The sequence below is a fragment of the Cydia fagiglandana genome, chromosome 6 (assembly GCF_963556715.1).
Source record: "Cydia fagiglandana chromosome 6, ilCydFagi1.1, whole genome shotgun sequence".
NCBI lineage: Eukaryota > Metazoa > Arthropoda > Insecta > Lepidoptera > Tortricidae > Cydia > Cydia fagiglandana.
This window is the reverse complement of record NC_085937.1, coordinates 11,865,670-12,009,848: the sequence shown is the minus strand read 5'-3', so window position 1 is coordinate 12,009,848 and position 144,179 is coordinate 11,865,670. Positions and strand designations below refer to the sequence as shown.

At 36.7% G+C, this 144,179-nt stretch overlaps 1 protein-coding gene across 1 annotated transcript; it reads right to left on the bottom strand.

Moving 5' to 3' along the window:
- Positions 1 to 66,770: 66,770 nt before the first annotated feature.
- On the bottom strand, positions 66,771 to 118,070 carry LOC134665243 (G-protein coupled receptor dmsr-1-like). Its single transcript, XM_063522129.1, has 4 exons — positions 117,607 to 118,070; positions 76,629 to 77,500; positions 75,642 to 75,822; positions 66,771 to 66,988 (listed from the first exon to the last, which is right to left on the bottom strand). The coding sequence occupies exons 2-4, from the start codon at positions 77,421 to 77,423 to the stop codon at positions 66,819 to 66,821; spliced, it is 1,146 nt and encodes a 381-aa protein (XP_063378199.1). The 5' UTR covers positions 77,424 to 77,500; positions 117,607 to 118,070; the 3' UTR covers positions 66,771 to 66,818.
- Between the last annotated feature and the right edge of the window lie 26,109 nt (positions 118,071 to 144,179).

Below are 144,179 nucleotides of genomic sequence, written 5' to 3'. Positions count from 1 at the left end.
GACCCTACCCGTGAATAATTAGTTCTTGGATTTTTTTTTCGTAGGTCCCTCGGGGGGGTCACTGGGAGTGTAAATTCAAAAAGTAGGCTTAATCAGGCTCCTGCGTATATTCGAAAAATGGATTTTTTCCAAAAAAAACGGTTTTACTTCAATAACTCGGCCATTTTTGATTTTACAGTAAAACCGTAAGGACAATAACTGTAGGAAATTTGATTCTCTACAAGTTAGTCCAGTCATTATATCCAAAAAACCGACCCTTCCCGTGAATAATCAGTTCTTGGATTTTTTTTCGTACGTCCCTCGGGGGAATCACTGGGAGTGTAAATTCAAAAAGTAGACTGAATCAGGGTCCTGTGTATATTCGAAAAACGGTTTTTCTTGAATAACTCGGTCATTTTTGATTTTACAGTAAAACCGTGAGGACAAAAATTGTTCAGAATTTGATTCTCTACAACTTTGTTTCCCTTCATTTATGCCGTAAAGCGTGGAACATAGGAGATAATGATAATATTTTGAATTTGTCGCGTTTTTCAGGTTTAATTTCTAAAATATCGATTTTGGGGGAAAGAAGGTGGGAACCAAAATTGTTCAGGATTTGATTCTCTACAAGTTTAGTCCTCTTCATTTATGTCGTAAAGTTGAAAATAAACGAGATGTTGAAAATATTTTGAATTTGTCGCTTTTTTCAAATTTTATTTCCAAACTATCGATCCTAGAAGAAAAATTGTGAGAACCAAACTTGTAGAGAATCAAATTTTCTAAAATTTTTGTCCTCACGGTTTTACTGTAAAATAAAAATGACCGAGTTATTCAAGAAAAACCGTTTTTGGAATATACACAGGACCCTGATTCAGTCTACTTTTTGAATTTACACTCCCAGTGATTCCCCCGAGGGATGTGCGAAAAAAAAATCCAAGAACTGATTATTCACGGGAAGGGTCGGTTTTTTTGGATATAATGACTGGACTAACTTGTAGAGAATCAAATTTCCTACAATTTTTGTCCTTACGGTTTTACTGTAAAATCAAAAATGGCCGAGTTATTGAAGAAAAACCGTTATTTTGGAAAAAAACCATTTTTTGAATATACGCAGGAGCCTGATTAAGCCTACTTTTTGAATTTACACTCCCAGTGACCCCCCCGAGGGACCTACGAAAAAAAAATCCAAGAACTAATTATTCACGGATCAAAATCTATAATGACTGTACTATGGTTACCTAAGCTCACTCGTTCGGTAAAGAAATCTAATGAATAACCGTAATCAATTAAAACATTCGACAGTTTTCAAATAAACGAGCTAAAGTTGGTTTAGCACGAATTACTCGGGTTATGGGTAGCTATTGAAGTCATTGTGATGGATGAGCGCCATTTTCGGGGATCCTTGGGTGTTTGGTGTAAGCGGTGGAGCGCGTGTGCTCCTAAATCACATAATACGACTCAATTTTGTGACGATTGCGTTCATCAACGGGCGACGAGTTCGAATAATTTTCTTTCATTTCACCAAACCAAAGTGGTCGAATATATTTAAACCCATTTTTTACCATCAAAATAAGGATGTGTTCCGATTTCTGACTACCAAATTTTATCAAAATCTGAAAAAACTCCGACACCTAAATAAAATAAAAATCCCATCGCCCTTATTATTACGAAATGATAATTAACATAATTATATTTTTACACATAAGAAATTTGTTGTAATAAAATATTTTTCATGTGCTAGCCAATTCATTTAATAATATCATCTATTTATTTATTTATGCTAGATGGAATTTGTGATGTGTGTAGATAAAGAAAAATACAATTTGAATTTATAATACAAGGTAGTATTTGGATGGATTGTATTTTCGCTTCACGTATAAAGTAGGTAACAAATGTAATTAAAGTGCGAGTTGGACTCGCCCACCGAGGGTTCCGTACTTTTAAGTATTTGTTGTTATAGCGGCAACAGAAATACCTGTACATCATCTATGAAAATTTCAAGTGTTTAGTGGTGACAGACAGACGGACAGTAGTCTTAGTAATAGGGTCCCGTTTTTACCCTTTGGTTACAGAACCCTAAAAACGGAGCCAGAGGTTAATATGGAGACGAGAGAAATTACACTGATTTTGGCGAGCCACTGAATTGTGACGGATTGCCGCTATATTTCAGTAGGAGAGGCGCGACAGCGATCTACTGTACCATTACCACTAAACGAACGGCGGGATGTAGCTTAATTACATGACCATTGGTTTTAAGAAAATGTATCATCATCATCATCATCATCATATCAGCCAGAGGACGTCCACTGCTGGACATAGGCCTCCCCCAAAGAGTGTCACAATGACCGGTCTTGCGCCACCCGCATCCAACGGACTCCTGCGACCTTCACCAGGTCATCAGTCCACCTTGTGAGGGGTCTACCCACGCTGCGCCTTCCGGTACGTGGTCGCCACTCGAGAACCTTTCCGCCCCATCGGCCATCGGTTCTACGGGCAATGTGTATAGAAAATGTATAGTTTGTTTTTATTACCTTTATAAGGAAATCAAGGTTTTCCTAAGAGGGTCATATGTTCATATTCCTCCCGTGAAGAAAACATTGCAAAGGGGTTTATAACATAATAACTAAATAAATATTTTCATTAAACGCTTACTCGCATAAAGCGGGAAACCTTCTCTATCAGCCTCTATGCACTCAAGCTGTTAACTATTGTCCACACGCGTGCTTTTTTTTTGTTTAAATCTGTATACGACCCAAGATTACTCACACAACTATCAATGGTAGGTAAGTACCTAGATTTGTAAAAAATTTTGTTTGAATAAAATATTTAGGGACATACCTAATAAGACGCCGATAAAGATTATAATAAAGATTATTGGCGGCGCAACAACCCAAAGCAACAGTTTTAAACTTCACATTTTTCTGAATAATTTATTTATGTTATTTTAGTTATTTATATATTTATTTATAACAGCAGATTTATGATATTATAAACAGCTCTTATATAGAATTTCAAACCACCACTTCCATTTGTTTCATTTCCTCCAAGTAAATTCATTTTGTACACCTGTCAATAAAATTCATAATATATTAAGGATAATTAATAATGCAGTAAACAGTAAATAAGGATATCAGAATATAATAAACAAAGGCATAAATAATGTTTTTATTTTAACCTGTAAGGAAATCTATATATGCATATAATATGCATCTCGACGTATACTGGAGTCAGTTATGTAACGCTGCCATACATGACCCAAAATTTTTTTATTAAGCTATGAGCTTCATCACATCTGATATTTGAGTAATTCTAAGCATTTCTAGCCTGGGAGGCAAAAAGAAGCGTGCGTCTAGTCGGGGAGGGTGGGAGATCTTTAAAAAAAATCTATTATGATCCTGGTGGCTACAAGGGCAAGTTTGGTATCATTTTCGTATAAACCAAAGACGTATAATTCATTGCTGATATTTGTTTTTTTCAGTTTCATAGTAATTTTACAAGAATAACGTAAAAAGGTGAAAAATTTGGTTGGAGATTTTTGCTACGCAGAGCCGAAACTACAAAAGATAGAAAGTTGAAATTTGCACACTAGATTACATTTATAAAGTGTACAAGAGATAAGAAGCGATTTTGTGAAATTCAACCCCTAAGGGGGTTAAAAAGGGGATGAAAGTTTGTATGGGGTTCAAGTTTTATTTTAAGCTAGGAATTTTAAACTTCGTAAAACGATATATTATTAAAATACAAGTAAACTAATTTCAGCGTTTTTAAAAATTCATCCCCTAAGGTGGTGAAAAAGGGGTTGAAAGTTTGTATGGATATCAAAAAAAATTTCGAACGCGGGACTTGAATCTTTGTATTTGGGGATATTATTAAAAGACAGGAAAAGTAATTTCAGCGTTTTGTAAAATTCATCCCCTAACAGGGTTAAAAAGGGGTTGAAAGTTTGAATCCATTACAAATCCGAGTAGACGCACATTTCTTATTGCCTCCCAGGCTTGAAATGCTTAGAATTACTCAAGGAACATATGTGATGAAGCTCATAGCTTAATAAAAAAATTTTGGGTCAACTTTATAACTGCCTCCGCTAGTAGATTATTCATCAGTCCGAAAAGTTCAGAAAATATGTCATATAAGTAGTCACCTGAAAACTTTTTTATTTAGCAAAAAAATGTTTAAAGCCCTACTAAATGAGTGCACTCGTGAAAGCATCCCCTGGTAAAATACTCTTTATTTTAAATAAAATTTTTTGCTCATCTGGGTTTTGTACATGATGTATTATGCCACCGTAAACAAGAGGTGAAAATTTTGAATAAATACCTAAGACTTCATTATTCTAATACAATAGATCCAAAGCCCACGCAACGATCGAGAGCTTTTTGTGAACAGTACAAACAAAGGGTAATTGTTTTCAAATTTTCCTATTTTTTTTGCTTTAAATGTGTAACAGATGTAACATAAAAGAAACGAGGCGTTAACCCCATTCAGTTTCTATTTTCAAATACATTCTACGTCTAAAATATTGAGATAAAGTCCGATGTAGGTTAAAATAACAGCAACATCTTCTTATTGATAAACGTTTTTCATTTGCCTTCCACTATAAGTGCCCTTGTTTTATTTTTATTCTATAGCTTGCTAAATTAATTAATTTTGTTTCATCCCAAACAACAAGTAAACATAATCAGCTAAATCTGATATGAACGATTTGAATAATTCAGAACGTAAAATACACGTTCATATTTTACGTCATTTCTATCTCATGTTTCCCATAAATAAACATTTAAAAAGAATTTACATAATGTGTAGGCAAAGCAACATAAATATCAACATGCAAATGAGAGAATAAAATTCATGTACGCCTAATCCTACCTGTGAAGTCGGCCGTAATTAACCTGAGTTGTCCTAGGTACAAATCTTATTTTAATACTAGCTTTTACTACTATATACTTACTACTAGTGACAGCAGCTAAAGTAGGTATAGCGCTATCATTTAAGGTGGTTCGCTTTTCATACAAAATTCAATCAAAGCTCATTAAGTAACTACACACTATTAGTACACAAATATTTCCGCATTTATCTTCTTTCGAATATTCGTTTGCGCGAAATTAACAGGAAAACAATGTTTCATACAGAAATCATGCAAAAATCATAGTTAACTTTTCATCAATTTTACGTATGTGTGTGTCACAAATGTCGTGTACAGATACATTTGCGACGTTGCCATACCATTTCCGACGTTGCCGGGCTGACCACGGCTCGAATTTGGAGTGCCGTCATGTTTAGTGCAATTTTATTGACACTGATATTTGACAGGTAGTTAATTGACCTAAGCGAGAAGTTCGTCAGCTTAGCTAAGAACTATCATGGCGTGTTATGCAAACAGTCGCTTTTTTGCTTGCAAACGGAAGATTCCCGGTTCGATCCCCAGTAATTGTATGCTGGAACATAACTTTTTGTATTTTTGTTACACCTAAATTTCGTAATGTTTTTTTATTTTTATTTAATTTTTCTTATTATCATAAATCGATTATTAAGTATGGGCTACACGTATTCTTTTATTTTTACAAAGATAATTAGAAATTATACTCTACCTAATCTCTCTGATTTTTACAATCAGGACATCCTCACTGCAATAAAAACCGGGCAAGTGCGAGTCGGACTCGCGCACGAAGGGTTCCGTTCCGTGCCATAATGCAAAAAAAAAACAAAAAAAAGCAAAAAAAAAAACGGGCAAGTGCGAGTCGGACTCGCGCACGAAGGGTTCCGTACCATAAAGCAAAAAAAAAAACGGAAAAAATGCAAAAAGAAAACGGTCACCCATCCAAGTACTGACCCCGCCCGACGTTGCTTAACTTTGGTCAAAAATCACGTTTGTTGTATGGGAGCCCCACTTAAATCTTTATTTTATTCTGTTTTTAGTATTTGTTGTTATAGCGGCAACAGAAATACGTTATCTGTGAACGCTACGCTATCACGGTTCGTGAGATACAGCCTGGTGACAGACGGACGGACGGACGGACAGCGAAGTCTTAGTAATAGCAGAGATATATATAACTCCGTATAAGATAAATAAAGTCTAAGAAAAAAACGTGCCTCGGACGGCCAAGGAAAAGTCGTTCTCGAATAGATGGCGCCATTACCTTTTTACTATTCTCGGTTTTAACTAAAATGGAATTGGGCAGGACATGTTGCTAGGCAGAGTGATGGCAGGTGGACTAAAATGTTAACAGAATGGTGGCCGCTTTCAAATGAAAGAAGCGCCTGGCGTCCGTTGGCTCGTTGGGTGGACGACATCCGGAAAATTGCGGGTCACTGCTGGATGAGATTAGCTCAGGACCGGGACAAGTGGCGTACTAGAAGAGAGGCCTATGCTCAGCAGTGGGCGATAAAGGGCTGATATGATGATGATGATGATGATTCTCGGCTAGATGGCGGTAACGACACCGTTTGGTATTTAACAATTTTAACACATATCAGTGAAAGAACATGGGTCAGTAGGGAACAATAAAAATTAAGAATCATTTATCCGTAAACATATTTTGATTATTTTATACATTTTCAATTTTATTTTAAGTTTTAATCGTGTGTCGATAGATGGCAGTAAATGTACCGTGACTACAAAATTGACAATGACAGGACCCCTCTATACTATCTATTCTTTTTGGTAATAGGGTCCCGTTTTACCCTTTGGGTACGGAACCCTAAAAAGAAGTGTATAAAATTTCCTGTGGTTAAAAATAATGGAATCTTGACGTGTCTTTTAATTGAAAAACACATTTTAAAAATAAGTTACGGCAAATATGTAACAATTATAAATCTAATACGATCATTTATATTCTTCTGCTTTCATAAGTAATCGTTTTTGATTTTTAAAAAACCTGATAACACTGAGTATGTGGGGGAAGCGCTGCTGGCCTAGCGGAAAGCAATTCGGAGGTCGCGGGTTCTAACCCCGGCTCGTACCAATGATTTTTCGAACTTTTGTACGAAATAGCATTTGATACCTACCTATTTATACACCGATACCTATTTTTCAGTGAAAGAAAACAATGTGAGGAAACCGGACTAATCCAAATAAGTTTACTCTCTGGGTTGGTAGGTCAGGGCAGTCGATTTCGTAAAAACTAGTGCGCATGCCAATTCTGGGATTAGTTGCCAAGCGGAGATTGAATATCTGGGAGACCGACCAAAGCTTACAAAACATAAAAACTCAAAAATGCGCGTTTTCTCATAGACCTAGCTAAGAGATCAAACCCCTTATAGCAAATTTCATCGAAATCGTTAGAGCCGTTTCTGATACCATCCAAATATATAAATAAATAATTATATATCTAATAATTGCTCGTTTAAAGGTAAGATAACACAAAGGAGAAACAAAAAGAAATTACCTACTCGCACCAGTCTTGAACCCCAATCCTCTTGCACGTATTTCCACGAACATACCGTTACGCTATTGCAACATACTTATGTTGTGTGAAATTGTCTACTACAAGGATGACGGAAACACCCAAGGATTGCGTGCGACTTGCAATCTGGAGGTCGCGGGTTCAAATCCCGGCTCGTACCGATGAGTTTTTCGGAACTTATGTACGAAATATCATTTGATATTTACCAGTCGCTTTTCGGTGAAGGAAAACATCGTGAGGAAACCGGACTAGTCCCAATAAGGCCTAGTTTACCCTCTGGGTTGGAAGGTCAGATGGCAGTCGCTTTCGTAAAAACTAGTTGCCTACGTCAAATCATGGGATTAGTTGACAAGCGGACCCCAGGCTCTCATGAGCCGTGGCGAAATGCCGGGATAACGCGAGGAAGAAGAAGACAAGGATGACGGAAACACTGTTTGCATGTGTGAGTAATAGTAGGAAAAAGCGTGACAGCAACACTCCGTCGAATTAAAAAGGTGGTTTTTGCGCAATGAAGTATTCAATGTTTATTTTAATAGTTCAATATTTACTTAAAGAGTGCGCGAAACATACTTTTAAGTATACAAATACCAAGACCATTTCACAAAAAAATAAAATCTGAAATTTTGCAAAAGTGGTGCCATCTAGCGAGAGTTAAGTTTTGAGTAACCTAGGCGAACCACCTTAATTCGCGTATAGCTTACTTCAATTATTAGGCAATTCATTAACTCTTTCAATTCCACCCCCCTTTGCACTCTCTTCAAGATTGATTTACGACATAAAAACTGTCCTATCCCCGGGACTTAAACTATCTCTAAACCAAATTTCAACTAAATCGGTTCAGCGGCTTAAGCGTGAAGATGTAACAGACAGACAGACATACACACTTTCGCCCTTATAATAAAACCTACATAATATGTGTATATGCTGACATACTTATGGCTATCAACAATAAAGTATTAATTAATTAAAGTCAGATAAAGTAGAACCTCAGCGAATGGAACCTTCACAGCTTCTTTAAATATTTGGTCTGGATAAAAAAGGTATATTTTAGGAGAGGAATAATAAAATACAGTGTAGGTTTTAGCGTTAACTGTTGTTAGGTACGCGTCATAAGATAAGAACGTCATTGCCCAAACAATAAAACAAAATTTAATGACTTAGAATTCACGAATGACTCGCCTTAAATCTGAAGGACGATTAATATGCCTGGGTGGAAACAGAAAGGGTGACACAACGTAATCAATTAATGCAGTTTGGATAGGTACTGTAGACGGAATTTATATTTTTGTATACCTAGGGTACGACACATACAATTCTGCTAGTTACAACCCACCTTCATCATCATCATGTCAGTCAAAATGTCCATTGCTAGATTTTAACCAGTTGTACGCTGCTCTCATACAACAGGGTGCGAAGCCAACGTTCCGTAGCGAACGAAACGCATCTGTCACTGTCGCACAAGTGGGGAAAAGTGATAGGGAGAGATGACTACGATACGCTACGTAGCATTAACGATTGGCACGTTGGCTTCGCGCCCTGTTCCCTGCGATCTTAACATGATTGATACAGCTTGTTAAGAGTCCTCTCCTGCCGGCGTATTCTGGATAGCTTTATCCATCTTTATCCACGTGATAATATCTCTCTCACTTTTTAATACCGTGAGATAGAAAGTGACGGACACCGTTTTATCACGCTGTCATGTGGACAAGAACGACCATCATATCCGTACTGGTGCTTTCTCCGGATTGCGTTGTTAAAAATGATATAACTCCCTATCCTGCGTAACTTAGTACCTACACAAAAGAGGGATGTAGACGTAAATAGGTGGTATATTAATTTATTATTAATAAGCTTTTCATCGTAGAATAAAGGATCATACTTGTCCGTTAAACCGGACGATGGTTGAGCTTATTCCAATTTATTTATTAAGCAAACAAAAGGTTTCTTGTTCAAGCTATCTCGATATAAATCTACTGGCATTTTCTATTCAAATGAAAAGACTTTTGTGTTAAAGAATGGAAATCGTGCATATCAGAAAGGTGCGGAAACGCAGTCGAGTGTTGAGTTACATATATGGGTTTTTTTTCTTTATACTTACCTATTAACATTCAGTGAAGCGTAATGAAAGCACACATATAAGGTAAGTACCCCTATTAACGAGGGGGTTAAGCAACTTTTACAAAGACAGCCAAAAATGAAATATAAGCTGGGTCTGTATGAACAAAGACATATTTTTTTATGATAGTTTGTATATCGAAATTTATATTTCATTGGTTTTTGGACTTGTTTTGGCCAATTATATAGAAAAAAATAATTATTAAAACCAAAACGTCGAAATCGCCTATTACCGTGGTAATTGATCAATGTTACCCAAATACCGCGGATAAGGGTTCCTTTTTACGAGGGTAGATAAACCCATCGCATTTTAAGTTCCTTATTTATATATCTACTTATATTTATTTGACAATAGTAGTTAAATAAATAATAGGGATTATATTTAAACTGATTTCCAATCATTAGATTAAATTTTTTTTTATTTGGATTTTCTTTAAAGAAACAAGAGGATTTTTATTAAATCATAATTATGAAAATTAATTCCTTTGAGCCTACACCTACTAACTACACTTAGATAATAGATATGTGGTCGTATCAAAAATACATGCTGTATACGAGTATCTACATAATATTAATAAATTATAGACGGACAAGTAATTGTAGAAATTAAAAAGGCGGTCTATATAAGGGGACATCTTACACAGACCGACATAGCCCCAAACTATGCAAAGCTTGTACTATGGATACAAGGCGACGATTATATATACCTACTTATACAGATAAATACGTACTTATATACATAAAATCCAACCATCACTTAGGAAAAAATATCTGTGTTCAACACACAAATAAATGCCCATCAACATCCAATGATACAAGATATGGGAAATCGAATATTAAAATAAATAAATAAAAAGAATTTATTTATACAAAAGGTTAATGGTATATAAAATCATACAAAAATGACATAAATATATCTAAATATTACAATATTTTAATCTAAAAGACCTCCGCGAGTTGTACCGGGTGCAAAGGTGCCCATCACACTTGCCGCGTTACCACGTTAAAATAAATTAATATTGTATGTTTGTGTATTATAAGTTCTAATTAAAATAATACAATAGGTTTTATGATAATTATATTATGAACCTATTTATTTCCTACCAAAGTTGTAGGTGGGTCGGTATTACGTTCCCATACATCTTATTACCGAGTGATGTTTTTTGTGACCATCGCTAAACGGTTTAATTCACATTATTGCAAAACTCATTTACGAGTAAAAAAAATAAATAATGATCGTGTATATTTTGAATAAAATCAAAATAGAAGATTCTAAATAATACAAAACATTGTATAAAACAGACTTGACAACCATGCTTTTGTTCTTATATCAATATTTAAACAAGATTCTCATATAATGGTTTCTAAGAAAACCTCCAGTTAAGTACTTAAAACTGTAGTCAAAATTAAGAGTTCTTGTATAGATTTCATACCACGTTAATAGCTCTTTAGCTTTATAGATGGTTAAAAATTTCTATAACATCAAGAGTTATGGAAATGAGTATCTACATATGAATATACAACCCTTTTAACTTAAAACACCGTTTCCGCTATTACCGAGGTATACCTCGAAATTAGGAACCACACGAAAAAATGGAACCCAACACCGAGGTTTTGAAATTCCTATTTTTTACTATTTGCAAGCAAATATTTACAAATTGAGTATTTGGGAACCATAAATATCATAATTCAGAATAGATATAAAGTCTTAGTCTTTCTATAATATTCACCATTACTATGAAAATCACTAAATAAAATACGCGTTTGCTTACTTGAGGTGTTGCGCGTTAGTATGGAGCATTCAAATAATGCGCCCCCGATGAGTTAAGGATGACTCACGCTAGACCGGGCCGTGCCCGGACCGGGGCGGGCCGGAGCGAGCCGACGCAGGAGCTGTCAGGAGCGCCACCGTGACCGGGCCGTTCCGGGGCCGGGGCGTCAGGGCCACCCGTTTATTACATTAACACTAATGCTGTCCGAGCAATGTCCGAGCCTCTAGTGTTTACATGTAGGAACTCGAGTCCTTCGAGTCTGAATTTGATGTAGGCACAGCTCGTTTTTACAAGACTCTGCGCTTAAAAAACTTCTCCCGACTTCTGTTCTTTGTAGTCCTTTTTAAGAGCAACTCAAAAGGACTCGAGCCTCCAAATAAAGACTCCGTGAAAAATTTTATAGGTTTTTCCTATAAAACAGTAACGAAATTAAGCGTTATTTTATGATTTATGTACGTATCTAATCTACAAATCTAGTTTACGGTTTTCAAATTATTTACTTTGTGTTTCTTTACTAGTACTATATTTATTCGACAGTGAAAAGAGAAGGCTTTATATGTGTATACTTAAATTAAAAAAAAGTTAATTGGCTTTCTTATAAAACACCTCTTTGGACATACCGCGGTAATCACTGCCGATTTTAATGGGCTCGTTAATAGGGGTACTTACCTTATACCGTAAAATGGGGTGAGTTGGGTGAAATTTGACTTTCAAACCTCGATAAAATTTTATTTTTACATGTGAAAACTGAATGGTGTATATAATAAGTGGTTCGAACGTTTGTATTTTAGTTTGTATTTTATTTTGGGTAGTTCCATTTCATAACTTTGACGATAAAGAGAAAACCCATCTCACCCCGTAGTGCCTCGTATTTGGGGTGAGAGGGTTTTTCATACAAAGGTGATTTTGGAAGATTGTTGGATCGTTTTTTTTATTATGCGTATTACTATAGCCCCACTTTAAATTGGAATACATTATTTTTGTAGCAGTAGCCTTAAAATCCCTTCTCACCCCCCTCTCAAACCTTCTCTCCCCATTCATAACCCAACTCTCCCCGCGAAACCTACTCACCCCGTTTTACGGTACATAACTATATGTAAGCATCTTACAACAAAAATATATTTACCCTCCCTACATTATCCTCGCATGATATCACGTAGGTGGCTTTTCAAAAATTCTTCCACGATCTTACGTTCTGAAGCACTCTCGATTTGTCATGTTCTTGACTAGTTAAATCCTTGCAATATACTGAAACAGAAAACAATAACATAAATGTAGCATTACTGCTGCACTCAGGACCTCGGAAACTTTTGTTCTTGTTTCTAGCTCTCGATGCATTCGTTCAGTTATTATTTCATAACATGAAATGTTGACAACAATATTTCCATATATCCTTGTAAATTCTTGTAAATTTGGGTTTCAAGAAATGCTAATTTTATCTTACATTACTATTTTATATACCTACTTGGTTTTACGAATATTCTTTCTAAAACTAATAGTTTCCAATGTCATTTTATGGTCTTCATCACCACTTCACTAAATGGTGTTTTTGAAAGCGCACATGAATAACCATAAAACAGAGCAAGCGATATCTCTATGAAATTAATAAGCAGTCTCCGAAAAATCAAGGCGCGGTTAAGTCAAAAAATTAACAACATATAGACTTACAGAGCTGTTGCTCTAAATATATAGACCATTGATTGCTGTAAATATATAGACCATTTGTAAGAGATCAGTCAATGTCCGTGATACATTAGCGTATAGTAAATTGTCTGACAGCAGCTTCATCAGCGCTATTCAGTGAGCACCCAATCCAGCGTTACCGGCGGGAAATCAAAACACGTTAAAATTTATGCCCATATTACATCCATTTGGCTAAAAATCGCCAATAAAAATACCTTACCATTAATCTTGTCAAAAGCATGTCATTAGATAAAAAGTTGTAGAGTCCATCTAAATTCTAAAGTAACTCTCCATATGAAAGTGAAAAATCCACAGTAAACGTTATAATTTCATTGGGAATTTCCTACATCGATAGTCTAGTCGGTTCAGAGTTACCTTGGTCTGGCATCATTTTTTTTTAATTTCATAATCTTTCTTATCAACAGCGATGAAAAAATGTTATATTACATTTTTTGGTTTGTCGTGGGGGCCGATTTTTGAATTTCGATCGCTCGATTTCGTCACTTGAAAATCAGTGGAAAACGGCGAAATGCAAATTTTTGAAATCGAAATTTGCATTTGGAATTTAGTGGTATTGACCACATGATTTCAATTCTATTAGTAGAATTTAAATGCCTAGTAGTGGAGATATTATTGAACGAAATACACGAAATCGACCGCTCGAAATTCAATAATCGGCCCCCTGTCTGTATCTCCTTGGCTTTGTTTTGATATACTATGATTCACCTTTTGGAAAAAAATTGGACTGAGCCTCCCAGTGACATGTTGACGTTGCTCGAAGCAATATTGAGCACCTACGTATGAAAACGTAAACTTAGGCTACACCTGGTGAGGCTCGTATATCAGGATAATAAGATTTGGAATAAGAAAGGAAAATAAAAGTAGAGAACTACGAGTACAGCACAGTTATTTTCTGAGAAAAAACAATTCAAATCGAAACAATGTACAAAAAATATTTACATTACCTACAAGTTTAGTTAAACAAACGGCGCGGCGTAGGTGGGTCAAACAGATCACTGTGTTACGTTCTTTCCTGTAGACATACACAAGAGTTAAGGGCTATAAAGCTTAATTTTCTTATTTAACCTTTAGCCACGTAAAAAGGTCCTCCTTTTATTTACAGAACTATGATAAAATCATTACTTACATGCCCACAAGCTGTTAACTATTGCCCACAGGAGAAGAAAACTAGCGTGTTCGCGCGAACTGTACATTTTTCTCTCCTGTGGGCAATAGTTAACAGCTTGTGGGCATGTAAGTAATGATTTTATCATAGTTCTGTAAATAAAAGGAGGACCTTTTTACGTGGGTAAGGGTTAAATAAGAAAATTAAGCTTTATAGCCCTTAACTCTTGTGTATGTCTACAGGAAAGAACGTAACACAGTGATCTGTTTGACCCAGGTATGTAGCCACTTGTTAAGGATTATACACCAATCGGCCATCACACAGTAAAATAAACAACATCAGACGAATTTCCTTAAGACGGTAGGGGATGAATGGTCTCAAAAATTCATTATTTCTCTAAAATAATAAAGAACGATACTAAATCATAAGATTTCTAATTCTTAATTGACATTGTGGTAAATAATAATATTTACTAGTACCACATTTTCAATTAAGAATTAGCTACAGAACCTACGTTTCGAGATTCTGCTATAAACTAAGTTTAAAAATTAAGTAATATACATGTTATTTAAGTCAATTTTTCGTCGGTACACTTCAGAAATAAAGGGGGCAATTGTATATGTATCACATGTTCCTACATAGATCTTTTATTTTCATGAAAATAATGTTTTGAAATGTACAATATGTGCTCTTTTAAATGATACCTACCAGAATTGACCTAGTAACTAGAATTAGAAATTTTACCCCGTCTTCATATTGGGCATTTTCCTTGCCCGTTTTCTGCCCGTTGCCATTTTCCGTTAGCGTTTTTCAAAACTATTACAAATCGATAGAATTAAGTAGTTCTCGAGACATCCGAGGGACATACAGGGTCACACCATAAGGGTTCCTTTTGTATCCTTTTGGTAATTAAGGAACCCTAAAAATGAAAGGCGTTATTATAATTTCAATAGGAGTGGCATTCAATTGGTTTCTTTGAAAATAACATGACTTATAGCTACATCTATAAATTTCAATTTGTAAATAGGAAACCTAGTCGTGAAACTGCTTTATCGGTCCAGTGTTTTTTTCATTACAAAACTATATTTACTGTATAATATTAGCAGGTTGGTGGTAACTGCTTACATATTTATTAAACTTGTATAAATAAATACTGAAAGCGAGTGCTTTGTGGCGATGTGAGGTAGTTCAATACCATGTAAACAGACAGTCGTATTTGCTCACCTCCGAAATCAAATAAACGGCTTGAAATAATATCAAAGCTTTCCACTATAGTAACGTCTACGTAAACCAACTTGTCAGTGTGTGGTACGCAACACGTTTTCCTTGAAATATGGTCCAAGTTTACTGCTACACAAACCTATATTTTGATAACAAACACTCTGTTTTATACAAATAAAATACGAAGTTTATATATGACGGAGTAATGTAAAGTAAAACAGTTTTATCGAGGTCGATTACCAAACTGGCATTCGACATAATCTCTACATATGTATATGTGTATTTGATATTAAACAGTCAGTAAATTTCCCGACACAAATTATTTAACGATTTCAGCATGCCACTCTCGAAGTTAATTACCGAAAAAAAAACATGTTTCATACGTTACAAGCTTTCATTAAAAGTCTCGTTATATTACTTAAAGCGATTTAGTCGAGTGTATATTTAACAGAGGCAATTAATATTGAACTATAGCATATAAGCGTTACCACAGGTATTTGAGGCATACAGTTGATATACATACAAGTATGGGAAATACTTATATATGGTAAATACTTACCTACATATTACGATATTGATCTAATAACTACTATCTTACCGTGATCTCATTTATATGTATAGATACTTCGATAATGAGTATTATTTTATCTTAACGGGATAAACCAAGTACCGATTGTGAGAAAATCGAAATTTCGATACCATCTGTTCATTATAACTAACGAAATTTCAATTTTCTAAGTTCGCGGTAAGTTCTCTGACTTTACGCGATTCAACCTTGTAAGGTTAATTATTAGAACCAGTACAGTCACTCGCAAAAATAAATTACAGTACCTAAGGCCGCAAAAATATATGACACAATTTTATTTGTAGAGTGTGTCACATATTTAATTTTGCGATCTTCGAAGAATATCATATTATTGCAGGTGACTTTACAAAACTAGGAGCGTTATTTTGTAATATTGTAGTCAAAAAAGGTACCGCTAGGATTTTGTTTTTTTTACGAATATCCATTTTATTTTTATTTCTCACAACATCGCATTCTAAGAAGCATTGTACTTGTTTTTTTTCTACTCCTGTACTTTTATTGGCCGTTTATACATCCATTACACTTATGTGGGACCATAGGCACCTACATACTGAAGATAAATTTATACCTAGTACCATATCCACTGCAGACTATTCTTGGTCTGACTCTACACAATTTCCAAAAACCTTTTTGAATTAAATATTATTGCTGTCAACTTAAAGAATGATGGTGATGTGTAATTTCCAATACAGTTTTTTAAGCATCAGAATATATGATAATATGTCTATGCTGGAAAAAAACCATAATAATTAATATCTTTGTTTATTTTATCTAGTCTAACTGATGTCAAAGCTAATTGGACGCAAAAAGTGGGTCAACTCAATATTGGCTGATAAAACTGTTGGTAAACACGTTACGTGCAGTCGATGTCAATAATTAGGTATTTCCACGGAACGTTCTATTAATTTGTTCTATTAGTTAATTTGCGCACAAATGTGATAATTGTCCTACTCTCAACGGGTGAATTAAAAATATTGAAGCACAATAATTACTACTTGAAAATTTTTATAATTAACCTTAGTCGTTTAGGCATAGACGGTGATATTTACATGGACTGAATGAGTATTTATAATTATTACCTGTTTAATAACATAAATTATTTTTTGTAATAACAATAAATCATAATTTGTTTATCCCTAATAGGTATCAACTTCAACGCAAAGTTGGGCAAGAGAAGCGGTGATGAGTTGAGAGTGGGGCAATTTGGGTATGGGCAACGGATCCCTAGGGGTCAGAGGCTGGCCGACTTTCTGGAGAGAGAGGAACTCTTCGTGATGAACTCTTTCTTCCAGAAGCCGCCTCACAGGAAATGGACCTGGATGAGTCCTGACGGTTCCACGAGAAACGAGATAGACTTCATCATGACCGACAAGAAACGGATATTCAGCGATGTCTCTGTGATCAACAGGGTAAAGACCGGTAGTGATCACCGAATCGTAAGAGGCTCACTGAATATCAATATTAAACTTGAAAGGTCCAGCCTGATGAAGTCTACGCTCCGACCTACTCGAGCCCATGTTCAAAACCCCGAAAGCTTTCAACTCGAGCTCTCTAACCGCTTTGCTTGCCTAGAGAACTTGGCTTCAGTGGACGAAATCAACGACGGGCTAGTGGAAACTGTCCACACAGTAGGGTTTAAGTTTTTTTAGACCCCGCCGTAAAGATAGACCTCAGAAATTGACCGAGCAAACCTTAAACCTCATGGCTGAACGACGCTCGCTAAAGTTGCAGTCTCCCGATGACGCGAAGTCATATAGGCAACTCAATAGACGTATATCTAAGTCCTTGCGACATGATCTGCGTCTCTTTAATACTAACCGTATTAAAGAGACTATTGAGCGAAACCAAGGCTCCAAAGTGTTCGCAAAGGACAAGTCTATTGGGCAAAGCCAGCTGACGAAGCTGAAACGGGAAGATGGCAGCATAGCGTCGAGCAAAGCGGAGGTTTTAGGCGAGATCGAGAGGTTCTATGGACAGTTATACACTTCGATCGCAAAGCCCGTCGACAGCTTGGTAGGAGATCCAAGAGCCAAGCTGTCCCGACATTATACCGAAGATATCCCGGACATCAGTCTGTACGAGATTAGGATGGCCCTGAAGCAGCTTAAGAACAACAAGGCGCCGGGCAAAGACGGAATCACTTCAGAGCTTCTGAGAGCGGGTGGAACACCGGTACTTAAAGTCCTCCAGAAGCTCTTTAATTCCGTCTTGTGCGAGGGCAAAACGCCTGAAACATGGAATAGAGGCGAGGTGGTGCTGTTTTTCAAAAAAGGTGATAACAGCCTATTGAAGAACTACAGACCCATCACGCTTCTGAGCCATGTCTATAAGCTGTTTTCAAGGGTCATCACGAACCGTCTCGAACACAGACTTGATGACTTCCAGCCTCCCGAACAAGCCGGGTTTCGAAAAGGCTATAGTACCATAGACCACATCCATACGCTGCGGCAAGTTATACAGAAGACCGAAGAGTATAACTTACCATTATGCTTAGCGTTTGTGGACTATGAGAAAGCCTTCGATTCGGTGGAAACATGGGCGGTGCTTGAGTCTCTTCAGCGATGTCATATTGACTATCGGTACATCGAAGTGTTGAAGTATTTGTATAGTAACGCCACCATGTCGGTCCGAGTACAGGAGCAGAGCACGAAGGCGATTCCATTGCAAAGAGGCGTAAGGCAGGGAGACGCTATCTCTCCGAAACTGTTTACTGCCGTAATGGAAGACACCTTCAAGCTCCTGGAATGGCAAGGACTTGGCATCAACATCAACGGCGAATACATCACTCACCTTCGGTTTGCCGACGATATCGTAGTCATGGCAAAGTCGATGGAGGAACTCAGCATGATGCTCGATGACCTCAACCGAGTTTCACAACGGGTGGGCTTGAAAATGAACATGGACAAGACGAAACTTATGTCAAATGCCAATGTTGTGCCCATCCCAGTCTCTGTTGGGAACTCGGTACTCGAAGTTGTTGACTCGTACATCTACCTAGGACAAGTAGTCCAATTAGGTAGGTCCAACTTCGAGAAGGAGGTCAACCGCCGAATCCAACTCGGTTGGGCAGCGTTCGGGAAACTACGTAATGTCTTTTCGTCCGACATACCTCAGTGCCTCAAGACGAAAGTCTTTAATCAATGTGTGTTACCAGCGATGACTTACGGCTCCGAAACGTGGTCTTTCACTATCGGCCTCATCTCAAAATTCAAAGTCGCTCAACGAGCTATGGAGAGGGCTATGCTCGGAGTTTCTCTGCGTGATCGAATCAGAAATGAGGAGATCCGTAGACGAACTAAAGTCACCGACATAGCTCACCGGATTAGCAAGCTGAAGTGGCAATGGGCAGGCCACATTGCGCGCAGAGAAGATGGCCGATGGGGTCGAAAAGTGCTCGAGTGGAGACCACGGACTAGCAAACGCAGCGTAGGACGTCCACCCACAAGATGGACGGACGACCTTGTTAAAGCCGCCGGAAGACGCTGGATGCGGGTGGCTTCCAACCGGTACGAATGGAGGTCCAAGGGGGAGGCCTATGTTCAGCAGTGGACGTCTTATGGCTGAGATGATGATGATGATGATGATGAATAGGTATCATAAATGCGAATGTAAGTAATTCTCTCAGACTGTCTGTTACCTCTTCTCGCTTAAACTACTGAACCAAAACGAATTTTCTAGATGAAATTTGGATTGGACCTCTTATCACCGTCATCAACTCATCATATTTAAAAAGAAATGATTCTATTCATCCTTGTTTTTGTAATTTCGGATTGTCTACATTGAATTATTTTGTAAAGTAAAAGGCGGAGTAAGTAAGCTACCCACATTTAACATTTTAGCTCACAAAGCTGCAGAACGTAATACATATATAAAGTGGCAATAGTTTACAAAGTAGTATATCCAATAAGGCTCCGTTTACACCGTCAATGTTATCGCAGAAAAATGAAAGTGGACTATGAATAGGATTAACGAAGTCTAGACACCGGGAGAGGCTAAAGGATGAACATAAACTAAAGCAAAGTAAACACGTCAGTATTCCTATTGGCAACCTACTGCCGTATTCGAACTTCAAGATATTCACAAGAGACGACACGTACTAGATCCATTCTAGATACGTTATAGTTTAGATATCAACTACATAGTTCTCTTTTGCAGCGCAATTCGGGCAACCAATGTCACTTTTACGTTAGATAGAGTAAGATATCTATTAGATGTGAATTGGATCTCTAAGTCATATCCTGTGGAAATCGTTCAAGAGTATCTCCAGAATCGCGCAAATGTCAAATTTGACAGGTTAGATCTTAAAAATATCGTTATGGTATCTTGTTGATGTCTAAAAGATATCTAACAGATGTCTATTTCAAAATCCGAATCGGGCCCCTGTATAAACATTTCATTGGTTTTTAGACACTTTTATTTAACTTGCCCTGTTAGTAGTGTTAGTATGTATAAGTAGGTATGTACCTATGTATGTATGTTATTTTGTTAGTGTGGGTCAAATCATGGAAGGTAAACTTTGCTCCACTTCCTGATTTCCGATTGAGCTGAAATTTTGCATAAGTACATATGTAAATCGACATTGCAATATTATGATGATATGGAGCTGATCTGATGATGGAGACAGGAGGTGGCCAATGGCCATGGGAACTCTGTGATAAAATAACGCAAACTAATTGTGTTGGGTATTGTTAGAATTGTCATTGGGTATTTGAAAATATTATTTATAGTTATACAGTGTAGACCAAGTCAGTCATACTTAGCTTTCTTTGTATAATATCAAACCGATAGTGGAAGGATTTTTTTTTCTCAGCAGCTCTAACAAGAGTACTTTAATGCTGAAAAGCAAGGGAGAAGCCTGATGGGAGCAAATATGTGTAACGTGCTAATATGTAAATAGGTATGGTTACGGTATGAATATGGGTACGGTATGTATTTAATTGGTATTTTTATTGGATTATGAAAAAGAGCATTGCTTTTTGTAAAAAGTCAACAAATTAAAAACTTTTTTATACTAAAAACTATGACACCTATAGGAAAACTTCGAAATACCTAAGTACTGTTCATATTTAATTAACAGAGGAATTTTTCATCTCCACGATCCAGGGGTAAAATAAATAAAAGTTTAGCGAATTGAATGAGTTACAGCATATTACGCGTAGAACCATAAAACTAGATACAAAGAGGACGACTGCAGTGATGCAAGCAACCCCAGTAAAATATTTTTGTCAAATTAGCTTTATTTAGTACAATAGTTGAATTGAAATCTTATTTTACTGTACAAACACTGGCATTGTACGTTTCGTTTACATAAAGTTGTTTACAGATGCTAACGAACACACCGCGTTTCATGAACGAGGTGGTTATTACGTACAATCATAACATTGAGGCCCTCGTCCTACGCATACCTACGCATCATAGTTAAACTGCTCAGGTGGTACGTAAGCCTAATGGTAACATTCCATTTCTAACCGCAGCTGCACTAGTTACTGTTCATTTTACTATGGAAATTGACAATGACAGCGACGCGTTCAGCACCGGTAACTAGTGCAGCTGCGGTTAGAAATGGAATGTTACCATAACGCTTTTAATTCGTGAGTTAGTTGTCATTGAGTATGGTTCTGTTTCATTGGCTTTGGGCAATTGAGTTAGTTTTCAACTTTCAGCCACATATGTCATACGATCAGCCACGTAGTAAAATTGCAAAACTAATTATATCTTTGTTCTATTATTTATAAGATTCAAGAGACGAAGAAGAGTTCTGTGTTATGTGGGCAATAGTCCTGTCTGTAACTAAATATAGAAAAGTACGCTAGGTAACAATATCATTATAAAAAAAGCATTTTATCCAGTTCTTCGCAAATCATAATAAGGATTTAAACACTGTTTTCCAAATTTTCGATGAGTCAAGATCTAGGTACCTACCTAGTTTGTTAAGTATCGCAAAGTGTAATGCAAAGCCCATATTATGTCACTTTAATAGTAAGTTGCCTACCTTATTATAATTCTATTATATCTTAGTTGTTTCTGCGTTAGTCTCATCATTACAAACTTCGAAAATATAAATTGATCAATTCTTACTTATCAATAAAAACACATTGTCTTCACCCTCAATAATATTTTTCTAACGTAGCTAATAACGATTGTACAATAGCAGCGATAATGGATGGAACAACGTGCGAAAGTCTATATGTCACCCTGGAATATTTTTCCTAGTGAAATATTATCTCTATTTGTTGAGGCAGGTATGAGAGAATACTTGGAACGCATAGTTTTTCACGCGTGGATTATTAATGTATCATATTTAACATATGTCAGCGTGAAAATGCGAATAGAAATGGCCTCATTTATCGGGATTAACACCGGTTTACATTCACGGTTATGTAAATAATCAAATTCATTAAAGTGTTCCAAGTTCAAATCAGTTTCGTTAATTTGTTGATACAACGCAACACAAGTGTGAAAAGGTTGAGTTTGTAATTCGACGTTTCAATTTGAGATGTGAATACTGTAAATATAATTAGAGAATCCAAAATTTAACGCGACTTTGAATTAATATCAACCGGCCGCGTAAAATCAGTTTCAGCTTTAAAACAAAGTTTCTGTAAGGCAGACCGATGATTCCGCCCGAATTATTAAAATGTTTGCAAATTGTTATTATTTACGCGATACCTTTGCATAGATTAATAAATTATTAAAATTAAGGCAAAACGTGAAATTCAGAAACCAATTAAAATTCACCCGAACACTTGTTTCCGATTCTGTTGAACTAAGCAAACATTAGCTCAACAACCTAGTTCTATATAAAACAAGCAAAGTACACACATATTACAAATTCGACAAAAGGCAATTTAGAAACATGTACCTAATTCTTCAAGTAAAGTAGGAGAGTTGAGTTTTATTAGTTTACTTATAGAAATTACACACCCAATAAATTCACATTATGTACTATCTAGTATTTACATTATTTCCAAATTAGCGGGGGGAGGGGGGGAAGCTTTTAACTTAATGGTGCTAAGTAATCCTAAGTAAGTATATCTGAAATACAATTATGAACACTCTACTTATTAAGTTATTATTAGACAAAAATATAGGTAAGTATACTTATTGTCACAGAAAAAAAAATATAGTACATGTGTATATCTCCAACTCTCCACGTGAAATCTATTAATAGTCTACCTTTATTATCATAAGATTATTATTTAAGTACTAGTCTTTCTATTAATTCTTCTATCTAATACTATTCATTCTTCTATGTCACCGTTTATCGAGTTATGCGATAATAGATAACGTAGAAAATATTTAGGTATCCTCCCTCGTGCCATCTTTTCTAATAACAGGTTTGAATAGCAGCATTGACATCCGCATCGCGGCACCCCACGAATCCTCTCCTATTTTATATTTCCACTGAGAGAGAACCATCACTGAACAATCAAAAGAATTTAGATTGGTTTTAGCTGCTTTACTTCATCAATGGTGCTGTGAATAATCAACATCGTATACTCTTGTGTCATACTTAAGAGCCCTTCAACGTGCACACTAGCGCCACTGCTAAATAATCGTGATTATTTAAATTTCACGAATGGTATTTAAGGAAATGGTAAAAAGGAAGCCGCTACGGACAGTACGGAAGACGCTGGATGCGGGTGGCTTCCAACCGGTACGAATGGAGGTCCAAGGGGGAGGCCTATGTTCAGCAGTGGACGTCTTATGGCTGAGATGATGATGATGACGGACAGTACGGACTGTATTGTGTATTTAAGTACCTTTTGAATACATCAAACTAGTTTTTATGTTGCTGGATTTGTCAATCTATGCGTCCAAAGTAAAAACGGCCGTTTTTGTTTTGAGTTCCTAGATCGACGAATCCAGCAACATAAAAACTAGTTTGATGTACCTATTCAAAAGGTACTTAAATACACAATACAGTCAGTAGCGGCCCCCATTTTTAAATACCTGTCGTTAAATTTAAATAATCACGATTATTTAGCAGTGGCGCTAGTGTGCAGGTTGAAGGGCTCTTAATGACAATCTCTGAATGAGTTGGGATCGTTTTTCAAAAAAGATATTAAAATATATATAAATGTTCGTCGTTCCAGCTTGCTGGTAATTAATTCCTCAAAATGCTTTTTTGGGTCTAATTTGATTGGCCTAAACTAAACTGCCAATTCCAACGCCACACAGATCTGCCAACACGGGCTCCCGATGATGCTACTCGGCAGGACTAAAACAAACATGATTTTTGGCTTAAAATACGTGAGTGACCCTTTAATAAATTTAATATACATAACTTGAGAAACATTCAGTAGAATTTTGTTTTATTGGGAACCTGAACTTGATATTAGCATGTTTATGTACTTTACATTTTACTCATAAAAATTGAAAAATAAAAATATAACTTTTTTATAAAATTGTATAAAGGTCCTACTGAACCCTAAGAGCGCGCGCACTTAGCTGGTTTTTATTGTGCGCTGGCACAAGCTGCAGAGTTGCTGATTTTCGACAAACACGACTGCGACATGAAAATAGAAAAGTACTAATTCAGTGCATTGTACACTACTCAGAAGGTAAACATGTTTGTACATACACAAGAGAAAAGGGGGATAAATTACACAATACAGATTAAACAGTAGGGCATATGTAGGTATTGAAATATATAGGTAGGGTTTACTCGGGTAATTCCGAATGTCGAAAACTGTCGGATAATTCCGAAATGAGACTTTTATTATGATGGAATTAAGGGTGATTTTCATCTGAATTTCGGAATTATCCGACATTCGGTATTACCCGAATACACCTTAACGGTTTTCGTTTACTAGAAACACGAAAAGGATATCTATGACGTTTAAGTATATGACCTTAATTTAAATGTTTTGCATTTGCATTATTTAATACTTATTGCATAATTTTTTGTAAAAACCGTAGTTACATAAATAAACAGGGTGAAAAAAATTAAGGACCATTAATTTTTTCCATATTGTATATTCTAAATGATTAACACCGAAATATTACTTAGGGCATACTGAAAATTCCTGGAACTGGCCACTTAGAAAAAATAAGTCATCTCATGAAACTTTCAGTATAGCCCACATATAAATTATAAAATATAAATCACGTGTAAAAACCTCACAAAAATGTGATTGTTGTGGCAAGTAAACTTTTGTTGCCATTTTATTTCGCCTTTAGTTCCATTTTATTTAATTTCTATTTTTTCTTGTAGCACTGTACGTGTAACAAAAGCACCAATCAATGCGCGTTATTTGTATTGCCATTACAGTCTGACGTCTCTAACAATGACGCCATGTCATGTCTACCCCCTACTATACAAGGAGGCTAGGAGGACTATAATATTTTTATTTACATAATACTTAAAGGAAAAATCCTTTAAACTTTTAACGGTCTCGTTTTAAAAATAGACGATTCAAGCCTCATCGTCATCGCTTTATTAATATTTTTTTCATAAGAAATAAATATAAAAAGTTGATGATATAGGTTCATAATTTTTGTCGTTAATATAAGTGTAACTAACAGGAAAACAATAAACTCTGTGAGCGGTAGACCTCGCGTTAACCTTAGAAAATAAAAACCTTATTTGAGTTCGTTACACAGAGAACTCACAATGGTTTTAAGCGTCACAGACGCTATTGGCACTTAAGTCCTAAAATCCAAAAAAAATTCTTTAATCATTAAATTTAGTCCCTAATTTTTACGAGAATCGCTTAAGGATCGACCTGTAGATTAAAACTTAATTAATACGGAGACCAGTCGCTAACTCTACGGTCAATTAGACATTTTGGGTTTGTATCGTTCTATTATCATTTTGGGTTCAGTCCTATTCAATGGGTATGCGCGAGCTAATGTTAGAAGGTAACTTAATTACTAAGCAGAAGCCGTAACTATAGCCTCGTCGTAAACGTAGATAAATCATCTTATTACATAAACAGCAACAAATCAACAGCGTAAGATAGCCGTGTATTATCTAAGAATTATTTTCTTACATTATATTTGCACAAAGAATTGTTTGCCCAAAAAATATCATCCTGTATTGTAGACATCCGGTTGTTTCCATATAAATAAATGTTGACTACTCTTTGTATACCTACATCTTGTTCATTCAGGGCTAAAACTGAAGCCAAGTAGCAGAAAACAACAAATATTTGATATTGAAATAATTTCCCAACTGGTTTGTGCTTCTGAATATTCAATATGTTCCGGAAATTTAAGAAAATATAAACAACCCCTTAACTTTATTTCCGTTTGGGTTCATTGCGTTTATATTACGTGGATTTTGCCGAAGTTGCCCACTCTACACTACTCTACATGAAAATTTAAATAGGTTATATAAATATGGTTTTTTTTCAAACCAAATCAATTTACCTACGTATTTAGTACGGTTCTGATCATCATCATATCAGCCAGAGGACGTCCTCTGCTGGACATAGGCCTCCCCCAAAAAGTGCCACAATGACTAGTCTTGCGCCACTCGCATCCAGAGGACTCCCGCGAACTTTACCAGGTCATCAGTCCTCCTTGTGGGGGGTCACCTTTCCACCCCAATGGCCATCTGTTCTACTTGCAATGTAAATCTAAATGCAAGGGCTACATCGGTTATTTCGGTTCTGCTGCCTCGTTTCTAGAGAGACTCCCACCCAGCATAGCCCGCTCCATTGCCCTTTGGGTGACTTTGAGCCTTCTTATGAGGCACACAGTTCTGATACAAATATGTAATCTCATTTATGTCGACTACGAACGTGCTCTAACATAACTATTTATTAGCCACTAGAGAGAAGGAGCGTGACCATCATTAGGTACAGATAAAATTTATATTCTATTTTAATTTGCTTTGGGTGAAAAGTAGGTGAATGGAGTCAGACCTAATAAATAAAATTTATGAAAAACAATTTAGTGTAACGATGATTAAAATTAAAACAAAAAACCATTTTTAATGGACTCCCCCTGTGCAGTGCAGTATTACAGTTTAACATAATAAAATCGTACTATTTATTTTCCAGTTTATTCTAATTGTGAACGAAAATTAATCATTAAAAGTACATAAACAAAAATACGAAACAAGTGAATTGCTAAAGAGATAGATATAATTATGTATAAGTTAGATGCTATCTAGCTTTTTAGCAATTCACTAGTTACGTGTGCACTAGCCAATTTAATTGCTCGTATGTGAGGGGTTTCGATTTTTTTTATTTTACAGCCGAACCGTAATCACTTATGTTAGATTGTTAATGCCACTTTCAACATTTCGCATGAAGTTGAATCACGAATGGAATAGATATTTCTAATCAATTATATACAATGAAAACATCATCCCAGAATCATTCTTCCATGTCGGCGACTGTCCCTAATTAGAGATAGCTCGCTTTATTCCCTGCGGTCTAATTATCTTTGTGATGAGGATAACGAGTCCTTCACGACCTATTAAGGAAAAACAATATCAACCGAATATGTCACACGTTACAGGCCATTTAATAAAGTATCCTATGAATTGGCTAAATGCCTGAGGCACAACGTCACCGCAGGGTCCACGTAAAATATGTATTTAGTTAGATATGTCATATGTTGGGAGCAAAGTCCGAGGGTCTTCTGACCTTTGACTAAGTGGTCTTTGTAAAAAATCCGAAATAATAACGTGTTTCCGGTTTATTTGGTCAGTTGGAGTAAAAGTCGACAGATTCTTTTTTCACTCTGATCTGACACCATTAAGGATGACTCACGTTAGACCGGGCCGTGTCCGGGCCGGAGCTTCCAGCGCATCGTTTTCTATGAAATTCGTCATCACGTGATCGCCTGTCATGTCATAAAAAAGTAAGTGCCGGAAGCTCTGGCCCGGACACGGCCCGATCTAGCTTGAGTCATCCTTTAATCTTAATGAAATTGGCTAACTAGCTAAAGAATTATTCATCAAAAAATAAGATAGAGTCAGACCAAGAAAAATCTGCAGCGGATTTGACAGCCCACGCAGTGCAAGTGTTATTTTGAACGTCAAATTTTTCTTGGTCCGACTTTAATACAAAATGTAGCATATGACAGGAAAAGCCTAAACGTTTACATTTATGAAAAAAACCTGACATTTTTTATATATCTATCAACTGTCTTTGAGACAGTCTGTGTCAGATGTCAGATGGCTATAGCGTTGAGTTAATTTTCGTATTTGTAATCAAAACATACTAGGAAGCAGGAATCGCTTATATTCTTAAAATATGTTTCGGAAACTCGCAAGTAAATTACAGTAGCGACGATATATGTTTGGGTTATGAAGCAATTCCTTGATGACTCGTTATCATACTTAATAGGAGCATTTAAAACACCCGTGCAACTTGCGATTGGTGATGGATTCAATGAGAAAGGTTCATTCTCAGCCAGTCCTGACGATTTCCAATCGAAATGCGTTCAGGCGGGTAGTGGAAATATATCTCAACTTCTCGAAGTATCAACTCAGTGTTCCTCATCGTTCTACGAGAAAACGGACAGAACTACCAGCACACTTAAGATAAAATACTTTGATCGCAATGTGGGTATACGCCAAGTTCCTAATACCGTCGACGCTTCCACAAACCCACAAAAACAGAAACTGTGTGTCAGACACTGCGAAGTATTCGCCTCTCTCAAGCAATGGCCATCCTTTGAGGTAACAAGTGACCATGAACTTGATATCTTAACAAAATTAAAATTAAGGCTCATGCGCGCTTTCAATTTGTTCAATCCAACAAAAATTCAAAACCTGCCATACAAATCTGTCGACGAGGGCAGAACATTCAGGTTATACCGGTGTGCAAGCACGGAGGAAATTGAATTTGATCAATATCCTTCATCCAAGAATACTAAGAATAGTATTAAAAAGAAGAAAAAAATACTCTGTAAGAATATAAATGAGCATTAATATCAAATCTTAAGTATCAATGAATATTTTGGACTACATACTAGCTTATTCTGTTGATGGTCAAAACTTTTGCTGTTATAAATTTTTTGTTTGGTTAATAAACACAAAGCAATCAACTTTATCTTTTTATCACCATTACATTGGAAAATAAGAAATAACTATATACAGGTACTAGGTATTAGTAGGTATACAGGGCGAAAGAATGTATCGGGCCCTCCAGGGGAAATCGTCGAGATAGCTCAATTTACTTAAAGGAAATATTATTTTATTTTGTGTAAGCATAATAACACCGTTTAGGTTTTTTTTTTTTGTAAAAAAAGATAGCTTATTTCCATTTTAATTGTATTGGAATCTTTTTTATACTCGTGGCTTTTCTGTTGCTTCAAACTTCGTGGGTCTGTAAGAGATTTTGAATCCTTGTAAGAAATATGATTGAGTAAAAATAACAGTAAAATGCATTTTTTTAAATACAACACTGAAGTAGACGATTTAAAAGTTTATAAATTAAATAGTACATACAAGCACTAATAAATTAACTATTAAAAAAAAATTAAGTTCCTTTAGGGGGCCCGATAAATTATTTCACTCTGTACCTATATTTTAACCCTTGCCCCTTTGAATAATATCATAAAAGGAATTCAAAAGGTTTCATTGTTGAATATTGTTGGCTCGCTGGTAAAAGGTAATTAATTCCAAAAATGCTTTTCTATTATAATAATCTATGGATTTGTTTCAATATTTTGAGCCTTTTAATATGCTCCTTCGAAGTGCTTTGATATTTTATGAAGGACTTTACTTGTATGGCTGCAGTAGGTATAGCTATTTGACTCACTTGGACATCTTGTAAAATAAAACTTATTTCATGAAATGTAATAATCTCCACCAGTAGGTAACACGTTGCAAATGTAACATGTTGATATCGTGGCTAAAGAATGACCGACATTATCAAATTACACCATCATCAAGGTATGCTCATTTGGCAGCATTGTATGGGCTTAGCAAACGCAAAAACGAGCTTATAATACTGATATAATATTTATTTAATTGTTAGTTATAGATAGAATAATAAATACTTAAGAGCCCTTCAATGTGCACACTAGCGCCACAGCTAAATAATCGTGATTATTTAAATTTAACGAAAGATACTGAAAAAAGGGGGCCGCTACGACTGTATTGTGTATTTAAGTACCTTTTGAATACATGTATCAGACTAGTTTTTATGTTGCTGGATTCATCAATCTATGCGTCCAAAGTTAAAACGGCCGTTTTTGTTTTGAGTTCCTAGACCGACGAAACCAGCAACACAAAAACTAGTTTGATGTATAGCTAGTTTGTTACTGCACGACACCTTGCACTTTGAGACTATGCGCTGAAACTTGGCACAGTTGATTGTTAGCTGGTCTTGAGCAGATACAGACCGGGAGCCGTCGAGAGCCACGTCTCATTTAGTGGGGGGGAGGGGGGGAAGTTCGACGCCACCGCGCTTCACTTGGAGCAACATTTCTCTAAAACTATCCCTATTAGGGCATGTGATATATCATTGTCGGATAAATTAAGGATGAGAAATCTAGTTTTGAAACTAAAACAATGCACTTTCTAACAAAAAAAAAGCGTAAAGCAAAAAAAAAACGTATTTGTGATTTTTTCATAATTACCAATTTTTTTTTAAGTGTAGCAGGAATCTGAAAACAATAAATACAGTTGTAAAGCTACACTTATTACGTTTAAGAAAATATATAGTTTATTATACAAAACTGTCGATCAATGGGAGATAAAAAATAATAATAAGCGTGGGTCAGAGCTCAGAGTGATCTCAATACAAAATACTATGAATGTGGGAAAGTTACTTATAATTTGTTCTACAATCGTTTATTTTTTTAAGTTTTTCGTAAATAACTCGTAAACGGTAGCTCACAGAAAAAAATAACCTTTTACGTAAATAATCTGTTTCAGATTTCTTATAAAATGAGTGCTACTGTTTTTCGCCACAATCAATATTAAAAAAAATATTGAAGGGAGAAAATAAATACATAGGTCCCCTTTTTTAGTCATTCGTAAATAACTCGTAAACGATGGCTTATAGCAAAAAATTTTTTAGTTGATGAATAATTAGCATAAAATTTCCTATATAAAAGGTTATTAAAACTTTTTGGCTAGGATCAATATTAAAAACGATATTAAAGAGAGAAGATAAATTCTAAGGTCCCCTTTTTAAATATTGATCCTAGCCAAAAAGTTTGAATAACCTTTTTTGTAGGAAATTTTATGCTAATTATTCATGTATAAATATATTTTTTGCTATTGGCCATCCTTTACGAGTTATTTACGAATGACTAAAAAAGGGGACCTTAGTATTTATTTTCTCCCTTCAATATTTTTTTAAATATTGATCTTAGCGAAAAATAGTAGCACTTACTTTATAAGAAATCTGAAACAGATTATTTACGTAACAGATTATTTTTTGCTGTGGGCTACCGTTTACGAGTTATTTACGAAAAACTAAAAAAATAAACGATTGTAGAACAAATTATAAGTAACTTTCCGACATTCATAATATTTTGTATTGAGATCACTCTGACCCACGCTTATTATTATTTTTTAACTCCCATTTATAAAAGTTTTGTCTAATAAACTATATATTTTCTTAAACGTAATAAGTGTAGCTTTACAACTGTATTTATTGTTTTCAGATTCCTGCTACACTTTAAAAAAAAATTGGTAATTATGAAAAAATCACAAATACGTTTTTTAGTCTTTTCTACTTTACGCTTTTTTTTTGTTAGAAAGTGCATTGTTCTAGTTCCAAAACTAGATTTCTCATCCTTAATTTATTCGAAAATGATACATCACATGTCCTAATGTATGTCCTATAATACGTATAGTTTTAGAGAAATGTTGGTCCAAGTGAAGCGCGGCGGCGTCGAACTTCTCCAACTAAATGAGACGTGGTTCTCGATGTCTACCGGTCTGTATCTGCTCAAGACCAGCTAACAGTCAACTGTGCCAAGTTTCAGCGCATAGTCTCAAAGTGCAAGGTCCCCATACCACGGTGTACAATAACAAACAAGCTAGTATTCAAAATGTACTTATTTAAATACACAATACAGTACGTAGCGGCCCCCTTTTTTCAATATCTTTCGGAAAATATAACCACGATTATTTAGCTGTGGCGCTAGTGTGCACGTTGAAGGGCTCTTAATATTTAGTGACAGCCACACAGCTTTACAAGGATAAGTAACCCACCCCCACCCGAGCTTATTCCACCGTCCCCATTCTACCATCGGACTTTTAGACGCACGGCCGGTTTCCATCCTTACATGGTAGATATTCCACCAATTCGCACGAAGCGCTTTGCTTCTACTTTCCTTATGCGCACTGCCAAGGAATGGAATTCCCTGCCGGCGTCTATATTTCCGTGTTCTTATAACCCGGCAACCTTCAAATCAAGAGTGAACAGGCACCTTCTGGGCGAGCTCGCTCCATCGTAGGCCACGTCTACGCCTCGGCTAGTCTGTGGCCATGAGTAAGCCCATTCATAATTAAAAAAAAAAAAAATAAAAAAAAAGTAGCCTATTATAATAACTAATAATATATCGACGCTTAAGAATCAATACTGTCTAACTAACATTTTTGACGTTTTTTTACCTTTTAATGCAGTTAGGTGCAGAAAAAAAATAACGAATAGCATGCCATACTTGTCTAAATTTTAAATTATTTGTTACTTAGACAGTATTGATTCTTAAGCGTCGATATAATAATGATGACCCATGATGATGATAAATAACTATTTAATTATGATACTCAAATAAATAGAAACATGAGCGAACAGGTATTATTACTACGTCAATATTTGTGAACCGAGCTAACATAAACCAACCAAACAAACCCCGTCCGTCGTTGTAATTACAAATGATGATCGTCCAGTATCATATCAAACAGAATAAGTAAATGAAAAAACCGGGCAAGTGCGAGTCGGACTCGCGCAAGATGGGTTCCGTACCATAAAGCAAAAAAAAACGGAAAAAAATGTAAAAAGAAAACGGTCACCCATCCAAGTACTGACCACGCCCGACGTTGCTTAACTTTGGTGAAAAATCACGTTTGCTGTATGGGAGCCCCACTTAAATCTTTATTTTATTCTGTTTTTAGTATTTGTTGTTATAGCGGCAACAGAAATACATCATCTGTGAAAATTTCAACTGTCTAGCTATCACGGTTCGTGAGATACAGCCTGGTGACAGACAGACGGACAGACGGACAGACGGACGGACGGACAGCGAAGTCTTAATAATAGGGTCCCGTTTTACCCTTTGGGTACGGAACCCTAAAAAATACAAGAGCGAGGTAGGAAAATATTTAGGCAGGGGCCAACATAATAACAAAGTATGTCACGTTCAATCAACTATAATCACATCTTGTCGGTTTATGTCACAGAGAACAATCATTGTTTTTGCCGTATCGTCGTGTCGATAAGAAAATGCGTCCCTTAAATGGACGGTGTTTTTTAGGAAACAGATCCTCCTAATGCCTCTTAGGAGGGATCTGTAACTTTTCTACGCCAAATTACATTAAGATCTCGCGCTCCACCAAACCTTTTCAGATCAGTATTTCATTATCACGCCATTTCGTAGTGTCTGTACTCTTTTGAATAAAATACTGACTGAATTAGATCTTTGCTTTGTTTTTTCTTCTTAAAAAAGTGTACTGTGAACTTTGCTTAAATGGAGTAAACCTTTTGAATATCCTCATTTCTTTTCATGAACTGTATATCCTCGTGCCGCCCAATGTGCAATACATTGTACAAAGTGACACTCAGCATAACTGCCCAGACTTTAGAAATTAAATTCAGAGCTAAACGCCCAGTGTGCAATACGCTGTACATAAAACTTTATCACAATGTCAGTTTTAAATTTTCGCGCAAAATTGGAATTTACCTAGACGTCGTGAATGGTCGGTTCAGTGGCGACCATTTTGACAGCTGAAGTTTGACAGATATTCATAGATAGTGTTGTACTTCCGTAATTATTCAAACACTCGCGACACATGGGTATATAATCTTGATTTATTAAACGAATCATTACTTTTTTCGCTTAGAGAGTGACATAAAAATTATCCTAAATGTTTGTTTTATTGAAATATACTGTAATTTTTTTAGGCAAAGCAAAAGCACAAATAAATATATTTTTTTCTTAATTGTAAGATTATATTCATCATATTGCACACTGGGCGCTACTGTTATAAAAATACATAATATAACCTACAACTGAAGGTTCTTTTTTAATAGTTTATTTTTAGGTCTGCATAATGATTTACTTGTTGAATACGAGCTGGAAGACTTTTTGCCGTCAGATAATAAAATTCGTAATCCTGAATACCAACTTTCTGGTGATGAACCAAATATTTACAGTCTTAGTGAAAAATTAAGTTTCGAAGAAAGTGATACTGAAATACAGCAAACATACAATAAGTTATATATAAATAAGAAGGATATTAAATTGTATGTTAAGGAAGTTCATTAACTATTTTTCAGACCGCGTTTTAAAGCATTTCAGTGTCAAATATGAATGTTAACATACATAAAAGTGGCCCTAACCTAAAAAAAAATTTACTAATTATTTTTGACTTACGTTGCTTATTATATAACTATTTAAGACGAATAATAATAGTCGAAGGCTACGTTATCGCGATTACACGCCTTAAAGTTGATTTAAAAAAAAATATTATATTACTTATAACATCAATCAAAAACCCAATGTGCATTTAAATGAACAAAAGATACGAAGGTGGAATTCAGTTTACTGTATTCATTTTTATTCACATATACCCAGAAAAAAATAAAAAAAATCCTGCTCGAGTTTTTTGTAAAAAAAAAAAATATTTGAAGTGCGTGGGCAGTTACGACTTCACAATATTATGGCTCATATATTGCACACTGGGCGTTTAGCTGATCTTGCGGTTTTTTTTCTTGGGCGGCACGAGGATATATAAAACTGTGTTCTGTTTATCGAAAATAATTCAGTACTTACCTAAGTATTTATTTTGTTACCCTACTTGACAAGTCATATCAATGCAGTTGTTGAAAAAGTGTTTACGTAGCAGTTTAGTATCCACAAAATTAGTTTTTGCTGTCTAGGTAGTGATTTTTAGTTCGCTCCAAATATTTTCTATTGTTAAGGGGCCCACTGATTACCAGTTCGCCGGACGATATCAGCCTGTCAGTTAGACACAAAAGGTAAGGTGACAATTCAGAACAACTGACAGGCTGATATCGTCCGGCGTACTGATAATCTGTGAGCCCCTTTAGATTATTTGGATACTACAAAATAAAGGTAACACACTAGTGGCCACACACATTATAGGTAAATAAATGGAGGCCGAATATAGTACGTCAAGCACTCTTAAAAAATAGTTTAACTGTGCTGAAGTAACGGGAACGAATGAAAATAAATATGCATGGTAAATTCCATGCTTATAATATATAATATACCAATTTATTCCACTAAAATATGGATTTGAAATAGGTACATGTCCTTGCCTCTGAAATGCCCTAATCACATTCCTAAGGCAGAAACAGTTAATTGCATTGTCTCGAGCAGTCAACTATATCGTTTATTTATAATCAGGAGCCGCATTCAACGCTTTCACAGCCTCGGATCACGAGTGACCCGCGTCAAACACTACGGTCCCTTACCAGCAAAATTAACGTAGCATTATATCGTCCCTTCTTGCAAAGCCCCAAGAAGCACAGTTGGATTTCATTAATCATTGTTTGAGATGCCTAGCAGACGTTCAACCTCCCATCGGAGGCTTCATGGTACGGCTCCACCGTTAAGTAACTAGAACCCACTGTTATTCAAATGAGGATTTTATTTAAGTACTTTTTTCAGTTCCCAAGTGGCAGCTCCAATTCCTTCTTGTAATTGGGGGGTTGCCGATGTTTTATTTCTCTTTTTTTTTCGCACTCGTTTTTTAATCGTCGTTTCTTTATAAGGGTCACTAACCTGACCGAATGGCTACTACGCGATGTCCCACAAGTAAAAAAATGGGTTTTACAAATTATGGCAAGCTATAAGAGAAAAGTATGTCGGAAGTCGGACCATCAATATTTAGGTTTTTTATACATGGTTACTAAGGTTTGTTTGACTATGGATCTGAATCTGTAAAACAAAACAAACAATCCGACTTTTCTCTGAAAATAATTATAAAAAAAATATAATGCCGCCGTTATCATTATTTTTAGAATAGCCGTTATCATTATCGTTAGAATTATTTTTATGCTTGAGAGAGTCGTGGTAAATTAAGTAAACACCGAAACACATTTTAGGATAATACACAATCCTAAAAAAATTACATCCAGGAATATTCTCAATTAATGTATATTAATTACTTCCAACAATTCTATGAAACTCTTTAATGGAACACGAACTAGTAGTACCTACACTACGTTTATTAATTACATATTATTATAGTCCTAAACAATTAAAAACACAGTTTGAACGCACCATCGGTTTATTGTATAGTAAGGGTTTATTTTCATTGCAACTATTTCATATATCCGATTTAGTTTATCTGTTGACGAACAGAACGACCTATATAAAAATGGTTCTGGATTCCGCGTTTATTTGCAATAAAATTGTTTATATCACATATTTATGCCTAAACATCGTAATTCAACAGACCATTTCAGTTTCCAAAATACGACCACACGGAAATATTTTTTGATGATTTTCGTTACCTATGGACCCACGGGCATAATCTTGTTTTATACAAGTTCGCCTGGTTTCATTTCCCTGAGCCTCATCTTTCAGGTAAAAAAGCCGTAAACGAAATAAACCTATTTTATTTCAAATGAGGAAATTCATTGATAGAACACGGGCTATGTAAAACGACTAATTAACTGTAAGTATAAAATTCACTGATGATTCGTCGTAAGTACTCGTACCATTGAGCTATATAATAGTTATTTACGATACAAGTGCGGAAAAGAGGAAATTCGAAACGAGTGGCGATAAATTAAAACACTACCGAAGGGATTGTTTTAAATCGACACGAGTTGCGAATTACTTATTCGCACATGTATCGTACAACGTTTTACAGTATATATGGCCCTTTAAACTTTTGACGTATACACGAAAAGTGCGGTTTCTCGCACTAGTGCGGAAGAGTAGGACCATAATGTACTGTAATAGTACATTTCGATGCTAGTGCGGAAGGTATGTCATTACTTCACGAGTACCGAGATATCTTGCCACGAGCCGCAGGCGAGTGGCAAGACTCGGGACGAGTGAAGAATGACATTTCCGCACGTGTATCGAACGACGTTTTTTAATACAGTTGCGAAAAAATAAGAAAAACATTGTTAATCGTACACTAAACAAAAGTGGTAACAGTGACAGCTCGGTTAGACGTCGTCTTTAAGTATATTATATCTATGGGCGTTTGGCAGCTATTCCGTTCCATTCAGTCAACTTATTAAGAACGGAATTTTCAATATTGAATATTAAAAAATAAACGTGTTATAATGATGAAGAGGTAAGTAATTAAATATGAAATATGTAATATTTTTCGTATTCTTACATTAACGGTAGGTTTTTATGCTGATTACGACGTTTAAAGGAAACTAATATTAACACTCATCAATAAGTAGTCGTGAATTGGAACAAGTATAAATTTAAAAAAATTGGAAAAGGAAAAAGCACTAGTTCGAGATAACCAACTTTCCGCACGCTAAACAGCTACGTAAAGTAGCACTTTTTGAGCAACTGTATTAAAAAATATTTTATCTTCATTACGAGTAGCTTTGTCTTGTCTTTCTTCCAAGCAGAGGTATCAATATAACACTACGATACAAGTGCGAATTACCACATGTAACGTTTTACAGTACAGTCGCCATCAAATATATCGGAGCGGCCAAGGTGCTCACAAATATCTGGACACGCCTCTATTGTCAATGCGTTAGAGTGCGTGTTCAGATATTGTGAACATCTTGGCCGCTCCGATATATCTGATGGCGACTGTACATATAGCCCTTTAAATTTTCTACATAGGCACGTATTGTACTAATACCGCTCTTGGGAGGTAAAGTATCACCATATGTACTGTAAAATATTTTTAGTCGCTTATTTTATAATATCTTGCATTTTTTTATCATCGTTATCATTAATTAAATTACAATATCACAAAAAGGCACTTACGTCAGTTTATTTTGTTAGCGGAAACAACCTAACGGCCATTTTCCTGTAAGATTTTATGAATATTGTATTAGGTAGGTACACTTAGCCACATAGTAAATAACTGAAATAAAATCACGAAATTCACAATAGGTACAGTCAACGGTAAAAATATGGGTGTACAAATCATTTCAAAAATATGTCCCATAACTCTTATGTCAGTAAATTAAGAACTATGGGACATATTTTTGAGTAAGTTGTCTACACCCATATTTTTACCGTTGACTGTACTACCATTTTAACTCCTGACTATAGATACATACTTTCATGTTAAATAAAGGTGAAATTTGATTTGTACTTAAATAAGTACATTGCAGTTTTTCTGCAATTTCAAATTCAGGTTTATTTTTATTTTTGGTAAAAAATCGTATCAAACAATAATATGAAGTGCAAGTAATGCATCTGACTGTACGTAGTTACAAGGCATTTAGTAAAGTCAACAGCGTGCACAAACCTCGAACAATGTCATTATCCTAAACTCCTTGTTCATGTTTTATTCAGATTCAATAGCGCCAATTCAATTTATACCGAGGAAACCATTACATTACGACTTCCTAATTTCAATCCACCTTGTATCTTTTGAATGACATTTCTGTCTATGAAAATATTGACTACTGCCCGATTCGAACTTTAAGATACGTCATTTAATAGATCTAGAAACGATATGGATTAGATATGTCAGTTTCAAATGTGACGTCTCTTCAAACAAAAACGTTCTGGATCTATTAATTGACGTATCCTAAAGTTCGAATCGGGCCATCAGGGAAGATTTCGCCATCTAGATACGGTTTGTATCTTTTTTCTTATTTTTAGACAGCAATAGTAATTTTTATACAACAATTAGTATTTGGTATTCAGTGAAAATCATTGGTATCAATATATTTAGTCATATATTGTGAAAATCATAATCCCCTTTTAGGCTCCAATCTCCAACTTCCAAAATACTGAGGTATCGTTTGTTAGGTATACTCGTATAAATTACTAAAGGACATAAACAGGAATATAAAACTAAAACTAACTACAACTAAAATAACTGAAATATTAAAAATACCTATCAAAATTTGGCGCCCGCTAACAATATAAAATGGTGCAAAAGGATATATAAAATGTATTTAAGCGTAAATCACATCATTGTCCGTTTTCAAGCTAGATGTTACAGATTCCATTAATCATGCCACTCATCTAATCTTAAACACCAATGACAATAAAATCTCTGCAAAAGTTAAGTCAGTCTTAAATAAATGAGGACGGCACGAAAATAATCTCAGTTTCACCGCAATTTCAGCTTATTCCGGCTCATTTTATACATACTAACGTAATTGATGGGAATCTGCGTGTATGCAGGAGATGGAAATCAAAACATACATATCTTAGTAGGTACAGACAGGTAAGCCTGGAGCTGTCTGATGAGTGATTTTGCGGTTAGCATTGGTAGAAACACTGTTTTGGATTAATACTGGAAACTGTTTAATTATTATTAGGCACCCGTCTCTCAAAGTTAATAAGTATACGTAGTTCAACTAAATACATTTAGTTCAGGCATATTTATTATTTTCAGCTCGTATGAGTCGTAATACCCAACACCCAAGACGCCAGCTGTCGTGCTCTATAATTAGGTTTTGTTCGACCACGGTTCGATTAATCATTTTTCCACTAGGTAGATATTATGCCTTTATGCTATGCTAAAGAACGTGCTACGTCCCGACATAATGATGTTGCGCACTAAATGAGCGGGTCTTGTGCTTTCTTTTTCCATGGCACTTAGATTTTTACTGATTCACGACTTGAAGAATAAAATAATCACGGAATATGTTTATACGCATAGGTATTATGGTAGCCTTGACATATCTACGTCGTAATACCCAAGCCAATTTTTGCGCTTTTGAATTATGAACTTTCTTTTATAGTTCATAGCTTAAATTTATTTTGAACTTATGTATGTATAAGTATGCGATGACTTAGGTACGAGGTTTAATACATTTTGAAGGTTTTGGTGTTGAAACTGTATCAGGGAATCCTTACTCTCTAACAGACCAACAATCTGCTTAGTTTATACTACACATAGTTATGCCGCGGGTAGAGAAAACAAGCATATTAATGATTCACAATCTTACGTATACGGAATCAAATTATCACTTCATCGCCAGTAATTTATGCGATTCTAGAAAATAAACGGATTGGAGCGCAACACAGCTACTCAAATGGGAAGGCAGATTCTGTTTTAATATTTGGATATGTTACAACTAGTTTGATACGATACGACCTTGAGTCGAAGGGCCTTAGCCAAGATGATAGATGATCTTACCTAAAGAGTCATTCTATGGAACTTGCTAATTATGTAAACAAAAGTCACTAGTAAATTCATCATTTTTGACAATTTCAATATGCGGTTTGTTTACATAATTAGCAAGTTCCATAGAATTACACTTTACATCGAAAAGAGAAGAAAGAGACAACCTTAAAAATTAAAGTGCCTACCTAATTTTAATTAATTATTAAATACATATTTAATATTAGATTCATGTCCTAATGCGGCATGAATAAATTACATACCCACTTCACCCTAACTCGTTTTAACTGTACTTTTAAGTTTAATTATTGCCAAGATCAAAAAAAGAAAAATATCTTTCACGTCAAGGCCTTAAAAACATAATATAAAGTCAGTTGACGATACGGAATAAGTTATAAAAAGATGTATCAAAGCTAATATCACAGCTGACACTTGACAGCTGAGCTGAGACGCGGCAAATTGTAAACAGTTGCTCAACTTTTCCATTAGCGGGATTCTTGTACATTTTGTTGGAGGATTGTTGCTTATCTTATCACAAGTATCGACGGCGGTTCGTTATCTTGCTCTACGAAAGTTTTACAGCAAAGTACCTGAACTAAGTAGCTACTTGGAAAACTAATTTCCGGTAGGTAATTAAGTTTTCCAGTTTGTAACACCTACGTGAGCAATATTATTTATTGGTTTGTTTTGTATTATTTTGTTACCGTGTATAATGTAAGTATATAGGCACATTCAGCATCGGCAATATCTAGGTATCAAAAGTAGGTAGGTACATACTATTCTGTAATATCTTAACAATCTTCACAATAAAATATATGTACCAGTATGTAGATTCGAATGATTAGACTGTGAGAGATACTTTAGAATGTATTTATATTGATACTGACTGTTCAGGTAATATTCTTAAGTAGTTTTACCTACTCATACTAGATAGTACTTAGTATCTACGTGGGCTTTCTGGAGTAGGTACCTCCGTTAGTCGTTACGTAGGTACTTACTCCAGACAACCTGCCCTAACGAGGACCACTTCGTTCATCTATTTGTCTCTCTATGGCTTGGCTATGCAAGAGCGATAGAGAAGCATATAACAAAATTTCACGTTATACGTAGACAGTAGTTATTTGTCCGTCCTCAGCAACAAATTTAGGATACCTACGGATACGACATTTAGAATCTTAGATTTTTTTAATGGTAGGTTACACAAATTGAAACGTCGCTTGAGAACCAAAATGTCAGTGCAAAATTTCATACCGAATTCGTGCTTCGTAAAATAGTTTGAGGCTAGAAAAACGCGGCAAATTTAAAAAGAAAGCGCATTGCAACAGCGTGTATCTATAATATAAGGCGCTAGAATACCTACTTGAAAATTTTTAATGCGAATATGATTATTATTTGCTTGCAATATTTTCATGGTTAAGTCTATAAGCCGATTTTGTTGAAAGAATATCTCCGAACAAAATTGTATGCAAGCATCGAATTCGGGATTTGCATCCTATTAAGAATATCATGTAAAATAATTGCACGTATAATCTGCAAACTCCAAATTAGTTGTTAAATAAAGTAAAATCAGTCATATTTTCGGAAATACCTATTTATGTTTATTTTGACAATTCTTTATTGCATTTGTCTTGGCAAGATTTAACATGTGGCAGCTAGAGGTTAATAAAACTAATATTTTGTTTTGTGTCATGCGTTCCGCCTACATACACTTAGGTATCTACTGGTAGATACGCAATATGTCTGTAAATATTACCCAATTTGCGAACAGCCTTTAATAGTAAAAAATGTCATAAACGGTTTCGTTTTATTGTCCTGATTATTGTAACAATAAAACGGATATTTTACTTCCCCCTTTTTCCTTTCCTTTGGTTACACTACAATAAAGATGGATTCATTTTGATTTTCAATTCAATTCAATTTATTTATTTAAAGACAACAATAGTTCATAATGGTTAGTAACAATTAAGATTGAAAACGAAGAAGCTTTTCGCTTTCTGATTGTTTTTCACAAACACAGATTTTATTTCATGAACATGGCTTAAGTTTTCAGATTTATTACATTCGTGATAAAAATAAGAATACTCCTAGTATCAGCCTAGCTCTGTAACTATTCAAATATCATGACAGTTTACTTAACAAGTAGGTACCTAATACAATATTCATTAAATTTTTTTGCTTTAATAATAGGCTCAATTCTGCTGTCAATTGTTAGATTTACAGATTTATTTGCACATTTGTCGTGCTTGATATCGTAAAATGTGTTGCGATGATTTATTATACATAGGGGAGAAGTGGCATAAAGAAGCCAGGCTATGGGAGAATCACTTGTATTATTTTGTTAGTTTAGGACGACAATATTTCCGTTTATCATCAAAAATTCGCAATAAAACATGCAAGTGGCTAGTTCAAAAGGCTCCAATTTGCTTCTTCTCTACCAACACTCTCCATTAAAATACTAGTATTGTTACTGAAGTCATTACATTAGACTAGCTATATACAGCACCAGTCATGGGACATTTAAGAGGGAATTTGGAGTATTTGTGATATTTCCCTAATACAAGTGAATGGTCCACCGCTTAGCGTATTGAAAGATGAAAGTCCTATCCGTCTTTCATGTTTCAGGCGTGTTGTATCAAAGATACTGCAATGAGTTTCCACATACTTAACAAATTAAAACTATGCTTTTTTTCTCCAGTCATGGACACCAAAGCTCCAGTAATGGGCCCCCCAGTAATGGACACTGCTCTATCAGTATAAAATATTGAAATAGGTCATCAGATCTGGTCCATGTTATCATGATATTGCATTATCATCCGATTTGCATATTTAATTACGATAACAAAATTTCAACTCAGTCGGAAATCGGAAAGTGGCTCAAACTCGGCTACCAAGATTTGACCCACACTAACTAACAGGGCAAGTTAAATGAAAGTTTGGAAAAACGATATTAATTTATCCGAAGTCCGAGCATACCTCCTGGTTGACATATTTCATGACTACATTTTACTTCTGTATTGTTTAAACATGAAATGATGGCATGGCAAGCATCATTATGTAAATTGTCCCATTATAGGAGGTATGCAGTTTTACAGCTCTTATAATGGGATTGGGCCAAATACCACTATTTTTAGGGTTCCGTACCCAAAGGGTAAAACGGGACCCTATTACTAAGACTTCGCTGTCCGTCCGTCCGTCCGTCCGTCTGTCACCAGGCTGTATCTCACGAACCGTGATAGCTAGACAGTTGAAATTTTCACAGATTATGTATTTCTGTTGCCGCTATAACAACAAATACTAAAAACAGAATAAAATAAAGATTTAAATGGGACTCCCATACAACAAACGTGATTTTTGACCAAAGTTAAGCAACGTCGGGCGGGGTCAGTACTTGGATGGGTGACCGTTTTCTTTTTGCTTTTTTTTTGTTTTTCTTTTTTTTGCATTGTGGTGCGGAACCCTTCGTGCGCGAGTCCGACTCGCACTTGCCCGGTTTTTTTTTACATCTGTGGAGTCACAACATAGTATGTTGTATACCTTATCTCATGGTAAATGCAATTAACAAAACACATTCTAGTTTTCATCAAGTATTAATTAATTAAAATTTAATAAATTAACTCACCTCTCTTAGCGAAGTTGTTAAGAATTCGTAGTGGTATTTTTTTTTCAGTGATACGACAACTTTTGGGTTGACGCCAATTTCTTAAAAAACAACCAAATTTAATAAAAATTCAAACTGAAACAGTTCTAGGACTCTTATTTATGATAATATACAGGCAGTGTTTATAAACTACTTTTAGACACTTATTTTACAGGATTTGTGGTTTTTTGTCCCATTACTGGTTCCACGCCCATCATAGGGTACACTACTATAATGGTGGAACCGTTTATGCCCATCCGAAGGTAGAATATCAAAAAGAAGCAGTAACTTAATTAAAACTAATACTTTAATTGTATAGTCATTGCATATAACACATAACTTACATTTGATACCTATCCTAAACAACAACTCGCTGTCTGAGAAACGTTATCTTGGAAACACTACTTATCTATTAATTCACTTCTTTCCGTTACCAAATTTCGTGTTTTCAAATTTCGAGAACATCCCACACTCGTTACAATTCGGATCGCAAAAAATTAGTTATGCATAAACAAACAACTCATGTTTGCATTTACATATTCTCTACAACTGTTTACATAATAATTTTTAAGAAAAAAAAACCGACTTCTATGGGGGCCGGTGAAAGATTATTGTAGATGGTATACCTACTATGTAGAAAAGGAGGTAAAACCACCCACTTTTCTACTACCATTTCGCTTCTGTAAGGGTCGTAGTTCTAGCCTAACCTAACCCACTTCTCTGATAGCAGTTCGGTTCTGTGAGGATCGCAGTTCAAACCTAACCTAACCCACTTAACGGCGCATGCGGTGCGGTGTACGGGGGTTTAAGCGGGAGGGGCTAGTAAGATTGGCATCATCATACTTATATACTTACACATTTTATGGTAGGTAATCATAGTGGTTTATTTAGTTAAGGTATCATAGTGGTTTTCCGGGTCAAGGTCCGGGTCCGAGTCCGGGTCTGAGTCCGGGTCCGAGTCCGGGTCCGAGCCCGGATCCGAGTCCAGGTCCGGGTCCGGGTCCGAACCGGATCCGGGTATTCCGGTTCTGGGTCCGAGTCCGGGACCCAGTCCAAGTCAAAATCGAAATTCGTAATCACCAAATGTGTACTATGCGTTGTTGAAGAGTTCTATTCTGGTCATCATCAGCAGTTCCATTTCATCAAATGTGACAGTTTTTAATGTAAATGCTTGATTTTATGATGAAAATACAAAAAAATCTATGCATATGCCTTTAATATTTGAGGAGTTCCCTCGATTCCTTATGGTTCCCATCATCAGAACTCGAGCTTGACAAAAATGTGGCTTAACTTGCTTAACAAACATAACGAAGACGAAAAATCGCCAAACGTGAACTATTCGTCGTTGAAGAGTTCTGTTCTGATCATCATCAGCAGTTCCACTTCATCAAATGCGACAGTTTTTAATGAAAATGCTTAATTTTCTGATGTAAACACAAAAATCTCTATACGCATGCCTTTAATATTTGAGGAGTTCCCTCGATGTCTTATGGATCCCATCATCAGAACTCGAGCTTGACAAAAATGTGCATTAAAAACTTAACTTGCTTAACAAACATAACGAAGAGGAAAAATCGCGAAACGTGAACTATGCGTCGTTGAAGAGTTCTGTTCTGATCATCATCAGCAGTTCCACTTCATCAAATGCAACAGTTTTTAATGAAAATGCTTGATTTTTTGATGTAATTACAAAAATCTCTATACGCATGCCTTTAAGATTTGAGGAGTTCTCTCGATTCCTCATGGATCCCATCATCAGAACTCGAGCTTGACAAAAATGTAGCTTAAAAACTGAACTTGCTTAACAAACATAACGAAGAGGACAAATCGCCAACCGTGAACTATGCGTCGTTGAGGAGTTCCGTTCTGATCATCATCAGCAGTTCCACTTCATCAAATGTCACTTTTTTGGATGTATATGCTTGATTTGATGATAAAATCCCAAAAATCACTATATGTATGCCTTTAAGATTTGAGGAGTTCCCTCGATTCCTCATGGAACCCATCATCAGAACTGGGTTTTGATAGAAACGGGACCAATCTGTATGCATATACATTCAATCAAAAAAAGAATTTTCAAAATCGGTCCAGTAATGACGGAGATATGGAGTAACAAACATAAAAAATAAAAAAAATAAAAAACATACAACCGAATTGATAACCTCCTCCTTTGGGATTTGGAAGTCGGTTAAAAACAAACTTTGAATAAATTATAAATCATAACATATCAACGTAATAAATGTGGTCGATGAAAGTCTAGAAACAATATTTGAATAATGAATAATATTGTTAAGTAAGACAATACTATGGAATCCATCTAACTTTGTTTCATACAAATGTGTGAAATAAAAAGTGTTATCGACTTTTGTGTTTGTCACCCTGTTGCATCCATCATCTGAGCTTAAATACGGGCCAAAACACAATTACATGAGACGACGTCGTATCGTGGCACGATGCGACATCGCGTCTCGAGGAAACATCGTGTCGTAGCAATGATGCGACGTCGTTACACAGGATACACACTGACACATTACGAAGACGGCTCGTGAAAATATACGTTGCGCATTGATTGATTCATTCACGACACGATATCTTACCTTACCTGGTACGATTTATGGCACGAAGTTGTGTTAGATGACGGTAATACCATGACGTTGAAATGTAAAAAAATAACAATTTTAAGTTACTCCTGCTATTAAAAGTCGCAGAAAAAAGAAAGAAACGCAGAAATTCATATTTGCGATTTACGTCGTAGTTTTCCACGACACGACGACGTCGCAATGTGACAAGATGTCGCATCATATATGTAGCTGTGTTTTGGCTCTAATAGACCTCTCACACCAGCGCCTCGCATCCGAGTTTGGCACTGACATAAACGCTATCGAAAACATAACTTACTTTCTATGCATCTCGCTCGTACTCGCATTTTAGGGCGACCGAGATGTATAGAAAGTAAATTACGTACCTATGTAGACGTTAGCGTATCGCAGTTTTGACTCTGTCAGAGACACTCATGACGACTCATGGTACGGGTACTAGTCCATGCTTTACTGGCTGGCATAGCGTCAACGTTGCGTCGACGGAGAGGTTAGTGTGGAGACCGGTCTCTAAGCAACACATAGGGTTTGCAATACGGATCCAAAATGTATGAAATTATCCGGATCTGGATCCGGATCCGCGAATCTTCCCATAGGTACATTTTAGATCCGTAGCCCCCTCCACACTCGTGCGCGAATCGCGGCGCGAAGCCGCGAACGCAAGTGTGGCGTCGATTTTCGCAGACAGCGAAATCGACTCCACACTCGCGTTCGCGGCTTCGCCCGCGATTCACGCACATAGTCTGGAGGGGGCTCGTCGTGCAAACCCTAGTAACACACAATACACAAATACAGTTCAGTAGCAATGTTTAGTCGGCGAAATAATAAATACTGTTGTTTATATTGAGTGATTATTTACGCGTTAGTATTCCGTCTGTAATAGTATACACGAGCTCATATTTTATGCACCACGTGGATGTTATCCCTAAGGATAAGCGAGAGTTTTGCCTCAAGTGAAACAGCCGGCCTAGCCAAGATTACAATCGCTTTCGCTTCGACAGCGAAAAGCTTTATGTCTCTCTATCATTCTTCTATATTAGTGCGACAGTGACAGTCGCGTTTCGATCGCTACGGAGCGTAAGCGATTGGCATCTTGGCTACGCGGCCAGTATTGGTAATATCTTGTTACTAAAGTCGTCAGCAGATCGTAATGATTCAACATTTAGGATATGGAATAAGTTTAGTTTGTTTACAATTTTTATAATAAAAAAAATATTAGGTACCCGAAGTTGAGGATGGGTTACGATGTTAAGGTATTTATATACATTTTTAACTGTTTCTAGTTCTTAGTAAAAATGTTTTAAAAAGAAATAACTATAAAAAATTATAATAGTAGCCTCCTGTATGCTTGCATTGAGTAATTGTAAAGATATTATGATTCAAATTATTGAAACAAAATAATAACGGCGCCTCGTAACATCGTCGATCAGAAATAAATTGGTTGCGAAATATTAATGATTACTCCGCTTTGAAGATGAACATACATTAAATAAATGTTAGCGATTGAACTTGTATGAATTCGCTGAAATATTAAATTAGGTACCTTCAGCTATTAAATTATTAGTAAGTATATTTTGTAAAGAAGTTAAATATTGACATGACTAAATGATTTTCAAGTTGAAAATAAACTTCAGATCATTAATTACTAAAACATCCTACACTTCATTCTATTGTTCAGAGAAGAAGCTTGTCTTTCCGATTTCGCTAAACGGTTCATGTTAAACGAACAGGAAATACCAATAGCTTATATTATTATGTAGTAATACGTAGCGCAGTGAAAATGATTTATGGCTAAATGTGTTGGTGCTCCCACACTGCACATACATCGTAATATAACTTCATGTGGCAAGAATAGCATAATGTTACCCTATGATATTAATAAAATACATATCGTATTATATTACATTTCATAACATAAGAGGATGGAATCATCAGTAATATTGGTTTACTCCTCCAATTTATATTAAACAAGATTACACAGACTATGGGAGTATTCGACCTGCATATGTTACCTAATCCATTTCGGCTATTACGCGAAATCAATTATTCAGTGCAATGTTGCAGGCATCTGCCTCATATTCCAATAGCTTCATAAGTCCATCACATATATGTTTAGAAATAAGTATTCGTATTTGTAGAAAATGATATATGATTTTGTATATATACAAAACTCCAATGCTTACTAAATAAGTCTTGAAAAACGGAACCATGTAGCGACAACAATGACATCGTCAGCAATGTTCAGTCGACGACAGGTCACATATTCCGATTAATAAAAGAGCCAGGGCGAAAGATTTATTCAGCTCCAGTTTAACTGTGTCGGTGTTAGGTAGGTACCTATACATATATGGTTCTTACTGAACTAGCAAATATGACATTTAGCCCTGTCGTGACTTTCCATCAGTTTAGGTCATTTGTGAGAATAAAAAGGACCTGGAAATCGGTCTTTAGTGTCTTTTCTGATGATCGTTATCGAATCACAAAATTAATACTGGTTCTTTAGGCGAAAACTCGTCCGAGCTTTGCAATTTATAAGAACATCAGCCGTGGCAAAATGCCGCTTTCAGATGATAATAGCCTTTTCTCGTATCAATATTCCAGCTCGGAAAAAATCCATCGGCAACAGTGTGTTATCTCAGTGTGAGTTCATGCCGCAGACAGCTGCAGCATAATGTGGTCTGTGCGATATTACTTAGATATTCGAGTGGAAATTTCAGAAGTAGGTTGAATCGATAGTGGTATGCGAATGCGAACACTATCCGTTTAACCTACTTCTGAAATTTTCACTTTTTATAAGGTTTCATATTTATATTTCTTGAATATGCTGCCGATAGTTATGTACCTATAGTTATGTACCTAGTGATTTCCTGAGACACCCACAAATTTAATATAACACTAATAGTGGAGTCAGTATTAATCTTTAATCATGATGATAATATCAAGCAAAGAAAGAAAGTGCCCTAGTGGACCAATGATATCATCATTGTTGCGGGATAAGTTATCGTCGTTAATATCTCATAAAGTAAACGCTTTTAGGACTTATTCTCTATTTTTAACCGACTTCCATTTCATAGAAGGAGGAGGTTCTGTATTCGGTTGTGGCTATTTTTTTTTCTATGTACGTTCACCGATTACTCCGACATCCGTAGTCCGATTTGAGTAATTCTTTTTTTGTTTGAAAGGAGCTACCTCCGAGTTGGTCCCATTTTAATTTGGTTCTGTTCTGATGATGGGATCCATGAGGAATTGAGGGAACTCCTCAATTTTTAAAGGCACATGCATGGTGATTTGGGTGTTTTCTTAAGCAACTCGAGCATTTTCTCCCGAAAACCACCAATTTGATGAAGTAGACCTGATGATGATGATTGTTTTGATGATAATGATGATGATTTTTTAAATGTAGTAAGTTCAGCGATTACTCCGGCACCTGTGATCCGATTTGAGTAATTCTTTTTTTGTTTGGAAGGAGTTGCCTCTAAGGTGTTCCCGTATTATTTTTGGTTCTGGTCTGATGATGGAATCCATGAGGAATTGAGGGAACTCCTCAGTTTTTAAAGGCACGTGTAAAGTGATTTCGGTGTTTTCTAAAGTAACTCGAGCATTTGCTTCCGAATACCGCCAATTTGATGTAGTGCAAGTGTAGCCTTACCACGAGTTTGACATTGACATATTGGCTAAATTAGCGACGCTAACGTCTTCGTAACTTACTTTTTATGCATCTCGCTCGCACTAATATGCCAGTACAAGCGAGATGCAAAGAAAGTAAGTTACACACACGCTAGCGAATAAATCAATGTCAAACTCTTGGTAAGCTGGTAAGGCTACTGATTGGGGGTTAGGGTTAGGAGTTAAGGGGTCGGGTAATGGTGGTTGAAGGGGTGCTGGTTCAGGGCCGAGGGGTACATGGATCAGGGGTTGATACGCTGTGAGGTTGAGTGATTGGGGGGGTTGAGGGATTGGGTCAGTGGCGGGGCGAAGGATGGATTTAGTGTAGTGACAGGAATTATAATTTCCCAGACGGACTCGAGAAAATTCCTGATTACATATTTATTAAAGTAGGTACACGAATTTAGTGTTAATCATAATGTTGTTTTTCATTCATGCGTCGCGCTCTTAACAATGCGTTAAAACTAAAAATGGAAAAATAAAAACTTTTTACAAAAAAAAGAAAACCGACTTCAAAAAGAATGAAATAAAATATTATCCTTTTTAAGTCTATGCGTTACCAACTGATATGTTTGAAGTCGGTGCCAAGCCAAGTAGTAACAATACCCGTCAAAAATAATCAGCTTTATGACTATAAATCCCATTAGAACTGTACTAATAACTATTATAAATGTGTGAGTAATTCTGTCTGCCTCTTTGTCGCCTTTTCATGGCTAAACAACTGAACCGCTTTAGGAGAAATTTGGCAAGAACGTAAATTCCTTGAATTGTTTTATATTTTGAAATGTAGTCCTCTGAATAAAGGACGGGAAATAACTTCAGTCCCAATCCCACGCTTGCGTGCCGACAAACATGGTACGGACTGTGCCAAGAAGGTTTGATCGTGTGTTCTGAGGTGTGTTTTTAGGTAAAGTCGACGTCAAAGATATGTTTACACTTTTGCACCTTACTCCTTTGCAATAAGACGAAAACTGTAAACATATTTTTAACGTCGACTGTACCTACTCCAACGTACATCATTATCGAATCGCACCAAAATCATGGTATGTTTCAAAAGTTGGCTTGGCACCGACTTCAAACATATCAGTTGGTAACGCATAGACTTAAAAAGGATAATATTTTATTTCATTCTTTTTGAAGTCGGTTTTCTTTTTTTTTTGTAAAAAGTTTTTATTATTTTATGAGTAGACGTGCTAACTATCACCTGACATATATTGCGATGGAAAGCCATAATTTTATCGCTTTATTTACCATGAAATTGTTGTTATGCAATTGTTACAAAATATTTATTTTAGTATTCTTGAGATTGTGAGTGCGAGCTACTAATAAATACATAACATTGCTTTATTAAATTAATATTTATTATTAATTTTTGTAGCCATATATTATAATGATGACTACAAAAATAGGTTAACTATTTGTAAGGTTTTGTTGGATTGTATATTTTATTTTATTCTTACTTTACAATATGTATCATAAATATATGTAATTGCAACCCAGCACAATGCAATACTAAAGAGCATAGGTACGAAGTATTTTTTTATATTTCTTACCTGAATTAAAATAAATTTACGTACACTATTTATTTAAGAATAATTATAAATTGCGAACGTGAAGTCATAAATTATTATTAACGATTTAATTAGCTGATTATTTGAAAACTTGCAGTTTGCGAAGTATGACGTTATATTTATATGACTTGCAGGTCTTTTAGGTAGTAAATAGATTTTAGAAACATTTAGGCCAGAGGCACGTCATAGTCATAAAGATGTATAATATACTCGTATTCCGCCATATTCCTATTCGCATTCGCGCTTTTCGTATTCGTATTCGTAGACCGCCTGTTGTTTAACCTCTTCTTCCTGTATTATTTGTATTGTTTTCTGTAATGAGGTGTGCAATAAAGAGTATTTGTATTGTATTGTATTCTAGTAACTTATCTGTAGATAGAGTTACACACAGTTTAATTGTTTCAATTCCTACAGTAACTGAACTAGAAAAAGTATTTTGGCTCATACTCAGAGTGTAACAACCTTGTCTGAGTAATGGCGTGGAATGGAATCCAGTATTTTCTCGATACTTTTATCATGTGATTTTAGAATGATCGTCGTTGCAAAAATATTTTCATCCCACGCATGCTCATTACGATCTCCCAATGTTTTTTGCATATGCAAAGTAGACGAGCAGCTTAAAAAACTTCACGAGCAAAAGACAGACACAAGCGTTTTGATTTACAGAGAAAAGTAGATGACGCAAACAAAACAGTTTAGAAATAGGTAGGTAGTCAAAATAGTTCAAGATAACTTATATACGGGTGTATCATGGAACTTCCGGATCTTTTACTATTTCGAGACTTCTGAAGTTTAGAACTAAAATTTGACGACGAAAGTTTACGTTGAAATGCGAACGAAAAGTTTTACTTCTACATGACAGGATCGGGTGCGCAAGAAGTTTAGTACTTCATGCATGTGGAAAGTAGAATTCAGTCGTTCCTTCAATATATAAGTAGTTGGAGTAAATTTTGAAACCGCACCGCTATATTAGCTGACAGAAAGTGACGCCAGTATTCTATATAACTATAAAACTTTCCATACAATAGAATTTAGCGAACATTTTAACGGTGACAGGCGGTTTGGTGCAACTGACCCTAAGTCAATCTCAAATAGGATGTAAGAATCTAAGAAGAAGTCCTAAAATGAAATATCAAAATAGAATAAATTTAAATATTAATTTCAAGGACTTAATGAAATTACGGGGAGAGGCCTTTGCCCAGCAGTGGGACACTCAAATAGGCTAGGAAAAAATTGAAATTAAAATAATTAATTGTTTGACATCTGTAAAAAAATAGAATAAATTAAATTCTGAAATTTCCGTGCGTTTGCGGCCAGCCTTAAACTATCGATTAAACTCAAATTTACTATCTCCATCCTATTCGTATAGGATTAAAACATTTCAACAACGGGTTCCTAGATACACTACAATATTATAAACCCACTAAAGCTAACTTAACTTTCCTGCTACCCAAAGGTTGTCAGCAAGAGATCCCTTTGTAGCGATAAGAACGCCTGTTATCACCTAGTCTTAAGCTTGTATTTCACTTTTTGTATTTTTGTAACTTTATGGTTCAATAAAGGATATTTACTTACTCATTTACTTAAAGCTAAATTTTAAATAGTACAAATACCTACTCTGAAAATATAGATGTTTGATGTTATTTGAAATCGCACATTAATTTGAACACGCGAGACTCGCTGCCGTATTTGAACCTCAAGGTATTCACAAGAGACGACACGTACTAAATCCATTCTAGATACGTTATAGTTTAGATATCAACTAGTTCTCTTTTGAAGCGCAATTCGGGCAACCAATGTCACTTTTACGTTAGATAGAGTAAGATATTTATTAGATGTGGATTGGATCTCTAAGTCATATCCTGTGGAAATCGTACAAGAGTATCTCCAGAATCGCGCAAATGTCAAATTTGACAGGTTAGATCTTAAACATATCTTGGTGATGTCTAAAAGATATCTAATATATGTCTATTTCAAAATCCGAATCGGGCCATGGAAGTTACCAAGAAAGGGGACATGCGAGGGAGCGTTTAATAATGACAAGAGACGCGTAAGGGCTCTGCGGGACAAGGAAATAAACCGAGGAATAATAGCCGTAATAAATTATAAGGAAAAACAGGGAACTCAACATGACGCTTGCAGCCACACATTATAGGTACTTGTCGTGTGGGTATCATTACATAGTTGTCCATACATTCATTTTTTTCCGATATAAATCAATAAAATGTAACAACAATGTAAATAAAATATAAAAAATCTGTATTTTGTAATTTAACATTTGCAGTCACTTTTGGAAATATCCCCAACTTTTTGCCAAACTAGACGAACTTATAAAAAATACCGTTTTTTCAATCATGAACATTCATTTAGACAACCGTCAATGGACCCAAGCCACCTTGCCCATCAGACATGGTGGTATTGGGATCCATCAAATTTCTAGTATCGCTTTACCTGCCTTCCTTTCTTCGGTTCATAGCATTCAAAATGTATTTATCAAAATTCTAAAAATCAACACAGTTAACAGTTCGGACTTACCTTTTTTGTCAGAAGCCGTGGACAGCTGGAAGGCTGCCTGCCCGAACAAGCACCTGCCCGAGATGCGCCATTCGGAACATCAATGGGACGAGCCGCTCTGCGTGCTGGTACGTGATAATCTATATGAAACGGCCACCAGCCCTGCAGAGCGAGCTCGTCTTCTTGCTAGAACGAAATGGGAATCCGGCGCGTGGCTGCAGGCACTCCCTTCCAGTAACCTCGGCACTCTGCTAACCAGCAGTACTTTTAGACTCGCGGTATCCCTGCGCTTAGGGGCGGCATGCGTGGCCCCACACCGTTGCCACTGCGGCACTGCCGTGTCGAAGTTTGGAACCCACGGCCTCTCTTGCACCAAGAGCGCCGGCCGCACGGCACGCCACGCCAGTCTCAATGACATACTGCGCCGGGCCCTCGTCACCGCCGGAGCGCCGTCGGTTCTAGAACCGACGGGTCTAGCGCGTGACGATGGGAAGAGGCCAGATGGCATGACACTGGTTCCCTCGTCTGGGACGCCACATGCGTGGACACGCTCGCATCGTCCCATCTTCCAGGGACCTCTTCCAGGGCTGGCGCCGCTGCCGATGCGGCCGAGAATCTCAAACGGTGCAAATATGCAGCCCTAGACACCGGCTGCATGTTTGAACCGTTCGGGGTGGAGACGCTTGGGCCGTGGGGTCAAGGCGCGCACAGCGTATATAAGGAGCTGGCCAAGCGCCTTATAGACGCAACGGGTGACCGGAAGGCTGGAGCTTACCTCGCCCAACGCATCGGCGTTGCCGTACAGCGTGGTAACGCCGCCAGCCTTCTGGGCACCCTACCGGTGGGCACGGACCTGGGGCCAATATTTTATTTGTAGGTTTTTTTACTTTTTAGGTACTTTTAGTTAATTAGTTTAATTCTTTTTTCTTTGTCTATATTATTTTGCTTATATTTAAGTTTAGTTTTTAATTAGTTTTATGTTTAGATTATGTAGTGTATTTTTAATTGTATTATTGTTTATGAATAAAAATACTTCATTTAACATCATTTATAGCTCGATTGTAAATAAATATTACAGTGATAATAGTAAAAATAATGCATTACTCTCTAGGGTTTTTTATACATATTACTCCCGCTAAACCTGTCTGAAATACCACTTCATCAGCAAGTGTGTTACGTTAAATATTATTACGGGGCAGTCTTACACATATCGACCTACAGTCCAATTCGAATGAACACTGACATCAGAATTACATCTAGCAGATGTTTTTCAGTTATATTATCGTGCATTTCGCTCGTGCTTATCCGTAAATGTATTGGCGCGGTTGATATGCACAATAATTAAATAACATCATCATAATATCAAATAAAAAATATTTTTCATCACACTCGCTCAGTAAATGTGGAATTGCACGCAGGCGTAGCGGGAGTTATAGAAAAATCATTCTCCCTAGAGTTATGAAGTTTCTAGTGCCATAATTAACAGTTTTTTGTCTTTATACTTAATTTTTATATCGCAAGTGTGATGAAAAACATTGTGTGTAATTCGGGGCGTAATAATATTGCAAACTCAAGTCTATAAATCGAAACTTACTCTCGTTTGCAATATTCAACTTACGCCCCAAGTTGCACAATGTACTATTGTACGTTCGAATTGGCATGCTACGAGTAGTCCCACTGTAAGCTCAATAAAGCTTGCGCTATGGATACTAGCTTAGATATCAATGTTCGATATGTAAATGTTGCAAATCAATCTTGTTGTAATAATTAATAACGACTCGAGGTTCAACAGTGCCAACATTGGACCAAGACGAAGTAGAGTTTCCGGTTAGTTAAATAGAAGTAAGTCAAAATACTGAGTCGACTTCACTCAGATATAAAATGTACATACCTAGTTCCACACAGCAATTATAAAACGTTTAATATTGAATGTAGGTTAAACAATGATTGCTCATGTTTTTATAACTGTTGTATGGCTTTACAAATGGAGACCTTCAGACTTAACTTTTTACTAACTTTAATGGTAGGTAATATAATATTTTCGTAGGTTACGATAGAGCGCACAGCAAATAATCGACACTAATAGGCTAATTGGGCTATTATATAATCTGTGAATTGGACTTTAAGTCGCTTTATACTTTGCCAATAAGCTTTACAATTTCATCTACTTATCTTATTTTGTTCGCAGATTGAACTGAATAACGTTTACGCAAATGCTGTTCTTGCTATTCTGAAAGGCACGTTTTATTGAATTGTTAGCATTTCTAGGCACTTACTTAAATATTTGAATGTAATTTAAAGTTATTTCAACACGTCCTGGCGTCGGTACGGAGTGTCGTCGTTTCATGAATACTTGAGAGTATGTGCCGGTGGTAACATTAACATAAGTACATACTTCATTCGTAATTTCGTAAATGCATATTTCATGCACATGACTTGATGTTAGTAACAACATAATGGTCCATGGTGCATCTAGCACTAATGTTGTTACTTGAGAATAAGTGCGAACAATATCATTACCTTTATTATAAAGAACATTGACACACAGATGTTCATAAATATGAAGCGAATGGAGAACTAGGTACTACTACTGCCAAGATCGTTATAAAGTAAATAATTTTTAAACGGGTTTATGGGAGAGACAGATATGAGGTAACCAACTTAATATCCTATATCAACAAAGCAGTTGCAAATTCGATGCTTCCCCATAACCTTATTTCTCGTATTTCCTCATTTCTAATCTTGATGATGGAACACTGTTCGGTAAACTGAAAACGTGCCTAGCTACTGCTGCCTGATGGAAGGGTAATAATTGTAAAGACAATGGTAGTAATCAACTACCTAATCAATAAACACTTTGTTTGGACTATAAGTTATCCCTTCTGATATTGGCCTAGGGATCTATAATAACTAAACGCAATGAGAGATCACGCATGTATTGGTTCCCGTGGGGTAATGCTCGATAAGAACTGCGAATTAACGAAACTGGGCAGAGCGCAATTAACAAAACTGCTGGCAATCAGGGCAAAACTCTGGCCTCCGATTACGAATAGGTAGTTGTTAGATTATAACCTCTAGCCGCCCAGAGACCTATAAAAAGCTCTCCTGTTTCATTCTAATTTGAACTTTGTGTTGACAAAATAAAATTTAATTTTGCTTGGCAAGGTTTGACATATGGGCGGCTAGAGGATATATGCTAACAGGTGAATGTCGCACGTTATTTCGGCTGGTGGTAGCAATGCTGCTACTTAGTTGTCACTTCTAAATACTACCAGGCGGTCTAGCATCTTGCGTTCTCGCGCGCGATTTCATACTTGAAGTCACGCTTGATGTATATGGAGTCGCGCACGAGAACGCAACTCATGCTAGACCGTCAGAGTTGTATGATTTTCTATGACCTACATTCAAACCGCGGCACAGTTTAAATAAATGAATGAGTTTACTGGCATTGAATAATAATGAACGAAGAAACGCTGAAATTAATTATACCTACCTATTAGGTAGTACCTGTACCCGTGCCTACATCAAACTATTTACGATGATAGACATGTAACATGATGCTCCCGTCTGGCTTCTGTATTCATTCCACTGCGATCTGCGATACAGCCAGCTAACATGACGCGACGCCAAAAAGGGGACACGATGGCTAAAAAAATGTTTTTACATGTTTGTGACCAGCGATAGTCGGTCCATCGCGATACAGCCGGCTGACGATTTTTTCATTCACATCAGCATCTAAACTATCAACTGACTAAGTTCCAACGACGCGATGACTTGTTTACGTACTTGGGTGGTTTCCGTTCCTCAACCTATCAACGAAGCGGCAGCTGACGTTCACAAAGCTTTTAATGCATCTCCCTTTACCACTCTACGAGTTAACGCCCAGGATGCAATAGCCGACGAAATTTGTACCTGACCCGTGGACTATATGTGACGAGTTAGGAGGATAGACGGAAATTATCAAAAACAAACATTCTAGTTTAAATTTTAAAGCATTTTTGCGAACATTTCATTCGTCTTTTGGTAGTTCGTGAAACGTACATTCCAGTCGCCGAACTCTTAGTGTAATAGCCTCGTTACTTTAATTGTATCTGACATAGCAGGATAACGTTTGGGTAACGTATGCTTAATTTAAGCGTCTTCGTCGTATACGTTTGCATAATTTGTATATTTGGTCGGAACGTTAATAGATTCGTAATAACAGAAATTAGCCTATCTCCATGTGCCGCACAACTAACGTCTTCAAGTTTTACATACCTATAGAGTGTTATAACTACTATGCAAAACGTATATTTGCTTTAAAGACTTCGCAATATTTCGGCACAGTTGCAAAATGCACATGCCATCGGCCTCTATTTCACCAACGTGACAGGTGCGACAATTCGACAAGTCTCATTGTTGCTGACGTCACAGGCATCCATGGGCTACGGTTATCGCTTACCATCGGGCGGGCCGTATTCCTGTTTGTCACCATCATTGTATTATTTAAAAAAAACTTTATTATGTCGGCATAAAACAGGTATTTCTCTTGCGATGTTTATGATGATAATGATGACAATTGTCACAAGATTTCAAAGAACTTTCGGTAATTCTTGACAGCAAATGAGTTGTGTGTCGGAATTTCGTGACAATTGTTGTATTTCTTGTGACAATTGTCATTAGATTCGCAAAATAAGTACTAATAAACTGGCGACATAGTGAGTAAGTTTTTTTTAATTAACATTTTGGTGGCAAACAACCACACCGGCCGTCTGATGGTAAGCGGTTACCGTAGCCTATGGAGGCCTGTGACGTCAGTAACAGTGATGTCGACAATTGTCGGACCTGTCACGTTGGTGAAATAGGGGCCGGCATCTTCTCGAATTAGGTACTTAACTCAAAGTCGGCGTCGGCATAGGATCGGCGTTGTTACGTTGTGATTGATAAGACTACCGTCACTTTTTAACATCGCGCCTTTGAAAGAGATGAACAGTGTCATTATCACACTGTCACGTAGACAGCGACCATAGCCCAATATTTATTACCTACACTACTAGATATTTACTGTGGAATTTTTCTAGACTTTCCAAAATTAGATGTCGAGTGACCGCCGAGTGTTTGACCTTGGCTTCTTTTACTATTTATATTAAGTGTAGGATGTATATATAGTTCGTCTGGCAATCTAGCTAGATAAATAAAACTATTAATATTGAATTTATAGAAAAGTACTTGTGTTGTCTGTTTTACATTTTAAATGTATTTAATTCGATATATAGTAACGATTCACGGTCACGGTACGGTGCTATGATAAAAACAAAGTTTTCCGCGAAGCACTACATATGCATCAACATAAACATAATACTTTAACCGTTGCAGATAAATTTTAACATTTATATTTTGCCCACGTTTTCGCCTCACTTGGCATCTGTTTTAGCACGTGCAATTTCTTAATGTGGGTATATCCTGTCCGATTTCTAAGATCAAGTTCGTCATACATTTACTATGGCGTACTTGATCTTAGAAAAACGGACAGACTATACATTTTATTACTGAACTTAAAACTATCCTAAAGTAATCACTATAATGTTACAGTCCATCGAGTTAGTACTTTTTTTTAAATAAAATACTTGAGAATGGCATAGAAAAAGATACGATACGTAACTAGGGAGACAAAGTATACGTACTTATACGATGCATGGTTCAGCAAAAAGGTACCTACTGCTTTGTCACGATATGACGAAGTTAGTGTAATCAATGTTCCTTGTCTTTTATAAAACTTACCCGAGGCTTTTATTGATTTACTTTATGAGCGCATTTGCTACCCCAATATGATGATAATAAAACTTAGTTTATTACATTTAATAACACTTAATAACATTATTACATTTACGTTAATAACACTTACATATACCATAAGTAACATTAACGTTATTCGTAAAGTTTGAATTGTTTCTAGATGTATAAAAATAATTATTTTAAAAAGTACAGAAGTAAATGTATGTTTATAGCTATCTCTACTTGTCCCAGTCAAAGCAGTGAAAAGCAAATTGGAATCCGACTGCAAACCGATTACCATGAAAGCCAAATGAATCTTGTCAAATCCGTTTTATTTAAAAAATGTTTGTAACTCGGAGTAATTAACAATGGAGCCGCCATTAACAGGCGTTCCCCTCTGTCGAAAATAGGCGGCCTATGGTCAACCACATGTCAACCATATGTATGGACTGACGTTTATCTGACATGACGTACCTATACATTTGATGTGCTCCTCCCCCGCAAAAAACGGCAGACTATTTTGTACCGAAAATTTTAGACATTAGGCCAAGCAATAAGAAGTTATAGAGGGAAAAGCTAGGAACACAATTTTTGACTTCGTAACTTTGTTTGGACTAGTTAGGACGTAAACATATCAAAAGTCCCCGGCCGTAGCTCCGGTGCTGGGGGGTAGAGGGGGGAAAGAAGGTCTCATTTTTCGGTTTTTCACTTATATCTTGGAAACTTTGCATCTTAGCGACATGACTACTAAGACACACCAAAAGCTGATAAAATTTGTTACAAGTTTTATTCAGTCAAGTTTTTCGATATCTTGAATAGTTTTTGAGATATCCGCTCTTGAAAGTTTAATTTAGGGCTTTCAATTTTATCTTGATATCTACATTAGTGAAGCTGCTAGGCCGAGTTTGGTATCATTTTCGTATAAAACGGGGGTGCTGAGTTCATTTTTGGTATCACATTGACACCGGGGCCTTTTGATATTTTCACCTCCTAACTAGTCCAAACAAAGTTACGGAGTCAAAAATTGTGTTCCTGGCATTTCCCTCTACAACGTTTTTTGAGCATTCATTTCCTGACCTAATGGCGTCTCCCTTGGTTATATCCTCTAAGGTTTGTAACGTTTATTTTGTACCTACGATATTTTTTCTTTAGAAAAATCAATTTCAAATAAAGTAGCTTTAATAGATCTTAGATAGGTACTTAGTTTTAAATATTCTTAAAATTATTTTTGTTTATGCCTTGTATTGGTTTCCTTTTGACGTGCGCGATAATTGTAATGACTTGTAATGTTCATACTTATGTATGTCTTCGTACATATATATAATAACAACAGATAAAATAATATTAAATTCTAATGATGGTCCCATTCTAAGGGTGATCGTTCTTTCGACGTGTTATGTTTGTAAAACAAAATGTTGCTTCACAAAAAAAAAACCACGCACCTAGCCGGTCTTTCGATCATACAATAGACACGATTCTTAGTGTGTGTGAAGTCAGTAATATACCTAATATGTAATATAAAAAAGTAATATTGTGTTATTAGCAATATACATACAAACAAATGTTTATTTGTGCTAATGTCGTCGATTCTGGAATCTGGATGGATAACTTTTCTTGGAAAATGTTCGAAACATCTACAGATCTTCGGTTTCAATTCAGTAAATAAAGAGCGAAGAAATTTGCTTTCGATCGTAGATAAAGGGTGCCATGGCAACATCTAGCTATTCTTTGCAACCCACACTATCAATATCCGTAATAAAGAGACTTCCGATTGCTTACGTACATACTTGACCGGGTTTTATTTTCAGCGGTATCGATAGTTTTTACCTGTATCGATACTTTTTATTAAGAAGTTATTGAACACAATAACTTGCCTCTTATGTCTGTTATATTCCTCATGTCGATGCATACGATTAAGATGATGATTACATTTTAGGTTGTTCATGACACATGAGCTGCGCGAAGAGGAAAACCGCTTGCCTACTTACTTGCTCGATGCACGGCGCAGCGCACACCCACCCGCTTCCTCTCATGCTTGGATTGTGCAAATATTTTGTGACTGAAAGAATAAAGTTGAATCTTATAGAGTTAGACCGTAAAAAGTCTGCAGCGATTTTGATAGCCAACGCAGTGCAAGTGTCATTTTAAACGTTAAACTTCTATGAAATTATGACGTATACATATATACACTGCGTGGGCTATCAAATCCGCTGCAGACTTTTATTGGTGCGACTATAACACCGCCGTGAAATTTGCCGTGACTTATTATTAAAACGTGTTTATCAATTAAAAGACATGTGTCATTTTTTATTTTTACATAAATAAAAGAATTAACAAAAAGACATGTCAAGATTGTTTACCTTTTTTCTAATGCAAAAAAAAGAACTATAGTCGGTCCAGAGAATATGGTGTACTACATAGTGTACTTACCGAACTACTTACATATAACATAGCATCGAACCGTCGATCACCGCCCGAGAACAATTTTAAAACAACGATGCATCACTTTTCGCTTAAGATGTCGACGTTCCATTAGAATAATCAATGCCCTTGTCTTCGAAGTATCCAGTAAGCTTTTTGAGAATTGAAACTTTGTTTATAGTTCAATAACGCAAATCGCAATTCATTAGCAATAGGTAGCATAGTACATAGTACCTAAGTACTTTTATGAAATGGAAGGTCTTAGATTGAAATAAAACAACTACAAATTACATATTTTCTTTACTATCATGTGCCATGTTTTATATGATAACGACATACAATAATAAATTTCGGTAAATAAACATACAGACGAGACGATACTAATACAAAGGAGTCTATTCAATAAGTTTACAGTTTTCAGCCGAGTTTTTAGCAAATGCGGACTATCTAAATGTATATTTTACAATCTAATACATTTCACTATTACGTCTTATTTCCAGATTTATACAAATTACTACATAATTTAAGATACATTCATTTATGTATTTTATATACAGAGTACAGTGCCGCAGCGCGCCGACCACACTGACAAGCCATTGGATCACTTTAGTCGCCCACAGGATAGCCCAGGTAGGTGCTTTATAAACATTAAACTATACAAAAAAAATTATCCCGTAATCAAAAATATGCCTACTCCGAAATACTCGTCAATTACTTTAACACTGGGAGCGAAACCCCTTATTTTCATTCTAATTCGTATTCACAGGCAGGTGACTGAATCCATTTATGAATATTAATATTTCAGGAGCTTGTACAGTGAATATTAATCTCGATTTTAACTTTTTAACTTACAATATTCCAACTTAAACACACTTGGCAGAGCAGAAATTATGAAGAATATGAAGTAATAAAGGACATTGAATATCGTAGTCGAACTCAAGTGAAATATCCTGATTGGTGAATTTTTTGGGGTGACTTTTATTTTAATTTCGGATAGCGATAGGCTTTATCCGAGATGAAGCATTTGTCAAGCAAACTTTTGGGTCGGGATACATAAATGCGACGTGAGTCGTGACCAGAAACACTAACATTCAGCCAAATTGAATCCAAAATATAGGTATATTTTATGAACTCGTTTCTTCCATGTATTCCTTATAGTAATTGACAATTTATATAAATAATAACATAGTTTAGATAACTTTTACCGAAATATTAAACATTGTCTTAGTTCTAGTATTATACATATGTAAATAAATACAAAAACACACATAGGTATGTATTTACAACTCAAAATTAGTATCTACACTATGATTAAACCACTTTTGAACATACTTCTATGTTTTACTGAAATACATTTTTGGTAGTATTTTTAAAGAAACCAGCATGATGCCATTTCCACGTACATATATTATGTTTCTTTTTTACTTTTGTTTCTTAATTGTAAAAGCTCAGACTTTATTTGTTTACTTAAATATTCAATGAAGTAACAATAACAGATAACAAACAAAACTATTCGAATAAAGAAAACATCGTTACATATTCATTCCCATGTAATGTTACACAGTTCACAGTCAACAATGTTTTCGTTGCGAGTACAACAAGTCATAATTAAACTATTAACCTGGGAAAAGCGGCCACGTACTTCCTTAATTTAATAAAGTGGCAGAACTACGTTTTACGGACTGTTATTCATAGTTCAAGGGTACAATGTCAATGTCAATTTTGCCGGTACCTAAGTAACACACCCGAATCTTAGGGCCAGTCCTTTTTCTGTTTTTCTATATTAACCTACTCTTATAAGAGGAATAACGGACATTGTTTGACTAGTTAACATTAAAAAATTAAATCTACTCGAACATAAGTAATTTTGAGGTCTACGGGTGGGTGATACGGGGTACGGGTCGATAAGTAAGTTCTTGTCATATGTCAATATTGCATACATGCAATGTATGTATTTGTTTTTTTTTTATTAGAGCTTGCGCAAAGCTTGTACTGCCCTAGATTTTGTGAATCAATGTTTATTATTCAAATGATATGTATAGGTACCTCATCGGCACACATATATATAGGTACATATGTATAATAATATAAATACACTGGGGCCTTATTCGACAAGCGACGTTTGACGTCTCGTGTTAAACTTCCGTTGAATCTGAACAATCCTGTGTCAAAATTTAACATTAGCAATCCACAGTTACGTGACAACCAGACCAAACCATTATAAACCTTAAAGTAGTAATAAAACAAAGTTGATGTTTGTTGAATTATTGGTTGTACCAAAGGATATTATCCGCACTTGATGGACATGCGATTCATTCAACTGTTGAATTGAAGTTGCCGCGAAATCTGACAGTTGTACATGTCGAATAGGGGCCCTGGTTCATACCTATCATCAACGTCTGATATAAATCCTAGTATTTAAGCACCTTCATCACTTGTGATACTTGCGATACTATTGAATAAGCAAGAAAATTAGCACTCTGATGTAGTGTTAAGGAATAAAGATACTGCTATCCATTTATCGCAGTCCTCTCACTGTCCAGCGCTCTGTCGTGAAATACTCAGATGACATTTTTTTTTCGCCGCGACATTTGTCATCTTACATCCTATATATTGCATTAAGCTGTCTACGAGTTTTCGCGATGAAAACAAACAATATAGCGTGTATTTTAATACAACCGCAAATTGAAACGAGGAGTAGGTTTCAATGTTTTGCAACGATATCAAAAGAAGTTAACTAACGAAATGCTATTAATTTGATATTTTGTAGCCGCAATATATAGGTATCGTAAATAATTACATTAGTAGAACCCTAAAAAGTAATATACATTTCGTACAGATTTTATAAAGAAAAATAAAATGATGTTTTTTAGTAAAACATACCTAACCTTATGGCTCCTCTATACACGATGGGCCAACGCCGGCCACTCCAAGGGACGCATTTATGCGTTAGAGGGAGCAAGTGATATTGCTATCTCATTCTACCGCATGGCTGCGTCCCTTGGAGTGGCCGGCGTTGGCCCATCGTGTAGAGAAGCCATTAGAATAAGTAGGCGAATCAAAAATACACGCTGTGTAAGCATAGTACCCAAATAATTGAAAGATAATATTTAAAGGCGTGTCGTACTTGATTGTTTTCTCGTCAATTAAGTTGCCAATACTAACAAAATAATTAATTGAGAATGATAGTTTAAATTGTTTTGAGTAAGGGTGTGAGTTTAAATAATGTTAGCAATTTACATGCGAACGTGAATCGTGGGAGTTATGCGTCTTGTACTTCAAGTCCTTTACTCGTACATATGTTACATATGTATGTATATACGTAGGTATATTTAATTTTAAACCAGAGACAGTTCATTTCAACGAGGTAAAAAAACTGGAGCAACTCGATTGACTGGTTGTATTTAGAAAACTGTCACTTATTTACATTTTTGCAAAATGATTACTATTTCAACAAACATGAACCTATAATGTGAATTTCTATAGAACAATTCGGACTTATGAAGAGATTTCGTTGATACGTTAAGTTAACAATACTTACTTAAGTACCTATAGATAAATTACACAAAGATTGTGTTGATAACTTGGTTCTACATTTGACTGGTCCTCTGAATACGACATACACATTCTAACCTCATATTTACACAACAGTTATCTGCCAATCGCACTTTCTGTTTCCATTCTTCGCACAAAATAATGTGCAAAAAGAACCACTAACTGGTATTTATTCCCAAAGGTCCATCGATCCAATCCAATCACAAGAGCACACTAGTTGTATGTAATAGTTTCGTACCGCGTGACACCTTATCCCGGGATATGTGTATTCCTGTACGGTTACCATCAGTTTGTCACTGACATAAACGCCGTCGAGAACGTAATTTACTTTCTATACATCCCGTTTGCACTAATATGCGAGTGCGAGCGAGATGTATAGAAAGTAAATTACGTTCTCGACGGCGTTTATATCAGTGAGAAACTGATGGTAACCATACTGGCCGCGTAGCCAAGATGCCAATCGCTTACGCTCCGTAGCGATCGAAACGCAACTGTCACTGTCGCACTAATATGGAAGAGTGATAGAGAGACATTTTTTTTTTTTTTTTTTCATTTATTTATTAACACAGAATAATACATTTAAAAAAATCATGACAGCGAACAAAGCCCCCTGAGGCTTAACTGCCGCTGTAAATCGCTCTTATTTACTATTAATATTAAGTATATTAAACTATGGAGTATTTCATTTCACATAAAGCTTTTCGTTGTCGAAACGATAGCGATTGTACCCTTGGCTAGGCCGGCTGAAGGCGTTTGGATTTTTTGGATCATAGATGCGCGACCGAGGTGGTCGCGGTGCGCGAATGCTACGCCTTGCGGGCCGTGAGCGGCGCGGCGTCGGGCTGCGGCGGCCCGGGCAGAGGCAGCAGCTTGCGCGCCAGCCGCCCGAAGGTGCTGCGGAACTGCCGGCTCATGCTGCAGTAAAGCACGAAGTTTATAGCCGACCCCACCAGCGCCATAAGGTCCATCACCTCACCTGACAACACATGTATATTTTAGAAAAAGGTAAATATGTATTTAGACATTTTTATACCCCGTCATTTTTTCATGCCGACATTAGTCGCCTAAATCATTTCAAGAGCGTACTTCTCTGGCGTACTCCCTTAAAAGCCGGCCACGCACTTACAACCCCTTTGGTGTTGAGGGTGTCTATGTGCGACGGTGATCGTTTACCATTGGGCGACTTGTCTTCGTTTGCCTCATATGCAATTAAAAAGGCCTCATAAAGGTATGGATCATTGGATATCGAGCACTATCTAAAATTGCCAATGTTGGTAGATGATTGTGAGATCATTGCAATCATTCCTTACAATACAAAGATGTAACAAAAACTGCCGGTAGCAGAACTTTTTACCCTGCATTTCCTTAATCACTTTAATCAGAAATCGATATCAAAAATCATGCCCTTAAACGTGTCTTCAGTAATCTAGTTACACCTTGTTTAAACAGAGTCCCAGCCAAAGATAATGAGCCACCAAAAATAACAGTTTTGATCTCGTAAAATGTTATAGTTTAGGATTAATTCTGACGGAGTTCGGTCCGGTGTCCGAGACGACAACAAAACAGTGTGAAGCCGCCCTATGCATCTTTGTGGCTTAGCGTTTGATCAATGAAACTCTCGAACAATAGATCTGTGTAAGCCTGATCTGTTGGACTGGACTGCCTAGCCATCCTTCTGAACCCAAATAAAGCTTATGTGCCGCCCTATAAGCCCTCCCTTTATCGCTGGGTTAAATAATATACTATACAACAGAAACATAAGAGGGCTTTAAAATATAACTTAACCATCATCATCATCATCATCATTTCATTGTGTCGTACCAAGAATCGAGACAATTTATTATATACATTTTATACATTTTTGTAGTTCTAGTTGTCTCCTTTTTTTTGTTTCAATAAGTAATTTAAAAGTTAATATTACGAGTACAATCATCGTGATTGGACGGCGTTTTTACATATCGAATTTATTTTGTCTGTATTAAGGTAGCCATAGCCATAATTACCCGTATCGAACTGAGATTAACATTATGGCATGGGGAATCAGTAATTTAAAATCCTAGCGGACATATTATGCTTCCTAGCGAATAATTTATTTGCAAGTCAAATGATATAATTTTATAACAATTTTACCTTCACAAACGGTCCAGACCCTTCATAATTTATCACGTTAAACCATTTATTTAATTTATCACGTTACGCTATTCGCTTTCCTTTACGACTTTAAGCACTTTTAGCTTTTGTTTGATTCTAAATTACCAGGGCAAGTAGAATTCTGCCCGTTGATATTAAATTCACCATGCCTTTATTAATGATAAATAGATAAAATCAGAAATGTGTAATATTTCACAAAATTCACCTCACTCGTGGCCTTAAATATCAATTTTCCAACTACGTGAGGTCAAAAGTTCAGTAAAGTTACTTTGATTAATTACGCCTGTAAGCTCGGAAGAAAGCTCGCTTAATTGCCTGAGTTTATGACTAGATACCCATCAAAAGTTCAGTTAAGGCGAATATCTATAACTGAAAGGACAAGTTATGCCAAGAATCTTTTGTAACAATTCATTTTGTAACTTCTCGTGACTTCCTTTATTCTCGGTTAACAGTTAAAAATTGCAGCGTCGAAGACCTGCGTGGAAAATGGATACCGTCCCGATTCGAACTTTAAGATAGGTCAATTAATAGATCTAGAAACGATATGGATTAGATATATCAGTATCAAATATGACGTTTCTTCAAACAAAAAACGTATACTTTTCTTACATGAAACTGTTCTCACTCTATATTCCCAATGGATCCGTCAAGTGTAAATAAGTAAGTCAGTCAACGCAACGGAAAAAGTATTTTGGAGTCAAAAAATAAAACTATTTGTTGATGATAAGAAACTTAAATATCGAGGTAGATGCGTCACTTATTCATACGTAGTTCTACTTAATTTCGAAAGGGTCAAACTGCCCAGCCCTTCATCTTCATCATCATCATCATACAATCCTCTTTAAACTTTGGGCATACTCATATACTGCAACTGCGGCACTGGTTAGAGTAGTGTGAATTTTTTTAATACTTTTGTTTTTCTGATTTCCTATTCGTCCACAAACCACGATAGTAAATCAATAAACATAATCAGTGTTTGGCAATAGTTTTTCGCAACAACAATGTATTTATTTCATCTCTTTCTACTCAACATGCCTTTTACTAGTACCTACCTAAGTCCAGTCTGGTATGTTCGTGACAGACAGACGGTTACGGGGCCGGGAAAGAGCTCCCGCCGTTTGCGACGACAAAAGATAATGTGAAATAGCTGTGGGTGAAGGGAGTGGTGCTGTCCCTTGGCGGCACGATAAATAATACAACTAAGTACTTAATAATTTTTAAGAAAAAAAAACCGACTTCTATGGGGCCCGGTGAAAGATTATGGTAGATGGTGCACTATGTAGAAAAGGAGGTAAAACCAGTACCTACTTTCTAGTAGCATTTCGTTTCCGTAAGGGTCGTAGTTATCTAGCCTAACCTAACCCACTTCTCTGATAGCAGTTCGGTTCTGTGAGGATCGCAGTTCGAACCTAATCAAACCCACTTTTCTAGTAGCATTTCGTTTCTGTAAGACTCGCAGTTCTAACCAAACCTATAGTTCGTTTTTTTTAGCATTAGAAATTAGGTAAACAATCTTGATGTGTCTTTTAATTGAAAAACACATTTTAAAAATAAGTTACGGCAAATATGTAACAATTATGAATCTAATACGATCATTTATATTCTTCTGCTTTCATCAGTAATAGTTTTTGAATTTTAAAAAGCGTTTTTCAATTAAAAGACATGTCAAAATCGCTTACCTTCTTGCAAGTTCTTTCTAATGCTAAAAAAAACGAACTATAACCCACTTTTGTTCGGTTCTGTGAGGATCGCAGTTCAAACCTAACCTAACCCACTTAATGGCGCATGCAGTGCGGTGTACGGGAGTTTGAGCGGGAGGGGTTTGGCATCATCATACCCACATTTTATGGTAGGTAATCATAGTGGTTTATTTAGTTTAGGTATCATAGTGGTTTTCCGGGTCAAGATCCGGGTCTCTGAGTCAGAGTCCGGGTCCGAGTCCCGGTCCAAGTCCGGGTCCGGGTCCGAGTCCGGGTCCGAGTCCGGGTCCGAGTCCGGGTCCGAGTCCGGGTCCGAGTCCGGGTCCGAGTCCGAGTCCGAGTCCGGGTCCGAACTGGATCCGGGTATGAGTCCGGGTCCCAGTCCAAGTCAAAATCGAAATTCGAAATCACCAAACATGTACTATGCGTCGTTGAAGAGTTCTGTTCTGATCATCATCAGCAGTTCCACTTCATCAAATGCGACAGTTTTTAATTTTAATTTTATGATAAAAATACAAAAAATTCTATACGTATGTCTTTAAGATTTGAGGAGTTCCCTCGATTCCTTATGGATCCCATCATCAGAACTCGAGCTTGACAGAAATGTGGCTTAAAAACTAAACTTGCTTAACAAACATAACGAAGAGGACAAATCGCCAAACGTGAACTATGCGTCGTTGAAGAGTTCCGTTCTGATCATCATCAGCAGTTCCACTTCATCAAATGTCACGTTTTTGAATGTATATGCTTGATTTGTTGATAAAAACACAAAAATCACCATATGTATGCCTTTAAGATTTGAGGAGTTCCGTCGATTCCTCATGGATCCCATCATCAGAACTGGATTTTGACAAAAACGGGACCAATCTGTATGCATATACATACAAACAAAAAAATATTTTTCAAAATCGGTCCAGTAATGACGGAGATATGGAGTAACAAACATAAAAAATAAAAATAAAAAAAATAAAAAAAATAAAAAAAATAAAAATAAAAAACATACAACCGAATTGATAACCTCCTCCTTTGGGATTTGGAAGTCGGTTAAAAATATAATTCGCCGCAAGAACAGGCGGCTTACACAATCGAGTATGATATACATATACATATATATGTCATAAGGTACTCTAAAACATGTAATGTTTTCCATGATTCAAAAATGTTACTAACGCCACATAATTAAGTTATGATATACATACCGGGTGTGGCCTGTAATATGAGCAAAAAATTTAACTGTAGGCTGTACTCCTCATACTGACCAACATTTGTTTAGCGACTTTTAAAAATAACTTGTGGTTTGATTTTTAATACACTTTAAAGTTTATTCTAAGACGTAATGTATTGCGAATTCTGTTATGTTTAAGGCGTGACAAGCAACGTCAATCACAATGATATGGCGTGGCGATGGCGTCCATTGAAGATAATATTTATTTTGTATGAAAAATAGGGAGTGTAAATAATTCATAATTTTTAAAAGTTGTTGAACAAAAGTGTCACCGTTTGAGGAGTACAATCTATGTTTTAATTATTTGCTCATGTCACAGGCCACACCCGGTATATATATTGTTGTGATTACTATTTTTTTGTTTCACTTTTTAGGTATAGTTAGAAAGTTATACTAATCAATAAACTTTAGATATGATATAATAATGGAAATTAATTTTCCAAAGTTAAAAAACCATCTGTCAGCATGTTCAAATATAATTAAGAAACTTTAATTACAAAAAAGGCAGTTAATTCACATTAATTATGAAAGAGCAACAACACGGTTCAGAAGTTGTGCTGATATGTTATCTATCAGCCGCCATGTACCCGTTCGTATGACCGACTAAGGTAATTTGCATTGCTGAACAGATGCTGGTAGCACTTTTACCGACTGCGCAATAATGTTTAATAAGTATAAAACTATCATGGCTGCTGCTGCATAAACTATCGGTATTAAACTAGTTTCGATTCCTTTAGCGCTTTTTAATAAACTTTGGACTATTTTAAATATGCTCTTTATAACTAAAGATAAAAATTATTCTTTAAATAGCTCTTGTTCGTTGATCTACCTTCAACGCCAAATGATTCATTAACTTGCCTTGATTGTGAAAACTTTGATTTAATTTGTTGATATAAACGAAGTTTTAGCTGCCCGTTTATTTTGTTCGGGAAAGAAAATTTTAATTAAATCTTTAAGGTATCAGTTGAAAATTATACCTAATTAATTTGTCTCAAAAAGTTAAATGTATTTAAAACAGAGATTACACTATTATATGTAGTGTAGAAGCATATTGTCTAAATTGTGACCACTAGTTGATATTGTAGGAATTTCTATTAAAAAATAAAACCACGTGAAAACGAATCTAAAAATAATATACAATGAAAGTAATCTAATGCTTCGATGAGCCAAATATTATTAAATATTGACAACGGTCTTGATATGTGATCTAGTTTTGCCCACGTGTCACATTACATTATCAGTGATATTATATTTATATTATAAGGGTGATATCAGGTAGTCCACAAATAAGTCGGACACCTACTTTAGTATGCATTGGATGAGAGTATAAATGCATACGCAATATGATTTCCAAACACTTTCGTCAAAGAATAAATAATAGTACTAAGTACGGAAGACTCACTCTCTAACAAAACGCGTCTGTTACGATTGGGGCCGAACGGATGCACTTTTAGCTACCTGTAGCAAAGCGACGAAATCGCGGAGTGAGACACGCCTGCTTTCGTGTACAAAATTCAATTTATTACACGATGTGTCATTATAATTATTATGAGATGAGCGACGCCTGCGGGCCAAAAAGTCACTAAAGCAGGCCACTGACGAGCCTTCCAAATGGATGCCGTTAAAATGGATTCATCCAAATGGACGGCATCCTAATATTAAACATTGTACCTACGTTTTTGACATTCACGGACCGATTTTGGATTGCAGCCACGCTATTTGGACTGTTGGAAGACTCGTCAGTGGCTACCTTAATAGGTACTGCGCGCTACGCCACGATTTTTGTAGTTTATATTTTATATTTATTACACAAGAAGTTGCAACTTTTTTAGTTTAGGGTGGCCAGTTATTAACAGGTGGCCAATTACTGACGAATTATTCAATGAAACTACGATTAATATCCATTTTTATTTATGTATCGGTCAGTTATTAGAGTGTTTTCAATAAATAAATAAAATCTTCTGACATAATTGTGCATTCAATGCTGGCCTGATAATAAGTATGTAGTTGTAATAAAATGAAACTCACAAGCGTTTCTTCGTAAATCTGATACAAATAGATTGCACAACACATTATGCTGATCACAACGGAATACTCGTATAAGGTTAACCTTATTAATATGTTCTGTGCTGATCATCATCCTCTTAAATGCTTAAGTGGTGCATAGTCGGCACTAAGTGGGGAGAAGTGGAAATTCAAACGCTGTTAGTTAGGATAGGTACGTAAGCTGTATATAGGTCTACTATTTATCTCAGGCGGTTGGTAAAGAATAAAGCATTTGCGTGGTAATTTTCTAGTAGAAAGTAGCTGAGATTTGGAAGTATAAAACTAGTAGGTCGTACATAAATACATGAATACTATTTTTACATACTTTATGTTACACAAACTAATTTTATGCAACAGCGAACCATAATAACTTTTATATATCAACCGCCTCGGTTACACTACGGCATCTACATAATATCAACCGATGATTCAGCATGTCATATTTCGCAGCTTTTCATAATTAAGCCATTAAGCTTTGAGCAGTCACCTGAAAACTGAATTTCGCATACCTTTGACTGCAATTTAAAGTCACCCTACTGATTTTACACCTCAGTGCCGTTTATTTACTTCGTCTTAAGTAAATATTTAATCGGGTATATATAATAATACCTCTAAACTGAGACTGATTTTAAATAGAGAGTTTACAAAGGTGAGGGTATGCGATTAGTATGTAGGTATAATGTTTTGTGAGTATAAATGAAGGTACCTATATAAACCTATATAAACTAGATTTAGTCAAGCTAAGCTAAGTTGCTATCTACATACTGCAGTGTCAACGCGTAAGTACCTGACCGTTTGGCTTAGTGGTAGGAATAAACTAATTTCCATTAATTCAATGAATAGGATCTTATCACGGATTTACGTATATTCGGATAGACAGATAAAGCCGCAAATTAAGAGTTTAAATCCCACTTGAACCACACATACATTTTATCAGTTTAATTAAATTCAAGCAAAACGTTACCCTTTTCTGGTTATTTCATCAAACGTATTAGAAATAACGTTAATTTTATTGGTGGGTGTCGTTATATTTGTGATAAGATTTAATATTCAATATCAACTGGGAATAAAAAGGTGGCTTCGGTTTTAAAGTGCGTACCTATTTATGTTTCAAGCACACACAATTTATATGAATGTAATCATTTAGTACCTATACACCGTTATCGTCAGATTGCAGCAATATATAACTCAACACATTTTGGGTAATTATTCACAATGTCGCACTCATAGCAAATTCACAAAGACCATTGTGATTAGTATTCGCCTTAAGCACGGCATAAGTGCCATTTGCGCGTGAAATGGAGCGGTTGATTAGAATGGGAGCTGCGGATCAGTCGGATTTAATACGTACCATAGCATCGTTGTCTGCTACTAGGCCGACTTTATAAGTACATACTTAGTAAGGGACAGTGTAGTAGTGTCGAAGTCAAGATATAATATATAAATATAATATATAATTCAGCTTTATACGTCCAACTTCTGGGCACAGGCCTCCTCTCATGCGTGAGATGGCTTGGGCTATAGTCCCCACGCTAGCGCAATGTGGATTGGGGACTTCACATACACCTTTGAATTTCTTCGCTGATGTACATATGCATGTTTCCTTACGATGTTTTCCTTCACCGAAAAGCTAGTGGTAAATATCAAATGATGAAATGATATTTCGTACATATTAAGTTCATAAAAACTCATTTGTACGAGCCAGGATTTGAACCCGCGACCTCCGGATTGAAAGTCGAACGTCATATCCACTCGGCCACCACCGCTTCAAGTCAAGATATGTTTACTTGTGATACTTATTTTATTATAGGTAGTCAACATTATTATATTTACACGAATAACACGACCGATACGTTACATTTTATTTCTACCATTTAAAACTTTACTGTTTTCAGCGAATACTCATAAAATAATGATGTGTTCAGGCACAGTGTAAGATGTTACCCTTAATGGGGTACATATATTCCTAATGACCCGTAACAACGCTTTTGTTAGCTGGTTTTATATTCTATGAAAAATATCTTACAATATAATCTTTAGTGTGTTTACCTTACCTATAAACTTGCCCATAAGGTACATTACCTATGATCGACAGGGCTAAATCGTAGCAAATTAATTGTTCAAACTACATAATTAGCTACTCACCGTAAAATTAAAGAAACTATTTGGTGGAGTAATTAAGCGCCCAAATCAAGGATTTTTATAGTCAATAAGACCCAATGACCAAACGAAAAAGGTTACCATATACACGTTGGCCAAAAAATAAGTGCATTCCCGTTGCCACGGAGGTTTTGGGATTATACTGAGCACTTTTACTATGTGAACAACCCCGAAATCGCGAAAAAAAATTAACCTCCCATAGAAAATAGACCAGCCAAAATGTATGAAACAGCCAAATGTTTTTCCGCGATTTTGGGTTTGGTCCCATAGTAAAAGTTGCTCGATATAGTTCCAAAACCTCCCGGGCAACGGGAATGCATTTATTTTGGCCACCCTGTATTACTCACCGAACGTATAGTAGCAGACTTGAAACAAGCGTGGCGCCGTCGCCGTCAGGAGGCCGAAGAGAGCTTGCGGCAGCTCGGTGGCCAAGAAGAGGCCGAGCAGAGCCAGCAGCATGCGGGTGGTGCGGTCGGTGCGCCCGCCGCCGCGCTTGGCCCCGTCCTCATTCAGGCGCGCCTTCTCACCCTGCACATAATAGGGTATTTTCCTACTAGTCAAATCAGTTACTTTTTTAGAACTGTCAAAATGATTTGCTAATATGGAATTATATGAAATATTACATCGTGACGTCACGGTCAGATCACCTACTTTTTATATTTCTATCCGATTTATTAAATTGAACTTGTGTTTAAAAATAACTCCTATCTGTGGTTTTCTAATAATTATCTGGTGCTTTATTTCTGCATGCTGTAAAATAATTTATTTTAAATACAGTATAATAAATACCCTATACACGTTTTTCATGATCCGTCACGGTTCTAGAAATAAATCCGACATACAACCGAACAATAAGTATTTTTTTATACATCTTAAAACATAATATCGAGTCGGTTTATTCAATATCGACCGATATTATTATTACGTTATTATGTAAAAGTGTTCTAATGCTTTTCGACGCACTCCGAGGCTGTCGATACACCTCTCCCACTTAATTGGGTGCGATTTGGGCGCGCACCCCAGAGAGCATAAATTTTAGCCTTCCTTGTTCGATTCAAAATAATATATCATTTCAATGAACAACATAAATCACCACATATAGGTACCTAAACACTAAATTTATAATAAGTGTAGGTAGATTTACTTTGTACAATAGAAGTCTCACAAAATAATTAGTTTTATTAAAAATTTCTCTCACAAAAAAACAAGCACAACATGTTTGCTCGCCCATTAAGATCCAAAATATAATTTAACTTGAATAATTCAAATTTAAAAGTTTATTAGTTTGTTCGTGTGTAATTTAAAATGTTAAACAGAAAAATTTTTTCATTTACCTCATTCGTTGTAATGGCTGACTTTTTCAAAAGTTTTTGTCTTCTTCTATCACTTGACTTCATTTTCACAATTAAACAAACACTTATAATTGAGAGTACTATACAAGGTATAAGTTTTATAAATACACTGTATATCCAAAATATCGCAGTCAGTAGGTCGCCGTTAGTGGTCATTGTGATGGCGAACTTGGAAGCGGGCTCGACCCGACTGGAGGTCACGTTCATGTCACTCGTGTTATTCATCGTGGCATTTGTACTACTTTTGCCCGGAACTGGATCGATATTCATAGCAAAGTATATAGGAAGACACAATACTGGACTCACAACATACGCTAGTGTGATAGCTATATTCGTATTTCTTTTATTACAAAACGTCCTATTCATTTGTGGAAATTTGATCGCTATATATCTCCATATCGCGAGCGTGATAGTCAGCCAGATTGAGACGGTGTGAAATGTCTGACTGAAGATCGAGTGGAAGTACACGAACACTGCGGCGGCGTAGGAGTTTCTACTTTGTTCAGTTCCGACCTTCACGTAAATAAGAAATGCGAAGGGAATGTAGTCTATCATGACGAGAAGGTCCGCGACGGCGAGGCCGGTGAGGATGGTGTTGGTGGACGAGGCCATCTCTTTGCGGCTCAACACGGCGATATTCACGGAGTTGGCGACCGAGCCCAGCAGGCAGATGACCAGCGCGATGTAGCCGTGGAATTGTGTAAAAGTTTTCTGGAAACTGCTTCCCCAGGGGTCGCAGTAACCGAGCTGAAACTCGCCGCTGCCTTCGTCCGACATTTTAGTCAAGCTTCTGCTGTGCTTAGAGCAGCATAGCAGCGCATTAACTTTTCTTACCCATGTGTTGTATTTATTATCTGAAATGAAAAACGTTTTATTATAATCTGGATAAAGTGATCTAACCTAACCTAATAGGAAAATTATTAAGTATAGATAGGCAGACTTCACCAGTTAAAAGAGTTAAATCAGGATTGTATATTCAAATGTCGACATAACTAATGATAAATAGTAATCGTAAAGCAAAGGGGACATTTCCTCTTATAAAGTTCGTGTAGGTACTTTGGTGAAATAATTACACATTCAGATAGTACAGCACAAAAGGGACCAACATTATTCCTAAGAAACAACTTTATATGCGAATGGAGTCGCGTTGGGTCCTGACAAGTTGTGCGAACGTCCTATATTATCATTCCCGTCGGCAATTATTCAAGCCTGTGTCCCTCTATATTGAAGCGGAACAATACATTACCACTTTGTCACTATCTAGTCTATCTACTACCAATTTATTTTGTCTTCGACTTGAATATGTAGTAAAAATATTTTTATTCAGCTGTAATATTCTATTATCCCAAGATTCAAACGCAGTAGTTACTATTATGAACTCCTACAGTCTTCTTACGTGACACGGGTTAGGTCTGTAAAAAAATATTTTGCGTGTATTTGTTCACAGAGTCTAGTCTGCATACTAACCAATACGCTTAGTCGAAGGAACGAAAATTGCTTTTCGCTGAGAATTGTTTTTCGTTTAGCACAAAGTTAGCGTGACAGAATGATTAATTGGAGAAAACTCAGTGGATCCTTTTGACTCGAAAGATCACAACATGCGGCGGACGCCCGTGCCCACACTGGAGTATGTTTTATCAAAATGTTGGTTAAAAGTCATAATGTAGGTAATGCCTATTTTTCTGTTTTCTGCAAAGCTCAATTCATTCATCCTACGCATTTATATAAAGCGTTCTGAATAGTACCAAGAAAATTCCAGAACTTTTATTATTTCTTGGAAAAGCTTTTTCAAATACAGTACTTAATAATTAAATCAGTTCCGGAAACCTTAAAATGAGTTCCGGCTTAAAGTAATGCAAAATTTTTCATTATAAAATTAATCGCGAGGGCGGCTATGAAAGGTAAATATAATTATATATTTTCCTTTTGATTATAGATACTTAAATTTTTCTGTTATTATATTCTGTGTCAAGAGAAAGCAGCTACTATTCACTTTGGATACCTTTACGCACGTGTTGGGACGAACTTGCTTATCAAGCGAAAATTCGCGACTCGAAATTTTTTGCTCAAGCAGTTTTCTAATGAATAAAGTAAAGGAAAATTCAATGAAAGCCTGCTACCACAAACAACGTGCTAGCTCTGTAAAGCTAATTGTATTCCCTACGAGTGCGCAACCGATGTTTAATGTTTAAGCTAAGCCTGAAAAATAACATCAAGTCCCGTCTTTCTCATTGTGGCGCTTTCTAGCCTCTGCTGACATTAAGAAACCTAGATCTGATTTTACAGACGTCAGATAAAACCGTTTTTTATATACCTAAAGATTATATCTTTATAATGCCAAAATTATCTGTTAGATAATATTTCTCACCGATATAAGAATCAGGAACCTGATTCTGATGTAACAACTTGTGACGTTTGAGCTTATTTTGATACAACCTTGAAGATTTTTGATACAACCTTGAAGATCGCTCACGCTGATTGGTGCATGAGAAATGAAGTAAAAGTTATCGGCAACCAAGACGATCGTCAAGGTCGTATCAAAACCGGATCAAAATCATAAGAAATGTAAATTAGAATTGTCCAGGTCTTAAATAAATCATGTTATTGTCTAATTCTGAGATGTTACATTTCTATGGATCAATTTTTTAATGTATTTTCCCTTTATCATGTCTAAATAACATCATTTGAAATCAGTCTTCTTTTTTAAAACATAATCTTAATTCCGATCATCATATAAGAACCACAACCGCACATACTTGAAAACATACTCGTATAAGTCCTATATGCAATATTGTTTGTTTATTTTATTTTCTTTGTTAGGAAAACTTACAGCTAGAATAACAAGTTAGGTAATAACATAGAAACAGTACAAGTTCCAATCACAAGTTTCCACGGGTAGGTAGTAAATTGTTCTATTTCATGATTTTCATGAATAAATCTCTGTAACCGAAGACAACATTAAGTTAAGTCAAATTAAAACAGAGATAATTTCATGGAAAATCTGAAACTGAACTTGAAATTAATTAGAAATTTAATTAAGTAAGTAAGTCAATTTCCGAGAAACAAGTAACACGAGAAATAAGTTTTACTGATCTTACACAATTTCCTGCGTTTGTTGAGAAAGTACTTAATTAATAATTGCCTACTTTACGATGACCCCAACCCCCCCCCCCCCCCCGGGCAGACTAAAAAAATAATAAGTAGAGTGGTCAGATCTAGTTTGTGGCCGATCCTTATAGTTTCGGCATGTCCGTTTGTCCGTCCGCGACTTAGCTCAAAGATGATTAATTAGTACTAGAAAATTAAAATTTTACACGAGTATAATTTTCTGTACATACATATAAATGCGAGCCGAAACTACATGAGAGAAAATAGAATTATGGATATCAGGTTACATTTACATATAATGTTTACTAAAAATAAGAACCGATTTTTAAAATGTATCCCGTAAGGGGTTCAAAAAGGTGATGAATTTTTTTTATGCGGTACAAGTTTTATTTCAAGCTAGAAACTTGAAACTTCGTCAAAGGTATTTTATTAAAATACAAAAAATCCAGGGTTTTTGAAAATTCATCCCCATGAAAAGGGGTTAAGAAAGGGGGTTAAAATTTTGTACCAGGGGCAAATAATTTAGAAAGACATTATATTAATATTTGTTTTTGAAAGATCATCCCCAAATGAGGTTAAAAACGACTTGAGTGTGGCCGGTGGCCGGACATGCTCTTGGTCGGTTAGTATGACATTTGTGCATTTAACGTTGCATTATAAAATAAACTGAGTCCAAATATTTATTGAATCTAAACTGGGTGGAATACATGCATGCAAGCGCGGATCCTATTTTAAATAACGATCCTCATTTGATATTTGTTCGACATGAGCTCGCACCAATATATCATGATTTTATTAACACTAATATGTGCAAGCGAAATTGACTGACATTAATTTAACACCTACGCAGTCAAGTGGCAATTCATCGTAGTGAATCTTGTAATTTTAATTAAGCATAACTATTCGTACAAGGTCAAAGTCAAAATCAAAGTTAAAAGCATTTATTGCGAACATATTAATTAAAATATGTATGAATGAACCCTGCGAAGGACGCAGCAATCTTATAGGTAATAGGTATATATAATTAAACACTACTAGGGTAAATGTGGGATAGTTGCCATACTTTTTAAAAAAGGTGAATAAAATACAGAAGATAAGCATTTAAAAATCTTATAACACAGTGTTAGCTTGTATACTCATTAATAAACAATATTTTCAAGGCAGTTTGATATTATTTGTTTGGTACACACCATGAACTGTACCTACGAGGGTCATTACCTATTGTATTTAGAGAAAAAAATTTAATAAAAAAGTTTTGTCAGTTTCAATTACAATCTGATATAATTTCTCTATAATGGCTTAACGGCTCAGGTACTTTTTAATAATTTAGTAAGATCACGTCGACAGACTCTGGCCATTAAGTACCTAATTAATAAAATTTCTATCCGACATAAAGTGGCTGCGGCTGGTGCTAAAAGGGGCCAATTAAGTTTAAATAAACCCTAAAACGGCTTGCATTCGTGCAAATAGTCTCTTATTTGAGTAGATAACAGCTGGATGGTGTTAAGCAAAAATGTGTCAACCCATATTAATTTTTCAATAAAATTTCAACTTTAAGCGTCAGTTTTTTGAGTCGACATCTTATTACAAAATTAATGTGGGTTGACACATTTTTGCTTAACACCATCCAGCTTTAAATTAATATTGAAGATTTATTATGAGCTAACTACGAGTATAAAACTAATCCTCCAGGAAAACGTAGGTACAAGCGTGTTGGTGTAAATATAAAGGCACAAACCGTGCCAATCTTTACAAACTTTAAACGACAAGTTTGTAAAGATTGGTGTCAAGTTCTCAAGCGAATTTAAAACGTTATTTAATACGGATAACATTTTAAGATGGGCCTCAAAGCGAATCAACCAAAGGAGAGTTATCCCAAACGACTTGCTGACTAAATTAATTATACTAAGTTGGCCGACTGCGTAATCTCGAGTTAGCGAAGTTGCGGGTCTCCTTTTAAGCGAAGCTGAGTGAAGGTACAACTGTCCTTTTGTAAGTCGAGACATTAAGGCATCTTGACTTCTTGAGTCCTGATACGGGACCTTGCTAGTTTAAGTCTATAATATTAAGTTGACTAGTTCACTAGTTGATTAGAAGTGGTACAAGCAAGTTCAAGCAAGCAAAGACTGAAATCATTATGTGCAGACGGAAAACTTCGTAGCTGAAATTATTACGTACGCTCCTGTGAATGTATATATCTTCATAGTTCAAACTGATGCATTGCAGATGAGATTGCTAACCCTCAACCATGAAATTCTGTTTCTAGTAGCTAAAGAACTGCCAATTTAAGCATTGGTTCAAATTAAATCGTTAGATATCAATACCATGTTGATCTAATGTGGGTATGAATTAAAAAAATATCGATTTATTTACATTCCACGGAAAACCGCCAATTGCAGTGGGTAGATGTTTTTTTTTTCGAATAATATTATATAGTTAACGCACGGAGTAATCAATTATTAAAATAACATCGGTAATTTTATGATATTCAAATTCCCGGGCGGGGACAAATCAGAATATTTTTTCCTAACTTTGCCCTCCTCACGCTTACGGGCGGAGACAAATGGGTATACGCCCCAATAATAGGTTTAATATTTCACATTGCAAATTTAATATTCCTTTACTTTTGAACCATTGACGTCATGACTGATTTTGATAATTTTATTAGTTTATAGCTTTTGCTCAAAACCGAGAGGAATGGAAAAAGCGGAGGGAGGCCTTTGCCCAGCAGTGGAACACAACAGGCTCTCAATAATTAATAATAATAATTGCTTGTAAGAAAGTGCATATATAGAGAGCATATACAGATGAGCGTTCCATAGTATTTTATAGTTCATAGTTTAAAAAACAAACTATAGTAATTAAATCTACAGTACGTAAAATAATTTACTTGACCACCCTCATTAGAGCTAGTACTCGACTGTGAATATGAAGCCGTGAAGTAACTTGCCCCGTGGTTATAGTGACTTAAATTAAAACAGACTACGTTTTTAAAAAAAATATACATTTTTATAATCATTATTTGCTAGTGAAGAATAAATAAATGAATGAAATGACAGAATTGTGCAGGAGAATTATTAAATGACACCTTTAAAATTATATTAACATTTCATACCCCCTTCTGTCTCTAAATCCTTTTGCTCGACATTTTTTAAAGTTCACGGAAAAACTTTTTTGAATTTAATTTTATCCTTTAATCAACTTCCCATTGTACCAAAGTCATTATCCTCAAAAGCTGTTACAATTTGTTGCCATTTCGTTTTTCAATTGTCACAATTTTCGTAGCTACGTTTAGGTTAGCTACTTTATTTTAACTGAAACGTGACAGAAAATTTAATTTAGCGCTAAGAAACGTCTCTAGTTTTTGATTAAATTGTTAGTGCACTAAAGTGCAAAGTGCAGTCTGCATTTGAAGTGAGAACATTGTACAACTACACAAAGAGATTCGAGTAGTTATTATGTTGCATCCGAAGTCACTCGAAACAGTAAATGCCGGTCAGTCTATAGCCAGTCGGTTTGTTATGGCTCCTCTACACGATGGGCCAACGCCGGCCACTCCAAGGGATGCAGCCTTGCGGTAGAATGAGACAGCAATATCACTTGCTCCCTCTAACGCATAAATCACCAAGGAGGAGTTTTGGCCGAAGGGTGTCAAGTTCCGGCGGTTCCGCGGCCGGCTCCCTGACACTGCGGGGTTGCGAACTGCATCGCAGCCATAATTGTGTTTTTAGTTTTAAGATATATTTTGTATTAATATGTATGCTAGTTTTAAGGTATTTATCTATGGGCCAATAGTTGCCTGAAAATAAATGTTTTCAATGTTCAATAAATGCGTCCCTTGGAGTGGCCATCGTGTAGAGGAGCCATTAGGAGCGTTTTGCAAGTGAAGTACGATTGTCGGACTTTGACTATTATTTCTCACTTTTGTATTGTAATGGCTCCCATATAGACATTTGATCCTAAAAAAAACCTGATGGATTGATACCATAAATGAAAATTTGTCATCGAGCCTATTATTGATATCCTAAAAAGCTGCTGACAAGCCCACTGAATTTACCAGCACGGTAAATTCAGTGGGCTTGTCAATAACTGAAATTTACTTTGAACAAACTATAGATATTATTTAGACAGATACTTATTGTACCTACTATAAAAAAGAACGAAACGTTCCTCACCATATAATAATGTAATAAATAACTTTGCAGCGTATTATTTACACTTTTTGTTGTGTATCTTATCGCATCTCATTGATTTCATAAACTAATTAAGCTCTTAGTTGATAACAAATTCATATTTCGATAACAAATTATATGATGAGTGTTTTAAAATATTTACCAGCACTAAGCTTTCAAATTGATATTGATTATAAATTAAAAAATTTAATTGAATACAATGCTTCAAATGTATAATTTAATATAATGTAATACAGCAAGTTTCAATTACACAGTAAATAAGAAGATCTTCTCCGTAAGCCGATTCTGCAAGTCTGTATACAAATAAACTAAGTTATCCGAAGGTTCACCCACCCCCAGGTCTATGTATGTGTTTTTTTTATTTTTATTTTTCACTAATTGATTCTATGCGGTATTCAAACAATTTACTTAGCTCTTGTAACTTGGCACCTAACGAAATTATGTAAGTAACCAATTATATCCGACATAAACAAAACGACCTAAATTGCCGACCTAAACCCACACTTAAAGCTCACACCAGGCACTCTGTTCAAACAGATACATAGAGCTGGGGGCGTGTGAATCTTCGGATAACTTAGTTTATTGTATACAAACTTGCTGAATCGGCTTACGGCGAAGATCATCTCCGTTGTATAAATAGAACGCGGGGCGCCAATAGATCAATAAACATTAAATAGTAAGTTTGTGGCCTTAAAAAAACAAAATGTTTCTCGCAAAAACAGCAGCTACAGTAATATGTAGGTACCTATCTATCTACACGAACTCAAAGATGTCCTTCTGTTCTGCAGGAAAACAAGAAGATTTGAGGAGAATAGTGTGGGAATGCCGCCGGGACAGTAACCTGCAGCTCCAACTCCAGGGAACCGGGCTAAATGAACGCGACAAGCGATCGATAGCCCGCCTGCTTCCGGCCGGGCGTCCCTACACTACATCTACATCTACATCTATCTACACGGTATTAGTTTCTTGCGAAGACGCTTTATTGCTACCAAAGAGTGGCTACTAAAGAACACCTTTTATGGCTCCTCTACACGATGGGCCAACACCGGCCACTCCAAGGGACGCATTTATGCTTTAGAGGGAGGATGTGATATTGCTATCTCATTCTACCGCATGGCTGCGTCCCCTGGAGGGCCCGGCGTCGGCCCATCGTGAAGAGGAGCCAGTATACTGGCCATTCTCACCGATACCGTATCAACCCGTACCATGCAATAAAGTCGTACCTATACATAATTTGTTAAGATTGATTAACAAGAGTTCATATAGGTAAAAAAAACTTAGCTAAAGCCCCTCTTGCATATACAGTCAGCAATATTATTCGTATATACCCTTGCATACAAACTTCTATGCTCGAGAGGTCACTTGTATCTGCAGCTGACACAGTTGCTGACAAGTTTACTAAAATGTGAAAATTATTGTCAATTGACATTGACAAATATTGCTGTTGAATCTTCATGATAATGATTGCATTAATTATCATGAACATTGAAGTGTAAATGGACAAGATTAATCAAGATTCTAGCAAAGCACACAATATAATAAGTAACTGCCCGATTCGAACTTTAAGATACGTCAATTAATAGATCTAGAAACGATGTGGATTAGATGTGGCAGTGTCAAAAGTGACGTTTTTTGATGAAATGACACATTTGACACAGACATAATTAGGGGTCATCCATTAATTACATCACACATTTAGGGGGAGGGAGGGGGTCAAGAAAATGTGACATATTGTGACATGGGGGAGGGGGGAGACACAAAGTTTGTGACGTCACTTTAAATTCATCAGTAACCGAAAATTTATTTCAATTATTTTATTCGCTGTACATTTAAATAACAAGTTTTTAAAACGATAATCGTTTTTATTCATTTATTTTTCTTTTCTAAGCAGTTTTGGGTTATAAAATTACTTATATTTATATCGTCAAAAATATTTTGATAAAATATTAATAATACTTAGGTACTTACTTAATTCGATTTTGCGATTTCGTAGAAAAAATGCGACGTCACACTAGGGGGGAGGGGTTTGCCAAATGTGACCAAGTGTGACAAGGAGGGGGGGGGGTCAAAAAACCTATAAATTCGTGTGACGTAATTAATGGATGACCCCTTATCTCATCCATATTGTTTCTAGATATTGACGTATCTTAAAGTTCGAATCTGGCCGTACACATGACGTCATATTACATAATTTCAAACAATGGAACATCTATCTGAATAGGTACGTCATTAGTACCAACCATCCAAAGATGCTTTAGCTAAGTTTATTTACTTATACCACTTACATATACTGTTTTATTTATTATTAATACCGTTCGCATTGTATTTTGTTGTTTTGTTAATGATCAACAATGGCATCCCGAAGTCGAATATCAAATAGAAGATTACAATATATTGACACGGTACAAATCCGCGACATCGCGTAAGAAACTCGTATAAAAGCAAAAACTAATATGGTTTCCTTTTCTTTGTGGACTGTCGCATAGTTTGCTTAATGGTCCTCAAATTAGGCTAGTCGAGAGCTATTAGGTTTATTCTGTGAACTCCTCAACAGAGTGCCTAGCCAAGATGACAATCAATGATAGACAGCGCCAATCGAAACTTAAATAAAGTATGTACACACATACATACATTTTTACTTAGTCGTTTATCAAATTATCGATAAGAATAAATGATTTGACAATAATTAATATGGTAGGGGAATCAAATATAAAGTTTAGCCTAACCTACGTAACACGATTAATTAAATTTCTGTGAAGTGGTCTCAACGGTCTCAAGCTAAAAGTAGGGTAAAAGTAAGTCAATGGATACCACTCCACCATTCTTAATTAGAAATGGATTACTAAGTTTTGAGAGCACTTCATAGCATTATCGATTTACAAAGAGAGAGGAACTCATCTTGAGCCGCTCGCCCGTCATGCCAGATCAAAAAGTAGCCGTCGGACGAGGCTCTAATATATTCTGATCACGTGTGCTTGTCTCATACACACAGAGAACTAGGCCTTGTATTGCCAGCGCTAGCGAGCGTTCGACGCCTATAAACCTGTATAGCAGTGACCTCAGTATCTCTGTCATCTGTTCGTAACCTGAGACTTAACTTTTACTGGTCCGTCCCAGGTAAATACTCGCATGCGGTCGGTTTGCGAAGAGTACAATGCCCCAGAAGTCCGGCGTCACATCTTACAGCGACTGACTATAAGCTAACCTAATTGTTATCCGATTACAAACAATTCCTCAAATTTGCATAGCCGCCTCATGCCTCTGTTCACCTTTTCAGATAACAAAGACTAATACTGCGTGACCGTCGTCTCGAAAATTTTCAGCAGTAAGGACATCTGTTATCGGCAGTCCAATCCAATATTCTATTGAATACCTCATTGTTTTATAGAATGTCTGTAACATTCAGGCAAGCTACGATTTATAATTTAATTTTAACACAGTTGCGGCGTTAGTTTGCATGAAGTGTCCTCGTGTCATATATTCAATACAATAACCTATAGGCATTGCCAAATTTGACTAAGGAATAGGTGTATAACCAAATAATCAACAATAAATAGATGAAATATTTTTACTTTGCCTATCGACTCAGCACATATTTATTTATTTAATCTTTATTGCACATAAGGAAATACACTGTACAAAAGGCGAACTTAATGCCATAAGGCATTCTCTACCAGTCAACCTTTAGGCAAAGCAGATAAGTTGTAGGTGGTGCAAAAACATGTAGTATAGATGATACAATTTGGTACCTGTACGAACACATACACCTACAGAATGGGACAATTAATATAAAACTAAGTATACAACCACAGCATTATGTTTTTTGATGGCAATTCGACGTTTGGTATTATATGTTACGCCTAATGCTATTAGGTTAAGTAAACTTAAGTTTAGCTGAGTATACCTAGCCTGTGTTGGGTAAACCTTAGATGTCAGGACCTACACAAAAGCTACCTACAACTTTCGTTTCGAACTGATGAAGTATTTAAGTAATATCACCAAGACGTAAACCAGTAAGACCAATTCGCCTAACTACAATATTTAAATACGATTTCAACTTGTTTTAAATTCTATTGCATAATGTATCAAGACAGAACTTGGCTGAAATATTCAGCATTCTTTGAGTAGGATCAGAATCACTTTTATAAGTTCAGAAACGCTGAGAGCCATTTTGCTTAAATCCTAACGTAAACACGATTCCCTACCCGAAGTTGGCAGCACCAAAGATGCTTTTATGGAATATTTAAAGCGGCTCTGTTTTACCCATTATTATGTGCAAGATTATGGAGGGAAAAGGACTTTTAATACCACTTCATAACCCTTTAATTCCTGTTCCACTAAGCTTCTCTACACAGGTTAGGTTAACTTAATTATAAATCAGGTAATTATAACCAAAAGCCAGACGTCGGTATTCAAAGCGTCAAAAGGTAGGGTAGAGTTAAAACAAGAAAAGTCTGCAGCGATTTTGATCACCCACACAGAGCAAGCCTTATTTGTACGTCATAATTTCATAGAAGTTTGGCGTTTAAAATAACACTTGCACTACGTGGGCTATCTAAATCGCTGCAGACACTTTTTAGACTAACTCTACGAATAATTCGATTTTGAAAAATGACTGATTAGATACATTATCCAACGAATTAAACGAAGCACACTTATTCTCTTCTCAGTGTCCCTTCTCCAAGGCAAACTAAATCTGCGAAGAATGCAGCGGTGCTAAGTGCTTCTTTTGATACTACAGTAAATACATTATATGACTAATATGACTCACTCTTTTCCCCTTGTACGTATACCTATAAATAGGACAAATATAGTCATAAGTATATCGACTGACACGGTCAACAAAATACAGGGCTTTGTTTTCTTACTGTCATATTTTAGGGACGAAATATGTGGTAGCGAGAATATTTATGGCGCGGCATAGAATCATAGAATAGAGCAGAAATAAAATTATCTGCAGTTCTAGATCTATAAATTCTACCTACTCGTCTTTATCTACTTATTAAAAATATGACTTGGACTTATGAGTCTTATGACTTTGACGTCAATTACCAGATAATGAAATTTAAATATTAGAAATACCTGTACACGACGACTATTTTTTTAAGGACGATTACATTTATTAGGACTCACTAATTTATCTTCAATAATAGAAAAAAAAATTAAACCATAAATTGTAATGTAATCTATTAAACCGTACTTCTAATAACTATTTCGATTTATGTAAAAGCCTATTAAATTTAATCTCCCCCAGCATTATCGAGTCTACAATGTGACCTCATTCACACTGTAACCGAGCAACACCCAGTTTCTCCAAAGTTTAAAGGTCTTGACCCATCTTACCTGGGCTGTGATTTATTAATTACTTTCACGTATACACACCATCTAAAGGGACTGTAGTTAATAGGACAATTTGATAGCGGCACCTTATCTAGGTATATCAATAGACTCCACCACGGGTTTAAACCCTTCGGTAAATGTAACACGTCTAAGGGTCGGTTGCACCAAACTGTTCGTATCGTTAAAGAGTTCGCTAAATTTTTATGTATGGAAAGTTTCATAGTAAAGCGCCGGGGCGCACCGGCTGACGTTGATCAGTCTGTCAAATGTGGTTGGTGCAACTGGCCCTAACTTCATCCCACATTTTATTAACATAAAAATGATGTAGGCGCTAAAGACCGCTAAGGACCACTTGCACCATTCCACTAACCCGGGGTTAAGCGGTTAAACCGTTAAATCAGTGTCAAACTGTACTGGTAACCGTGGTAGCTCCAGGTTTAATGGGTTAACCACGAGTTACTGGAATGGTGCAAGTGACGTTAAGACTGTGACTGTGGGACTGGGCTGGACATGTCTGCCGCATGCACCCAGAGAGGTGGGCCAAAATGGTTACTGAGTGGGACCCACGTATTAAAGGTCATCTGCTTCCAGAAATATATACAGCCTTTGATTTGTAAATCAATGTATTCTGCTTTTCCAATTAATTAAACTTATATTATTTTAACAAAGAACCAGCCGTTACATCTCGATCATCTTTTTCTCTCTAGAATACCCGCCTGTTATTTTTTTATTAAAAATCAATTCTTACCTACATTTTATTTGTTTTATTTTTAAAGATCGCCAGTGTTGCTAACAGACGGCCATTCTGTTGTAGGAATGTCCCCATTCCGGTTAATGCTCGGCCATTCTACACAAGGCGTATGGCCTCATACAATTATTTTATATCTGTTAACAATCAAGAATTTATTTACAATAAACACGTTAACAAAACTAGTATTCCAAAATGTAACTTTAATCTTATACAATACATCATTAATAAGCATATAAAAAACTAAAATGAAATAAAACTTTCTATGGCAATGTATCACTTTGATATAACATAACGTTCATTATGCAAGCAATTATTTCAGAAATTGCACTCAATTTAATCACACAATTCTTCAGCGTAGACGTCGCTTCTTTGCGAGTGTGCACGTCACCGTCGACGAGATCACGCACTCCTTCTTATGTGTACACGTCACCGTAGACGAGATCACACACTCCTTATGTGTACACGTCACCGTAGACGAGATCACACACTCCTTCTTATGTGTACACGTCACCGTAGACGAGATCACACACTCCTTATCTCATGTGTATCCGTCACCGTAGACAAGATCACACATACCTTCTTTGTTTTTAATGTGTATCCGTCACCGTAGACAAGATTACACATACCTTCTTTTTTTTAATGTGTGTCCGTCACCGTAGACAAGATCACACATACCTTCTTTTTTTTTTATGTGTATCCGTCACCGTAGACAAGATCACACATTCCTTCTTACTCACGTCACCGTAGACGAGATCACACATTCCGTCTTATGTGTACACGTCGCCGTAGACGTGAGGACACACTCCAAACACTGAAAATAAACTCATGTCAGTTACAACTGGTAATACAATTAGTAGCAGACAACTAACAATTTCTTTTTCGTCACTTCTCCACTCAAAAGTAAATAATTATTTCATACCGAACAATAAAAATGAGGATAAGGTTATGATTCCACATTTAGCGTCAAACTTCTACTTTAATTTGCCTCACTAAACCTTTTTCATTTTCATTTTTAAATGTTGCGGCATTGATACAACTAGCATTTACTGCATAACAATTACAATTTATAGAATACCATAAAAACTCAGTCCCATTACTGTGTTTTTCCTCACAAGCTTGATAATAATTTACTTCAATTTTTAACACTCAAATAGAGAAATATTGTTGTTTATGGTGATCGGAATATAGACACTCTAAAAGATAATTCATCTACAAAGGAGCTATCAAGTATAATGAGAAGTTTTAACATGGCAATGCACATAAAAGCACCAACTAGGATTTATGTATTAATGTGTGCGTAATGCTAACTGACACCCACCAACTTGAATTATCAGATTATGACCTGTCACCTTAAACATTAATGAAATCAAGACTGGTACGACCTGGATTGAACTGAAAAGGATTTATTGTTGATTTAACATTCGAAAGTTTCATGATAGTATAAAGGCTCTGAGGCTCTCTTCTTTTGTGAAGTTATTAGCTCGAACAACGCTCAGGAAGCGTTTAATTATCCTGTGTCTTATTCAGACTTTTTTCGATCTGTGTTTTCCCATCATTATCATCATCATCATCATCGACAAAAGGGAATTAAGAGATTATCTGCCAAACAATAAACTCTTCAAAATTATGGTAAGATATTTAAAAAAGGTATACACAAATTGCAATAGCAAATATATATGTATCTTCTAATAATAATATATAAATGTAAAGCAACCTGGAATGTCATATACCCACGCAGGTACCAAATTTAGATCAGACAACAGATATAATTACTTTAAAAATGAATTATAAGATCTACCAATAATAATTAGTAAGATATAGGTAATGTACTATCCTACATTAATCATTTTATCGATTAAGTAATTTTAATAAGTTAACAACCAAACTAAATGTTGAGAATAGTCCATAATACGATGTTCTTAATGCCAACAGTAGTTGAGTAATAGTAAAACTTTTGGTATTGACGATATTTCAAGCGAACTAGTGAAGTTAAGTAGGTTATTTTTAAGCAGACCTCTTGCTCATGTACATTTATCCTTCAGTCAAGGCTTTTTCCCAGAACAGCTTAAAGCTTCGTTTGACGATCTTAAAGTAACGATCCCAATAATTACAGATCGTAGTTTTACAGTGTAATTACAGCACAATAGTGATTGTCCCAATAATATCAAAATTAATAGAAAAAGCTTTTTATTAACAAAAGACAATAATAACTTCCTTACTAAACATGATATTTTACACCCTGACCAATTTGGGTTCCGTAAAGGACTAAATCCAGAATTGGCTTATTTTGAATGTGTCAAATTTGTGACTCAAAACTTTAATAAGTCACCGATTATGGAAATTTTCCTCGACATGACAAAAGTATTTGACTTAATTGATCATGCCGAGCATCTCAATAAATTATATGCTAATGAAATTTAGAGGCCAGGCAAATGATTGACTTAAATCTTACTTAGCCAACAGAATGCAGTGTACGCAAATCAGTAAATTTGTTAAAACTAACAACCAAATTAATTACTAAAGTAGGTGCTACACTTATTTATTACTTAAGGGGGGAAGGGGATTTTTTTTCATTAATGATATTCAGATGGCGATACAACTATAATTTCAGTTAGTGGTCAAGATCAAAGTATGTATAAAACAGATATTTATAATGCCTTATCTGATACTAAATATTGGATAGAAAAATTAATAAGCTTCTTATTTAGCTCAGAAAACACAATTTATGCAATTCACTCATATGGAACAATACCTCGACAGCTCAACATTCATATAAATGACTATGCATTTCATAAAACAGGTAACATAAATTAAGTTCTTTGGTTTAAATTTCGATTCATTTTTAAATTGGAAGGACCATAACCACTCTGTCATAATGTTCAAGAATTGACCATTTCGTCTTGGCCTGCAAAAATTACGACTATCTGTTTCCTACGAAGCAGTCCTTATGGCTTATCACGGCTACGTCTCATCATACTTTAGCAAATGCTCCTATGGGGATCAGTTGTAAACCACTATTTAAATATTACTGTAAATCTGGCTTGTATGTATGTATATACTCAAAATCTGTAATTATCAAAAATCATATCCAAAACATTTCCAAGACCTTATGATATGTGCTCCGTCAACCCAAGAGCACAATATCTTACACCATCCACGCTGTATGACAGACATGCAGAAAAAATGCTTATATAAAGATATACAATAACTATACCTGTTCACATAATCACTTGGGGCCATAAGTTTAACAAACTTCTATTGGACTGGCTTCTAGATCACTGCTTTTATAATACTCGTAACATTACCTACTGATTATGTTGCTCATAAGGAGCGAACCAATTTTTTTTTTTTTTACTATTTGTAGGTACTCGCTGTGTGATATCTAAATGTTACTTTGTTTTAATTACTGTTGTCTATGATATACCTTGGTGGTATAGTTATTAAGTATACCTATTCTTTAATGTTCATTTATGTTTGCCATTTTGGCTCATGTACCTCGTAGTTTTATAAATGTAACTATGTTAATTTCTTATTAACGGTGTACTGCATGCTGCTTATAAACAGCTGAAGAAGGTGAAACGATTACACACTTAACCCAAGACACTTATTGTACCCTTTTTCTGCTAATAAATCATTTCTATTTGTACTCTCTTTTACTACTACGTTCGAACGTCTCATTTAACCTGTCAGCGTCATTTCGATAAGTAGTATGATGGGAAGATCATGAGTATTTTATTTTCCATTTTTGTATTATCGTTCGTAAGGCTACCCTGTGACAGCTTGAAGCGAAATCCAATGGAGAAATAAAAAGAAACATTATAGTGCTCATCAGCGTCATCAGCAGACTTATGATATCGGAACCAATCATACCGTCAATAACTAGATACATACATGTACCATTAACAAAACTTTACAGGACCTGATACTGGACCATACTGGGCATATCTATCCAAAAAAATAACAGTCTTCTAATTGTGGTCCACCGCATGTAATTTCCGAAAATCAAATTACATTCGTGAAGTTCGGTTTTAAGTACTTGTGGTGCTAACATTCGTTCAAAATTGAGTAAAGCTATGCATTTTTATTCAGTATTTACGTCCTAATTTACATGGCGCTATAGGTTCAGCTTGTAAGTTAGTCTCTAATAACATATAAGGTGTACTAAGGTACTGGACTGGACAGCGCTCGTCCGCGACTACGTGACCCACAACCGCGACTAACAACTTCTCTATTCAACTGCAAGTGACACAAAGGAGCCAAGCAACGATTGCAATACAAGGAGCTACAAAAGACTTTTTATCGCCCGCTCAGAAGCCAAAGTGCAAATTGCAGCCGCCTACAACCCACATAGAGCCACAACACCAGCTGCCCAACACACATTATACGAGTAGCAGCAAAAACAGCTACTGTAAGTTAAAGCTATAGCTGAACCTCTTAACCAGTTTTATGTCACCTCAGCCTGGCTAAGCTAAGACTATGCAACCATTTTACAGCCATTCTATGTCTAAAGGTTATAAAGTAGGTGCTGAGTGTCGCCTGATTGTCTGCTGGGTTTGTATTTACACATTTGATCCTCAAAACAAACCTGATCGACTGATACATTAATTAAAAATTGTCATCCCCATTACTAAATTATTCATTGAAATATCAGCTTTATTGTGCAGACAAACGATGCAAGTTGTAATGAACTTACTGTATAAGATGTAACGTTAGTCTACCATACATTTCTATATTGATCAAGCTCACCGATCGCTGCATCACGGAAAACCCAAATAATGCTGATCCTCATTCACGTGTAATGGCCGTATATCACATGGGGTCAATTAACATTGGACCGGGCGTGAAAGCGAAAACAAGCGTTTCGTAAATTGCTAATATCTTGTAGTCTGCACTTGATATTTAGTGGGTAGTTTTCTTTTTAGCTTACTCGTAAATAATCTTACTAAAATCACTGAATGATATAAACAATCTATAATAGTCTATATACCTATCTTAAAACTTAGTCGTGTTTGTTATATTACAACACATAACTCGAGAACAGCTGACCCATTTTCATGGTTTTACTGTTTGATTTGTCTCCATCGGAATATCAGATAAACTATTTAAACAGTTAGAAATATTAGAACAAATAAAATTATTTTACTGAAAATATTTTAATTTGTTTTTATATAGGCCTTGGTAACTTTCTCAGTATATGACATTTATTTCAGTTAATACCTATTAAAATAGACGTAAACAAAATTATAAAAGTAATTCATTGCCATAAGATTGCTCCTAGGGTAGTCCGACACGAAATTGTAGAAAATGATTGAGGGCGCCACTGCGCTTTAACAGACAACACATGATGCAACACGGGTCCATCCATCTCCTTTTGCCGCATAAGTTCGTCCTTCTTGTTGTTTGACGTTGACATATATAACTTTACATCGTAATTCAAACATGTACAATAGATAAATTTGATCATAAAATCACGTATTTCATTAATTGTACATCATCTCTGCGTGATTTATCAATATAAAATTATTTATTAAGAAATACTTTTCCAAAAATATCTTGAATTCAGATCACAATCCATCAACATGCAATTTCGGGCCAATCGCCTATAAAACATGTTTAATGTTATCTTCCGAGTTTAATTACATTTTGTTTTATTGAATTTGATGCTTACTATTTCTTTTCTTCATTTAATTAACTAAGTTGACACAGAAATATTTTAAAATAAAAATAATTATTTACACTGTTAGTCGGTGCGAAGTTTGCCGGGTCAGCTATAAAAGCCGAAACTAAGTTCACCTGAAAGGTAGCACGAACAGTCGAACACGACATTCACTGACAACGACATACGAAGTCGCCGGGTCAGCTAGTTAAATCATATTGTGGTACTTTATGCTGATAAAAGAAATACTTACCCATAACACCATCATCATTATAAAATGAATACTTACTTTTAATAAAATCAGGATAGCCAAGGGGGAACCTTAAATGATTTTATAATAACATAATTATGTACCTATTGCGTAATGTACCAGTTATCTGTTTAAGTGAAGAAATCCCAAATCATTTGAGCCCATTTTACAGAAGTATTTACTGGATAAGAGTTACCGTTCACTGCAAGAGTTTTTTTTTTTTTGGTGATCCTCCCGGAATAAACAGTACTTGAAACTGCATAATTATTAACTCTTTTTTTTTATACATAGTTTATTAAAATGTCTGTACAGTGTAGTTTATAAGGATAATACTTAATACTTATGTATAATTATGTAAAAGACAAATTGCTGTGCCCTTACAGGGTACTTAAGTCATATAACTATTGGCAATAAAATTGTTTGAAGTTGAAGTTAATCGCTTATCAAAAACGTCAATTCGTAAAATAGGTAACAAATATTAATCAGAAACACCTTTATTCCTTTATTTTTGTAATCTCAATACTTGTACCCTGTACAATGATTGTATATATTTTTTTATAATTTACTGGCACTACTTACATATGCCACTAATATTGTATTAGTGTATAGTTATTTTACACTACTCCAATATTATTTAATACAAGTGATATTCCTAATTGTAGGCGTGTAGTTGTTAAAATTTGTATGTAATCAAAATTAACACATACCTGAGGTTGTCTAAACGTTCTTACCACTTCGGATATATTAAAGGTCATCTGCTTCCAGAAATATATACAGCCTTTGATTTGTAAATCAATGTATTCTGCTTTTCCAATTAATTAAACTTATATTATTTTAACAAAGAACCAGCCGTTACATCTCGATCATCTTTTTCTCTCTAGAATACCCGCCTGTTATTTTTTTATTAAAAATCAATTCTTACCTACATTTTATTTGTTTTATTTTTAAAGATCGCCAGTGTTGCTAACACACGGAAAACAATAGACGGTGCAGGTCGGTCTATTTATGTTCTCACAAATAAAAACCTGCCAGCTACTTACCTAATCGTAATTACCCTATTGATATGGGTAGGTAGAACGGTAATGTGATGTACCTAATGTAATTATTTGTTTAATTTACTTAACTTAAAAGTAGACATAAAGAATGCCCGGTACCTGTAAGCATTACCCACTGACTTTTTAATAATGGTGATAGGAATCCAAAATATACGTATTAAGTTACACGTACAAAGAACTAGCACAACAACTTTCTGTCCTACTACTGTCTGTCTGAATGTGAATGTATTCGCCAAACAATTGATTTATAATACCTACGCAATTTTAGGGAATTTACGCAATTTACGCAATTTTTGACACTGACAGTCTGAGCCATGTCTATAAGCTGTTTTCAAGGGTCATCTCGAACACAGACTTGATGACTTCCAGCCTCCCGAACAAGCCGGTTTCCGAAAAGGCTATAGTACCATAGACCACATCCATACGCGGCGGCAAGTTATACAGAAGACCGAAGAGTATAACTTGCCATTATGCTTAGCGTTTGTGGACTATGAGAAAGCCTTCGATTCGGTGGAAACATGGGCGGTGCTTGAGTCTCTTCAGCGATGCCATATTGACTATCGGTACATCGAAGTGTTGAAGTATTTGTATAGTAACGCCACCATGTCGGTCCGAGTACAGGAGCAGAGCACGAAGGCGATTCCATTGCAAAGAGGCGTAAGGCAGGGAGACGTTATCTCTCCGAAACTGTTTACTGCCGTAATGGAAGACGCCTTCAAGCTTCTGGAATGGCAAGGACTTGGCATCAACATCAATGGCGAATACATCACTCACCTTCGGTTTGCCGACGATATCGTAGTCATGGCAAAGTCGATGGAGGAACTCAGCATGATGCTCGATGACCTCAACCGAGTTTCACAACGGGTGGGCTTGAAAATGAACATGGACAAGACGAAACTTATGTCAAATGCCAATGTTGTGCCCATCCCAGTCTCTGTTGGGAACTCGGTACTCGAAGTTGTTGACTCTTACATCTACCTAGGACAAGTAGTCCAATTAGGTAGGTCCAACTTCGAGAAGGAGGTCAACCGCCGAATCCAACTCGGTTGGGCAGCGTTCGGGAAACTACGTAATGTCTTTTCGTCCGACATACCTCAGTGCCTCAAGACGAAAGTCTTTAATCAATGTGTGTTACCAGTGATGACTTACGGCTCCGAAACGTGGTCTTTCACTATCGGCCTCATCTCAAAACTCAAAGTCGCTCAACGAGCTATGGAGAGGGCTATGCTCGGAGTTTCTCTGCGTGATCGAATCAGAAATGAGGAGATCCGTAGACGAACTAAAGTCACCGACATAGCCCACCGAATTAGCAAGCTGAAGTGGCAATGGGCAGGCCACATTGCGCGCAGAGAAGATGGCTGATGGGGTCGAAAAGTGCTCGAGTGGAGACCACGGACTAGCAAGCGCAGCGTAGGACGTCCACCCACAAGATGGACGGACGACCTTGTTAAGGCCGCCGGAAGACGCTGGATGCGGATCGCTTCCAACCGGTACGAGTGGAGGTCCAAGGGGGAGGCCTATGTTCAGCAGTGGACGTCTTATGGCTGAGATGATGATGATGATGATGAATTTTAGGGAAATTGGTCATAAATTCTATAAATGTATATTTCAATTTAGACAACAATTTAGATAGAAATGTTAAATAAATGAAATATGCCTTAATGGCCATAAATCAAATGCCAACGTAATGGTAACAAGCCTTTACTACATCTATCAAGTAACTAGACGGCGAATAAAGGGGATTTGGACACTTTTAATAATGCGAGACCATTCAGAAAATATGAGATTGAAGACGTCCCCGGTCTTTCAAGATATGATTGGTGTAATAAAGAAGAAAAACATTTTATCGTATTTTGCTATTCCGCTATATATGTTAGTATTTTTTTTAATATACAGAGTGTTTGGTACATCGTTTGCCAAATTAAAACGGCAGATAGCTTGAGTCATTTGCCAAACCAAATTGGCCATGGTTTTTTTTACTACTACGCAAGTAAAAATTTGAAATTTACGTAAAACTGTCATAGAAGTGAAAAATTTTTTTTCACCAAATTAATAATTTCTAGGCCTGAGGGGATAGCAAATGACTCAACCTATCTGCTGTTTTAATTTGGCAAACCATGTACCAAACACCCTGTATAACTACGACGTACAGCCTCGTTGTGCGATTGCCAGATCCCCAAAAATAATTTGCAAGTTAATTAATTGGTAGGTACTTATCATATTTATTATTTACAAATTGCTTAGGTACTGAAGAGTTACAAAGCTAGCATGCATGCCCACTTTAGCTTCATACATACATAATATATGGTTAAGAGTAAGTAGTCACAAACATATTAGCCATAATGAAATTGTCTTCCTTTCAAGACATTTTCGATACATTATCGTGATTACGTTGATATTTATTGGAGTTTATTTCATATTTATAGATCTAATGATTCAGTTCCAAATGAAGTCACGAAGTAAACATAAAATGTATCGAATCGAACACGCAATACTGTTATTTCCTGCTAGTTGTTGTGTTGCTATACATTTGAAAAATTAATAAACCGTCAAAATTTGATTAAATGCACACAGCAATAAGCGAAGCACATTATACAGATTATATTATTTTTTGCCTTAAAATCTTATTTTGACATCGGGTTAACATGTTATTGTTATTATAAATTATTTCGTTTTTAGTTTAGTACGTTTTATTTTTCACTAAATACTACATAAGTACCTATAAATTTTATTAATTTGATTTTTTAGTTAAAATTTAGATGTTTATTTCCAAATTAAGTATTATGCACAATTTATTTTACCAAATCATAATATTCATAATTATATTCCCTAAATTCTATTTTCATACGCCACACCATTAAGTACCCCTAAACATTTTAGTTCCTATACTCAAGATCTATTGAATTTCTTATAAGCAACTTTTAAGCAGTAAGTAATTTAATCCTAAACTTTGTCATCTTCTTAACAATTATTCTAATAGCCTTCGTTGTCAACCTTCCTTGGCAAAGATGTCAAAACTTGGAAACTTTTAATTTTGAGACGTCAGCGATACCACGGGTCAAAGTTGTACACCACTGAAAGTGTGTCAATATCACCTTCATACAAAGTGGCCTAAAAACAACGTAGAAAAAATATTGCACGACGTCGAAATATTCGACGACGATCGAATATTGTTGATAATTTTAATAAAGATTGAGTTTCAAAGCTGCAAGAGAATATTTTGAAGATAACACGTTTTGTTTTAATAAAATGGTTGAAGTTTTAATTTATTAATGACATCTTGTAAAGGACGTGTAAGTAAAGGCCCATTTAGATTAATATTATATACTAATATAGAAAAATATTCTTAAAAACATCTTTGTTAACGTATTTTTGGGTCATCTTGTATATGTACATGCGGGGCTCTTTTTTCAACGCGTCGCTATATTTTTCGAGATGAATATTTAGGTCATACTTAGCATATATACCTCGCCTCACAAGATTTGGCTTAAAAAGAAATTACTGTTACTGTTATTAATGTTACACATAAATAAATGTACCTACATAAGTAAACAGCCAATTTATATCATATGTTTTATAGGTACATATCTATTTAAGATTAGGATGCATCATACTATTGTTCATATTATCATATTAAATTCATGTATGTCGTCGCAGTCCGGAAAATATTTTGTAGTTGGTTATAATTACAATCGAATATATTATAGAAGGTAATTTTTATATTTATTTTTATTATTTGAGGTGTCTTCAATTAAGCTTGTAGGACCTCACAAACCATGGGTTACTTAAAGTCTATGCTCCTTTGAACATATACAGATAAATTGTGTTGATGTTCCCCGCGAGAACTAATTAAGAATGAGATAATCCACAAGGGAATTATTAATGTGTAATGGCGGAGCAAATTTTTCGTAGAGCCTATGTCCACAGGAAAAGATCTCTCAAGACTTGCCAACCACGCACGGGAAACTGCTAATCGGGTCAGATCACTGAAAAAAGTTGAATTGGATCTCCACACGACCAATCATTAGGTCTTTTAACTAGCAAAGAACATATATCAGCGCAACACAAGGATCAAAACGACTAGTCGCCATTCCATTCGAACGCCGCCGCCGATTAGTCGGCTAGTCAGCCAAACCCACAGTCGGTACATCACTTAGTATACAGTAATTATTTAAATTAAGCCCATATTAAACCCATTTGCGTAGATTAGTAGAAGTTCATAATTGATAAGTAATTTACATAAGTTAATATCAATTTAGTCTTATTCATATCAGGTTCTAATGATAATTATATACCTAATGGTGAGAGTCCCTCAGGATATGTGTGTGTGTGCGGCATTAAATCTCGTACTAGGTATAATACAATACCTTAATAATATATCAGTCACCCAATCTGAAATGTTACACTAAAGTACAGTGAGTTCGGGTCCTTCTCGGAACGCAGCTGTACTGAGCGGACGGTTGTGCGTGCCCAAAATCGTGAATGTACCTAATTGTTGTGGAATTGTTATTTTCAGTTATTAACAAAAAAGTAATTCATGAGTCGGTCAAAACTAACATTTTATTTTCACATGCAATTTTATATGATCATCATCATCATATCAGCCTTTTACGCTCACTGCTGAGCATAGGTCTCTCTTCGAGTACGCCATTTATCCCGGTCCCGAGCCAATCTCATCCGAAGAGACTCGCAGTCTTCCGAATGTCATCATATGGTAAAATGTTATAGGTACCTATGACATCTTGTGACGGGACAACATGATAGTGTTGATAGTGTTTTATTATGTTGTTTCTGTTACACAATGTTAATATAACATTTGATAACAGCGAATGTGGGAGCAATATTAATAACTTTTGTTCAATAATAGTTAAAAATTTTAGTGGCGCGTTTTATATTTATGTTCGAGATTTTATGAAGTATTAAGCGTAAGTTGTTTAATTAGGTTTCGTCCATTGATTACTTCTAGAAAGACTTCAAGATTGCTATTCATATTTTTGGTAATCTGAAAAGCGCTACAAGTTTTCAAAAACTGCTGGCTGTACATATTGCACCTTAAACCTCCGACACACGTAAAAAAGTAAATGTATCATGTCATATGCAAGTCATAACAAAACATAACACAATTTGAAAGTTACCATACAAATGCTGTCAATACGGTATTCGATGAAATCCCGTATACGGTATACCTACGGAATAAAAAATGCCATGTGAACCTAACCTTAATGTTTCACGCAGGGCGCACATCAGTAAGTAGGTAAGTATATCCACGGCTGTAAGCTAAAGGACATACATGTAAAAATCTTTACTTTTGGGATTGATTTTTATTGTATTTGTAGTTCTAGCACAGAATAAATAACAGTACTAGGTACAGAAGACTCACTCTCTAACAAAACGCGTCTGTTACGATCAGCACAGGTATGGCCGCTAGGTGGCGATAGCGCCACGCGCGGCTTATGGCTTTCCCCAAAATTGGTGTGGAACGGATGTACTTTTAGCTACCTGTAGCAAAGCGACGAAATCGCGGAGTGAGCCACGCCTGGTTCTAGTTAATTATGCTTTTAAACGAGTAGGTATGTAAATAAATCATTATTTTCCTAATATTTAGATTACAGTTTATTGGATCTTGTTTTATAATATAAAATAAAATAAAGTAAATAAATAAATATTACAAAATTTGAGAATATATGATATAACTTATATTGTTTTTTTTTCTGGCAGTATGCTGGCAGTTCCTGTTAATGGAGGTGTTCGTCATGTACCTACCCTAGACCGATTAACTCCAGCTCAGAACACGACTATAAATATTAACAATTTACTTGAACATGTCAGTATTGCTAGATCGAAAATATTGTGGACTACAATTACATGAAGAAAATCATTTTGGTAGTTTCTATATGTAATATGAGTATCTATATGTAAAAAAGTAAAAAAAAATCAATACTTTACAATAAAAAACCGAAAATCTCAATTTCACGAGTACTGTACTTTAGCTTCAAGCCATAGAATGGATACATAATTTATTTAGCTACACGTGCGTCGTAAGCTAATGGCCCTGGGCCTAAATAAATTTGCAGAATTAAATACAGCACTATTATACTCTATAGTAGCACTCATGAGAACAAGCACAAAATGCGCTAGAGCAGAGACGCGTAAATAATATAGAAGGCACTATTGCTTGCCTTCGCCGACTGCTTCCGCGGTCTTCATAACAAACTACAAAGCTTCACCTCCCATTCCTCAGATAAACACAGTACGCTCTCTATAGCGGAAACTCAATTTAACCTATCGTATGTGTGTGGTGGTGAAAAATCCCGGTTACTTTAGTCGTGCTGGATAAAGTAGAAAAAACTTTCCCAAAAAAATTAATAAAAATTATTAAAAATTGAGTCAGGGTCTTCATCATACGCAAACAAAAGGTAAATAAATCCATTAGATTAGAGCAAATAGGTTTAAAAGCAAACTAACACTACGTATAGTTTAAAGTCTATACTACCTTTGTATGGAGGCTAAAGAGAACGCAAGGATTGCAAGTCTAAAAAAACTACAATTTTATTTAGAACTTCTAAGAACGTACATACAACGACAGCTATAAAAATAGGCGAGGTTTGTGTTGAGACTTACGAGCACAGTATCTAGTATATTTTATTCATTGAATGCATGGCTTGTCGTTCGGTGCAATAGCAAATAAAATCCTGGATAAATATTACCATTCTCATAAATAACTCATACGATTGCTTTTACAACACGGTTAGAAATTGTACGGGTTTAGCTTTTATTGCGGAATAAATCTATAAAGTCATCTGCTGCATACCTGCACACCTCTGCATCCAGTGATACACAACCAGTGCCTAACTTTGCTGACTGTGGAGTGAGTTTTTAGGGTTCCGTACTTCATACGGCAAAAACGGAACCTTATAAGTAGGATCACTACTCACTTTCTTGTCTGTCTGTCCATTTGTCAAGAGCCTTTTTCTCAGGAACGCGAGGAGATATGAAATTGAATCATTATCATTTACTTAGGCCTGCTACACTTTGATCCTATAAAAAAATCAAACTTCTACATCAACGCAAACTACACACACATACGAGTAAACATACCCGTAATGCTGCACACCCGCAAGGGAATCAAATTTTTTATTTATTTTCACCACACCAGCTCGGAAAGAATTACTTTGCACTTATACGATTAGCAAAGTTGCGTTTTATCCACATGTGAGGCAAAGTAATCAAATGCAAATTTTGAGTTGTTTTCTTATGTTTGCTGGTAGAATTGACTTTTAAATGATGATTTTGGATGATAAATATTTAATAACATTCATTTGGATTTGATTTGGTTTGATTTTGTTTGATATTTTACATTTAATATTTGCTTCGGGTTGGTGTGGTGAAAAATGTTGTGTTTCACTCGGGGGCAAATTTTGTTTAACCCTCGTGCTTTGAAACCCTCTCAACGCTCAAGATTCCATTTTTTTAATCTTTCGCTTGCTCGGGTATCAATATTAGCACGAGCGGTTAAACAACAACTTTGCCCCCATTGTAAAACAAATAACTATTATTTATAAACTTATTTTGCAGTTGAAACTAAGTGCGACCTATGTTGATGTATGGTGCCAAAAGCTTTTCAAGGTTAAGTATGTCTCTCAGTACAGTTTATCTTTTCGTTAGAGGGGTGTTCGGTACTTTCATTAAGTATAGTTAAGTACGTAATAATTATTTTGGATCGCGAATCCGACTGGCACTTGACTGGTTTTTTTAATAGTTGTAACCATTTAAAGCGTTAACCTACCCTTTGTTTTGCATTAACACTTTTTTAACTTTCAAATTAGATAAGTACCCAGCAAGTACCTAGGTATTTAGGAGATTTGAAAACCTTAGTACTTTTAACAGACATATTGGCTAGAGGCTTGATAAAACCCAGTTTTTTTTAGTTAAATGGCACTACAATTTGCTTTGGTTGAATACATTCGTAAACACATTACGACAATCCTTGAGATTTATTTAGTGGCCAACTGAAACTCGGCCTCTTAGGTATATTATTTGCATAGTATAGTATTATTATACCCATAGTATAGTATTATTATACCATTATTATACCTTTATAGGTATAGTATAGTATTATTATACCTATTTGTCTACTACTGAGGAAACGTTAAGGTGACAAAGTTTTTATTATGACTTACCTAGTGCCTACCCATTTGAAATAATTTATAATACATAAAAAAACATAAGATAATACTGATTTATTTCTGTGAAAAAATATTCCCAAGGGTCGGGACGTATTCCTAAACGGAACCAAGAAAAATTTACAGAGATGAACGATAAAAGCAGTTGAAAAAGACTCCGCATAAAAACCCTTACGACTGGTCATTGTCTTTTCACTTTACGGTTCAAACGATGGGCCCTTTTACCACTTTATACACGAAGCTAATCCTAACAAATGAGGCTGGCTGAAATGCTAAATATAAACGACGGACGCCCACTGCTATTTAATTTATCCACTACCCCTAAATTGAAAGCTTTATTATGGCGCAGACATTAGTTATAAGCGATACCTATAATAATTAACGAACCTAGAAGGGTAGAGTATTTTAGGTTTAAATTTATGGTAGGAACATTGTGTCTTATTTATATTCGTAGTAATTTAATTACTCGTAGCAAAAGCATAATTTTAATTACGATAAGTATTAGTGGCGGAACCTAAATCTGTGCAGGGTTAAAGAATTATTATATAGGTATCTACAGGGTTGGGCAGATTAAGTGTCCTAGTTTTGTACTGCCATTTTACTTAAATATAGCGCAACTTTTTTTGACAATTTTATTTTTTATTAATGGAGAATTTATGCGTCTTTATGATTTCTAGACGTCAGCTTGATATCTATTGTTTTTATATTGTTATCAACATGGACGCGGAACGCCAGCTCGTTGTAAATTTATACAAGCAAAAATTCCGAACGTGCAAGATATTATTTTTTCCGACGAAAAGATGTTTCAATTGCAAGATAGCCACAATCAACAAAATTATCGCGTTTACGGTGCTTCATTAAGGGATATTCCAGTAGACAAATTAGCCGTACAGCGGTTTCAAAGCGTTCGTCGGCTGTCATGGTATGGGGTGCCATATCAATCACCTAGGGGCAAACTACCACTGCTGTTCATTGACCGGGGAGTAAAAATGAACTACGACTATTATATTCAGAACGTGTTGCAGGGTCATATGCTAGAAAATATCCGAAAGTTGTTTGGGGATGACTATTATTGCTTTCAACAAGACAGTGCCCCGTCTCACAAAGCTAAACGTACATGTACAAGATTGGTGTCGAACAAATTTGACAGATTTTATACCGTGGCAAGAATGGCTTGCATCTTCACCAGACTTGAATCCGTTGGACTTTTCTATATGGGGATACATGCTCAGCAGGATTGGCTGCACACAGGGAATGAATTTAAATTCATTCAATCATCGGTTGGTCAAGATATGTGACGATATAGCAGATGAGGTAGTGCGTGCCGCGTGCAACTCATTCTATGGTAGAATGCGTAAAGTTATACAGGTTAAAGGAGAGCGATTTGAGCTAATGAATTAATTTTGTAAATATAGAGTATGCTTAAAATAAAACCCAGTTTAATATTCAGATTTGAAGCTTTGTTTTAATTTTATGGTTATTTAAAACTAGGACACTTAATCTGCCCAACCCTGTATAAGTTCCTTCCAACTTGTCCCGCCTGTCGTTGATATTATGTACTGTCAGCAACAATACTAGCGGTTGAAAGAATGTACTAAAAGTATCTGCCAGCCTGGAATAGTTACTTTTCCAGATAGAGATACGAAAGTATAGATCTACAGTCGGCATTCAAAAGTATTCGCGACAATCTTATTGTTCTATACAGGTGGCCAAAAAATAAGTGCATTCCCGTTGCCAGGGAGATTTTGGGATTATACTGAGCAACTTTTATTACGAGACCAACTAGGAAATCACGAAAAAAAATTTGACTTTTTCATACATTTTGGCCGGTCCATTTTCTATGGGAGGGTAAAATTTGTTTTTCGCGATTTCGTTATTGGTCCCATAGTAAAAGTTGCTCAGTATAATCCCAAAACCTTCTTGGTAACAGGAATGCACTTATTTTTAGGCCACCGTGTACATGTATAGATCATACACATCCCTTTTTGTTAATATATTTATTAGGGAATCGTAAATACTTTTGACGTAAAGTCTGATCTGCTACTTTTAATGCTAGTAGGTACCCTGTAATTATGTTGTCTGGCCATAATTTGACAAGCAAATATTATTTTTACCATGGTACCAGCCCAGCCCCGAAACATTGAATCATACATCGCTGTTTTCAGTAGAGAAGTTAATTGGTTTCGCAATACCGGGGTTCGTATTCTTATAGGCATAGGCTGTATTGCTAACACTCTAGAGATTGTCGAGATCGTCGTCGAGGGGACAGTATCGATTAATCTACTCCTTTAAGAGACTTTTGCGCGGTCCGTCACCATCAGATTCATTAATTGCAGGACCGAGGAGGACCTGACAAATAAATAGATAGGTACTAGGTAGATAGATAGAAGAAGTAGGTAGGTAGGTAGGTAGGTAGGTAGATAGTTAGAAGGGGGAGGCCTATGTTCAGCAGTGGACGTCTTATGGCTGAGATGATGATGATGATGATGACATAGATAGAAAGATAGATAATTTCTTTATTCATACCCACAACATACACGGCATTGAAAAGTACAAGATAAGAACAGGTGCTAGTTCGAACTTTTTGTTTCTCATGCGCGTTGAAAGTTGTGAAGTAAATTGTTTTAATTCAAGAACTGGCTTGCCTTTTTATGTATTTTCTCAAGAGGCAGTAAGAGCATCTTCTACCAGAGCACTTGGAGTGAAATGTGATACGTCACGCGACACTGAATGCCCCTTCATGTATTCTTAGGGTTCCGTCCTAAAAAGGTAAAAATAAACCCTTATGGTGTGCCTCTGTCCGTCCGTCTGTCACATCGCCAATATGTAGTTGCCAGAAGATATAATTAAATGTTTAAGCAAGCTTAAACAAATTAGTACCGTATTTTCGGTCTAACTAAACATCTTGGCCCTTATTCATAAAATATGGTAAGGTAATCGCCTGCCAAGCGTGGCGATTATGGCATTCACCCCTCCATAAGGGGGAGGCCTATGTTCAGCAGTGGACGTCTTATGGCTGAAATGATGATGATGATGATGATGATGATGATGATGATGATGATGATAAGGTACTAATTTAAGTATTTTCTTATAGTTCAATGTTTAATGTCATTCTTACGCAAGAAAGGGAGAAATTCGTCTGTATTAATCAGACTTAATTTCTATCTTTTATAAATCTTGATAAAAGGTAGAGTTAAAAGCATATTTCTAAATCCAGTCTTAAATTGAAATTTTACTTCGGAATTATTATACTTTATGGTAGAGAAGGTCAGTCTTTAAACAGCACAAACATAAAAACACAATGGCGCTGTTTATGGGAGATTGGACACACCGAGCCGCTCTTAATACCCACGTTTAACGAACCTCCTGTTACATTATCCATAAAAACCATTCTGTCTTATCGGAATTTGACACATCCGTCGTATATCTACAAGTACGTATCGCATTGTAATTAGTTACATTTTTTTTTGGGTTTTGACAGGAGAGTTAAGGTAAATTGATTACATACACAGTTACATAGAACAACAGTAATAAAGGTAGATCTTCTTCCTCGCGTTATCCCGGCATTCTGCCACGGCTCATGGGAGCCTGGGGTCCGCTTGACAACTAATCCCATGATTTGACGTAGGCACCAGTTTTACGAAAGCGACTGCCATCTGACCTTCCAACCCAGAGGGTAAACTAGGCCTTATTGGGATTAGTCCGGTTTCCTCACGATGTTTTCCTTCACCGAAAAGCGACTGGTAAATATCAAATGATATTTCGTACATAAGTTCCGAAAAACTCATTGGTACGAGCCGGGGTTTGAACCCGCGACCTCCAGATTGCAAGTCGCACGCTCTTACCGCTAGGCCACCTACTGGAGTCAGTTACGGATCGCAGCCATATATGACCCAAAATTTTTTTATTAAGCTATGAGCTTCATCACATATGATCTCTGAGTAGGTAATTCTAAGCATTTCTAGCCTCGGAGGCGATAAGAAGCGTGCGTCTAGTCGAGGAGGGCGGAGTACAAAGATGGCCGCCACCCGTCATCATTCAAAAAATCTGTTCTGGTCTTGGTGGCTACTAGGGCAAGTTTGGTATCATTGGGCGTTTTTAGAATTAGAGTCCGTCACGTAATGGAATTCCACAACCCAAAAAAAAAATTTTTTTGACTAAAAATGGGTTGAATGAAATCTACTATTTATATATTTTATGAAAATGTTACTTTCTTTCTATATAAATTATTTATATTCCTAATAAATCACTTTAAACTGAATGACAGCGAATGTGACGATCCATTACGTTACAAGTTTTAGGCAGGTTTTAAGTGAAGATCGGAGTGTTTTAAGTGAACCAATTTTTATTTATTGAAATACATAACAATATTAATTTTCTAAAAACGAATAACAACTGCAATACTAAGTATTACAATAAAGTTATTTAAAGGAGTCTTCCCAATACGTCACATTTTTGTTTTAATTGTTGCTTTGCAATCATTTTGTTATAAAAAACGTAAGGTAAAGGTATTATAAAAAGTTGTTTTTAATAATTATCATATATTATTCTTGCAAATGAGATCGAAATCAGTATCAATTATCCTAAAAATTAATATAAATTCTAATAAAATCAATCACAGCCACAGTAGGACAAAGTGACGTTATGGACCATAATATCGCGTTTAGGAACTACATGAAGGGTTTACATGTGCGGAAAATAGCTACTTAATTTAATACCTACTTAATGTTGTACTAAATTAAATAATTTAGTAATTAATACCTATTATTACAGTTTAACTTAACAGATTTTGAAATTTCCTGCAGTAATTATGCTTTCGACTGCAGCAGTATTGCAGCACGATAATACTGCCGACTGCATTACTGCTACAACTAAATCAAAATAGATGTTGCTGCCCAGTTTTTTGACATTTGCAGTTAGCAGCATTGTCGTACTGCAATACTGCTGCAGTCGAAAGCATAACCTGCGCCTGCCAGCGTTTCTTAGGTCGAGCCGCCACTGGTGCTAAGTAATTACTAGTAGGTCGAGTAGTTAGAAGAATATAGCTAGAATAAAATTATTTGTGTGTTTTTAATATCACTCTACCTACTATATTTTGGCAACCTAAACTGACGGCATGTAAACCGTGCATTTTCATTCCATACGTCACGTTTTTTTGTTCCACTAATACATCACGTAACGTTTTGGATGTGACGTAGGCATGCCGGTTGGTTAATAAAGCGAAATAGCGGTCTGATCGTTTGAATTTTCTTAATTATAATTATTTGATATCATACAACACATAATAATCTAACGTAATTCATAAATATTTAGTCAATAATTGACTCCTTATCTTCAGTTTAATTCAGTTCGTTGTGGAAAACAAATTTCTGCACATCGTGACGCACAACCTGCACTAGCTTTTTTCGAGCCCAATTGCCTTGTAAAACCTAAACACCGGGTAATTATAGGAACATAATGTTACGATCATGTAAAAATCCGTATGATATTAGTAGATTTTTGCTACTAAGTTGGTAAAAACTCCGTGACGTTGGTGGAAATTTCCACTACGTCGATATTGAAGGACAACAATAAATTAAACTTTAATGCATATTTTTACTTTAGGTGCTAAAAAATAAGGTTTTTAATAGATTTTGGCTGGTACGATCTTATCACACAACAACCAGGTTCGGGCCTAGAAGGAGGCAGATATATAATATTTGAATCCAAAGTATGCAAAGTGTGCATGGGACACTCAAAAATCATCTACCTTTCTTCAGTTTTTGTACATTTTCTTTACTTTAAAGTACCATTTAATTAGTTTTTTTACCATAAATACTCAGATAATAAATCACTTTACAATTTTTGTATACATGTAGTACACTTTAAAACAGTATTTGACGGTAAAAAAAGTATACCAAAGTCGTAGGACAGCGATATTTTACCCAAATATTTTTTTCCGAAAACGCCCATTTTCGTATAAACCGAAGACGTGAAATTCATTGCTGATATTTGTTTTTTTCAGTTTCATAGTAATTTTGCAAGAAAAACGTAAAAAGATAAAAATTTGGGATGGAGGTTTTTGCTTTGAGAGCTAATAACTTTTGTATAGTGGCAAAAAGTATCATACAAAAAATACTATAGTAAAGCGCAATTCATGCAGCTTCTAAACATATACATGTTTAGTAATATCCTACTGCATCTAGATGGTGAAAAAATTATTAAATGACCGCAGCGCGGGTAGTTGGACTCTCGCTAGGCGGCGTTTATCTTACAAAATGGTCGAGTACGAGTATCTACGTAGGTAATGCTTACTTTGCTAGATTTTATGATGACGAATAAAATGCTTTCTGTATATTTAATGTCCGCAGTTTCCAGTAAACAGACATAATTCTGGTATAGGTTAAAAAAATACACACAGGTATCCCCATGTCTAAAGAGGAGGGCGGCTCGCTTAACAAATAAGATCATGTACAACCGCAATTTCAGGTTGGATTAGGTTAGGTTCGTTAGTTACCTTTTATCCCTCAGAGCAGAAAATAGAAGCCCCGCGAGGCGGGGCTTCGTTGGTTTGTCACCAAGTTATACTTGCATAACCTATATTAGTATGACAACTATACATAGCTGTTATGATTTCTAAATGTAAGCTCTCAGCATAATAGTTATTTGTTTTACAAGGGGGCAAAGTTGTTGTTTAACCGCTCGTGCTAATATTGATACCCGATCAAGCGAAAGATTTCAAAATTGAACCACGAGCGTAGTGAGTGGTTCGAAAAATGGAATCTTGAGCGTTGTAAGGGTTTCAAAGAACGAGGGTTAAACAAAATTTGCCGCCGAGTGAAACACAGAATTTTTCACCACACCAACCTGAAGCAAATATTAAATGTAAAATATGAGACAAAATCAAACCAAATCAAATCCAAATGAATGTTATGTGCAGGTTGAAGTTATTTATTAAAAACCGGGTAAGTGCAAGTCGGACTCGCGCACGAAGGGTTCCGTACCATAATGCAAAAAAAAACCAAAAAAAAAAAAAACGGTCACCCATCCAAGTACTGACCACTCCCGACGTTGCTTAACTTTGGTCAAAAATCACGTTTGTTGTATGGGAGCCCTATTTAAATCTTTGTTGTTATAGCGGCAACAGAAATACATCATCTGTGAAAATTTCAACTGTCTAGCTATCACGGTTCGTGAGATACAGCCTGGTGATAGACGGACGGACGGACAGCGAAGTCTTAGTAATAGGGTCCCGTTTTACCCTTTGGGTACGGAACCCTAAAAACAACAAGTAAGTACCTATAAAATTACTTAGAGTTATAGCATGAAAATTATCGTGAAAATAAATATTTTGCCTCTTCCTAAGTAGTACAATTTCTCTCATAAATAGTGTTTTAATATTATCAGCAAAAATAAGAGCGCTATTTTATTAGAATAATTTCATTTATAATAGTTATTTCTCGGACCCAATTTTGGACCCGGGTATATCCTTAAACTACGTTCAAAAGAGAGGTATGGGCACTGTGAATGTCATCTCGCTTTGTGTGGTAGGGCACAGCACAGCGGATGTCATTCCAGATCTATCCGAGCAGAGCCCAACTGGGGAAGTACGTACTTACCTCCACCTTACAGAAAACACCGGTCAAATAACACTAGGCCCCACTCAAATCGTTGCAAGTGCATTAAAATTAAATTGCATAAAATTATGTCTGTATGATGAATTATGTCTGGATGAAAGTATTTTATTCGTCATCATAAAATCTAGCAAAGTAAGCATACCTACGTAGATACTCGTACTCGATCATTTTGTAAGATAAACGACGGTCCGCAAGATAAACGAAAGTCCAACTACCCGCGCTGCGGTCATTTAATAATTTTTTCACCACCTTTTTGCAGTAGGATATTATTCAACGTGTATATGTTTAGAATCTGGATGAATTAAGCTTTATTATAGTATATTTTATATGATATTTTTGGCCACTATACAAAAGTTATTAGCTCTCAAAGCAAAAACCTCCATCCTAAATTTTCATCTTTTTACGTTTTTCTTGTAAAATTACTATGAAGCTGAAAAAAACAAATATCAGCAATGAATTCTACGTCTCCGGTTTATACAAAAATGATACCAAACTTGCCCTAGTAGCCACCAGGACCAGAACAGATTTTTTTGAATGATGACGGGTGACGGCCATCTTTGTACCCCCCTCCCCTTATTGCCTCCCAGGCTTGAAATGCTTAGAATTACTCAAAGATCATATGTGATGAAGCTCATAGCTTAATAAAAATTTTTTGGGTCAACTTCATAACTGACTCCGCTACTAGGAACAAATGCATCAAAGTGATGTGATTGCACGATAAGTGAGCTAAATACCTTGAAGAAACTTGTTGTTCAATCTTACAGCTGGCTGTTGAATTGAACATGCTATTGCTACAAAAAACAAGACCAATCTCAAAATATAGCTGTCAATATGACATGTTGCTATGCTCATGTGACCTCCACACTTTTTTGCAATAAGATAATGCCTTGATATGACACGATAATTAGGTACTTAATAGTTTGTCCAATTTGAGACATTAGACAAGTGTCGTGTCTTTATCAAGTTTTTTTATATGTATAAGATATTTTTTTTATAATGGACAAATAATATTAAAGCGTTGCGATAGCTGTAACAAAAGTTTTATTTAGTAAGTACGTGTTTTTATCTTTCTAATGATATAACATTAGAAAACCAAACATACGACATACCTGTAACAAAAGAAAGAATATTTGACTTTATCGACAGCCACGCATCCATAGAGTAGGAAATAGGAAAAATAATAAAGTATAAATACTTATTACTATGTACAGATGAAAATTCCTCATTTATTTACAAAATCATGAAACGCCTATATTTATGAATATATTTCCAATATTTCAGTATAATATTAGAATGAATTTAAAAGTGGAAAAACCACTGACCTGGCCAAAAAAAAATATGTCCAGAGGCCGTGAGTTCGGGTCTCGCCAGGACAGTGGTTTTTCCACTTTAAAATTTATTCTAAGCTTAATAATAACATCGTTCGTAGACTTTTCTGCTTGTTAAAAAATAAATATTTCATTATAATGTTTTTCTTCCTAATCAGAACGCCTAACTTTAGACAAAATCTTAATCTAACGTGAAACTCAGACATTATAAAGATGATAAAGTATATATAACATGCCATTCTCGCGATTTCCTGAAATGTTAACGTATATACATACCTATCATATCCTGTCACATCATAGGTAACCTTAATTGCGTGTGAAATTAAATTGATGTACCTAAACAAATTGAATAATTAGTACTAGAATTATAATTACATATGATATAAGCAGTTTATGTTAAAAATAAGCATAAATCCGCACTGAGTAATGTTCGGTACCAAGTTAAGACATTGTAATTATGATGTAAGCTCTCTACACAAGTACACACATTTCCAAATAATTATTTTCCTCATTAGAAGTTTAAGCATCGCTATTAACGTCCAATTCCTTTTTCATAACGGCCCAGTCACGCGTAAGCGAATTCGGGAAGTGCTCGCTACGGCAGGTGCGGGAAACGCAAAGACATAATATTGAAAAAGCGTGATTGGTAATTGGGTTACTAGGTACACGAGCTTTTGAAATACTGTACGTAATTCCGGTTGTATCCATCTCGACGAAATCAATTTATATGCTTTGTTTACCTACTTTATTGAATGTAGGTTAGTATGTATATGAATATTTACATGTAGGTATTTTATAAGTGTTCAATTATCCGTTTTAGGTTGTTTAATCGATACTCCGGATGGGGTTAACTTATTTATTACTTCTAATTTTAAGATATAATACAGAGTAATACATGTAATGTATTAATGTTATAATTTAATTTGATTTCAGACCAGGTCCATAAATATTAAAATAAGTAATTTTAATATTTATGGACCTGGTCTGAAATAAAGAATATTCATTAATTCACTAGGCAAGTATAACAGACTTCTTTCGTATTTATCTAACATAGGCCAATCCGAACGTACACTGACATCAGAATGATAATTATCTGAATCATTTTATTTAGTTATCATGCGCCTCGCGCATTACATCTACAAATAATTACGAGCTGTAGTTAGTAAAAGGTACCCAAATTCTCTAAAAATTTGATATATTTCAAGAGTTCTCTCGTTTACTATGAGATCCTATCCTATTTATCATATGCAGGCATTGACGTATTATATCTACATATTAATTATAGGTACGTCATATATACGTCAATGTATGCAGGTGCAATGTAGGTAGGTATTTGAGAAATCGGTAAACATTACACTCTTTTTTGTGTACCTACTCGTGTAAAAAGAAACCCTACGAATTCATAGCCTCCTCCTTTTTAATTCAGTTAACAAAAAAACCAAAACAAGCATTGTACTTTGTTCTTAGAAATTAAAACGAACTAGGGGAATTTTAATTATCAGTGAATAGTGTAGCCAAACACTTGTTACAGCCAGCTAGTCTCGAGTTCTTTTTTGCGCGTTAACTGGCGCTTGTGCAAGGCAATCTCGGGGATGCTGTCGGCAATAAATTTGCTTTAATTAAGTCGCTTGTTTATCTCCTAGAGACGTAAAAGATCAGCTGTTAGTGGAAAAAGTGGTCCGATTTCTGATTCAAATCAACTGTGAATTGGGATTATACCCGGTTAACGCGTATGTGTAAACGCTTGATGTTTCAGGCCGATTCATACCAAGTTTTATTTGATTAACCCACCCATTATTATGTCCTTTGGAGAGGTTTCGGCGTTGGGTTAATTAAACTACAGGGAACTTTTGTAATTACATTCTATCCGTCTGTTTGTAACATCCTGTGGGGTTAATTCATTAGAGAAATTGCGAAAATTCGCAGAAAATTTGCGGAAATCCAACTCGCATGCCTCTTGATCGAATCATCGCGCGTGGCATACATAAGGACAAATTATACCCTGGCCGAATTGTGGTATTTTCTATTGAGACAAATCTTTGTAATCGTATAATTCACTCGACACAAAATCGAAAATAGTACACAAGCTACTGCCTACTTCTGTGCCTAAGCCTAAGCTAATGCCTAAGCGTGCCTTGCCATCAGTATACCTAATAATATATTTTTTAAGTAGAAATGTACCTAAGTATCTATATTTAAAGTGATAATTTTACTTGATAAATAATGTGGCAGTGGTAAGAAAAGGTTTACACTTCAGAAAACGTTGTGATAGGTGAATGTGAACACTTCTCTAATAGGGTTTTAAGGGAAGGGACCGGCCGAGGCTCAAAACATTTATCTGCCAAACGGCTCGATCGGGATAAAAAAAGGAACCTTCTCAAGTGATCCGTTCATCAAGTGAGTGCCGGCCTTTGACCGCTGCTATGAAAGTGGGAGTCAAGGATCAAGAGTAGTTTTGCATATATAAATAGGTATGAAAATATATTTGATACCAAGCAATCAATTTGACAGAGTATCAATATAAATACTGTCAGTATACTTAAGTAGTAAAGTTTATGTTTTATTTTATTATTTCGGTTTAATTTGATACAAAAGTGGTCTCAAAGTATAATTTATTTACTTTGACATTAGTTTTTTTTTTCATTTTGTTTTTACAATTCTGTTTCGGTGTAATAAATAATACATAACTATAACGAGTTTAGATAGATTTAAAATGTTATTCGACAAGTACTTGTACCGAATCAGCTAATAAAACTACCTAAGTATAGCCAATCCCCTGTGCACTATCGTAGTGGGTAGGACAAACTGCAATATCACTTGTGACACAAACTTCATCAACTATGCACATGTTACGCATAAATAATCTCAAAGTTGAATGCATCCGTCGCCGCGCCCGGCTCCGTATCTCATCAAGTCAGCAGCCACAATTTCTATCAAAAACCTAGTCAAGCAGCGTTTACCACGCGAGTGCACCCTGACGAGACAAGTTCATGAATAGGTTTTACCTCCAGTAAAATATTAAAGGTGAGTAGATTGCGCCATGTCAGCCGAGATATGGGTACCCAACCTTAGAAAGCCAACGAAATAGAAAGAAAGCCAAAGAAAGGTGAAAACACCTTGTCAGTTTATTCAAGTTAAAGTGAGGTTCCCTTTTTTACATTACCTACTGGGAATAGTTTGCGATTAATTTGAATAGGTAATGATAACTATCATTGATTACAATTGCAGACTGTCTTATTCATTTACACTATTTACAGGCTCGCAACTAAACAAAAGTCCTATCTCATCAAGTCATCATGATCATTAAAATCAATATTTTAAAAAACAACAAACATGTCATGAATTAGATATGTAAAAAAAGATAAGAATTCTACCCACTTAATTTACTTTGTTGAGTGAACGTGGACGGAATTTTCATGTAAAATTCATAAGAGGAAAATTCACCAGTAACTTTCAGGTAGGTAAATTTTTTATGCTTACCTATTTAAAAAACAGTGTAGCACGTTTCGTTTTTTCTCAATGTTACTTCAACATCACTCAAGCCGTCTTCGCACTGGGATCACAAGACAAACATAGGCATTAACATCAACAAAGGCAAAAGTTCATTTTCCGTTGTTTATTCGAAAATCCCGCGTCGAATGTTAACGAGGCCACTGGGATAAAGTTGGGTGGATGACAACATTTCATAATTTAGTTTGGCACTAGAGTGTCGTGTCCAGAATTATTTACGTTACGAGTACGAGTGCCGGCGAGGCGACGGACGGCGGAGCGGGCGCGCTGCGCGGCGGCCGATATCAAGTGAGTGCCGTTGCCACGAGTGCTGGCCGCACTACACTTCGTCCGCCACGCCGCCCGTTCTGCCGGCGAACTTGCCAACCCACGCTCGCCTCCATTACTACCCATTTTTCCCGAAAATCCCTTGCCATTAATTAACAAAACTGAAACAGTCAAAACTGTAAAGTGCACTAGAGTTTTTAATCATTCTGAAAAGTTGATAGAAACCAAGTGACTGCTGTTGCATATCAGAGTACCTACGTCCACATTATGTATAATATATGTAGATCATACGATTAGTATTAGTTTCCCTGTAGTATTTATGCCAATTGACTTGTGTTATTGTAGCTTTAATTTATCCAAGTGAAAAATTGGTAGTTAGACCGAGTACTAAATAGATCTTCATCTTAACGATTTTCTAGTTCCACTTGGCAACTTGATCTCTTGATCTGCTGAAGGCATACTTAATTTTGCTCCATAAATACCTGTACCTGTCATATCCTAACTCGCCCAGGCTGGTGGAAAGCACAAGGGTTTTTTGACATTAGTTCGAGTTCCCTAAAACGTTATTCTTCACCGATGAACAACAAACGTACGTCGTAGCTCGAACAAACTCCACGGTAATTTTGACGTGAAATATGTAAATAAAAAAAGTACTAAAATTACTAACCTGTTTAACTACCGAGCAATAAAAGAATTAGAAAACATACAATTTTAGCACAGATTAAAAGAAAACAAAATTGTTTACTATACTTGGTCAAGCAGATCTTGTCAGTAGAAAAAGGCGGCAAATTTGAAAAATGTAGGCGCGAAGGGATAGCGTCTCATGAATTTCGCGCCTTTTTCTACTGACAAGATTTGCTTGACCATCTATAATAAGTAAAAACAGAAGACTAGGTAAATATGTACAAGTAAAAGAAACAAAGCATGCTGTCGTGACCGCTACTAAACATGTATGCGCCGTGACATTTAAAGTTCATTTTCGTATTTCCCACATACCTACTCGTCAGTTAATACCTAAGCTCTTATTTTAGACGATCATTTCATTAACGAGCGGATAAGTAGGTACACATATTTGCTACGAATTGTGATTCAAGTTTTACTTGAGCTCACAGTGGAAATAAAACATTATATGAATTAAGCAACTGCCCCGTCAACCCCAATTCCGAACAATGTAAGTTCCCTCAATCACCTCCAATCGACACCACCCCGCTGTCGGCAATCTCCGCCAAGTTTTAGTGCTGCCGACAACTTGCCCGGGCTTAGCGAGTTTACAACTGTTATCTAATTACCTTCACAGGATATTGTTCCCCGCGTCGATAATATGACTAAATTAATACGGAACTATGAAGATGAATTGTTGAAGTGGCCCTGAACCTTCAAGTATTAAAGGAGATTGGAATGCGCAATTAAATCTAGAGGTTGATAAGTAGTTTAACTCTCGGCTTCTATTTGTCACAGGCTCATAGGGTTGTGGTCTGCTGGAAGCTAACCTGTGCCATCAAATCACCGTCTGTAACTTTGTATTCTGTCCTACTCGTAATTTAAAATCTATTATATAGGTACCTACTTATACTATTACTTAAAACTAATAGTAGGGATATAACACTTTAAACTCTCGCGTTTTGTACATATATATATTTAATTCTACGGCTCTACGGGTGAAACGTTCATAGAATTACTTAAATAATAGTAGGGATACCTACTAAAAGACCCTACGAATTATGGAATATGAAGTTGAGGTCCAGTCGAGGATAAAATAGCTTTCAGTCAATTTTAAATATTAGGCGCTTCTACGTGAATTTCCAATTTGGGTGGTTTAAAATCGTTATAAAGTGACGTGTTTTTCGGATCGGAGAAAATTTTATGTTAATACCAGTCTGAATTATGAGTACTCTTGATTGTTTTAGAAGACATAAAGTTTCCCAATTTATACCAACTATATTCGACTTTCCATTACGTCATGCATATATATTTCCAAGTGGAAACAAAGTGATTTGCACAGACGCTCTAATTTCCGTAACGATAAAGTTGTGCTCAGATAATTTTAAAGCCTGCACCTCTCATGAACTTCTGCTACAAATTTTACGTGTCTTAGTTTGAAACATTGAGGTTTCGTAAAAAACTACTCTCATGTCCTATCAATGAGTGTAAAAAGTCCATAAATTCGATATCGGGATTTGGAGGATCTCTGTAGTCCCCCGGCCGTGTCTCGACACAATTTATCGCCGCACCGAGGGAGTGAGTCGGACAAAAAATAAAGGGACAATTTGTTCGCCTTCAGTTGCTACCGCTGTAATAAAGCTTCATGTATCCAAATTAGATTTTAGAAACTTACCTGTGACCGTAGCCAAGATGACAGTGGTTAATCGACAAAGGTAAAAATGTATCGGTACGACAGATGCGACGAAATATCATCTCATCATTTCCATTCCGTTTGTTTCATTTGGCGTCCTATGAACAATTGTCACTAAAGACGGAATAATAGACGAAGCGCTCGATACATTTGTGCTTTTTAAAAAACGGTCAATATAACTTACCCTGACACAGTCATACCACTGAAAGTTATCCCTTCTCTATAAATATACCCCAGCTTTAAATACTACCCAATACACAATTTCACTATATTAAAAATAAGTTTTTTTTAGTTAATAAAATTATATTCCTATGTGAGATATGTTATGAATTTCGATGTATCAAGAAATTTCATGTACCTAACCTTTAATAAAATATTATTAGAAGTATAATAGTTTGTTCAAAACATAATTATTATGTTGGTATGTCCACAGTTACGCAGCGAGATTTTGAATAATAGAGAATGTGACATATATTATCCCTGTAGGGAGGGCTTCCACAAATTATAAATCCATTAGTTATAATGCAATACGAAAACAGTAGGCTTAACCCAAAAACTCAAAGGGGGCAACGAGTCACTTAGGAAGGATAACGAAAAAGGACCCGTCCCGGCCACGCCCGTATCAGCATGACAACGCACGCAAATTAAGGGTGTTCGCATAAAAAGATTTCGTTCTCACCTTATGTTACTTGAGTTTGTTACACGTTCAGGACGTACAATTTGGTGGGTCTGAATAATATGAATATATTGTGGGATCGGTCTCTATCATGAAATCATAATAGTAAGTGTCTGCATTGTGTTTTATTGTACCTATTTTTCAATAACAAAATACCCCCTTAGGTAGCACAATAGTAGACAACTTGAATAGGTACATATATATATATATACATATTTGGTTAATAATATATGAGCATCTTGCCGCCTACAACGCATATCACTAATATACCATGCATAGAATATTTGCCTAAACAAAGTATTTGTTACGGTACCTACTTACATTATTTTCGGAAGCCGGACACATTTGTCAACGTTAGCTGAACGACATGGTTTGTGATATTCAGCTATATTAAATAGATGAGATCGAATCCATCAAATCACATGTGCTGTAGTATTATTGATGCTGTCTGTACTAATAGATTCTTGAATGGTTGCCATGAATGCCTAGGTATTTCATGTACATTATTTAAAAAAAAACATATTAATTGAATCCTCCATAGGTCTCCGTGTCAGTAGTCATTATGTACTAAAAGCGGCGCAACATAAAGTCAATTTTATTCATCTCACATTATTTTAACCTCTAGCCGCCCAAACGCCTAAATAAAGGTCTCACGTTCCATTCTAATTTGAATCTTTATTTTGACAAATCAAAATTGCATTTGGTTTGACAAGTTTTGATGTCTGGGCGGCTAGAGGATAAAGGTAGGTACTACCTACTACTACTAAATTCAAAAGTCCATTTCATAAAGACAAATGCCTTCGCCGGTTCAGTGTATTAAGTTGCCAAGAAGTAGAACTCAGGCTTCTTTGGGATGCAATGAAGAGGCCGATAATCGCACAAGTCCGCACAACACGCAATATTAACAACAGTATAGCCTTTGGGCGCGGGCAGCATTAAGGACAATAAGAGTTTGCGTTAACGTCACGAAACTTCGAAGGGTTCCGCTGAAGTAAATTGTGTAAGAAACTTGTGTACGGCTCCTGATTGTTTCGAACTACCTTTCTATAAATAAATGACGGTATGTAATATCTCTGAAGTGGCCGGTAAACTTGACCTATTTAACCGTTGGAAAAATAAAGTAAAGATTAACAAGATAAATGGCTATTAGGATCAAAGAACTCGTGATTATTTCTTAGTAGGTAGAAATAACAAAAAATATTGCAAATTAAATAATGTGATCTGATAAATTTTCCACACATTTATTAAAGAGACTTAATAATAAAACGCATAGTTTACACTTTTAAAAAAGAAAAATTAGTCGCTAATTAATAAGATCGAAAATGCAAATAGCACACCCTAGACGGTGTGTTTATAATATGTGCTAATTTGATAAAGTGGTGGGCCCCTCGTTCTCCTGGGCCGCTACCACCCTATTTAATCAGCGTGTACAGTCGCCATCAGATATATCGGAGCGGCCGGGGTGCTCACAAATATCTGAACACGCCTCTATTGTCAAGACGTTAGAGTGCATGTTCAGATATTGTGAACACCTTGGCCGCTCCGATACAGCTGATGGCGACTGTACTTCCAGTTTACCAATGATTGCGTTCTGTATTTGAATACTGTTTGATATTACTAGTCGCTCTAAAGTTAAAACAATCAGACATAACTGCTCTCCTAACTGTCATCCACTTTCGAGCCCGAACAAAGCATACGAACAACAGAACTTGTTAACGATCACTAACTTGAACAATTCACAGCAATATTTCGTCCGCTATTTGATGAAAATAAATTTAATTTTAACTACACTTTTACTTAAGAAAAGTAAGAAACTACAATAAAATCCAGTAAAGCACTTTATTTAATGCCAAAGTTCGAGACAAGAAACGAATATAATTGGTTTCCTTAAACACAGTTGACCAAATTAAGATTCCTAAACGCAGATATTTAAAACAGCTATTAACGAGCGAAAGCAAAATTAAAAAGAATTAATTTAATTAATGGGGTCTAATATTAGAGCGCGATGATTTATATTTCAGTAGTCTGGCTTTATCGTTTTCATGCCCTACTTTTCGTGCGATTTTAGATGCATAGATTTCCATCGTTTCATAACAGGAATAGCTGACCGCAAAACATAATGAATCTCAGTTTCTTTAAAATAATAGGAGAGTCCAGGCACTTATAGTTAATCCATTTTATCTTATCCAGTCTGGCTCAGTATCCATACTGCAATATATAATTGGTACAGCTATCTACTAAGACCGATAGAGATAGATTATCAGATCTGGACGAACAGTGTATTTTGCTTTCTCTAGTTCTCTCATTAACAATATTAATCTGTTAAAAAAAATCATTGCTCTAGCATCAAAACCCACGGAGGAAACAGTCGAGTACGTTTGTATGGAGAAATGACCACTCCTGTTGGCTCTTAATTTGTATATTATCTTATTAAATATGAATGACCAAATATACACACGTACTCTTGACTCCATTTTTTTTTTATTATGAATGGGCTTACTCATGGCCACAGACTAGCCGAGGCGTAGACGTGGCCTACGATGTAGCGAGCTCGCCCAGAAGGTGCCTGTTCACTCTTGATTTGTAGGTTGCCGGGTTATAAGAACACGGAAATATAGACGCCGGCAAGGAATTCCATTCCTTGGCAGTGCGCATAAGGAAAGTGGAAGCAAAGCGCTTCGTGCGAATTGGTGGAATATCTACCAAGTAAGGATGGAAACCGGCCGTGCGTCTAAAAGTCCGATGGTAGAATGGGGACGGTGGAATAAGCTCGTGTAGCTCTTGGGCACACTCCCCTAAGTGCAACCTGTAGAATACCGACAGGCTGGCGACTTTCCGCCGATGGGCTAAAGACTGAAGCTTAGGCGTTAGCTTCTTGTCGCCAATCATCCTCCTGGCTCTGCGCTCCACTGAGTCCAAAGCGGCGAGTTGGTATTTAGCTGAGCCATCCCACGGGTGGCTGCAATACTCCATACACGACCGGACTTGAGCTTTGTAAAGTGTTAGAAGCTAATACCATCACCAACTTGGATGTGGGCGTTTATTCTCATATGCTCTGATAACATATTTGATATAAATTAGAAACGATGTCTTCACTTTACAATTACCTACACGTAATACACGTTACATGATAATGTAACCAAACGAGAATGGGTGCGACACTGTGATGATCGTGATGTAATTTTTTATTATCAAACGGTTATAGCTATGATCTGTCAGCTGTAAGTACACATTTGTGGTTGAAGAAATTACTATCAGAATAGACCTCCAGATTTAATGTGGATTAATTAAGTACTAAATTAACTGTGTATCGTGTGATTCGTGTGTCGACGGCTGACCTCTATCATCACTCACTATTTAAAAATTAAATAATTTTATTTTAATAATTAAATTAGGTATTTGATTACATGTATTGCAGCGGCCACTGGTTATTTGAAAACCAAAATTTTAATTACCGCTTATATCACAAAACCTAAAACGAAATTAACGTAAAATTGAGGTAGGAATTACTATAGCTAAGTTCATGTCTAGTTAACTACCTGAGTGGAAACATTAATTTGTTCACTAATACACAAACAAATTCCATGTCGGTGATTCACCTCGAGATAAATATTTCAGAAAACTGTTGTGTCTTCGCGTGAGCCGTTGTGAGCCGGTGTGTTCCTAAAACACACCGGCTCGCCGATCGAAAATTAATGTGTCTGGAGATGACAGATGTAACGAAAAGTCACGTGATGTCCATACATTATTTCACTCTCAATTGGCGTTTTCTATCAACGATTGCCCAATCCAAATTAAAGTATGTCACTTCATAAAAATAACAAAGTGTAGGTATACATACGATTATAAATCATGAAATGCACGCCCGCAGCTGTCAGTACTCTTTCTAATTTATTCTGGATACGAGTGTAATCCGTATCTCAAACTCAACCAATTGAATGAATTATTTTTTTGGAAACAAAAAAGATTAATTTGCGGACTATTTCTGTCTTGGCATACGTTAGATGGGAAGCAGATAAAGATTTTGGGTCGATCAACTTTTTTATGTCATATCGTGTCCCAACGATATAAAAATACAAATCTTACAAATCGCAACAGTTTTTAAATTTATCTGGTATATTATAGTAAATTAACCAAATAATCATTCAAACTAGAACTTAAATAAATAATAAATAATAAATAAATATTATAGGACATTCTTACACAGATTGACTAAGTCCCACAGTAAGCTCAAGAAGGCTTGTGTTGTGGGTACTCAGACAACGATATATATAATATACAAATACATACTTAAATACATAGAAAACACCCATGACTCAGGAACAAATATCTGTATCATCATACAAATAAATGCCCTTACTGGGATTCGAACCCAGGACCATCGGCTTCGCAGGCAGGGTCACTACCCACTAGGCCAGACCGGTCGTCAACTTAAAAACTGAAAGAATTCTTTTTAAATATAGTTTTTTTTTTGGTGACCCAGGAGATAATTTTAGACTCCCATACAAAAAAAGCATGTCCCAATCGCATATCGGCTTCGGTTTTTACTTAACAGTGTAAAAAATGTACTCCACCATATTCACTATTAACGCTTAATTAAAAAGGTATTAACATCTAATTTACAAATTCGATGCTAAAATTTCGCTAGAATTCGTCGATTTATTTTAAAAAAAAGTTCTTTTTGCGTCCCGAAACAATGATACATTTTTAAGTCCCCTAACTTACCAAACATTACAATGCAACGAAGGCTCAAGGTTATGACACTGTATCGCCCAGCCAATAGGCAGCCGATCTAAGTATCACGTGACAAGATCCACCATTACGGTTACTTTCTTATTCGCCGGCCATTTCGTCCGTGGTTCGAAGTGAGCCAAGATGTGTTAATTGTCGGTCCGCTGACTTACTGTGATATTTCGTAAGTAGTTTTGTCTTTTTATATTAATTTGTAGCTTTATAGATCCGACTTAGGTCTAATATGGTCTAACAATATACTTTTTTGACATATTTTTGTGGATAATAACTAAAATTATTGATTTGACTTTAAATGTCTTCTGGGTCACCGTTCCCCCGGGTCACTTTTCTAGTGACCCAAGAGACGGTGATGGTGACTCAGGAGACGTCATCAATACGTTTTGATAAATTTGCTTCTTTTCATGGATATATTATTTTTTAAATAGAAATTAGTAATAAATTATTGCTATGTCTCTTTGAGACACTGACTATGAAGAGATTATTGAGCGAAACCAAGGCTCCAAAGTGTTCGCAAAGGACAAGTCTATTGGGCAAAGCCAGCTGACAAAGCTGAAACGGGAAGATGGCAGCATAACGTCGAGCAGAGCGGAGGTTTTAGGCGAGATAGAGAGGTTCTATGGACAGTTATACACTTCGATCGCAAAGCCCGATGACAGCTTGGTAGAAGATCCAAGAGCCAAGCTGTCCCGACATTATACCGAAGATATCCCGGACATCAGTCTGTACGAGATTAGGATGGCCCTGAAGCAGCTTAAGAACAACAAGGCGCCGGGCAAAGACGGAATCACTTCAGAGCTTCTGAGAGCGGGTGGAACACCGGTTCTTAAAGTCCTCCAGAAGCTCTTTAATTCCGTCTTGTCCGAGGGCATAACGCCTAACCATAGACCACATCCATACGCTGCGGCAAGTTATACAGAAGACCGAAGAGTAGGACTATGAGAAAGCCTTCGATTCGGTGGAAACATGGGCGGTGCTTGAGTCTCTTCAGCGATGCCATATTGACTATCGGTACATCGAAGTGTTGAAGTGTTTGTATAGTAATGCCACCATGTCGGTCCGAGTACATGAGCAGAGCACGAGGGCGATTCCATTGCGAAGAGGCGTAAGGCAGGGAGACGTTATCTCTCCGAAACTGTTTACTTCCGTAATGGAAGACGACTTCAAGCTCCTGGAATGGGAAGGACTTGACATCAACATCAACGGCGAATACATCACTCACCTTCGATTTGCCGACGATATCGTAGTCATGGAAAAGTCGATGAAGGAACTCAGCATGATGCTCGATGACCTCAACCGAGTTTCACAAAGGGTGGGCTTAAAAATGAACATGGACAAGACGAAACTTATGTCAAATGCCAATGTTGTGCCCATCCCAGTCTCTGTTGGGAACTCGGTATTCGAAGTTGTTGACTCGTACATCTACCTAGGACAGGACAAGTAGTCCAATTGGGTAGGTCCAACTTCGAGAAAGAGATCAACCGCCGAATCCAACTCGGTTGGGCAGCGTTCGGGAAACTACGTAATGTCTTTTCGTCCGACATACCTCAGTGCCTCGAGACGAAAGTCTTTAACCAGTGATGACTTACGGCTCCGAAACGTGGTAGTCTTTCACTATCGGCCTCATCTCAAAACTCAAAGTCGCTCAACGAGCTATGGAGAGGGCTATGCTCGGAGTTTCTCTACGTGATCGAATGAGAAATGAGGATGCCGCGCGGCGCACCGTTAGTCCAGTTTCTACGTTATAACAGTGCGCGTGTCGTGTCCTTAACATGGCGTCTAGTAGCAAACGCCCGAGTATGTACTTTTACGGATTTACGTTATTGGTAGTAAACTATTTGTATTAATAATGTGAATAAAAGCTGATCTCAATTATATACCAATGTTAAGTTAAAAGGTGATTTTTTAAATGAAAGAAGTGAAGTTCTAATCTCGTAAAGGGAAATACTTATGTCAGTAAACTGTTTTACTATTTTTTTTGTTATTTTGATTAAAAATATTATTTTTACTGTGTATACCATTTTATTGTTTTGTTTATTTGTCCTTCGGGAAACGGAAATGCCAAAATTCCTGACATTTCCCTTTTCCGGCCGCATTCCTGACATATGCCTAAAATTCCTGACATGTCAGGAAAATTCCTGACGTCTGGTCACCCTACCACGGACTAGCAAGCGCAGCGTAGGACGTTCATCCACAAGATGGACAGACGACCTTGTTAAGGTCGCCGGAAGACGCGGGTCACTTCCAACCGGCACGTATGGAGGTCCAAGGGGGAGGCCTATGTTCAGCAGTGGACGTCTTAAGGCTGAGGTGATGATGATGATGATGATGTCTCTTTGCTTATGAGCGGAAGTGGTCTAAAAACTTAATTAATTGTTTTCCAACTTCCCGTTTTGCGATACTTCCTTGATATGCTGAAGTGCACTTCTAAAGTTAATAAAAACGTAACATTTAAAAAATGCTTTAAGGTTTTATCATCATGAGGTTGATTTTTAAAGTAAAGGACTCGGTTCAGAGAAAATAGTCAATGAAATATTATACTTGTTTATTGATGGTTTTCTAATTATGTCTTTATATTTTTGAGCCTTTATGTTATTGTTTATTCCTTTTGAAAACTGTGTATTTGAAATAATTTGGATGAGGCGAGCTTTTCTTTAGCCACTTTGGCTGTCACTATATTTTTGCTGTTGATTGTACTGATTGCTGAGAATCCTTTACTTTGATTTTTGTTTAATTGTTTTGATTTCTGAGTGTTTTTAGACTGATTAGACTTACTGATAAGTTAAAATGTGAAAACAGAATGACAAAATGTCTCTTGAGTCACTGAATTTGTCTCTGGAGGAACCAAAAATGTCTCTTGGATAACTGAATTTGTCTCTGGGAAAACTACGATGTCCCAAAAATTTTTAGGCATGTTTTGCATTTTTCTGGAGGAGAGTGATTAATAGATGTATTTAATTATAATTTTTTTTTTTTATTATGCATGGGTTTACTCATGGCCACAGACTAGCCGAGGCGTAGACGTGGCCTACGATGGAGCGAGCTCGCCCAGAAGGTGCCTGTTCACTCTTGATTTGAAGGTTGCCGGGTTATAAGAGCACGGAAATATAGACGCCTTTGACGATTTTGATTATTTCGTAACATTAACATATTATTCCGATAGGTAGAATATGCATAGTTGCGGTATTTGAGTAATATAAAAACTTTTCGTACATTTTACGACATAAGTGACCCAGGAGACACTATTAGTTGATTTTAAGGAAAACCAAAAAGGATCTCTTTATTTTTAAGTTAAAAGAAGCAAAGAGTTTATGTTCCTTTATATAATAGACGAATATGTATTTCGATTAAATGAAGTTTTATGTCATAAATCCCGGGTAACCCAGGGGACACGTTTTGAGACAGCACAACATATTTAACACCAAAAGTTGTCAAAATAATAAAATTTGTGCGCGGACCGTAATCGCATACAAAACTTTAATCGTTCTTGTACGCTAAATGTCTGAAAAATAATCATATTTAAAAGATTTATTTTTTAGAAAAAAATCTTTCTCCATGACATGAAAAAGTTGATCGACCCTTAACAACATTAAACTTAAACACATATTATAGCTAGAAATGAATCGGCAGACCGTCGTTGATTTGTTTGACGCGGGCGGGCGTCAATGCCGAATGCATGATAATTTAAACACCCTGTCATTTTTTTAAATGTCGGAGCGAATGCATAATTATAATTTAAGCTGATACCGTCATAAAACATGGGTATAATATGAAGACGAACTGACTTTGCAGTTTGCTGTAACTGCCCAAATCTTTCCGAGTAACATACCTAAGTAACCTAAGCTTATGTACAAAATAAGAAATTTTTATACGTATAATTATGTACGTAAATAGTATGTAAGTATAATTCATATAAAATAGAAGATTAATACACTAACGCAAAAATCTCAGTTAAAACACGCTAGCTCATAGCGTGTCAGGCCGCGTAGCCAAGATGCCGATCGCTTACGCTCCGTAGCGATCGAAACGCAACTGTCACTGTCGCACTTATATGGAAGAGTGATAGAGAGACATAATGCTTTTCGTTGTCGAAGCGATAGCGATTGTAACCTTGGCTAGGCCGGCAGTTCTCTTCTATTGTTCTAGATCCGAGATTACGAGTACGTATATTCTTGATCGAATTTCCGGTTCATAAGCTTCTACTAGTTTTGTACATAATGCTTATCTACTTTTAGGGCTGACTGTAGTGTACTTTAGGCGTTTTGATACAATTGATTTAATATAACATGAAATAATATTATATGATTGACTATGGTTGACTGGTAGAGAATGCCGCGGCATTAAGTACTTTTTTTATGTGCACATACTTAAAGTTTAAAAACAAATAAATAAATAGGCCCTAATCAGATACATGATGATTTGGATAATTATTATAATATATTATTATATGGAAGTTAGTGACATCTACAACCTTGATTAACCACCAGCATCCGTTGTCTCTTGAAGTCCTTATTTAGTGCGAGATGACAAACCTCAACTTTTAACTTGTTAGAACTACACGCAACTTCATCCGTTAGGTTGAATAAATTATATGCCTTCTTTTATGCTTTCAGCCTTAAGGTTACATTCGTATCGCAACTGCAGTTGTGCAACAGCCTCTGAGTTGATGTGGACGATATCACAACTTCCTTGATAAAATTAGTGACGGATTGAATGTTTTCATAGCGACAACAAAGCAGCAACTACAAGAACGTAATTGATCAAGGAAATTGACAGTGAAATCGCCCGCATGAACATTGCAGCAGTAACGATGCTGCAGTCGCCATGTAGCCTTTAATTAATTGTAACATGACGTTCCTATTCTGAGGTTATTTCCTGTTTCTTTTATCAAAATGTACGAGTATTTGGTAGGTACGTTTTTCGAAATAAAATATTTTGGCAAACACCGATGTGGATTTTCTCGAGTTAATTTATGAAGGCCGCGACCAATCGAAGAAACTAAAATTCCTACGTCGTATTTCATGAGGCTGCGATGCTATCACATCCGATCAGGCTCTGACGTTCGGAACACTCCCGTAAGCGCTATATATCACGATAGGCCTGTGCTATAATACCCTATCGCATCCGTATCCCGCGTCGCCTACCGGAAAGCTCCATGTTTTTACACTATTGAAAACAAGAGTTATATATAAATGAAATGAGATTTCCTTTGAAACATTTGTTGAAAAACAAGCAAATTGGGTACGAATAGAGGACAGATAGCATGTTTGACCGGCTAGCGCCTCGCATTCAGTTGTTTACTTCTACCAACGCCATAATGAAAAACATTATTTTGATGTTATTGTATGTAAAAAGTCTGATCATGCGAGAATAAACATAAACCACTTAAAGTATGACAGAGTACAATGTTAAATGTGTTTGTTACGGCTTTACAGGATTAGGCGCAAAATTCTGAAACGGAAAGGCACGAAAGGAATGTACGTGCGACTCAATTTAACTGGCATCTTCAATCTGCCGGCAACCGCAGTATGTTCGCCGACTTTACTGAACGAGTAAACTTTACTTCGGGTCCGATTCGGATTTTGAAATAGATATCTATTAGATATCTTTTAGACATCACCAAGATACGATAACTATATGTGAGTCGCTTAACTTCAAACTCGGGTAAATCCATCTGTCAGATTATGCGATTTTGGTATTAAGAAAACGTAATAGGGTAGATATTTGCTGAGAGGGTCCAATGGATTTACCCGAGTTTGAAGTTAAGCGACACATGTTTAAGATCTAACCTATCCAATTTGACATTTGCGCGATTCTGGAGATACTCTTGAACAATTTCCACAGGATATGACTTAGAGATCCGATTCACATCTAATAGATATCTTACTCTATCTAACGTAAAAGTGACATTGGTTGCCCGAATTGCACTGCAAAAGATAACTAGTTGATATCTAAACTATAACGTATCTAGAATGGATCTATTTAGTACGTGTCGTCTCTTGTGAATATCTTGAAGTTCGAATACGGCAGTTCGACTTTTCCTGCATAACACACGTGTCGCAACGTGACGCGTAAGACTCTTATTGTTCTTACAAATGTAGGTAAACACATGCGTACCGAATCTAGTTATATACCATAGTATGGTTAGAAGGGCTTCTTCTTTCAACTTGAATGTTTTTGTACACATTACATTACCCGCTCAGTTCACACGTTTCGTGCTATTTATCATCTCTCCGGTAATAGCTACTCATAATGAAAAGAAAATCTTCGAGCCGTATCGTCACACTTTACAAATTCTGTTCCATTTCTTCCAGTGTTGTTAAGTACGGATGTTCCACGGAGTGTTCTCATAAAAGCTAGTGAAATTAAAGAAAGCTATGAATAAAAGATGGAAGAAAGAAATAAAGTACCTAGGTGTGTAATGGACTTCCGTTTGCCGTTTTAAATTTAGATTTAGCATTCTATAGCGGCGAGTCTGGAATTCAAATGAGCTCACATCCTCTGGGATTGCGCTCGGCAGACATGCACAGTCCAAAAAAATGCAAGCAAGCATTATTTCAGCAATCTTCGTTAGATTAGACAGGTATCTACGTACGTTTGGAGAATAATAATTTATTAATAGATTGTTGCAGAACTATATATCATCAATTCTATCTATATTTAATCAATTGTACTTTTTTTTTGTATCTTTTTACTGAGGTGTGCCAATAAAGAGTATTCTATCTATCTATTCTATCTGTATATCAAGGTAGTTACATATTCGCTGTTGTATCTGGAAAATTATTGATTTCAAAGGAACTGAGGATAATTGTCCTTAAACTAGGTACCTATTGACATGGTGGCCCAAAAGTCCAGTCATCTTAAGGGTACCTTTCAAAAGGCTCTAAAGGAATCAGCCAAGGAAATGAAGAAGGTCTTTGAGGAGCTTAGGACACACACGGTATCCGACGAAACCCGACAACTAGTGGCACAGAACAAGCGCCTTAAAGCGGAACTGGCAGATGTCCGTTCTGAGCTCCGAAAAATTCGCGAGGACATGCAACGCTTCGAAATGTCACATCGGAGTTCGCTTCCCCTAGAGGGAATGAACGTGGTTCAATCTGCGCCGTCGGGATCTCATCCACCGGCGCCATCCAAAAAGAAGGCTAAGTCTAACGAACCTGCGGCCCTGGACATAGAGAGCATTGTCCGGGCTGTTACAACTCAAGTAGGTAGCATGATTAATGCTAGATTTGATGGTTTGGAGAAAGAAGGCAGACTATTGCCAGCCCAAAGTCTCCGTCCACCTCTGGCAAGTGACAAGAGGAAAGAGTCAATTTCTAACGTCAGCGTCGTCCAAAAGCCCGCGATGCCAGTGGCCCCTGTCGCTGGCAAGAAGGGTCCACCAAATTATATTGAAGAGCCGCAAAAGATCAGCGGCAAAGGCAAGGGCAAAGGCAAGAAAAGAATTGCCCCACAGCCCATTGTCAGCCAGAGTACGGCAACCCTTCGGTCCCATCCAGCGTCTCCAGGTCCCTCAACAGAGGAAGGATGGCAAAAGGTGGGCCCCAAGGGCAAAAAGAAAAAGAAGGCGGCCAATGCTGTTTCCAAAACACAACCGAAAGAGAAACAGCAACCAAAGAAGTTACGCAAACTAGTGCCCCCGCGTTCGTCAGCGGTGGTTCTGACACTGCTCCCAGAGGCAGTTGAAAGGGGGGTGACGTATGCGAATGTACTTACGGAGGCCAAGAGTAGGGTTGACTTGGCTGGACTCGGCATTTCTGCATTGCGAATCAAACGCGCGATCACTGGGGGCACCGTTCTAGAGGTCCCAGGAACGTGGTGATAAGGCCGACCAACTGGCCAGAGCGCTTGCGGAAAAGCTGGGTCCAGAAGCTGTTCGTGTATCAAGACCTGTCAAATGCGCAGAGCTCAGGTTGACAGAGTTGGACGACTCAATAACGCCCGAGGTGGTAGTAGCTGCGATCGCCAGCGTCGGCGAGTGCTCAACAGACCTGGTAAAGACTGGTGAGGTTCGACGCGGTATTAGAAGACTCGGCACTCTGTGGGTGCGCTGCCCTGTTACCGCAGCCAAGAAAGTCACACAGGCTGGTCGCCTTGAACTCGGCTGGGGCCTCTCGGCTAAAGTTAGCCTTCTTGAAGAAAGACCCATGAGGTGCTTTCGCTGCCTGCAGATGGGGCATGCTGGGGTTCAATGCACAGCGACTGAAGACTACAGTAACCGCTGCTATAACTGCGGTCAACCAGGACATAAGAGGTCAGCGTGCTCTGGATCAACTCAATGTATCCTGTGTCATGCTGCAGGCAAACCTGCGAACCATAAAATCGGGTCCAAAGCTTGCACCAACCCTAGCCCAAAGAATACAAAACGCGCTGGCGATGGCCCCCGGGCCCCCTCCCAGGCTGTTATCCCTTCCACCGGTGCGGTGGAAGAAGCTGAGATGGACATTGTAACGACCGACAATTAATGACAATTAAGGTGTTGCAAACTAACCTTAATCACTGCGCCAGGGCTCAAGATCTGCTTTTACAATCCCTGGCTCAGTGGAGTATTAATGTGGCAGTTGTGGCTGAGCCGTACTCAGTCCCACCGCGAAGCGATTGGGTGTCTGACATAGACGGAGTTGTCGCATTGATGGCAAGAGGAGGCACATTCGAAAACGTTGTCCGGGGGAAAGGTTATGTGTCGGCAAATTATGAACGTATCACTTTTGTTGGCATCTACTTCTCTCCGAATCGCTGTTTGGCTGAATTCGAACGGTTCCTGGCGGAGGTAGGCGCCCGAGTCAGCCAGCTTTATGGCCGGGGGTCAGTGGTCGTCGCTGGAGATTTTAACGCGAAGTCCACTGCGTACGCACCACAAAAACGAAAGGTGTACTGGTGGACTGCAGAGCTTGCACAAATGCGCAAGGACTGTACAGCCGCGCGGCGTCGGTACACAAGGCAGAGGCGCCGACGAACAGACGAAGACGCAGAAAGGAACCTTTACGCCTTGTATAAGGAGGCAAAGAAGTCCCTAAGAGCCGCCATAGGAAATGCCATGGACGCTGCGAGAGAAGCATTCCTGGACACCTTGAATGTGGACCCGTGGGGCCGGCCCTACAAGCTCGTAAGGAACAAATTGCGCTCCTGGGGCCCCCCGCTCACCCAAACGCTAGAACCAGAGTTTGTCAGCGACGTTGTCTCGGCATTGTTCCCTAGGGGAAGAAACAACAGGCCGCCAGCAATGGCACCACCACGAGCAGACGAAGTGGAGGAAGCTGAAGTACCACCTGTAACAACGGTTGAGTTTGGCGTAGCAGTGATTAAGATGCGAGCCAAGAACACTGCCCCCGGCCCAGATGGAGTCCCTGGCCGCGCTTGGGCTCTCGCGTTGAAAGAACTGGAGCCGCGTCTTATCCGTCTCTTCACGGCATGCCTGGAGCAGGGCCGCTTCCCAGTAGCATGGAAATCGGGAAAACTGGTCCTGCTAAAGAAAGAGGGTCGTCCGTCTGATTCGCCTTCAGCGTACCGGCCGATTGTTTTGCTTGATGAGGTGGGGAAGCTATTCGAGCGCATCATAGCATCCCGCCTCATCAAGCATCTAAGAGAGGTTGGTCCAGACCTGGCCGAAAATCAATACGGCTTCAGGAGCGGCCGTTCTACAGTGGACGCGATTCTGCAAGTGAAAAGGCTTGCACAGGAGTCGATTTCTCGGGGCGAGGTCGTCTTGGCTGTGTCTTTAGACATAGCCAACGCCTTCAACACCATGCCCTGGGAAACTGTAAATGAAGCTTTGCGCTACCACAGGGCTCCTCCTCACCTGGCCCATATCATCAGGGCCTATTTAAGTGAGCGATTTGTGACCTGGCCTGGGCAGCGAAATTGGGGACAGAAAAGGATGGAGTGCGGTGTCCCTCAAGGATCGGTTTTGGGCCCGCTACTTTGGAATGTCGGCTACGACTGGGTCCTGCGGGGGGCAAACCTTCCTGGAGTTGACGTGTTTTGTTATGCCGATGATACGTTGGTGACGGCCCGCGGGCCCAGTTTCCGAGATGCGGCCATTCTGGCAACTGCGGGTGCAGCCCACGTTGTCAACCGAATAAGGCGGTTGGGCCTGGAAGTCGGCCTACAGAAATCCGAGGCCATTTGTTTTTATGGCCACCGTAGAGGTCCTCCGGTAGGAGCCCAAATCATAGTAGGCGGGGTCCCGATTGCTGTCAAGCCGGCCTTGCGCTACCTGGGCGTCATACTTGACAGCAAATGGAACTTTCGGGCCCATTTCGAACACTTGGCTCCAAAACTGCTCAGTACAGCGGCGGCCCTGGGGCGTATACTCCCGAACTTGGGAGGGCCCAAGGCTTCATGCCGCCGTTTGTACACGGGAGTCGTTCGCTCCATGGCGTTATATGGCGCACCCGTCTGGGCTGACGCCATTGGAAGGCAAAACGCTACCCAGCTGAGAAAAGCGCAAAGAGCAATGGCGCTGCGGGTAATCCGGGGATACCGTACCATATCTACGGATGCTGCGTGTGCTTTAGCGGGATCCTTGCCCTGGGACCTCGATGCAAGAGCCCTCGCAGCTGTTTACCGCTGGCGCGAGGATATGCATGAGAAGGATGAGGCACCAGCACCAAGAGAAATTGATGGACGGCGCGAAGCAATTCGGCTGGAAATGGTGGACATTTGGGAGGAGAGACTGGCGCATCCGATTGCTGGTCACCTAACTATAGAGGCAATACGTCCGGTCCTAAAACAATGGCTTGACCGGGACCATGGCCCTATAACATTCCGAGTGACGCAGGTCCTCTCAGGACACGGATGTTTCGGACGATATCTGTGCAACAGATTGGGCCGAGAACCGACGCCGATATGCCACGAGTGCGGTGCTGCCGAAGACACGGCACAACATACGCTGGCTGTATGCCCAGCTTGGACAGAACAGCGGGCCACACTCGTGGCTGTAGTAGGGCGCGACCTCTCCCTGCCTGCCGTGGTGAAAACTATGGCAGACAGCGAGAGATCATGGAAAGCGGTGGTCTCTTTCTGCGAAGATGTAATATCTAGGAAAGAGACCGCGGAAAGAGAAAGGTAAGAAGATCCAGCCTCCCAACCGATGCGCCGCAAGCGCGTAGGACGGAGGCGTTTGGCGTACGACCGTCGACTTCCCCCTTAAGGGTACCCGTGGGCGGCAGGCTCGGGGACGCCTGTCGCCTACACGAGGGTCCCTGGGATGGCCAGTACGCCGACTTAATGGCGCACTTTTAAAGTGACAGAGGAATACTTCCTCCGAAGTCGAGTCCAAAGATCGGACAGCCGCTGGCGGGGTTTCGGAAGCATGGTCTCGGTCGTTTCCCGTGCCCCGCCTTATAGCCTTGAGGCGGCAAACAGAGGGGTTTTAGTAGGTACCTATTTTTAGGGTTCCGTACCCAAAGGGTAAAACGGGACCCTATTACTAAGACTGCGCTGTCCGTCCGTCCGTCTGTCACCTATGTATCTCACGAACCGTGATAGCTAGCTAGCTACAGATGAAATTTTCACAGATGATGTATTTCTGTTGCCGCTATAACAACAAATACTAAAAAAACCGGTCAAGTGCGAGTCGAACTCGCGTCTCAAGGGTTCCGTACTGCACACATTTTCGAACGAGCGCGCTAAGCGAAGTGCATAAGTACCTGCATCCAACTGTTCATTCAATTTTTCCACACACGGCTGGGCTATCTTTAATTTTGTTCGAAGTTCGCAAATTGCTGGCATCTCACTCTGTCACTCTAATTACGGTTTCATTGGAGTAAAAGAGAAATCCCCGCAATTTGCGAACTTCGGTGTTCGCGGTAGACCCTCTGATATACGGCAGTTCAGCCTTCTCTTTTAGCTACTCGTACTTAAACCATTTTTTTCTGTTTGAGCACTAACCTCCTAAAGCTCATCCTTCGACCTTGAGTGGAGACGCACCTCTCTTGGATGCTTCAGGCCTTCGGCCCAACGCAGAGCTCGGCCTTCTACCTTCGCACTAGCTGTCCACACCACGTTTCACGTCAATCAATTGCGGTTGTGGCCCTGATAGAGCGTATCCGCAATTCTTATTCTTAAGTCCGGCTCACGCTTAATTGCAGACTTCTTATACGTTTTTCCAGTAATCTATAGGTATCGGGCCCAATCGCTTAACAAAAGATAGAACAAAATCGACGATCTCCTTTGCAGGAAGCATGCACATGTCGGAGGCTCCGGGCCTTCGACCTTCGCATTCAGACACTTGTACTATAATTGTTCTGTGTTTTTGAACACTAACCTCCCGCAACTCGGTCTTCGGCCGTGCGTTTCAAAAAGCTACTGGGGGATGCTTCGGGCTTTCGACCCTACACGTAGCTCGGCCTTCGGCCTTCGCAAAAGCTGTCCACACCGAGTTTCACGTAAATCGTTACGGCTGTGTCCCTAAAAAACAGCCCAACCGCGTTTTTTTTCTTAAGTCCGACTCACGCTTGACTCTAGATTTCTTATAGGTTTTCCTGTCATCTAGAGGTAAAGAACTATTATGTGTATTTATTTCAAAATTGTAGACCCAGTAGTATCGGAGTTAAGGGGGGGGGGAATGGTCATTTTTTGCCTATTTTCTTAAATAACTATTATGCTATTTCATATAAAATTATAAACAAAATATATTTGAGATCCTCAAAATAAGCCCTTTCATTTAATATGTAACACGATATGCTTAAAATTCATTTGTTTTTATTACATGTCCGTCTTTGGGTTACAGACTTCCATGTGTGTACCAAATTTCAACTTAATTGGTCCAGTAGTTTTGGAGCAAATAGGCTATGACAGACGGACAGACAGACACACGAGTGATCCTATAAGGGTTCCGTTTTTTCCTTTTGAGTTACGGAACCCTAAAAGTACGGAACCCTCGGTGGGCGAGTTCGACTCGCACTTGTCCGGTTTTTTTTGCGCAATGACTTTTGTCTCAGGCAAATTGTCCGTGCGTCAAAGAGCAATGACGCTTTGGAGTGCCTTGTTTATTAATGGCTCAATATAACCTAATGTACTTACTAACTCTTTGCTCAATATAGGAATGGACTGAAGTATAAGCCATCGGGCCCGATTCGGATTTCGAAATAGACATCTATTAGATATCTTTTAGACATCACCAAGATACGATAACGATATGTTGAAGATCTAACCTGTCAAATTTGACATTTGCGCGATTCTGGAGATACTCTTGAACGGTTTCCACAGGATATGACTTAGAGATCCAATTCACATCTAATAGATATCTTACTCTATCTAACGTAAAAGTGACATTGGTTGCCCAAATTGTTGCTTGTTGCTGCAAAAGAGAACTAGTTGATATCTAAACTATAACGTATCTAGAATGGATCTAGTACGTGTCGTCTCTTGTGAATATCTTGAAGTTCGAATACGGCAGATCGAGTAGAAGCGATAAATTGACAAGGGAACAATGAATTTCCTGAAACAAAACTATTTTCCGTTTTAAATACAGTGAGGTGAGGCGTTAACTATCCTGTCACTCATCATTCATTTCTAATTAATTAAAATAGGGTCCCGTTTTACCCTTTGGGTACGGAACCCTAAAAATCACTCTAGCGAAATTGTTTTTTAGAGATTTCTCTATAAATAGAGGTCTGATCCATGAGTAGTTTCATGCATAATTCATTTTTATTTTTTATTCATTTTATCAACATTAAAAGTCGCAGGTAATTTTATGGCATGTACCTACCTAGTCTCAAAATAAACTATTAATCTAGTTTATTACACTTTGTAGACATTAAACTAGATGACTGACTGTAATTTGAAATTGGTAATAATTTGTTGGTACCTGATTGTTATTTGTAATAATTTGTATGTACCTCTTTGTAACAATATTAATTTTTTTCATATCTCATGCTCTGAAAGTGGGTCGTTGTTGTTCTAAAAGGTGCGCAGAAAGTGATACGTTTATGCTCTAGTGCAAAAAAGTGGTGTACTCCTCTGCGTCCCCGTCCCACGAACAACTGGGTGGAAACAAAATGGAAAAATTGTGTCCTTATTTCTTCGCCTGGAACAATTGTTTAAGGTGGTTCGCCTAGGTTACTCAAAACTTAACTCTCGCTAGATGGCACCACTTTTGCAAAATTTCAGATTTTATTTTTTTGTGAAATGGTCTTGGTATTTGTATACTTAAAAGTATGTTTCGCGCACTCTTTAAGTAAATATTGAACTATTAAAATAAACATTGAATACTTCATTGTGCAAAAACCACCTTTTTAATTCGACGGAGTGTTGCTGTCACGCTTTTTCCTACTATTACTCACACATGCAAACAGTGTTTCCGTGATCCTTGTAGTAGACAATTTCACACAACGTAAGTATGTTGCAATAGCGTAACGGTATGTTCGTGGAAATACGTGCAAGAGGATTGGGGTTCAAGACTGGTGCGAGTAGGTAATTTCTTTTTGTTTCTCCTTTGTGTTATCTTACCTTTAAACGAGCAATTATTAGATATATAATTATTTATTTATATATTTGGATGGTATCAGAAACGGCTCTAACGATTTCGATGAAATTTGCTATAAGGGGTTTGATCTCTTAGCTAGGTCTATGAGAAAACGCGCATTTTTGAGTTTTTATGTTTTGTAAGCTTTGGTCGGTCTCCCAGATATTCAATCTCCGCTTGGCAACTAATCCCAGAATTGGCATGCGCACTAGTTTTTACGAAATCGACTGCCCTGACCTTCCAACCCAGAGAGTAAACTTATTTGGATTAGTCCGGTTTCCTCACATTGTTTTCTTTCACCGAAAAATAGGTATCGGTGTATAAATAGGTAGGTATCAAATGCTATTTCGTACAAAAGTTCGAAAAATCATTGGTACAAGCCGGGGTTAGAACCCGCGACCTCCGAATTGCTTTCCGCTAGGCCAGCAGCGCTTCCCCCACATACTCAGTGTTATCAGGTTTTTTAAAAATCAAAAACCGGGCAAGTGCGAGTCGGACTCGCGCACGAAGGGTTCCGTACCATAATGCAAAAAAAACAACAAAAAAAAGCAAAAAGAAAACGGTCACCCATCCAAGTACTGACCCCTCCCGACGTTGCTTAACTTTGGTCAAAAATCACGTTTGTTGTATGGGAGCCCCATTTAGATATTTATTTTATTCTGTTTTTAGTATTTGTTGTTATAGCGGCAACAGAAATACATCATCTGTGAAAATTTCAACTGTCTAAGCACGGTTCGTGAGATACAGCCTGGTGACAGACGGACGGACGGACGGACGGACGGACAGCGAAGTCTTAGGAATAGGGTCCCGTTTTACACTTTGGGTACGGAACCCTAAAAACGATTACTTATGAAAGCAGAAGAATATAAATGATCGTATTAGATTTATAATTGTTACATATTTGCCGTAACTTATTTTTAAAATGTGTTTTTCAATTAAAAGACACGTCAAGATTGTTTACCTTATTTCTAATGCTAAAAAAAACAAACTATAGTAATAATTGTGTTTTTCATTCATAGACAAAATCCATTATTTTTAACCACAGGAAATTTTATACACTTCTTTTTAGGGTTCCGTACCCAAAGGGTAAAACGGGACCCTATTACTAAGACTTCGCTGTCCGTCCGTCCGTCCGTCCGTCTGTCACCAGGCTGTATCTCACGAACCGTAATAGCTAGACAATTGAAATTTTCACAGATGATGTATTTCTGTTGCCGCTATAACAATTAACAAATACTAAAAACAGAATAAAATAAAGATTTGACCAAAGTTAAGCAACGTCGGGAGTGGTCAGTACTTGGATGGGTGACCGTTTTTTTTGCTTTTTTTTTGTTTTTTTTTTTGCATTATGGCACGGAACCCTTCGTGCGCGAGTCCGACTCGCACTTGCCCGGTTTTTATTGCAGTGAGGAAGTCCTGATTGTAAAAATCAGAGAGATTAGGAAGAGTATAATTTCTAATTATCTTTGTAAAAATAAAAGAATACGTGTAGCCCATACTTAATAATCTATTTATGATGATAAGAAAAATTAAATAAAAATAAAAAAACAATACCAAATTTAGGTGTAACAAAAATACAAAAAGTTATGTTCCAGCATACAATGACTGGGGATCGAACCGGGAATCTTCCGTTTGCAAGCAAAAAAGCGACTGTTTGCATAACACGCCATGATAGTTCTTAGCTAAGCTGACGAACTTCTCGCTTAGGTCAATTAACTACCTGTCAAATATCAGTGTCAACAAAATTGCACTAAACATGACGGCACTCCAAATTCGAGCCGTGGTCAGCCCGGCAACGTCGGAAATGGTATGGCAACGTCGCAAATGTATCTGTACACGACATTTGTGACACATACATACGTAAAATTGATGAAAAGTTAACTATGATTTTTGCATGATTTCTGTATGAAACATTGTTTTCCTGTTAATTTCGCGCAAACGAATATTCGAAAGAAGATAAATGCGGAAATATTTGTGTACTAATAGTGTGTAGTTACTTAATGAGCTTTGATTGAATTTTGTATGAAAAGCGAACCACCTTAATTTTACTAATCCCACGTTGATCCTTTTTTATAAAAAATGATGTAAGTGAATTGTTAAAAACAAATTATTCTTGATTTCTTTCGTTGAATTCTATTTACTTGATTTCATAGGGCGAGAACCAAAAGGAATACACCAAAAGTATTTTTTTAAACCTTACACTTGCGTAAATGAGCAAAGGCAGAATCTTATACAGTTAAACGTTTGTATGATATTAAATTTATTTTTTAAGTTATTTAGCACTATATTGATGAAAATAAAATAAAATACAAGATAAAAATTACTTATATTATTAATTAAATTGTTATTTAATATTGAAAATACTTTTATTACGTATTACGTTCTGCGGCGCACCAAGGTCGCGGTGCGGTCCGGTAGTCTGTTGCGGCTTTTAGAACGAAAAAGTATAAAATTAAAAAGTAAAAGGCATTCTCGCTGATTTTCATACTATAGTGAACAAATTATTTTAAAATTACTGCAGTTTGTAAAAAAATGTGTTTTCGTAAATATTGCAATCTAAATTATTTTCGCTAGGGTTTATTTATCTTCACACATGTAAAGTCTCCGATTGCAAGTAAGTCCTAAGGAAAATAAATCATGGCCGTAGATCTATTAGGTACTTCCATTACTATTTTGCGAAATTGCCTTGTCTTGTTTGGTTTCCTCGCATTTGATATGAAAAGTAGAGTGTTTAACTCGGATGAAAGGCACCATTTCTGTCTCGGACTATTGGCGCTCTCACTTCGTTCGAGCGCCAAACTACCTCGACAGAAATGGGTGCCTTTCAACCCTTGGTTAACAATCTACTATAGTTCCATGGCGTATTGGACATGTCTGTAAGGTCATAAAAACATATTTTCAAATAAAATGAAATAAATAAATTACTATTATGGTTCCCATTACTGATTCTTTTGATCTATATGTATAAAAAACCGGTCAAGTGCGAGTCGGACTCGCGTTCCAAGGGTTCCGTACATTACTCCATTTTTGACAATGTATTTTTTATATGTGAAACGCGAGTGAATTGCCTTTAAAAAAACCCGTAGGGGTCGGATCAAAAACTAAGTAATTAGTCCGACTCACGCTTGACTATATATTTCTAATAGGTTTTCCTGTCATCTATAGGTAAAGATCTATTTTATGTACTTTTTTCAAAATTTTAGATCCCGTAGTTTCGGAGATAAAAGGGGGGGATGGTCATTTTTTGCCTATTTTCTTGAATTATAAGAATTAGAATTACAATGTACTTCTAAACTGATTATTCTAAATTTATAAAAAAAAATATTTGAGATTCTCACATTGAGCTCTAAATTTCATTTGATATGTAACATGATATAGTTTGAAAAACGTTATTATTTAATTTTCTCATTTACCCCCCAAAAGTGGCCCCCTTGGTTAAAATTCATTTGTTTACGTTACATGTCCATCTTTGGGTCACAAACTTACATATGTGTACCAAATTTCAACTTAATTGGTCCAGTAGTTTCGGAGAAAATAGGCTGTGACAGACGGACAGACAGACAGACAGACGCACGAGTGATCCTATAAGGGTCCCTTTTCCTTTTGAGGTACGGAACCCTAAAAAATATTATATTTTTGTGTAGGTACGAGTATAACTAAACGAACTACTGCATCAGGTCGGGGCTCGTAATATTTTTTTCAAGTCTATTTATAAAGCTGTTCCCTCGTTATATCGAATCACGTCTTTGAGCAATTTAGTAACGAAACAAAGCTTTGTCGTAAAGTTAATTTAAAGTGACATGCTGCCCACGCATTTATATTAGGTACCCATAAATTGAAATTTGTTGTTATAAAAGAAATTCACATTGATCAGCGATCAGAGGTCACTGTATTTACAAAAATTAATGTTTTTGTAGAAAATTGTAAGTAATATTCATTAATAACGCACAATAAAGTAAAAAAACATACAGGTATTGTAATAACATGGGTGTAACAACAATTTTATTGAAAGATTACGAGTTCTT

What these genes read in the sequence shown, in the direction of transcription:
- LOC134665243 (XM_063522129.1), bottom strand. Translation starts at nt 77,423, where the DNA reads ATGTCGGACGAAGGCAGCGGCGAGTTTCAGCTCGGTTACTGCGACCCC. An exon ending in CAGCCATTACAACGAATGAG is followed by an intron (nt 75,823 to 76,628) that starts GTAAATGAAAAA and finishes TATTATGTGCAG; the next exon opens with GGTGAGAAGGCGCGCCTGAA. An exon ending in AGTCTGCTACTATACGTTCG is followed by an intron (nt 66,989 to 75,641) that starts GTGAGTAATACA and finishes ATGTGTTGTCAG; the next exon opens with GTGAGGTGATGGACCTTATG.